The sequence below is a fragment of the Akebia trifoliata genome, chromosome 5 (assembly GCF_017979445.1).
Source record: "Akebia trifoliata isolate Shusen 1 chromosome 5, ASM1797944v1, whole genome shotgun sequence".
NCBI classification, from domain to species: Eukaryota; Viridiplantae; Streptophyta; class Magnoliopsida; order Ranunculales; family Lardizabalaceae; genus Akebia; species Akebia trifoliata.
In genome coordinates, this window is record NC_141379.1 from 16,283,249 (window position 1) to 16,423,783 (window position 140,535).

At 36.6% G+C, this 140,535-nt stretch overlaps 3 protein-coding genes across 8 annotated transcripts; all 3 read left to right on the forward strand.

The window, feature by feature from the left end:
- Nucleotides 1-19,579: 19,579 nt before the first annotated feature.
- On the forward strand, nt 19,580-73,983 carry LOC147401556 (Nucleotidylyl transferase superfamily protein). Of its 4 annotated transcripts, none has more exons than XM_086442870.1 (12): nt 19,581-19,762; nt 19,921-20,019; nt 20,567-20,651; nt 22,707-22,767; nt 35,357-35,417; nt 35,499-35,552; nt 56,031-56,187; nt 56,283-56,379; nt 64,644-64,753; nt 73,116-73,222; nt 73,380-73,490; nt 73,598-73,983. In XM_086442870.1, the coding sequence occupies exons 1-12, from the start codon at nt 19,673-19,675 to the stop codon at nt 73,712-73,714; spliced, it is 1,149 nt and encodes a 382-aa protein (XP_086298996.1). In that variant the 5' UTR covers nt 19,581-19,672; the 3' UTR covers nt 73,715-73,983. The 4 variants fall into 4 exon arrangements, with proteins under 4 accessions (XP_086298998.1, XP_086298996.1, XP_086298997.1 ...); XM_086442869.1 differs by having other exon boundaries at nt 19,582-19,762; nt 22,698-22,767; XM_086442872.1 differs by lacking the exon at nt 19,921-20,019 and having other exon boundaries at nt 19,580-19,762.
- A 3,280-nt stretch (nt 73,984-77,263) lies between these two features.
- On the forward strand, nt 77,264-87,990 carry LOC147401557 (transcription regulator). 3 transcript variants are annotated; one of them, XM_086442874.1, is made up of 11 exons: nt 77,264-77,549; nt 79,681-79,798; nt 80,070-80,140; nt 80,237-80,286; nt 84,168-84,241; nt 84,326-84,388; nt 84,758-84,845; nt 86,831-86,893; nt 86,967-87,046; nt 87,126-87,197; nt 87,638-87,990. In XM_086442874.1, the coding sequence occupies exons 2-11, from the start codon at nt 79,767-79,769 to the stop codon at nt 87,768-87,770; spliced, it is 726 nt and encodes a 241-aa protein (XP_086299000.1). In that variant the 5' UTR covers nt 77,264-77,549; nt 79,681-79,766; the 3' UTR covers nt 87,771-87,990. The 3 variants fall into 3 exon arrangements, with proteins under 3 accessions (XP_086299000.1, XP_086298999.1, XP_086299001.1); XM_086442873.1 differs by having other exon boundaries at nt 77,265-77,538; XM_086442875.1 differs by having other exon boundaries at nt 77,272-77,538; nt 87,649-87,990.
- Nucleotides 87,991-132,045: 44,055 nt separating this feature from the next.
- LOC147401558 (ferredoxin-thioredoxin reductase, variable chain-like) lies at nt 132,046-132,847 on the forward strand. The gene has a single exon (XM_086442877.1). The coding sequence runs from the start codon at nt 132,103-132,105 to the stop codon at nt 132,589-132,591; it is 489 nt and encodes a 162-aa protein (XP_086299003.1). The 5' UTR covers nt 132,046-132,102; the 3' UTR covers nt 132,592-132,847.
- The last annotated feature ends 7,688 nt before the right edge of the window (nt 132,848-140,535 follow it).

Below are 140,535 nucleotides of genomic sequence, written 5' to 3' on the forward strand. Positions count from 1 at the left end.
TTGACCTCGTTGAAAACCAAGAAGATGATCAGTTACACGTCGACCCTGTCCTTGCTCATCGAATAACTCAGGTTGAAACTGCTTTGAAGAATATTAAAGACCCCGATGATCTTACTCTTGGATTAGGGGCAATGACCTTGTTTCCCACGGTCCGTCTGCCAGAGAAGTTCACAATGCCAGATATGGAGAAGTTTGACGGTATTGGATGCCCTAGGACTCACTTAAAAGTCTATGTCGGCATAATGCAATCCCAGGGTCTGAGTGAAGAACAGATGGCTCAACTTTTTCAAAGAACCCTTACAGGTCCTGTCCTACGCTGGTTAATGTCATTGGACTCGTCTCGGGTAAGAACATGGCATGAATTGATGAAAGAGTTTATTGGTCGATATTCATTCAACACGGATATTGAACTCACAAGAAGAGATCTAGAAACTACTAAACAGAAACCCGGGAAAACTTTCACTGAGTTCATTGCTCGATGAAAAGCTAAAGCAGCTCAATTGTGGGACCGACCTCAAGATAAGGAACAAGTCAAGATTATCCTCATGAATCTCACTCCAAATTATGCCAAGTACTTGATGCCTCAGTACCTTCCTACTTTTCAATCCCTCCTTGAGATGGAAATCAAGTTGAGGATGCCTACTCTTCGGGACTTTTTGGTAACTCGTCTGAGTCAAAACCCAAACATTTCAAACCTAATGTCAATTCCTTACAAGTAGCCAACACCTCCTTCGCACTATCTCCTCAAGCTACTCAGCTTTCACAAGCTAAGCCTAGGAGACAGTTTGTCAATCTTGGAATGTCCCTTAGTGTTGCTTATCAAAAATTGATGAAAAGGGGATTACTGACGCCTTTACAACCTAAACCTTTGCCTAATCCTCTTCCTCCAAATATGGATAATGGGCAATTCTATGAATTCCATCAGATGCCTGGTCATGTTCTTGACAGGTGTATTACTCTCCGTCATACTATCCAAGACTTGATAGAACAAGGAAAGGTTACCATACCCACTCCTACCGCACCCAATGTGAAGACTAACCCTTTGCCTACCTTTCAAAATCAACCCCCTCCTACTTTGAACCTAATATCCATATCCAAACCCGAATCAATTGACCCAGTTTCCTTCATTCACCCAATTGGTCTTAACAGTGCATTCGCTCCATGCCAGTATGAGCTCAACTACCCTAAGACAATGACAAAATTGAATAACAGAGAAATCATTGAAGCAACGGGTTGTCCCGCATGTGACAGGCTTGAATCAGAATATGAAGAGATAGTAAAAGCAGGCAAGTTCAAGTCATCCATCGAAGATAACTGAAATGGCATAGACTCTAGAATTGTGTCCCTCCATTCAGAATGATGTCGTCTTTTAAGTCTTCTTAGTTTTTTTTTAGCTTCAGTTGCGTCAGTCTTTGAATTCAGTTAGTTATCTTTATTTTCAAGTTTTAGTTGAGTCTGTCAGTCTATGTTTTTCAATTCCAATAAAATATAGAAGCTTTTGATTATCATGCGTGTAATAATGATTTGAGCATAATATGGGGATTGACTTAAAGCTCACTAATCAAGCTCGATAAATATTTGAATTAAAGATTACACTCAAGAAGTGTAAATTGGTGATACATTATCCTCAGGAGAACATGAGATAATAGTAAACTTACTTGAGAAATTCAACAATGTTTCTTGCATGGTCTCATAAGGATATATGGACGGATCGCATAAAAATATAGATCAAGACATAAAGTCAAAAGTGATTTCAAAGTCAAAGGTTATTGTTCAAAAATGATATAGCTGAAAGCATCGACAAAGATGCTAAGACTTACAAGTGGATCTATCATGTTTCTCACTCAAAAGAAGAGAGTTCTCTTTCACAAAAGAATAAAAGATTTTCTTGAAGTTCTAGAAAAGTTGAATAATCAAAAAACTCGATCATACTCGATTTCACAAAAGAAGACTAAAGAATATTCATTCTTCAAAAGGAAACCTTACTCAACAAAACAATCCAAATATCGAATTCCTGAAACTTTGACCAAGTCAAGCAGCATTCACCAAAGGAGGCCTTCTTTGGTCGAACAATTATCCTATCTTACCAAAAAAGAAAAAAATATATTTTTTAGCCCCTCGCAGCCTTTTAAAAGAAAACTAAAAGCAATAGCCTCTTCTTTCTAAACCATACCGACCAACCTTGGGAGGGAATCTTAATATGAACTACGTTTTGACCTGATCCCAAAAGAAAAAAATAAATATATTTGGCGTACGTAGGCAACCTGAGAAGTTACTTCAGGCCCGGTCATGAAAAAAAAATATATTCTCTTAAATAAAGTATCATCCAAAAGGAAAATCCCATATTAAAAGGTTCAAAGGAAGATAATGCAAAACTAGGGGCATTAAAAAAAAAAGAGTCAAAAGAATTTACAGAAAATAATGACAAAAAGAAGAGAATATTGGACTAGGGGCATTTTGGGAAGTCGAGCATTTTACCCTTTCTTTCTAAACCACGTCCTAAGCCCACCTATTAAGTCCTCCTAAATGTTAATTGATTCGGTTAAGGTGCAAGGAACTAAGAAGTTGTCGAGTTGGTTATTCAAGATCATCAAGAAAAAAAGAGAAGTCCGCTAAGTCGAAAACCTAAAAAGGCGACTTAGGCAAAATTTAGGGCATAACCATAAAAAAAGAAAGCCTGCTAGGTTGAAAACCTGAAAAGGCGACCTAGGCAAAAATCAAGGCATCATCAGAAAAAGAAAAACAAAGCCCGCTAGATTGAAAACCTAAAGAGGCGATCTAGGCAAAAATTAGGGCATCATCAAATGGGAGGAAAGGTCCCGTCAAGAAGAAAAATTCAGAAGGAAGCTTGTGCAGAAACTCGAAAATGTAGAACCATTCAAGCCACAATATTCATTTTTCAGTCAAGAGCTCACATCCGACGAAGACAATGTCGAAGTCGAAAAAATCAGAAGTCATCTTGAACATTGTAGGATCTTTAAGAGTATGTTTACTTGTTCAAGTGTTCGTTAATGGAAGATGTAGAACCATCAACCACTTTGAAGAGAAAGATCTTCTATTCTAATATTTATCAAGATTTTTTTTAAGTCCAGCTCAAGCATTTTTCAAAAGAAATTCGAATGAAAATGATCAATCCCTTATTGCACATATGATAACCTTAAGAGTCTTAAATTTAAAAGAATGTCAGTTCTTCTATCTGTCATACATCAAAGTCCATATTTTTCAAGCGTAATCCATTCCATCAGTCTCGTAGTCAAGTTCTAGTTAAAGCCAACCTTGAAACTAGGGGCTTTTTTGAAAGTCATTTAATTCTAAAGTTTTGTTCTTAATCACATGATAAAAAGAAAAATCTTACTTAAAAGTCCGATGAAGTCCAATGATAATTATGAATCCAGATGCATGATAAGCCAATAAAGACCTGATCTTTCAAACTTTGAGCTCGATTTTGAATCATAGAATGAATTAATAGGATTGTTGAAGTTCCTATAAATCTAAGCCCGAGAAACGTGGCTTAGTAAGTTCGAGTCCGAGAAATGAGACTCCAACTTTTTAAATCATAGAATGAGTAGGTTTTTTTGAAGTGCCTACAAACCTAGGTTCGAGTCCGAGAAGCGAGACTCCAACTTTTTGAATCATAGAATGAATAGGTTTTTTGAAATGCCTATAAACCTAAGTTCGAGTCTGAGAAACGAGACTCCAACTTTTTGAATCATAATGAGTAGGAGTCCGAGAAACGAAACTCCAACTTTTTGAATCATAGAATGAGTAGGTTTTTTGAAGTCCCTATAAACCTAAGTTCGAGTCCGAGAAACGAGACTCCAACTTTTTGAATCAGAGAATGAATAGACTTTTTGAAGTGCCTACAAACCTAAGTTCGAGTCCGAGAACGAGACTCCAACTTTTTGAATCATAGAATGAATAGACTTTTTGAAGTGCCTACAAACCTAAGTTCGAGTCCGAGAAACGAGACTCCAACTTTTTGAATCATAGAATGAATAGGTTTTTTTTTGAAATACTTATAAGCCTTAGTTTGAGTCTGAGAAACGAGACTCCAATTTTAATAGGATTGTTTAAGTTTTTATAAACCTTAGTCAGAGTCCGAGAAACGAGACTCTAGCTTTGTTTGAATCATAGTTCTTTAGCCCGAGAAGCATGGCTACATTAGGTTCGAGTCCGATAAACGAGACTCAAACTTTTTCGAACTCTAAAAAAGAATTTCAAATAGGATTTAACGAAGTTCTTTCATTGTGATGACTCCAATTACTTCATTGTTCAACCTTGCCATGATTGCTTTCGTTGCATAAGCACATTTCAATTTTGAATCATTATTGTCAGTGAGAGAAGATCTCTAGGACCTGACGCATTTTTACTCAGTTTCACACAGCATCACACCATTGCACATACGTGCACTTTTGCATTAGTCAGGGAGAATTTTTTAAACTTCAAGGATCTGACACTGTTAGTGAGAGCTCACGCTCGAGGACCTGACAATATTTTTGTTCGGGGAGAATTTTACCCTCAAGGATCCGAACGCCTCGACGAATTGCTAAATCATGCTGCAAAATGAACTGTCACTAGCTTTGGCATTCAGATATCGCACTATCTACCAAAATAGATTTGCTATCTAGTTTGCTTCAACCCTCTGCCAAAGAGGGGCATCCGTAGACACCCCATTTTTGCATCCGCTTGATTAATCAACTCGTCAACCCGATCGCAACGATTCCCAATGATGGATGTTATTTCCATTGCTTTATTTTATTACTAGAAATGTTTCAGAAATCCGGATGAGGTATCTCGAACTACAAAACATTAGAAATCATGATACGCTAGGAAAATACGATCCCAGAAACATAGAAATCATCATCTTGCAAACAAAAAAAAGCTTCACGATAAAAATCACTAAAAATTGACAAAATTATCAAAATACCCCTAACATCAAAACAACCCTAGAGCCTACATTACGCTTAGAAAAACTCTTTCGAACACATAAAATAACAAATTGGAACTAAATAAAATATTTCACCAATTTTCACAAAATTCGACAAAATTACGAAAATGCCCCTCATAAAGTTCATGACCATTTCACACGAAAATTTTCATAAATGACACAAACTAATATTTCCATTGAATTCCTTACGAAAAATCGATTCTAAAACATCCTAGAACATTAAAAACCGACTTAAAACGTGAAAAGTCCTCTCCGGGGGTAAACGGTATTTTATAATTTTCATAATTAAAATTTTTGAAATTAATAAATAAAATATTAAATAATTAAAGTGAAACATTAATGAAATTAATTTAAAATTTTGAACTAAAAAAATCGATCAATTGGGCTCTCATGAAAAATTGTTGAGGGTTCGTGAGATATTTTTTTAAGGACCCCTCCATTTGGGGGTCCAAAGAATTAAAGATATAATAGAGGAGGGTTCTCCAAAAAATTAAAGTCAATCAAGCAAGACTAAGGTCAAGGTATTAAAGTCAATCAAGTGAAACTAAAGTCAAAATTAAAGTCAATTAAGCAAGACTAAAGACAAGATATTAAAAGTCAATCAATTAAGACTAAAGTCAAAATATTAAAAGTCAATCAAATAAGACCAAAAGTCAAAAACTCTAATAGAGTTCTAATTAAATAATAGCTCTATTTAATAGAGTTCTAACTAAAATACAACTCTACCTAAAATAATTCTAATTAAAATACAATTCTACCTAAAACAATTCTAACTAAAATACAACTCTAACTAAAAGAACTCTAATTAAACACTAACTCTATCTAAATCAACCGTTAAAAAAATCTATAAATAGGGGTGCTCACACCCTATTTTCGTATCAAATCATAAACTCTAAGATAAGTAAGTCAAAAAGCCCCCTAACCTCCCATAAACCCTAGTTTTGGAGTCCTAACTCCTAATCTAACATCCCTTATTTGATTTTAGCTTAAAAACACCTAAAAGCCTTTCAAAAACACCCCAAAATCTATAACAAACTCGAAGAATCCAGATCTAAGAAAGAGATACTTCGCCTCGGAGATCAGAAATCAGATCCGAAGATAAAACAAGCAAGGAGTACGGTACAAAGAGTGATTTTATCAGATCTGAGGGAATAGAATTGTTGCGTTTCGAAGGTAAACTTTCTTTTATTATTTTTTTTTTTTATCTAGGTTATTTGTTAGCAATGTAGTCTTATTTGGGATAAGTAGAGACTGGCATTGGCCGGGCGGGGTTGGTGCCTAACACCTTCTAACCCCGTAATGTGATCCCCGGATTCAGTTTTTCTTTAGTAGATTAGTTTCTTTATCCGTTTAGAGTCAGTATCCGGTTCGTAGACCGTAATAACTAGGTGGCGACTCCCAAACCTCAAGGGTCAAAAGCGGATCCGCGCACCCCGCGGATCAAGGGCGCTTTCACCACCTAATTATTAAGGTCTAAGAACCGACCACTGACTCTAAAAGGCAAATAATACTAATCTACGAAAGAAAAATACGGGTCCGGGGATCACATTACGCGGTTGGAAGGTATTAGGCACCAACCCCGCCCGGTAAACACCGGTCTCTACTAATTTCCAAATAAAACTACATTGCTAAAAAGACCTAAATAAAAAAAAAAATTTATCTTTACAAATGCAACGGTTTTGTTCCCTCAGATCTGATAGAACAGCTCCTCGTACAGCACTCCTCACTTCATTCTATCACCGGATTCGCTTCAGATCTCCAAGATAAAGTACCTCTTTCTGAATTTTTCTGATTTTGTTTATAGATTTCTGGGTATTTTTAAAGGGCGTCTAGGTGTTTTTTGAGCTAAAGTTGGGATATGGATGTTAGGTAAGGAGTTAGGACTTTAAAATTAGTGTTTATGGGAGGTTAGAGAAGCTTTTTGACCTACTTTTCTTGGGGTTTATTTTTTCATAAGAAAATAGGTTGTAAGGACCCTTATTTATAGATTTTTTAAAGTGTTTTTTAGATAGAGTTAATGTTTAATTATAATTATTTTAGATAGAATTAGTGTTTAATTAGAATTATTTTTAAATAGAGTTACTATTTAATTAGAATTACATTAGATAGTTTTATAGTTGAATTAGAATTCTATTAGATAGTTTTAGAATTTAATTATGTTTCTTTTAGATAGTTTTAGAGTTTAATTAGAATTCTTTAAGATAGTTTTTGAGTTTAATTAGAATTCTATTAGGATTTTGACTTTGGTCTTATTAGATTGATTAGGATCTTGACTTAAGTCTCACTTGATTGACTAGAATTTAGGATTTTGACTTAAGCCTTACTTGATTGACTTGATTTTAATATTTTGACTTAAGTCTTACTTGATTGACTTGATTTTAGGATCTTGATTTAAATCTTACTTGATTGGCTTGACTTTAGGATTTTGACTTAAGTCTTACTTGATTGACTTGAATTTTAATTAGGATTACACTTTACATTAATTAATGTTTTAATTATTAATTTTAAAATTTTTAATTATTAAAATTGTAAAATTACCATTTTACCCTCGGAAAGTACTTTTTGTGTTTTACGCCATTTTTTAATGTTCCAGGATGTTTTGTAATCGATTTTTTGTAAGAAATTCAATGGGAATATTGGTTTTTGTCATTTATAAAAAAATTTGTGCGAAATGGTCATGAACTTTATGAGGGGCATTTTCATAATTTTGTCAAATTTTGTGAAAATTGACGAAATAGTTTATTTGGTTTCGCTTTATTGTTTTATGTGTTTGAAAGGGTTTTCCTAAGCATAATGTAGGCTCTAGGGATGGTTTGAATTTAGTGATTTTTATCGTGAAGCTTCTTCTTGTTTGAAAATGATGATTTCTATGTTTCTAGGTCATATTTTTCTAGCGTAGCGTGGTTTCTACAGTTTTGTTAGTTCGAGATACCTCATTCAAATTTTTGAAACATATCTAGCAACAAAATATAGCAATGGAATAATCATCCATCATTGGGAACCGTTACAATTGGGTTGACGAGTTGATCAATCAGGCGAATGCAAAAATGGGGTGTCTACAGATGTCCCTCTTTGACAGAGGGTTGAAGCAAACTAGATAGCAGATCTATTTCAATAGATAGTATGATATCCAAATGTCAAAGCTAGTGACAGTTCATTTTGCAGCCTGATTTAGAAATTCGTCGAGGCATTCGGATCCTTGAGCGTAAAACTCTCTTCGAACTAAAAGTTGTCAGGTCCTTGAGCGCTAGTTTTCACTGGCAGTGTCAGATCCTTGAATTTTAGAAAATTCTCCTTGACTGAAAATGTGCAATGTGTGTTTTTTGAAATTTGAGATAAATCTCATAGGGTCTGAGCCAGATCTGAGCATAAAATTGAGCATAAATTGAGCATAATCTGAGCAAAGTTGAATGTCTTACTCTACATACCTTGGGTGAAAGAGTATTATTTTTTTTTGAGTCCTACTTTACCTACTTGGGGTGAAAGAGTAATGTTTTTTTATCTATCAAATTTTGCACCTGGTGCTTGAGTTGCCAGCACTGATCAGTAGAGTGCCCTGGTGCATCCATATGAAATTCACAAAACAAGCTGGGGTTATACACTGGTCCTTTCGCAGTCTCTGGATTTGGTGATCGTTTTGTGAGGTACTCTCCCCTGAGCAAGATCGGAAGTAATTCTGTCAGCGTCATAGGCAATCTGGTGAATACCCTGTTTACCATGTTGGGTCGTGCTTGTTGATTTTTCCCATACTACGATGCTAGTTATGCTTGCGAAGGAACTGTATGAAAGGGATTCTGCAGTGCTGGAGCCCAGGCAACTCGAGATACTGGCACCCAAGGGACTTGTGGTGCCTGTGGTCTCTGAAATGGTGCCTGAATGAAAAGAGATTGGCTGGGTTGTACATTATTGACTTGAGTTTCCTCTTTATTTTTGATAAAAGACACTGACTTCTTCTGTGCCGATGTCCCTGCTGTCGCACTCAGGGCTGTGAAGTTGATGAGTGTCTCCAAACACTCAATTAAACGCACATTTTCCGGATATTTATCTTGATTTTTGTACCTATTTCTCTATATTAAGATAATAATCATGATAAGCCTCAAACCACCACGTTGCATGTTAATTAGGCTTAATTATATATAAATAAATTTATTTACTAGATAAATCTAATTACGTGTGTTTCTTGTGCAGAAAATCAACAATTTGGAATCAAAATCTCAAGGCAAAAGCATTTGGGCCCACTTTGGAATGTCCTAACACTTTGGAATGCCCTAATCCTTTGGAATGCCCTAATCCTTAACTCATATTCTCCTCTTTTGTCTTTTTGTGCAAAGAAAAGTGGAGGCTACTTTTAGACTCTTCTACACACATTTTTCTCTATAAATAGAGCCTTCATTTCTAGAGAAAGGGTCCCATCTTGGTTCTCTTATCCAAGACTCCTTTAATCTAAGGCTCTTTGCCTATTCTCTTATTTTTTGTATTTTCATTTTCTAGTTATTTTCTTTTGGTTAACTAGTCTTGTAAGAAGTAGAAGAAGAAGAAGTTGTAATTTTCTCCATGAAATGAAGAAAAGTTCTTTCATCTCTTATCTTCCCTCTCTTGCAATGACATTAGGCTAAGTTCCCCTCCATTGGAGAGTGGAAAAGCCTAGAGCAAGTTCTTGTGTTATTTCTAATTTTATGTCTTTCTTTTATTTAAAATGCTTATGAATTCTCTTTAAGTTTCTTGCACATTTTATTCTTAATATAGATACTTTATGCTTAGATTAGATCAAGATAAAGTATGCTTAAATTAGATAATTTGTAGTAAGAAGTTCTCAAGAAATTCTACTTTGTTTTTGTTCCTTTATTTCATTTTAATTGTAAAACTTTCCGATCTAAGGAGCTAACACCAAGCCCTTATGATTGAGTTATAAAAAGGCTAGAGACTAGAAATTGCTCATTAACATGTTTTAGGTAGATCCACCTCCAATGGTGTTTTAATTCATAAGTTTACTTGCTTTTAATTTCATTTACTTTACTTTATTTTCTAGCAATTTTACATCTTCTTATAAGTTCAAAAATACAAAGAAAAACAGTTTTAATTCCTTTTAGTTAATTTGAATTTTATCTTCTTAGCTTAGCTCTATTCCTCCTTTCTCTTGGGTTCGATCCCCTACTTGCCCCACAAGTAAGGTAAAACTAAGATTATTATTAACTCCGGTGAGAAGAACAACGATAGTCTCATCAGAAGTCAAATATTAAACCTATTCAGATCCCATCCTTGACCCGGTCTGCCACTTGAACAAGATTGGAGAAAGTGCCCGTGGTATGCCCTACTAGATGGGTGTAGAATGAATGTCCCAATGTAGAGATAAACATGGTGTTCATCTCTTGTTCGGTCATAACGGGCCGTACCTGGGAAGCTGACTCTCGCCACCTTTGGGCGTATTCCTTCATTGTTTTCCTCTGCTTCCTCGTCATTCTTGCCATATCATTCCGGTCTAGACGTACATTTGTGTTGAATCAGTAATTATGCCAGAATATTTCAGCCAGGTCTTACCAGTTCTTGATGAGCGTGTGATCTAATCCTGAAAACCACTTGAGGGTCGGCCCCGTTAAGCTTCTTTGGAATAACTGTACCAGTAGCCTATCATCTTCGCCATATTGGCACATAGATATACAGTATAATTTCAAATGTGACAGCGGACACCCCACCCCACTGTACTTCTCAAACTCCGGACATTTGAACTTGACTAGCAATTGTGCATTAGGGTAAAACACAGAGGTCTTTAAATTGAGTCTCGCTCATCGTGTTGAGACCTTTCATTTTTCTCATTTCTTCCTATAGAGACTCGATTTGTTGAGCCAATTTTTCATCAGTCACACTTTTGGCCTCTATGGCCCTATACTCGCATTCGCATCAGGACTGACCACAGGGGGTGGTCGATTCTGTGGAATATAAAGTGGGGGTCCTTGGTATTCTGGTAGTGTAGGAGGCATAGTGGTCTGGGGTCACTACGGAGGTTGCTCGGGTAGATCCTGATTTGACCCCAACGCATGGTGATGCATTGTTTGGGCTTGTATGATGTTGGTGTTGGCTAATACGACACTTACCATCTTTTCTTGCCTCTCAATCATTTTTAGTAGCGCTGCTATTCTGGAATCAACCTCTGACGTTTCAACTACTATGGGTTGTGCCGGTTCGGAAGAACTCTTGGTGACGGTTGAAGATTTAAGAAAATATGGAGGTTCCTCTGGCTACTTATATTTCTTTCGTTTGGCCACCTTGTTCGTACCGAAGACCAAACGTTACTATCTTGTTTACAAAAAGAAAAATGCATGACATTTTATTAGATCGGGTAAAGTAAACGAGTTTTAAAGAAAAGAGTTATTCGGCATGGAGTCAACATTAACGCGAAGTTTGTATTAGCACGGGGTTGGCAAAACTTTTTGAAAAAGAATTGCATCAGCCAGAGCTGGCATCGACACGGAGTCGGTAAAATTTTAAAAACCATTTCATCAACACAGAGCTAGCATCGACACGGAGTCGGTATTAAAAATGTATTCCATCAGCACAGAGCTAGCATTGACACGGAGTTGGTAAAATTAAAAAAAGATTTCATTAGCACGGAGCTGGCATCGACACGAAGCCGATAAAATTAAAAAATGATTTCATTAGCACAGAGCTGGCATCGACACGGAGCCGGTAAAAATTAAAATGATTACATCAGCACGAAGCTGGCATCGACACGGAGTCGGTAAAATTTAAAAACGATTTCATCAGCACAGAACTGGCATCGACACGGAGTCGGTAAAATTAAAAAAAGATTTCATCAGCACTGATCTGACATCAACACGGAGCCAACATCGACATGGAACCGGTAAAAATTAAAACGATTACATCAGCACAGAGTTGGCATCGACATGGAGTCGGTAAAATTTTAAAAATAATTTCATTAGCACGGAGCTGGCATCGACACGGAGTTGGCAAAATTAAAAAAAGATTTCATCAGCACAGAGTTGGCATCGACACAGAATCGGTAAAATTAAAAAATGATTTCATCAGCACAGAGTTGGCATCGACACGGAATCGGTAAAATTAAAAAATGATTTCATCAGCATAGAGTTGGCATCGATACGGAGTCGGTATAATTAAAAAAATGATTTCATCAGCACAGAGCTAGCATCAACACGGAACCGGTTAAATTAAAACGATTACATTAGCACAAAGCTGGCATCGACATGGAGTCGGTAAAATTTAAAATTAATATCATCAGCACGGAGCTGGCATCGACACGAAGTCGATAAAATTAAAAAAAGATTTCATCAGCATGGAGCTGGCATCGACATAGAACCGATAAAAATTAAAACGATTACATCAGCACAGAGCTGGCATCGAAACGGAGTTGGTAAAATTTTAAAAATGATTTCATCAGCACGGAGCTGGCATCAACACGGAATCGATAAAATTAAAAAATGATTACATCAGCACGGAGTTGGCATCAACACGGAGTCGGTAAAATTTTTGAAAAATGAATTCCATCAGCACGGAGCTAGCATCGACACGGAGTCGGTAAAACATTTTTAAAAAGAAATTACATCAGCACGGAGCTGGCATCGACATGGAGTCGGTAAAACATTTTCAAAAAAGAATTACATCAGCACGGAGCTAGCATTGACACGGAGTCGGTATGAGATTTTGTAAAAGTAGATTAGCTTAAACAAGTTGAGTTGAAATTATTTTTTTAAACAAGATTGAATTATTTTTAGTTGTTTGATTGGTTGTCATCCTTGCTAGATCCTTGATGGATCATGGACTTGATTCGAAATCGGATATGGGTCGTGGACCCAATTTGAGATGGATATGGGTTGTGGACCCCTTTCGAAGTGGATTATCAATTTTAGTGTTACCACCTTGACAGCATTTTAGTGAATCCTGAGATTTTATTATACACCAACCCATTAAATAATTCATTTATGCAATGATTATTCTTAAAGAAACTAAAAGAAATTTTATTGAACTATTGAAAATTATTTGATAGATAAGATTTTCAAAACAACTTTTCATAACTCTAACTTAGATTTTTTTACATGGACGCTTGGCTTTGTTTTGATCGTCATCAGGATTGTTAGGACTATTAGGTTTGTTTCTCTTGGTTATAACGACTAGCTCTTTGAACTCAACTGGTCCATCTGGATATCCTAAGGTGCGCTTGTTTCAAGCCTTCTCAATGAGATGCACTAACTTTTCAGTCAATGGTTCGGAAGGAAAGAATTTTTTGTGTTGATGCAGCGAAAATTCTATAGGCACTCCGTACTATTCTGGGATCAAGGCAGGTTGGTAAAAAGATATCTCCTCCAGCTCGATCAAACGGACATAATAGGATCCTTTGGTACCTAAAATAGGGTAGTCAGCCATCCACCAAGGGCATCTCAAACCAATATGATGGGCAAGGAGATAATCCAACCATTTGCTTCAGGCCTTGACTAAGTTGTGACGCACTAACATGTTTATTTTGGAAAAGTGCTTTGGCCTATACTCGAGAGTTGAAGGAATGTCCACAATTTTAAGACGGTCGCAAAGCCACACATAAAGTAGGTGAGGGCTTCATTTGAAACCCCTTCTCTCACCATTTTTTATGGCATCCAAACCTGAGAAGGATTCAGCTAGAATGAGAGTACAGGGTTGGCTTTTCTGGAGAATTGGGAAGCTATGTCTATGAAGGACTTAGGGACAATTTGACCCTCACTTTTGGAGGTCAGTATGTACTGGGCTAAGATCCCTAAACATAATCGATAGTCTCTAATGGCTGGCCAGGCTTCTAGTTTTACATTGATGGGATGACTGCGAGAGTGGTATGGACTCAATAAAGGTACTAAATCTTATCTCTCTTACGGACTAAGGCCTTGGCTTCTTCTTTTGAAATATTTAGGCCATTGGCAAAGTCACCAGAATATCCTGCCTTCATTGAAGGCCTGACTAGAGGACCTGAAGTAGATATCCTCATGATGTCTCAATAATCTTCATTAGTAGGACACAAGTGCATATGCCCAATGTGGAAGATATGAAGATAAGGATTCCAACGCTTAGCTATAGCGCGCAAAAGATTCCAATCTATTTCAAACTCGTGGAAGTACAAGGCACACCTCAACATGAATTTCTCAAAGTTGAATTTCTCTACGGTGTGCATCCCCGTGATGGTTGTTTTGACCAACTGGTCGATTGGGTTATTGCTTGCAACTAGCATCCTGAGTTGACACAAAAGAATATTTCAATACATTTCCAAGGTCCATGCAAAACATATCTTTGTAAGTCATATTTTTGTTATTTTGTAAATCAATTTTTTTTTTTGAAAAATATTTTTCTTCTTTTGAAATGGGTTTGGACCCGAATAAAAAAAAAAACTTGAATGCCATTTCGACTTAAATGATCCGGCCCATTGTTATCGTTCAAATCGAGATGAATTGGGTCATTTATGAATCGCTGCCATATTTAAAATGGATTCTTTATTGGATTGGTGCACCCATAGTTTGATTATCTTGAGGACAACATTGTAACTTCCTGATCTCAACCATTTGTAATGTCCATTTTCGAAAAGCAACCCAGGAGCACCCACAATAAGTTTGAGTAGTGACTTATGGGAATGTTTCTAAACTCTAGGTTTACTATGTGCAATGCAATTTATCTAACCACCCTTGCCCAAGTGCACCTATATACTTCTCGAGCGTACTCAATCAGACAGTACGTGGTGACTTGGTTTGATATACCATATAGGTGATAATCTAAGACTCTAACTCAAATATCTGAAGTAAAAAACAACCAGTTTAATTCCTAGTTGAGAGGTGGCACACAATACTGAGCAAGGGCACTTTTAAGTCACCTCTCGTCTAGAATAGACGACGTCTATCCCCCTAATACTGTAGTACAGCGGGGTAGAATCTCGCTTAGGTACTGATTTTGACCAAGAAGTGCAATTGGTGAACTTAGATTATTTTGATATACCGTATAGGTACGAGTCTAGGGTTATAGCTTTCATAAATGATTTTCGCATCACGCGGGGGGACCGACCACGTACTAGTACTACGTTGGCAATCGGGACATGTGACCATGTGGCTTATAATAGGACTAAGGCTCAGGTCGCTCCAACATGGGTGCATCGATATACCTTTTAGAATCACTTGATCAAACAGTACTGATGCCCCAGTTTTATATACCTTACAGTACGTGATTGGAGTTGTGGTTTTCATGAATGACGTCGTATCTTCGAGGAGATCGGGCCATGCACTAGTGCCACGTTGGCTATTAGGGACATGCAAATGTGCAATACAGTAAAGTAAACATGCTAGTGATATGTGCAAATAGGATAGGGTGTGCCCGGGACATTTTCCAGATGAGTGAGCCCGTGGGCCAAATCAAACCATTCCTACATGGATGCCACATAGTTCAAAGAATACAAAATCCATTACATCCGTATTACGATCATGTAAGCCCATTGAAAATATGTCTATAGAAACCATGGCGTTTCAAATAATTAGTCTACAAGGATAGCACATTTGTAGTTAGGCATCGACCAATCAATTTTCATTTTTTTAACTAATGAACTAATCATAAAAGGACTTCTCTTTTTATTTTTATTTTTTTATGGTCCAATCGATGATCGCTTTGAATTTTCATTTTGATCAATCAAAAAGTGGCGAGCGGTACGCCCTAAGTTTAATGAAAAGTAATCAGTTTGATCTTTTGAAGTTTTAAAACCCAAAACAAAAATGAAGTCCAAGAGAAAAGTTGCCAAGACTGACGTAAGGAACAAACTGAAAAGAAAAAAAAATTTAATTTTTTTTGTGTGCTCATTTTGAGGCACATTGCCTTTGGTTTTTGGCTTGGGCCAAAGTTTTTCTTATGTTTTTTTTTGCTCATTTTGTATCCTTACAAGATGCCAAACAAAAATGTTAACGGAAACGATAGTAAACGGACTCAAAAATTGATTTTGACTTGTCAAAATCTTGCTAAATTTGTCACATTTGAAAAAAAAATTTGTTCTACCCCAAATCGATATGCTATAATAGTTAATCGGAGATCGGATGAGAAAGTTACAATCAGTTTAAGTTCGACTGTCCATTCGGTCAAAAAGAAAAAAAATATCGTTTTTTTTACTCATTTTGAGACACATTGCCTCTGGTTTTTGGCTTGGACAAAAAATAACATTTTTTTTATGATATGCATGCTTAAAAGAAATATAATCGAATAACTAAAGAAAAAAAACCGATTTTTTTTAACCTAAGGGAGTAAATAAAGAAAAAGAATTCCACCTAAACAACAAACACGACAAATACAATAAATAATATTAGCTTGCAAATAAGAATATTTTGTATTTTTTTTTTCAAAATGACCGAGTTGATACAAGGGTAGAGCCTTTTTTCCCCAGTGGAGTCGTCAAGCTATGGACACGTGATTTATTCAATTTTGAATATATCATCCACTTTGGGGGGGGTTTGGAGTCGCCACCATTCATATTTGAAATGGGTGTGAATGGTCATCCGGATTGCATTTTTTGAACAATCATGTTTTTTTTTTGCACTTGATGACTTTTATACGATTATGACTCATTTGATCCAACTTTTGATTCAAGGTAAGGGAGTCCATTTTATGAAGTATGGAAGGTGTTAGGCACCCTACTCCATCCACCATGGCGGTGACCTCGGATTCGGTTCATTTTGAAAATAAAATAAAATAAGAAAAAGAATCGGAAAATCCGATATGTGCCCTCAAGTATGAGGGGCTTTGATGTTGGTTCAACCCATTGAGGGCACCCTTATTGAAAAAGGAGCCCTTTGATGGTTCAAACCATGGTGGTGTGTGTAAAGGTGTGTAGAAAGGGATGAGTAGAAGAAGAGAGTTGGAGGGGGTGTTCTTTTGTCTAAACCCACATTGCTCATTTGTTGACTTTTCTTGATGAATTCCTTTGACCTTCTTGGATTTGTTTGAGAAGAAGTTGAGAGTTGAGAGTTGAGAGTTGAAGGTAATGGAGGTAAGTTGAGAGTTGAGAGTTTGAGAGTTGATAGTAGTGAGGTGAGTAGAGAGTTTTTTTTTAGAGAGTATTTTTCTCAAATTTTTATTAGGTAGTGAGAGTTGAGGATGAGGGGGGTTTTATAGAGTTTGGGAGTTATTTTTAAGGGTAAAATTGGGTGAAATAAGGATGAATGGTAGAATGGTGTGGGGTTTAAGAAAAAGATGGGGGTAAATTAGAAGGGTTTGGAGGGTATTTGTGTAAGAAGGTTAAATGGGTTATTTTACAATCCAAATGGGTTGGATCTTTCAACCTATTTGAGTTGAGTGTTAGGTAAAGGATAATAAATGGTAAGGATGGGGTGTAAGAGAGTGATGGATGGGTTGAGTGTTTGGGGAGTGGTGTTTGGATTTGAGAGAATGGGGGGGGGTGTAAGAGGGTGGTTGATGATATTTTGGGAAGGTGTGGGAGATGATGCCATGTGTTAAAATGAGTGGAAATGAAGGGTTGAGATGAATTGATGGGAGAGTATGAGTGTTTGATTTGAAAGGGGGGTGTGGGTTTAGATTGTAGATGTGGGTTTTGTAGGGAATGATAAGAGTAGATTAGGGGGAGGTATATGTTAAGGGTGTGGGTAGATTAGATTTTTTTAGAGAAAATGTGATGGGTTGATGTGGGTAGATTAGGGGGAGGTATAGGTAAGGGGTGTGGGTAGATGATGTTTAGAGAAAAGGTAATGTGATAGGTTGGGGATGAGGGAGGTGAGATAGGGTGATGACATGTGTCATTTTTGATGAAAAAGTGATGATTGGTTTGATTTGGGTTGTGGTTTGTGGGTTATGATTGTGGGTTAGATATAAATTAGATATGGATTTGGGCTTAAGGGTATTGGACTTGGGTTTTAGGAAGGTTGTAACTATTTTGAGATGGGGTAGGGTTTGTTTTAGGGTAGGGTTGGGTATGTTAGAGATATTTTGGGGTTTAATTTATGCGGAGTTAGGTTTAGATTAAGGGGTAAGGTGAGGGATTGTTTTTAGAGAATTGAAGGTTGGTGGGTCGTAGATGGGCTTAAGGTATTTTTGGTTTCGACGATGGAACGGTGAGGGTGGAGGAAATGATAGGTGTCCCAAATTTCATTTTTTATTTTATTCATTTTTTTGAGGTTTTTGAAAATATTGGTTTGATTAAAATGCCACGTGTTGGCAAGATTGACTTTTTAAGCCCGTTGACGAGTTTTATTGAAAATCGGGTATTTTTGGATTTGGGAGTGGAGCGGTGAAGGTGATGGGTGTGTTAATTCTTTTTGGTAGGCCCACTAGACCACTAGGAGGTCTCAGGGGGTTTGATTCGATCAAAACGCCATATTTGAGTGATTCGGGCTTTTGAGGCACGTTGACCAATTTTATTGAAAGATTATTGTTTTTGAACCCTTTCAAGTGGGGGCCCTTTCGAATTGGGGTGTCTACAATATTCTTTATGCAGACTCTATTTTTTGAGTTTATGTGAATGATTGAAACATCGTAGAATCAGGCGTTTCTACATAATCAAAATTAAAATAAGCATGAATACTAATTTTTAGATATAAACACAATTAAAAATAGATAATACCTCGCTATTCCAAATAGAGAAAGTCACATGATTATTCCAACTCTTAAGCAATGACAAATCTTCTGAACCTCTAGGGAACGATTCATTTTCATCTTCGTTTTCTTCTTCTTTTTTGCTTTTTCTCAGTTTCGCTTTATTCTTCTTCCTCTAATTCATCTTCGTTTTCTTGTTCATGTTCTTCACGTGCTTCATGTTTTTCTTACTCTCCACGCACACAACTTCTCCTTTCAGAAGTTGTCGGACAAACCAGACGAGGTTCTTCATTAGAAGAAGTAGAATGTATTCCTTTTTTTTTTTCTCTCTTTCCATATCCAAAACATAATTGATAGAGAAACATATATGTTAGTCCATAACACCAACACCATATCAAACATAAGTGTTTGTTGATGTATTTCATTGAACACTTGGTGTACATAACATCAATCATTTATCAAAACATAATATTACATAAGTGTTCAATAATGCATTTCATAGGACACTTGATCTGCACAACACAAAACACCGAATAAGCATTTGAGAGTATGTGGTTGTGATGTTCAATGTGAATACTACGATGGTAGGTTTTTTAAAAACATTTCTAACTTAGTTTACACCTAATTTTTTTTTTTATAAAGAAAAGGTTGATTGTGGTGTTCGTGGTAACTCAACATGGTGGTGGTGTTTGTATTGCTCAATGTGGTGGTAGTGCTATTTATGCGAAATAAAACGAAAACTTACTTGATAAGAACTTCGACGATTGATATTTATGGATTCCTACGGTTGTATTGTGTCAAAAAGTAGGAAGATAATCACGTTTTGCAAGGAACTCCAACAATGATGGCTATTCTGTTGACTGTGTTGGATAAAGGAATCCAAACTATTCAAATTGAAGAAAAAATTGGGTTGGTTTCATCTCGAGGGTTGTCCTAATAAAAATAAAAAAATTGGGGTCACCTTTTGTACACGGGTGGTGGCCATAATGAAATAATGGGGTGCCTTTATAATTTTCCTTTTCCAGAAATGACGTGCAAACATTTACCGTCAAGAAGACGAAAAACATCATAATTTATTTTGTAGAAAGAAAACTCATCAATCGTTGAGAGTGGGAGGAAGAGACGACCGAGATCATCGTCATCGTTCACCATAAAGAGATGATGGACGGTTGGATTCGAGCTCTGGTTGAAGCTATACACTCTAGCCCCACTCAGGCTGTCCTTTATCTCTCTGGTGGAGCTTCTCAGGTCCGTGAGCTACATAACCTCTCCTTCTCTTTTATTTTTATTCATAAAAAAATAAAAATAAATCACTATTTTGTTTTTATTTGTATATAAATTATTAAAATCAATTATTTATTTATTTATTTTTTTTTTTTTTGCGGTTGTTGTTGAAAAAACTACAGTCTCTTGGGTGGCTGATGTCTGTCCCTGGAGCTTCTAATACAGTACTTGAAGCTGTTGTACCTTATTCCAGAAACTCCATGATCCAATTGCTCTCCAAGGTGAGAGTGAGACCCTTTCTTTTATTTTTGGCTTCATAAGGATAATTAGAAAAATAAAAACACAGAATAATCGATGCACTGGGTTTCAAATTTCAATCATCACTTACCACTCTTATGATTTTAAGAAATAGATTGCCAAAAAGAAGAAGAACTTGGGAAAACTATTAAGTACAAGCTCAACCAATACACACCAAAAGCATCTTGGCATTAATGATGCGGACAATTAAGTCCTTATCTCTTTTGGGTCGTTACATTCCACAGCCGGCATTGGTGGCAAAGCTCCCTATGTGTCGGCTTTCAGTCTGGTTACCCATCTTTAGGGGCCTTCAGGTAGCCATTTCTAGATTTGAACCCAATATGTGGTGTTGGCTCTGATATCCTTTGATATTAACTCAAATATAATCTCAAAGTACCTAGCCATTAATGGTGAGAAAATATAAGTCCTTATCTTTGTGCTAGTATCATATTGTAATTCACAAATGAGTACTGAAGTGATTTGTTTCTCTTTAAGTTTGGAAATTAATTGAGGTTGTGTATTGTAAGGCAGATTCCTACACATTTCGCCAGTCAGCAAACTGTGGAGGAAATGGCATTATCAGCATACAATCGTGCTTTGAAGCTCTCTAGACCAGGTTTTACTTTGCTTACTTCAATTAGTTTAATCTGCCAAGTATATATATATATATATTTTGATTGCTGTATTATGAGCAATATTTTGAATAAATGGTTGAATTTATCTATAATGCCCCTTTCAATTATTATTTTGTAAGAAGGCCTGTTCAAATTACATTCTTGGTTAACTCTTTTTGAATGTCGAGTTGCTAAGTTGGTTTAGTCCGTGAAAGTGACTAGGTACACCAACCCTAGCAGGGGCATGACATGTCATGAGTTGATTTGGGGTTCTTCCCACTCACTTGTATAAATAGACATTCTTTGATTCCTTAATTAAAGCAATTTTGACCTCAGCTGTCTAATCTTCTTGTCCCTCCAACATAGCTCTTTAATCTTTTCAGTCCATTCAATCAATTTGACCAACACAACAAGGTCCATATGGCTGCTCTAGGTGGTTTAGGTGGGCCTTGAAGTCTATATAATAATCTCATCATGCATGCTTGTGTAAAGTCTTTTTCCACCTTGTTTACAAAAGTAAATGAGAGTAAAGACAAAATATGTTTGTGGAGGCTTTATGGGCTTGCAGTCCTCGAGATCTGGGATGTAGTTGCTAGGGGTATCTTAGGCCCAATCCTGTGGGTCGGATGGTCTTTGAATAATGCTCTCCTCTTCTAATATCTCCAAGGAGGCTCTAATATTGGATGAGGTCGAGAAGGGGAGAAGGAGAAAAGGAGGAAGCATCGATGTGGTGCTTGCCAAATTGCTCCAATGGTCAAGTTAGTCTCAAAGAATAATAGATAGAGAGAGAAGAAGATTAACAACAAAGCAAAGGGCTTGTAGGGGAGAACAAGAATTCAAGTTCTGACCCCTCTCTCAATCTTTGAGAGAGGTTTTTATAGCAGTATTTTCAGGGAGAAGTGTCACCACAAGATAGGTTCAAGTAAGCTATGAGCTAGTTATTGAGTTGGATGGGGACTCTTTCTTTTGGAATTGTGCCCACTCCTCATTGATACGCACTTGAGTTTGATTACTGAGGGTCTTAAACCCTTTATTGTGGAGTTGGTGAGATATTCTATTTAGGAGGTGGTTTTGTCAAAAAATGTCATTTCTCAGTCCTTTTGATAAGCAATGAGGGATATCTCATTAAATGGGGAGATTTGGCAAAGAAAGAAGAGCTCAGATTTTCTTGAATGTTTCATCTTATTATGTTGTGCCTTGTCAGACTGAGTTTGAGTGAAGCTTGAGCTCACCGATTCTTTTCAAGACGCCCAAATCTTTCATTCATGTTTGGGGAATTCAAGCATTCCCTCCTGATGAGCTGTAAAGAAACATCCAATCTCCTTTTTTCCAAGTTGATCTGGCATTTGCTCGTGAACTTGACTTTCATGCTTCCCTGATCTGATACATTTCCTGTTTAGGGCCAATGAGATATCCAAGTTGGAAATGAAACTTAGACCCATGCCTTATTTACTTTGCCCTTTTTCGAGTTCTACTGGGTAGTTATCCCTTCAGAGACCTAGATATGAGTGTGCTTTATTGTTTTCGGTTCGGAGCTTAGACCGAGTTATGTTTCCTTGATCCTTGGTCAACTAAGACTGGTTTCCTTAGACGATTACTGACGTCAAGGTTGTTCAATTTACGTTCCTTTTCTGTAACGTTCAAGGGCTAGGCTCATATGACTTCTGACAATCCCGAGGACTTGTGTTGACATCTTAGGGGGGGGGGGGACAAAAGTGGTATCCACAATGTTGTTGCCACATGAAACATTATGGACATGGAAACTACCACAAGATAAATTTCGTTTCCAAGGATAACTTTGAGTTTTTTATACAACTTCACCGAGTATGAATGATAGAAGAAGATAAATGTGAACAATATTCTTTAATACTCTTGCAATATTGCAAACCTGCAATGGTTTCATTGCTATATCTTGTCAATTCTAGTGCTAAGCAAATGCAAGCATTTAGTTATTCTTGCAAAACATAGACAATCTTGCCTGGTAACATGTTTGTACATGACATACTTCCATGATCTAATATCACCATCTCTGTTGATATTTCTAAAAGGTTTGCCAGTTGTAGGAGTGGGTTTTACCGGGTCATTGGCTAGCGTACATCCAAAATACGCGGATCATAGGTATCATTCTTGCTATTATTCTTTTCACAAGCATTATTTCTGTGATTCATTTATTTATTTTTGAACAATTTTATTAATCCTTCAGCCTTATATGTTATTTTTTAATGTCACCCTGTGGAAGCTATTGAGAACGTCACATACAATTACAAGAGGATCTACCTCTCAAAATCAATTTATTATGCTATTTTATTAATAGGTATTTTCTTCGTAAATTGTTCTCTGATAAAATTATGTTTGTAACCTATTTCTAATGCATTTTAATCTTCTCCCAAAATTTAAGTCCATGCATATATATAATTTATTTTAATTAGTAAAGAGTAATGCTTGTATATAAGAAATGGGAAACAGACTACCACTGCACAAGGATACAAATGAAGCTTTAGAAGCTAGAAAAAATAAATATCAATTTCACTACCCCTCTAAAATATCTTACAAATTTCCCTTCACAAATTTACACACCTTAAGAAGTAGATCAACTAGAGTAATTCCTTGGAATTCTTTTAGAATAGAACATAGTGGACTGAAGTAGCCTAATCTTGATTGGGACTGATCCAAAAGAACCATAAATGTCATGCAAAGTTCCTACTTATCATTTCATTCAAGATGTTCCAGCATAGTACAAATGGAAGGAACTTCAAAATCAAGAGACCTCTAGAGTTGAATTTAACCAGAGACTATCTATCCATAGTGCCACAAAGTCCTGAAAAAAATAAAAAAAATCTGCCCTCCCCTAATAAGAAACCAATGTATTATGAAGTAATCAATTCTTTATGCAATGAAGCACATGGTTGGAATCATATTTTGCCTACTGATAAAGTGGTTTAACGAGAGGATCACATTCAAGGAAGCTTCCCCAAGGATGCAAGTAACGTTGTTTAGATTTAGGCCTCCTTGCTAATCTAGCTTGGGAGAATGGGGTCCTTGACGGAAATAACTCAATTGACACCAAGGGGCCATAATTCTATGTGCCAATTTGGTACCAAAATGAAGGTCAATCTGTGAACTTTTCAGTGAGACCAAGATTAAGCACGCCCGACTGATCAAATCAGAGCCTAGTTGTGAAGATGATACAACTTCGCGATGAATAATTATATTGCATTTACTTTACAGCAAGTTTAAGTTTCGTATATTAGGTTTATTTTTGGAAGTGTGACTTGTAGTCTTTGATGAATATTTTAGGCCAAATGAGATTTGTAGTCTTTTTCTTTCCTTGTATCTATTTCGTTTTGTTTCTATTTTCCTCAAATTCCAGACTTATTATCCAATTTATCCAGCCTGAATCCCAAGTCCCATTTGTTTTTCTCTTGGCTAAAAACCTTATTCGAATCCCAAAAACATTGTTGGACAGTGACTGCTTTTAAAATTTAAGCTTCCCCAAACCATGGCCCTCATCAAATTTTGGTATCAAGCAAGTTTTAATCTTCATGGGTGAGGACTTGCCATATTATTTCTGTGGTGTCATGGAGAGTGCAACACATATAGGGTTCCAAGCTATGCGTGATGTTACAAGAGGAAAATACAATTATGTAGTTAGGATGATTGTACAATTATATATCTACTTGTATAATGTTAATATATTAAAAATAATTTCACTGGAGATCAGCAATATCCTGTTATTCGATTTGTCTAAAACTCTTTCATGGTATCAGAGGCTTTGCTTTTGGAGAAAACTTACGATCTTACTTGTGAGGTGGTGGCACTGCTGCCATCACTGAACAAAGTCTTTCTTTACTCTTTTGGTCTCATTTATCTTTTAGTTTTGCAAATTGCCAATGTTTGGTCTTATGGAATTTTTTTTAATCAAACATTTCGTATCCTTCTTCTTTACACATGTTTCACCTGCTACAGCCCATTCATAAATCTGCAACAACTCCACGTGCCTACCACTAATATTCTTCATCGTCTCAATGGTTAAATTCTGCAACAATCAATCGATTAGACACCATTGCAAAACTTAGCCAAACCCCATCACCGCAACCATTCCACTACTACAACCGCCTTGTTTGTATGAAGTATGAACTTTCTTTGCCTATACTTGGAACAACAAAAAAAAAACAACTTCTCTGCCTATGCAGTATCACTTTCGCTGGACATCGTCATTCCATAATTATCGCTGCCACTTTACTAGCTGCCACTCTGGCTGAAGTGGACTAGCGTTTTCGTCGGTTCGCACATCATGGTTGTTGGTCCTCCTTCCTTGTGTATCATCCATTTTTCCAATTAGTAGTCCAATATGGAAACCCCTTCAAGGCCCAATCCCAATTGCATCCATATCTTTGTTTGTGTAAGAACATCAAAAATCATCACTGGCATATGGGCCCCGAAAAAAGCTGTTTTGGCTCAATCCTAATTGGTTGAGACCAACTTGATCGATCTTTCTAATTTGAGCTTTTGAATCTTTCATAATTATGCTTATTTTGAACCATGTCATTTTAATACCCAACTCAAGTCATGGTTAATCGTTGAGCCCATGATTAGAGCCGACATGGAGCTTGTTTATTGGTCCATTGGAGATCATTTGCTCATCAAATAATTTTTGGGGTAATATTTGTCTAGTTTTTATCTAGTCTAAATTGGTCCATTGATGAGGTGAGCAACATGTGCAAGTTGCCAACCATAACTAGAACTTGATAATGGAGCGGAGAAGATTAATATCGGTGGAGAGAAAGAGGTTTGAGATTAAGGAAATCTGGATTCGAAATGGAAGAGGTGTAGAAGTGAAGGAGATGGGTAGGAAGTTTGAATCGTCATTACAGTTGAAGGATGAAGAGACAGCTTGGGTGTCTAAAGAAATAGATCAAGCGAGAACTACTCCGAACACTTTCTTAGCAAAATTTTCCAAGGATGGGAGAATTTTTATTCTACGAGGCGGGCAAAATAAGTTCGGTAAATTCCTGAAACTACAGCGATTCTCAGAGAGATTTCGTTTGCGGGGGGTTATGTTCCCGGAAGGTGCTGGAGGCAGAGGGTGGGGAGAAGTTAGTCTTGCCTTGAGAGTGTTGCTAAGTCCAGCTGAGAAAATGAAGGCATCAATGGTGGAGGAGGGGCCAATTAAGTCGTGGGTGGAGGCAGCTCGCAGAACCCAAGCTATGACAGAGGTTGATACGAAACCAAAGTTGGAGGAAGGCTCCTGTTCGGGGAGAAATCGAGGTATAAACAGGGGGAGGGGATTTGGAAAATGGAGGTGGGCTTATATCTGTAGAACGAATACGCAGGAGGCAGATTGGGAAGATTTCTCAACAGAAATTAAACAGGGGTTAAGCGTTTTGTTAGCGGTTAAACTATTAGATTGGGAACCATCTACTAAAGTTTTAGTGTTGGGCGATAGAATGGAATTCTTAAAACTGAAAGATAGAAGGCAGATATCGGTAGGATCGTCGGGTTTTCTTCTTCGACCTTGGTTTGCGGATTGTAATAGTCTTAAATCAACTTGGAAGGAAGAAGGAGCATGGGTTCGTATCAGCGGTTTGCCCTTTCATCCGTGGGGAAGTTTCGCATTCAGAAGGATAGGAGCTCAGTTGGGAGGCCTTCTAGAGGTGGATGAGTCCACGGCTCGTCGTGCGAGGTTGGATAGTGCGAAACTGAAGGTGAATTATTCTCCATGGAAAATGCCGAGGGGTCTTCTGCTCTGGATGGATGGTTTCAAATTTAGATTAGGGGTTGAAGTGATAAGTATGGAAGGGGAAGGGGAGCTAGAGTGCTTTGAAGATTCGGGTAATTCGGTGGAAAAGACGGTCAATAACACGGCTGAAATTGGAATACAGGTGGAGGAGGTTGGGTTGCAGACGGAGGAGATGGAGGATCAGTCGGCAATACCTGGCATTAGTGTGGCTGGTCGGGGATTATCAAGTCTGTTTGGAGATTGTGCATGTGGGAAGGCTGAACAGTCGAAGCTTTTCAAAACTCGACTTTGGAGTGGAACACGTGGCAATGGCAATTATGTTTCGAAGACACGCCGCTGGAATCAGAAGCAGGCTCGTACGATTGGATTACTAGCTACAGCAGCTAGAAATATAAAGTACATGCGCTGGCTGAGAAAGAATGGGGTGGTGGAGTGCTTTTAAAACAGATAGAGGTGGCTTGGGCTTACGAAACCAGTGGACCAAAAAGGTCTAGGTGGGCTAGCTAGTGAAGCCCAATATATCGGAGATGATGGGCCAGGACACGAGTTAAATGAGGAATCTCTATTGGGCCAGGAAAACATTTTGGATGGGGCTGTAAAGTTAGTGTCAAATGGTAAGGGCCTACGTAAGGTGAGTGGGTCTAAGGTGGGCTTGAGAAAAGAAGGATGTGGTCTGGATGGGTCCGTAAGGTGAAAGGGCTGACTCGCATTAAAGCCTGCAAATCGTCCAGCGGTATAAGAAGGTTATAAGGGAGAACAGAATCAGATTGACAGGGGAAATGGACAAAGCTGAAAAGCTCGAGAGTATGAGGAGGAAAGTTGGGGAGACTGTGGTCGAGAAGGGTGTCGAAGTGGAGGAGACAGCAACGTCAGTTATCCTTGAGCAGAGCATAGATAAGGAGAAGGAAGTAGCGATCGGGGGATCTCTGCCAGGTGAGCTGGAGTTGGGTATGGTAGAAGAGAGTGAGTTACGGCAGACGATGGTGGCTCAAACAACCCACGCGGGGGGTGAAATGGAGAGCACGAAAGGTAGGGAGCTTGGAATTCAGTGTTGCATGCTTGGCTTGCCGAATGTTCAAAATTTTGGGGGAATGGAATGATCTCGGAGGATGGAAGGTCTGGTTGTTAGTAAACAGCAAGGGAGGAAGATCTATGTAAAGTTGTTTTGAGGGTGTACTTGGGTGGGCCAAGGAGTCCATGGGATTGTAGTTCAGCAGTGAGTAAGGGAGACAGTAAAGGCAGAGGTTGGTTGGATAGAAGGCAGAGGAGACAGGGGACCATAGTCATGGGCAGTCAACAAGATGCTAAGCAAGCAAAGGGGCTAGAGTGGAGGAGAGAGGGTGGTGTAGAGTCGGAAATGGTGAAGCATGGGTCGAAGTTAATACAGCGACAAGAAAGGCAAACTGAAGATTCTATGGCGACAGTACCATCGGTGAGGATGGAAAGGGGGGCCACGGATTATCAGCGCAATTTGATGGACATCACAGAACAGGTTTTGGCCAATATGTTAGAAGCGGGGTTGAAGGTGGGAATGTCGATTAGAAATGAAGGCAATGTGGCTTTGAAGACGAGCGAGGGAGTGGCAGTTTGTATGCAAAAGGTGGTGGGACAGTGGCCACTATCAGGGGGTAGTCCTTCCTTTAGTGGGGCAGCGGTGATGACGCCAAAGGAAAGATTTCAGCTCGAATTTGCAAGGTTAAGGATCACAAGGCTTTTGTCGGGTGGTGAAAAATTGGGCAAGGAGAGAAACAAGAGATTGAAAAAGGAAATCATGGAGCTTAAAAAATCTGTCGAGGAATTTCCGTTAATAGTCTCAAGTGGGAAAAGAGCCGGAAGGCGCTTGATAGGACTTAATGTCGATTAAAATTTTCTCTTGGAATGTAAGGGGCTTGAATGCGACTTCAAAAAGAGCGGCTATTAAGGCTTTTCTTCATCAGCATAAGCCAGACGTGGTGGTCTTGCAAGAATCAAAGTTAAATTTGGTAGACTAGGATAATCAAGGAGATATGGGGCATTCGGTTCATTGGGTGGTGCAAACTGCCATCTTGGGGGGCTTCGGGTGGTATCATTCTAATGTGGAACAAAAAGAGAGTGGTGGTGGAGGATACTCTCATAGGGGCTTTTACTGTGTCAGTGTTATGTAGAATGATTGGGGAAGATTTTACTTGGATTTTGACCGGGGTGTATGAACCTACTTTAGGGTGTGAGCGGAGGCAATTTTGGGAGGAGCTGGAAGACGTTAGAGGTCACTGGGATAGATCGTGGGTGGTGGGGGGAGACTTTAACGTCATTAGATTTCCTTTTGAAAAAAGTGTGGGTTCGAGAACTACGAGAAAGATGCGTCGTTTCTCGGAATTTGTGGATCATAACGAGCTCATTGATCTTCCGCTTTGTGGGGGAAGGTTTACGTGGTCTAATAATCAGGAAACTCCAATCCTTATAAGATTGGATCGCTTTCTGGTATCTTTGGATTGGGAAGAGCATTACGGGAGTTTGATTAAGGAGAAATGGCCGAATCCTGCGTCTGATCATAGCCCTATTTCATTAGTGGCAGGGGTGCCGAGGAATCGTCCTACGCCTTTCAGATTCGAGAATATGTGGCTTGAGCAGCCTGAATTTGGGGAGTTGATTCAGAGGTGGTGGAATGAGCTAGTGTTTGAAGGCAGGGCAGGGAGAGTGTTAAGATTAAAGTTGAAGGCTATTAAGGAAAAGCTGAAAATTTGGAATAAGGAGACTTTCGGTCATGTGAATATAAGGAAAGAGGCTGTGCTGGTAGAGCTTAAAAACATTGAGGAAAAAGAGGAAAGAGGGTGTCTAGGTCCTGGAGAAGGACTGCGTCGAGTGGATCTTAAGTTTGAATTTCAGAGGCTAGCCTCAATGGAGGAAATTTGTTGGAAACAAAAATCGAGAGTTCGTTAGTTGAAGGAGGGGGATAAGAACACTTCTTATTTCCATCGGATGGCGAATTTCAACAGTCGGGTAAACTTTATTTCGAACTCAAAGTTAATGGTGTGTGGAAGGTGGGCGAGGAAGAGGTTTGTGAAGGGGTGGCTCAGTTCTATCAGAATCTTTATACAGAGGAACATGTGACTAGACTGACATTAGATTCCCTATCTTTTGATAGCATCTCCTTGGATCAGAAAAGATGGCTTGAAAGACCGTTTGATACAGATGAACTGTGGGAAGTGGTTAGTGGTCTGGGAAGTGATAAAGCTCCGGGGCCGGATGGTTTTTCCTTAGGTTTCTTCAAAGCTTGTTGGGAGACAGTAAAAGAGGATGTGATGGCAACCATAGAAGAGTTTTATAGGGATGGATTTCTGGATTTGGGCTCGAATAGCACTTTCATTGCTCTAATTCCCAAGATATCCGGTACGGAAGACATCACAGACCTTAGACCTATTAGCCTGGTTAGCTCGGTGTATAAGATCATTTCAAAAGTTTTGGCTTCTAGGCTGAAAACAGTGCTAAGTAGCATAATTGGTCCGGCGCAAGGGGCGTTTGTTGCAGGAAGGCAGATTCTGGATGAGGTATTGATAGCCAATGAATGCATTGATTCGAGAAGAAAAGCCAAAATTCCGGGTTTGGTTTGCAAAGTAGATCTAGAGAAAGCCTATGATCACGTAAACTGGAACTTGGTGAAGTATTTGCTGAGGAGAATGGGTTTTGGGGAGAAGTGGGTTCGGTGGGTTATGAAATGTATATCCACATCTACCTTTTCGGTTCTGGTTAACGGATCACCAACGGGGTACTTCAGAAGTTCAAGGGCTCTTCGTCAAGGGGACTCGTTGTCCCCTTTTCTGTTTGTGATAGTGATGGAGGCCTTGGGTAGAATGATGTCAAAAGCAGTGATGGAAGGGGAGATGACTGGATTTTCCACTAAGACAGGGGGGCATGTGATTTCTCACCTTCAGTTTGCAGACGATACTATAATCTTTTTGGATTACTCGCCGAGACAGGTGAGCTTTTTAAGCGGACTGCTAGGGTGTTTTGAGGTGATATCGGGCATCCTGGTCAATCTGCGAAAGAGTAAATTGTTTGCAGTGGGAGAAATTGAAGGGGTGGAGGCAGCGGCGGCTTTGTTGGGGGTCCAAACGGGGACACTTCCATCCACATATTTGGGGCTTCCGTTAGGAATGGGTTATTCTAGTAAGGAAATTTGGGAGCCGGTTGTTGATAGGATGAGGAAGAAATTAAGCACTTGGAAGTCTAAGCTTCTATCAAAAGGAGGGAAGATTACTCTGATTAGGAGTGTGTTGGCTAGTATCCCCATTTATACTTTCTCTCTGTTTTCCTTGCCGAGGAGTGTGGAAGTTCAATAAGAGAAAATTTGCCAGAAGTTCTTGTGGCATGGAAAAGATGGAGCTAGAAAATACCACTGGGTGAGTTGGAGGAAGTTATGTTTGCCCAAGAGGCATGGGAGGTTGGGTTTCCGGAATTTTGGCTCCATGAATTCGGCTTTGCTAGGGAAATGGCTTTGGAGGTTTGGTGAGGAAAGGGAGAGTCTGTCGAGAAAAGTAATTGTGGATAAATATGGGGTAAATGAGAATGGGTGGGAGACTGGTCCGGCTAAAGGGGCTCTAGGTTGTGGGGTGTGGAGAGGCATTTCCAAAAGAATGCCGATTTTTAAGAAAAGAGTGAAATGTAAGGTGGGGAGGGGGGATAAGGTAAGATTTTGGGAGGATTGGTGGTGTGGGGATGGAATCATTAAAGATCAATTCCCAGAGCTATTTGCGTTGTCAATGAAGAATAACCAGTTTATCTCCAGTTTCAAAATCATTGACAACGGGATAACTAATTGGGACTTTGGCTTTAGAAAAACGTTTAATGATTGGGAGATGGATAGTGTAGGGAGGTTAGTGTCCTTGGTAGAGAGCAGAAATTGGGAGCACATACTGGAAGATCAGAGAGTGTGGGGGGCTTCTATAGATGGAAACTTTACAGTGAAGTCTTTTAACAAGAGTATAGCGCATAGTTTTGGGATGTCTTTTCCTCACATCTTGTCTGGGGTGGTAAGATTCCTCCGAAGATATCGACGTTTCTTTGGCTGGCGACTTTAGGGAGACTTGCAACAATGGATCAGTTAATAAAAAGAGGATTTATTGCGCCAAATCAGTGTTGTATGCGTAAGTCTCAGGCGGAAACGGTGGACCATCTTCTCATGCATTGCAGGGTGGCGCATCACATTTGGTCGCATTTCTTAATTTTGTTTGGTTTAATAGGATGTTTCCCCAGTTCACTCAAGTCGGTTTTGGAATCTTGGTTGGCATGGGGAGGGGCTTTCTTATCCTCGAAGTGGATTCTTTGGTTTTTGGCCCCATTTGCAATTTGTTGGGGCATTTGGAAGGGGCGTAATTGATGCATTTTCGAGGGGAGAGAGGTTACTTTGGATGGTCTTATTCTCTCTATTCTGGAACTCATGTTTTCTTGGAGCAAACTGTATAAGGAGTTTAAAGGGGTTTTCTTTGAAGACTTTGTGGTGAGGTGGGAGAGGGTGTGTTCTTTGTCCGGGGACTAATTGTATCTCTTTTGTTTTTTCTTTTCTTTGTTTTGGGTTGGTCTTCTTGACCCCCCTTTTTTCTTGGCTATTCTAATAAAATTATCTTTACCGATCAAAAAAAAAAATTGATCTTGATCTTGTTGAGGCCCATCCAAGTTGAGCATATTGCTCCTTGCCTTCTACACATGGGCACATCATCTTTCTTAAGCAGAAGCAATCAATAGGAAATCTTCATTCTAATCAAAGATATTGGCGACTAAATTCGTCAACAAACAAATGGCGATCTCCAACAAGCACAGTCAGACATTTTCAGCCATCCATCAACAATTTAATCATTGATATCAAGGGTTATTCGTATCAAATGTAATCAATCTTACATTCCTTATTGAAAGAAATATGTGATTGCAGGGGGATACTAGTGTATTCGTTTATGATATATGGAATCATATTTCTATGTTAATTAGGATTACATCATGTAGTTAGGCTAACTATAAAGTTATGTAACCAATTGTATAGCATTTCTCTATTTGATAGAATCTTACTGTAGATCAATAATATCCGGTTATTCAATTTATCTTTTTTTTTTTTTTTTTTGAGTTAAAACATGTATATTGGGTTTTACAATGTAGATTCATCATATAAAGTTTCTCATATATTAAAAAATACATAATAGTCTATGACTGAGTTATTCCTACAAGAAACAAAGAGGTGGTCACAAATTTAGGCTACAGTGATAGATGCTTGAAGATGATGTTCTTTTCTAGAACCTTTCCCTTACCCTCACGATGTTAGCAAATGAGTACGCAGTGGTTTCTCCCACTCTACTCCTAAATGTCCAAATTTATTTTTCTCATTTGAATCACATCCACAACCTTTCATGGGCAAGGTAATTTATATACCTGAAGATGAGTCATTGTCCCATTTGAATCACATAAATGTCCAAAGTTATTTCTCATTTTGCATCTTTACTTTTAACATTTGAGTCATGTGCAGGATAGAAACTTCATTAGTTGCTTTTTATAGGTTTATTATTTAGAGGTTCTGAGAGGCTTCTGTCTAGCCATCCACAAATAACCATGTTCTACAATTTTATTACAGTGAATGAAGTTCTTTTTGTTTATGTTTGGTTGCTGAGATGGCTTTATTGACTCCTTGGATGCTTTGGTGGTGCTGATTCCATCCTTTAGAACATCGATTGATGGTGAAACTCCATTAATTTAGGATCCCATGCTAGGTGAGACTTCTAATCATATCCCTTATTTCTTTCTTTCTACCTACCTATTTATTTTTATATTTTTCCTCAAATTCCGGCATTGTTATCCACTTCGTTCATCCCCTTAAGGAAATCCAATTCAACCAGTCTCTAGGTTTTTGGAATCCATGTAACCTGACTTAACAATTCTCATCTTTTAAATTTTGAGCTCCTTTACAGTCCATCAATTTTATGTTTAAAATAAATAACCCCGCATACGAAATAGAACAACAAGAGTAATGCCTTGGACCTCTTTCAGGATAGAAACACGATGGACTGTCATGGACTTAATCTTGCCTATGCTACAGCCAATTCCAAAGACCCGTAACTGTCGGTAAACAAAAAAAAAAAAAAATTCCAAATTTTCTTCTGTCAAGATGTTGCAGCATAGAGCAAATGTAACCAACCTCATAATCAAACGGCCTCTAGTATTGAATACAAGCACACTGTATCTACACACAAAGGATATGCATCACATTCTCTAGAATTACCCATAGCACTCCCAAAGTACAAAATACACAATCCTCTCCGAACTACTTGCAAAAATTGTTAGTTTACTTTGATGGTTTGATATTACTTGCTTTTGGGCCAACAATAAATTGAAACATGCATAGTTGTACCCTATGATTGTGTTATTTATTCCTATATGCTCTTGATAGGCGGACACAATTTAGGTTACTGAGAAAGATGCTCAAAGTTGAGTTCTAGCTTAGAACCTTCGTATGATGAAGATGCTATAGAAAAGGGGTACAAAGAAGTTAATTCTACTCCAATGCCAAAACAGGACAAGAGTATGGATATGGTGACAAAATGAAATCTTTACATGCTAGCAACATTCCAGAGACAATCATTGATGCTTTGGGTGCAAAGTAGAAAATGACTCACAAAACCCAATCTTTGATTTCACGAATTTCTTGTCAGAATTCCTGAAAGAAGTTAACTGAGTACATCTTATAGATCTTTTGCGAGGTTGATTGTGTGATTTATCTGAAGTCCGACGGAACACGATCAAGGGTGACAAGGTTAACAATAACAACGAACATGCAGAAACACAAATTTAAGGGAGAACTAATGTTCCCAACACGTCATCTGATGGAAGTGCAAATAAAAATAATTATCAAACTCGAGGTCAAGTTATTTTCACCTAGAGAATTTGATGCAATCCAATATTATCACTTCATGTGGGGCGCGTTCTTATGTTCCAAAAAAGATTTCAAACACCTTTGTTGCAAAAGAAAGGTCATTTCAATTTCTTCCCTTCGATATTGAGATCATGCAATTTTGACATGAATTTTTTATTTTCAATTTATTGCTAAATTACGGACAAGTTATGGTTCAGGGAAGAATTGCTATATTTGGGATAATTTCCAGCTAGTATAGTACCTGTTTGAGGCTTATTTCTAAAATTATAAGGTTGTGGACGATTGGTCCTAGGCCCTTCTTTTAGTCCATCTTTGCTACATCGGCTGAAACCCCATCCTATCTGACATGTCCAAAAAGCCCTAGTTCACATGATCATAAACAATTTTTTACATTGATCTTACAACAAGGTTAGAATTGCTTAATTGATTCCTTGAGTCAATGCATTCCGGCGATAAGAACGTCATCCAAAATCCCCACCTTCCACCCCCCACCTGATAAAAGCCTTGATTAACAGAAAAGATAGAAGGCAAAATCAAAAGAATTCTAGAAGCCGACATCTTAGAGACAGTCTCATACAGAGTATTATAATCGATCTTACAATTTTTTGAACCAACTGATGAGTCTGAATTTGATTAGTCCACCACCCTAGGCCTATTAGGAATCAAATATATAAAGGTGGTATTGACCAATAATCTAAATTTCTAGAAATCCTGGACCACCTTCATGGAATCTTCCCTTATCACCTCACTAGAACTCTTGAAAGAGACTAAAGTAAAAGCATCCGGGCAAGGCTTTGTTTCCTTCCAATTCCTTAATAGAGAATACGATCTTGTCTGACGATCTTTCAACTCAGCTGTCAAAATAAATAAAAAATTACTATCAAAATGAACCATCTAATGAACATCTAAACATTTGTGTAAAGTACAACTTGGAATAATAGTGATTAAATTTATTACATAAACATTATCCCTTTTGTTTACCTTTTGTTTTTCCCTTTCCATAACTTCTTTTGGAAATTTTAATTAGAAGATATGACTTTTTTGCCTCTCAGACTAGCTGTTTTGGTCACATGCAGGTTTTACTTGTCAACAAGAACATCTGATCGACTTTGGGTATCTAAGATTACCTTGTCAAAGGTAGTCATTACATTTGTCTTGGTTTGTGAGATTATATCTTTCGATTAAAAGCATACTGAGATATTCAGGTACTCTTTTCAGGGTTTGCGAACTCGTGAACAAGAAGACAAAGTTTCTAGTCATTTTTTAGTGAAGGTGTGTAGTCGATGCTGAAGATAAAATCACTATTATTCCAAAATTTATTCTATGCATTCTCTTGAAATCTATGCCATTTTCAAACTAATATAAGGGCATTGTGCTTTTCCATAGTAAATGCTTCCTTAGATGTACAATTCCTTATTTTTTTTGCACTAGAGGTTAAATTCATTGTTTCTGTTTCAGTTATTTGAAAATTGTCCTCTCTAAACCATTAGGGATTTGGAATTGAGAATATTTTGGGTCTTTTATTTATTTATTATTTGTGGAAATGATGTCCCATTGTAACGTTATTCCTTAATCAGTGCTTTCTTACTCGATAGCATGTACACTGACACCTTGAAATCTCTCTTACTTGGTGATTACGGAATCCGTTTAATTAATTAAATTTAATCTAACAGGGGAATATCAAACACATAAATATGCTAAAAATTCATGCATCCACGACACCAAATTTTTTCCGTGGAAACCCTTTTTGGAAAAAACCACGGGACCTTGTCCAAAATGATCCACTATAATTGACGAGCTTACAAAAGTCACTCACACAAGACTACTGACATACTCGAATTCACAATCTACCACTTTCTTACTTCAACACGCCCTTGCAACTCCATGCTCACGAACCGCTCCTATAACCTTGATCACTGCACGATCTAAATCCATGAATTGCACCACTCCACACTTGATTGTAGGAGCAAACTACGAACAAGTCAAGGTATGTTGTTCGCTCAAATATTTCAAATCTCAAAAATATGAATTAAAAATCTGGGGTTTGAGAGAGTGGGTAGGATTTCTTGGAGAATAAAATTGATCAATTTCATGCCCTTTCTCTTTAAAAAAATTCATATGAAAACCCTAGATCAAAAAGTCTTTTTTATAGGAAAAAATTCAAAGTTTGAAAAAAATCGGAACTTTGTTCACTGATTGATCGGACCAACCTAGTCGATCGATTGATTGGACATACATCATCGATCAATTTTTTTTTAGCTTGCTTCAATCAATAGGGCATCTTGTGTCTATATAGAAAAAATCAGTTTTTTTATTTCTTGAAAATTAAATCCAATTTTGAACTTTCTTCAATTTCTCATATCTAATCACATACGGTAAATTGGTCTTTGGGTCACGTGCCATCCTAATTCATGGAATTGCCATCGCAATTCATGGAATCGAATTGTTTGAAATTCCTCATGCAACACACTTGAACCTTCAACTTTGATCTTTGTAGATTGAGAGTTTGAGAAGGAGAATCGAAGAAGATACTGGAGAAACGTGGGAGGAGTCGAATTGACTCCTACCTTAGCCACACAATGTATCATATATCGTAATCAAATAACAAAAGAAAAAAAAACACAATACTACCCCTACTAATTATGACTTATTACTCCTAATACTCCTCCTCAAGCTGGATAATAATATAAGCCCAACTTGTTACAAATATGATCAACCTTACTACAACCCAATGACTTAGTAGACAAATTAGCAAGTTGACTTTCAGATTTCACATAGAGAGTAACAATTTCACCATTCAAGAGTTTATCACGAACAAAGTGACAATCAACTTCAATATGTTTTGTCCTCTCATGAAACATAGGATTAGAAGCTATGTGTATAGCTGTCTGGTTATCACAAAAAAGACTCATAGGTAATTCTACTGTAAAACTTATTTCCTGCAGAAAGTGTCTCAATCAGTTTAGCGCACAAGACATGTGTGATATAGCTCTGTACTCAGCCTCCGTACTAGATCTAGCAACAACTGTTTATTTCTTGATTTTCTATGTTACAAGATTACCATTCAAAAATGTACAGTACCCAGTGGTAAATCTCCTATCTGAAGGAGAACCTGTCTAGTTTGCATCCGCATATCCTTATATGCGAGTATGACCATTTGACTTGTATAACAAACCACGTCCTGGGGAGCCCTTCAATTACCTAACATTATGTTGCAATGCTACCCAATGAGCTACTTTAAGAGTTCCCATAAACTGACTAACAATATTCACAACAAATGAAATGTCCGGTCTGTTAATGGTGAGGTAGTTCAACTTCCCAACAAGACTACTATACCTATCAAGATTATCAAAAAGATCTCCTTGATCAATAGTCAACTTCTGTTTTGGATTCATGGGAGAATCCATAGATTTAGATCCAAATATACCAGTCATATAATAAATCTAGGTTATACTCTCTTTGTGAAAGACTAATGCCACCAATTGAATGTGTGCAAGCTCAATACCAAGAAAGTTTCTTAGCTTACCCAAATCCTTAGTATGAAACTTTTGTTGTAAAAGTGACTTTAACTTCTCAATCCCAACAACATCATTCCTTGTCAATACAATATCATCCATATATATAGTTGGAAGAACATACACACTAGTGGAGTGAGAATGAAAAACGAAGTAGTCTGCCTGATACCTCGACATTCCAAACTCAAGAATTGCATTGCTGAATTTTCCAAACCATGCTCACGGGGATTGTTACAGACCATAGAGCGCCTTTTTGAGCTTACATACTTACCAACCTCTCCCTGAGCAACAAACCTAGATGGTTGCTCCATATACATCGCTTCTTGCAAATCACCATCTAAAAATGCATTCTTTACATCAAGTTGGTACAAGGGTCGCTTAGACATAGCAGCTAAAGAAAGAATAATACAAACGAAAGTAATCTTAGACACTAGGGAAGAAGTTTCAACCTAATCAATTCCATACATCTGTATATAACCTTTTGCCACCAGTCTTGCCTTCAATCTATCAATTGTGCCATCAGGGTGAAACTTAACAATGTAAACCCATCTGCATCCCACCACCTTCTTTCCAGGAGAAAGAGAGACAAAATTCCACGTATCATTGTTATGAAGGGCTGTCATTGCCTCTTCTATTGTTGTCTTCCAACCCGGATGGGATAAGGCATCCTAAAGACACTTAATAATAGAAATAGAGGACATTGACGAAATAAAAGCGGACAAAGAAGGTAATGAAGCATATGACACAAAATTAGCAATGAAATATTTAGTAACACAAGAATGAGTACCTTTACACTGAGCAATTGGCAACTCAGTTGGAAGTGGAGCTGAAGAAGGAATTGGATCTTGGGAAGGAATTGGATCTGCATATGAAGAAGATGTTGGCATTGTTGGTGTTGTAGTAGTCCTCCTGTAGTACACTTTAAGAGGTGGAGTAGTAGGAATAGAAATGAGAATAGGCAATGTAACAAGAGTAATACCAATATCATTAGAAGATGTGTTAGAAAAATATGGGACAAACTCAAAGAATGTAACATCCGCACATAGAAAATGTTTACGCAAAGTAGGACTATAACATTTTTAGCCCTTCTGTGTACAGGAATAGCCAAGAAATACACATTTTAAACCTTTTGGATCTAACTTATCCCAAATAGGTCCTGGAAAATGAACAAACAAACACATCAAAAGACAATGGAGTAAGATGAAAAAATAGACTATTAGGAAATAATAACTTGTGTGGAGATTTACTCTCGAGAATAGGAGTAAGCACCCTATTGATAAGAGAGCAAGCAGTGAGAACAACTTAACTCCAATAAGTTTTAGGAACTTTCATTTGAAACATTAAAGCATGGGCAACTTCTAATAGATGTCAATTCTTGCATTCAGCAATCCCATTTTGTTGAGGAGTATACATACAAGAAGACTGATGAATAATTCCATAGGAGTGAAGATATGTAACATAATGACCAAGAAATACTCAGCATTATCAAAACACAAAATTCAAATAGGCATACCAAACTGAATTTTTATTTCCATATGAACTTGTTTAATAATTGTAAACAATTCTGAATGATCTTTCATTAAAAACAACCAAGTCATTCTTGAGAAATCACCCACAAAAGTAATAAAATACTTAAAACCAAGGTACGATGGAACTTTTGCAAGTCCTTGCACATCAGAATGAACTAAACGAAAAGGACTGGACACCCTACCATTTACACTAGGAGAAAAGAAGCACGATGATGTTTATTTAACCTGTAATGTTATATATATATATATATATATATATATTGACCAAGTCAACTAAGGTTGATCGAGTCAACCATTGTTGACTCAAGTCAAGTCATTCTAGTCAAATAACTTTGACTAGTCAAATTGACTAAGGTCTTTTTAGGAATTCTAAAAGAATTATAATTTTTGTAATATCTAGATTAGATTTTTTTTTTGAAAATATCAAATATGATATTAGTTGATTTTTGTTTGTTGTTTCATTTTTTTTACACAAAGAAGAAGAGAAAAGTAAGAAGAAAAAAGAAGAGAAAAGAAAGAAGGAAGAGAAAGAAAGAAGGAAAGGAAAAGAAAGAGAAAAAAAAAAAAGGTAGGCCCTTGCAACTCTTTATAATAGTTTTAGTAATTTAAAATATATATATATATATATATATATACTGATTTTATAGTTGAAAAATATAGAATTTGTTTTGTTTTTAAAAAATTCTGATTTAGTAATTTTAAAACTAAAGTTGTTTTTGTAAATTTTTAACTACATGCATATACTTTATACATATTTATATTATTGTTTTTATGAGTTTAAAGTATGCTAGTAGTTCTTGGTTTGTTTAAAAAGAATTATTATATGCTTGTAGTTGATTTATACATGTTTTATACGTAATTATATATGCTAAAAACAAAATACAACAACTATGAAAGTTGTTTTTTGTATAAAATTGACAACATGTATGCTAGATAGAAGGATAAAAGAATTTGTTGCTTTATACGTACGTTATACGTGTTTTATACGTATTTATACGTGTTAAATATAAAATACAGCAACTGTGAAAGTTGTTGTTTTTATATAATATTTTACTATGTCTACTTAAATTTAATGCTCAAACCATTTGTTACTTTATACATATTTTATACGTACTTTATACGTATTTTTGTATTTGTCAAAAAGAAAATACAGCAATTATATAAGTTGCTGTTTTTACACACAATACATATATTTTGTTCACATTTTTTATAAACATACATGATTTTTGAATAAGTTAAACTGGTGGACAGTTTACTTTAATCATTTTAGTGATAGATTTTCAAGAAATGTTTCTAATTAAAAAGTTGGGTAGAAAAGTAATTTATTAAAATAAATATGAGAACGAGTTCTCAATTGAATGTCGTGCTTTTAAAATACCCAGTTAGTGAGATGCTTCGGCGTATGCCGTATAAGACACGAAAATGAGAGAAAAGAGGAAGTGATGCTTCAGTCATAGACTATAGACTATGTAAGCCACGAAAGAAAGAAATAGAAAAGAGAGATGAAACTGTACATTTAAGAGTGGACTGAGTATTTAAAACACGTGTATGTTTTACTTTCATTACGTTTTGAAAAGAAAATAAATACTTATATGTAGTATTTTAGTGATTTATTAAAGAGATTGTGAAAATCTATAAAGAATAACATGTTGTGACATTTTTGGAATGATGTGTTATTCTAGGATAACAGTTGCGTTGTTTGAGTTCTTATGTATTATGGGATGCATAAAAACACAACATCACAACAGGAATCCGAGAATTTCTTTTCTATCTTTAATAGAGAACAAGATGTAGATAGCTTTATGATTGTAGAGAATATCGAGGATCACATGCACGCCAGATTGGCATAGATGAAGATGGCTAGTTAATGATCATTAATAATCTAGAGTAGTTAAGAAAGAATGACCTACTTGATTTGGCCTGTTTCTTAAGGCCTTGGCCAACGGCCAACTTGAGCCGGAAAACAGTTACCCAAATTATGGCAGAGGCTGGCCATATAATCAAGAATTAACGGTGGGGTTTCACACTGGTGAAGTATTGGAATAATCGTATTTTGACTGAGATGTTCACATCAGTCGTGACCCTCAACTCTCTATTATAGTACTCTATTATTCGATGTTATATTATGAACAATTGTTTTTATTTTTTTATTTTTAAGTGTTTCAATTTCCTACTAAGTTTTAGACATCGGTGTTTAATTATTTTCAATTGTGTTGAATATCAAATATGCATGATTTATGAATTCCTAGAATGTTTAAACTGCATATAGGATGCTGTTATTTAGAATTGTAAGATTCTCTTATTGGGTAACTCCCCTGTTACTCACCCCTACGACATCACAAATTTCAGGCACACCTGGTTTAGGTGATCCTTCCGAGGAGGCTCAGTACCATGGCCTTATAGATGATTAGTCCAAGCTTCTAGGAGTGGAGCATGGGTACTACTAGTAATGAGTCTTAAACTAGAGTTAGGTTTAAGTCTTTACTTGTCGTTTTTGTTATGTAATTACGAATACCATATTATGTCATTACTATTTAATGTATATATGTCAAGTGTTCTGATGTTTGAGGATACGTATCTGTTCTGTTGAGCAATGATCAGGTATGACATACAGTTATATTATTTGTCGTTTACGTTTATGTTTATGTATTGATTATCATGATATGGGTTTTATATCATGCCTCGAGATTCAACTTGGGAATCATGGGGATTCGGGTTGAGTTTTTGGGGCGTGACAACGTGGTATCAGAGCTGGTTAGTAGTTCCGTATCGGGATTACGAGCTCTTCCGTGTCTAGAGTCCATAGAGCCTAGTAAGGATAAGATAGAATTCTAGGTTCGTTCTGTTAGTAATGAAAATGGTGTTCATAACTAAATCCCTGCTTAAGATATCGATTAATTCTTCCATAAGAATGACCGTAGCCTTATGATAATAAATGCCTTGTTGTTAAAGAACAGAAACGAGATGAGCAGACGAGACAGAGGCAGAGGTTGAAGGAGAGGCCGAAGTACAGTAGAGGCGAGACAGGCATCGGATCAGACCCCCGATCCGATAACACAGCTAATGTCATTTATGGGACAGATGGCTGAGTCGCAGAATAAGTTTAGAGAGGAGATGCTAGAGTCACAGGCTAGACTAGCCGTAGAAGTAGCTGAATTGAGGGAGCGCCAGGCTTCATCACAAGAGGCTGACCCTATTCCACCCCCAGAGCCACCTCAGGGGCCACGGCCACAAGTTGTACCGCTGAGGGCCACAAGAACTCCCCCACCCCAAGCACAGACAAATCCGGGGATGTGGTTACAAAACTTCCAGCGACTACGTCCACTAAGGTTTGGAGGTTCTTCCGACCCGGCTGAGGTCAAGGAGTGGGTTTTGAAGACCAGAGAGATTTTGATTACCATGCAGTGTCCGAGAGACCAGTGGGTACCGGTGGCTGCATTTTAGTTTGACGGCGATGCCAGCCATTGGTGGCGTTCCGAGAAGAATGTTTTGGGGGATGGACCTTTTGAGTGGGCCGACTTTGAGAGGATGTTCCTAGACCGATTCATATCCGAGACGGCCCGAGAGATCAAGCATCAAGAATTTTCAGGATTGGTACAAGGCAATCTATCTGTTACAGATTACGAGCTGAGGTTTACTAGATTGTCACGATATGCACCCGAGCTCATTCCAACCGATCTACAGAAGGCTCGTAGATTTTTCAGAGGACTGCGACCTTACCTAAGGACCAAGATGTCAGTGATTGAGACCACCAGCTATAGAGACACGGTGAGTCGAGCTCAAAGGGTTGAGCGAGAGGATATGGAGTTGCAGACTTCGAGAGGGCAGACTAGTAGACCCCAAGCTTCTTTTCCTCTTAGGGCTGATCCGGCCAAGATGCCGATGTTTTCGAGACCAAGTGCCTCTGTACCCATGTATTCGCAGTACCGAACTCCTACACCACCGAGTTATGGACCAGTTGGGGCTCCAGTGAGGCCAACAGGGCCAAGGGGACCAACCAGACAGATTCCGAGACCACCCACCCCACAAAGACTTATACAGACAAGACCACTGACATGCTATGGATGCGGTGAAGCAGGACACATGAAGAGGAATTGCCCACAGTTGGGACAATCAGCAGGGGGATCATCATCTGCTTCCCAGAGGCCACAAGGTCGAGTTTATGCTTTGACCCATGAGGAGTATCAGCCATCTCATGAAGTTATGGAAGGTAACCTGATTTTATCTAATATACAAGTGCACGTATTAATTGATACAGGTTCTTCCAATTCATTTATTTCTACTAGACTTGCTAGTATATTAGAACTAGATGTCGAACACACAGGAAAATTTTTATCTCTTTCAACACCTTTAAGAGACTATAATTCCTAAGTCTGTATGTAAAAATTGTGTAATACGGTTAGTTGATCAAGAATTATCAACTGACTTGATACTTCTAGAACTCAATGATTTCGATGTAATACTAGGTATGGACTGGTTAGTTAAAAACCATGCCCACGTCGACTGTTATTCTAGAATAGTCACGTTCAAAATACCTGGTAGGCCAATAGTAAAATTTATGGGTTTCAAGAACCGGGTTGAAAAATATTTGAAGAGTAAGCTAAACAATTTAACAACGGAGGAGAAAGCAGTACCAGAATTGGCAGAGATACCGGTGGTTAGAGATTTTAGAAGTGTATTTCTAGAAGAATTGTCGGGTTTGCCACCAATTAGAGCAATGGAATTCTCTTGTCACGCCCCGAAATCCCAACACGAATCCCTATGATTCATCAGTCAGAATCTCGAGGTGTGAGGTAATCAATCACACAATCTGACAGAACATTCATAAATAATAATACTTATGAAAAGAAAATATACGCAGCGGAATAAACATTTAACTAACATCTATACGAGAGTCTAGAGTAAACAGAAGAAATCGACAAACACTGATATAAGTCAAGATCTTTAATCTCATAATTCATCAGGTTACAAAAATTTCTAAACTACCATGTTTCTTATCTACAACCAAAAACCGCTAAGATCCTCTACTAGTCCTCAAAGACATGGCGGCGGCAAGACATCAATCTGATCCTTCTCGAGGACCTCCTCAAAAGACTCCTCAAAGAACGGTTCTTCAAAAGTTGAATAATCTGAAAGGGGAAGGATAGGGTGAGTAACAGGGGAATGTTACTCAGCAGGACGAACGCCGTTCTAACAACGAGTCATACTTGCACGAGTAATCAGTTGAACAGTTAAATAATGTAAGTTTTTCATAATGTAACATACGATAAATGTCTAAGCATATTCAATAAACAATTAAATAATTTCAACCTATCATTTCTATCATTTAAAGTAACATATGCATCTTTTAAATGAAAACATCTATCAATCATTACAAAATAAGAAAAAGATACATAATAAGAACACGGCGGTGTAATCGATAAGAGAGCAGAGGAACACGCCGATATAACCGCCTCTGCTATGGCAATACGATATTCCAAACTTAACCTCCGATGTGGAATTCCATCGTTATAATCTGATTTTGTGGCCGGTCTAGCATACCACGGTTGGATGACCATTTATCCGGCTCAGACTAGCCGTTGACCAAGAACCCAATACTGAGTTCAACTAACGGTGAGGTCGACCGTTTGACGACTACAGACTAATAGTGATCACTAACTAGCCCAGGAGACCCCTCGCGTCAAAGCCTATCAAGAGGCAATGCATGTGAACCCCGCCTAGCTCTACACTATACAGAAACCGCCTTTACACACAACGTTTCCCAGGAAATAAGTAGGAGAAATTCCCGGATTTCATAAGCTGTAATATGCTCTAAGGTATCCCATACTACCGAAGAGCATATGACATCTAGTGTTATCCTAGATTGACTCGCCGCTTCCGGATACATAGCAACGCGTCACTCTTTATGGGTTTTCTACTAACCTTTACTGGTAAACAAAATAATTTATTTTCTATATAATATATCATTTCTTTTAATCGAAAATACAAACAAAATCTGGTAGTACCCTCCAGTGACAGTTATCTGTCATATCCATCCATCAACCATCTCATCCCTCTATCCATCTATCACGTTTTACGTGGCATGGCCACTACGTAAAACTGGAGGCACTATCCCATCAATCAGTCGAGAACATACGTTCTCTTTATCCATCCATCGATTAAATCAATCAATCTATCATCTAATTTCCTACATATCTATTAAAATAATTTTACTTTTAAAGCAATTCGAAATCCATAAAGCATCAACCAATTTCATTCGATGGTTTTGGTTGAGTCGAGAGACTCGAAAACAAAGATAAAACCATAAGACATAAAAGCTGAAAATCTATGAAAATTTAACTAAGTGTTGAAAAATAATTTTTCAAAGTCAAAATTGAAAACGAACTATTTATTTATTTATTAAAGAACTTAAAGTAATACTTAATTGTTTTTAATGAAATAAATGTAGGAAATGGGTATACATACTATATGGAAGCAACACAAAACAAATTGAACCAAACTCAACATTCGGATACTTTTCCGAATTGCTGATTTTTCGTCGAAACTCGACCATACTCGATCCAAATATCATATTAACTATGAAATGCTTATATTACATCAAATGAACTAAAACCAATCATAAATAAGCATGTAAACATATTCAAATCGTTCAAATATGTATAAACTTAATGAAATAATCGATTTATCAACAATCATATGGATTTTCTATGAAATTATCGCATAACTAGAAGGTAGAAGGGAAGGCAACCTACTTCAAGCTATTTTCAACGGTTGAACGGAGTTTAAAATCGCCTCCGGCCAATCTTCAAATTTTTCTTCCTGCGAAAATCAGATTTCTTTGCGTCCACGCGTAACCCTCGACGAGAGGAACAACTTTCCTTCTTGCGCCTAAGCTCGGATCGTTCTCGTTTAGTGTAGATCTGAGTTTCAAATATTGAAGGAAAAGGGTTGAGATTTGTTTGGAGAGGAGAATAGAAAAATCTGATTTTTCTAATAGAATTTAGATATTTATATCACTTAAGTTGGGACATACTTGTCATTTTGGGAGTTGTTTTTCCCGAATGCCGAATTGGACAAACTTATACTCTATTTCGGATGATTTTTCGACACGAATCTAATGGTATGATCGGTTTCCTCAAATTACGTCTCTAAGGTGTCGTTTACCTATTGGAAAAATATCTAATGCGAAACTCGAGGATTTGATAACTTTTAAATCAACGCACGGATCTAAAATTCTTTCCTCGAGATACATTTTAGGATTTCAGGTCATTACATCTCTATTGATCTTATTCCAGGTACAGCTCTGATATCGATCACTCCGTATCGGATGGCACCAGCAGAAACAAGAGAACTGAAATCTCAGATTGATGAGTTGACACACCTAGGATTCATTAGACCGAGCTTTTCACCTTGGGGAGCTCAGGTTTTATTCGTGAAGAAGAAAGATGGATCCTTCCATTTGTGTATTGATTATCGGCGACTAAATCAAGTCACCATCAAGAACAAATACCTTCTTCCACACATAGAGGACTTGTTCAATTAGCTTCAAGGTGCTCAGTATTTCTCCAAGATCGATCTTAGATCTGGGTACCATCAGTTGAAGATTAAAGAGGATGATATTCCAAAGACTGCTTTTAGGACCAGGCTAGGGCACTACGAGTACCTAGTAATGCTATTTGGTCTTACTAATGCACCAGCCGTGTACATGGATTTGATGAATCGAGTCTTTTGGGAATATCTAGATAAATTTGTGATTGTATTCATCGATGATATTCGTATCTATTCAAAATCAGAGAAGGAACATGAGGAGCATCTGAAGATCACCTTACAAACATTGCAAGACCACCAATTGTATGCAAAGTTTAATAAGTGTGAATTCTGGTTAAAAGAAGTTAAATTCCTCGGTCACGTCGTGTCAAGTAAAGGAGTTTCAGTAGACCCGTCGAAAATTGAAGCAGTGAGTAGTTGGAAACAGCCCACATCAGTTGCAGAGATCAGAAGCTTCTTAGGACTGGCAGGGTATTACCGAAGGTTTGTTGAGGGATTCTCTATGATTGCATCACCCTTGACACGGTTAACCCAGAAGAATCTCAAATACGAGTGGGATGATAGATGTGAAGCAGCGTTTCAAGAGTTGAAAACTCGTTTGACTACTACGCCAGTATTGATAGCACCAGTTCCAGGAGAAAGCTTAGTGATATATACAGACGCTTCAGGCATAGGTTTGGGTTGTGTTTTAACGTAGAATGGAAAGGTAATCGCTTATGCTTCCAGAAAGTTGAAAACACACGAGAAGAATTATCCAGCTCACGATCTTGAGTTGGCATCCATTGTTTTCTCCCTGAAAATATGGAGACATTACTTATATGGTGGGAAGTTTGAGCTCTTTTCTGATCATAAGAGCTTCAAATACATATTCTCCCAAAAAGAGCTGAATATGCGGCAAAGACATTGGATGGAGTATCTAAAAGACTACGATTTTACTCTACATTACCACCCTGGTAAAGCGAACGTAGTAGCTGATGCACTAAGCCGTAGAAAAGAAAGTGTTCTCGCTCAGATGTTGTTGAGTGAATGGCACATGTTGGAGTCAGTTATAGAGTTCGTATTTGATAGCCCGAAGAATGAAGATAGGCAACACAGTTATTTGGCACCATTGAGACTTCATAATACATTAACGCAGAGAATTGTCGAGTCTCAGAATTTGGATGCAGATGTTGTGGAGCATTGTTTGAAAGCAGGGGATTCAGAGAATCATGAGTGGAACATTCATGCAAATGGCAGTATCAGGTTCCAAAACAGATTGTGGATACTGACAGATGAACAATTAAGGAAAGACATATTAGGTGAAGTACATCGATCCCGTTATTCAATTCACCCAGGAGGTACAAAGATGTACAGAGACTTACGGAAACACTTCTGGTGGCCTGGGATGAAGAAGCATATCGCTCAGTATGTGAATCGTTGTATGACTTGTCAGCAAGTCAAAGCTGAACATTAAAGACCAGCAGGCCTTCTTCAACTACTTCTCGTAGCTGAATGGAAATGGGAACATGTAACCATGGACTTCGTAACTGGGTTACCAAAGGCTAGTGACGGTCTAGATGCGATCTGGGTGATAGTCGACAGATTGACAAAATCAACTCATTTCTTACCGATCAAGATGATGCATACAGTTGATAAGTTGAGTAGATTATATATAGCAGAAATCGTAAGGCTACACGGAATACCTGTGTCAGTAGTTTCAGATCGAGATCCCAGATTCACTTCGCAGTTCTTGAAGAGTTTATAGGCAGCTTTAGATACTCAATTGAAATTTAGTACTGCATTCCATCCGCAGACTGATGGACAGTTAGAAAGGGTAATCCAGATTTTGGAAGATATGCTTCGAGCATGTGTACCAGACTTTGGAGGTCAATGGAAGACTCATCTACCCCTAGTTGAGTTTTCATACAACAATAGCTTCCAGTCCAGTATAGGTATGGCTCCATTTGAAGCACTTTATGGCAGACCATGTTGATCGTCTGTATGTTGGACAGAAGTTGGGGATGCAATTCTCATGGGACCAGAATTGGTTGAAGAGACTACAGAGAAGATCAGAATGGTTCTGGAAAGGATAAAGGCAGCTCAGAGCAGACAGAAGAACTACGCCGATAAACGGCGGAGACCTTTGGAGTTTGAGGTTGGAGATATGGTATTTTTGAAGATCTCGCCTAAGAAAGGGATATCCAGGTTTGGCTTGAAGGGTAAGCTGAAACCCCGATATGTAGGGCCGTTCGAGATTATAGAACGAGTTGGTCAAGTTGCTTACAGGCTAGTCTTACCTTCTCAACTAGCTCAAATTCATAATGTGTTCCACGTATCGATGCTAAGAAAGTATGAACCAGATCCTTCGCATGTCTTAGATTGGCAATCTTTACAGTTAGAAGAAGATGCATCTTATGAAGAAGGGCCAGTGCAGATCATTGGTAGGAAAGAGAAAATGTTGCGATCACGTGTTATTCCCATAGTAAAGGTACTTTGGAGACATCATAATGTGGAAGAATCAACGTGGGAAAAGGAATCGGATATACGGACTCGATATCCAGAATTATTCATCGAATAAGGTACATTCTTAATTTCGAGGATGAAATTTTCTTTTTAGGAGGGGAGGTTGTAATGTTAAAATAAAAAAAATAAAAATTTGACCAAGTCAACTAAGGTTGACCGAGTCAACCATTGTTGACTCAAGTCAAGTCAATTCTAGTTAAACAACTTTGACTAAGTCAAATTGACTAAGGTCTTTTTAGGAATTCTAAAAGAATTAGAAGTTTTGTAATATCTAGATTTTTTTTTTTTTTGAAAATATTAAATATGATATTAGTTGATTTTTGTTTGTTGTTTCATTTTTTTTACACAAAGAAAGAAGAGAAAAGTAAAAAGAAAAAAGAAGAGAAAAGAAAAAAGGAAAGGAAAAGAAAGAGAGAAAAAAAAAAGGTAGGCCCTTGTAACTCTTCATAATAGTTTTAGTAATTTAAAAATATATATATATATATATATTGCTGATTTTATAATTGAAAAAAATAGAATTTGTTTTGTTTTTAAAACAATTCTGATTTAGTAATTTTAAAATTAAAGTTGTTTGTAAATTTTTAACGACATGCATATACTTTATACATATTTATATTATTGTTTTTATGAGTTTAAAGCATGCTAGTAATTCTTGGTTTGTTTAAAAAGAATTGTTATATGCTTGTAGTTGATTTATACATGTTTTATACGTAATTATATATGTTAAAAACAAAATACAGCAACTATGAAAGTTGCTATTTTTGTATAAAATTGACAACATGTATGCTAGATAGAAGGATAAAAAAATTTGTTGCTTTATACGTACGTTGTACGTGTTTTATACGTATTTATACGTGTTAATATAAAATACAGCAACTCTGAAAGTTGCTGTTTTTATATAATATTTTACTATGTATACTTAAATTTAATGCTCAAACCATTTGTTATTTTATACATATTTTATATGTACTTTATACGTATTTCATACGTATTTTTGTACTTGTAAAAAAAAAAATACAACAACTATATAAGTTGCTGTTTTTACACACAATACATATATTTTGTTCACAGTTTTTATAAACATACATGATTTTTGAATAAGTTAAACTGGTGGACAGTTTACTTTAATCATTTTAGTGATAGATTTTCAAGAAATGTTTCTAATTAAAAAGTTGGGTAGAAAAGTAATTTATTAAAATAAATATGAGAACGAGTTCTCGATTGAATGTCGTGCTTTTAAAATACCCAGTTAGTGAGATGCTTCGGCGTATGCCGTATAAGACACGAAAATGAGAGAAAAGAGGAAGTGATGCTTCAGTCATAGACTGTGTAAGACATGAAAAAAAGAAAAAGAAAAGAGAGATGAAGCTGTACATTTAAGAGTAGACTGGGTATTTAAAACACGTGTATGTTTTACTTTCATTACGTTTTGAAAAAAAAATAAATACTTATATGTAGTATTTTAGTGATTTATTAAAGAGATTGTGAAAATCTATAAAGAATAACATGTTGTGACATTTCTGGAATGATGTGTTATTCTAGGATAACAGTTGCGTTGTTTGAGTTCTTATGTATTATGGGATGCATAAAAACACAACATCACAACAGAAATCCGGGAATTTCTTTTCTATCTTTAATAGAGAACAAGATGTATATAGTTATATGATTGTAGAGAATATCGAGGATCACATGCACGCCAGATTGGCATAGATGAAGATGGCTAGTTAATGATCATTAATAATCTAGAGTAGTCAATAAAGAATGACCTACTTGATTTGGCATGTTTCTTAAGACCTTGGTCAACGGCCAACCTGAGCCGGAAAACAGTTACCCAAATTATGGCAGAGGCTGGCCATAGAATCAGGAACTAACGGTGGGGTTCCACACTGGTGAAGTATTGGAATAATCGTATTTTGACTGAGATGTTCATATCAGTCGTGACCCTCAACTCTCTATTATAGTACTCTATTATTCGATGTTATATTATGAACAATTGTTTTTATTTTTTATTTTTAAGTGTTTCAATTTCCTACTAAGTTTTATGACATCGGTGTTCAATTATTTTCAATTGTGTTGAATATGATTTATGAATTCCTAGAATGTTTAAACTGCATATAGGATGCTGTTATTTATATTTAGAATTGTAAGATTCCCCTATTTGGTAACTCCCCTGTTACTCACCCTACAACATCACAAATTTCTGGCACACTTGGTTTAGGTGATCCTTCCGAGGAGGCTCAGTACCATGACCTTATAGATGATCAGTCCCAGCTTCTAGGAGTGGAGCATGGGTACTATTAGTAATGAGTCTTAAACTAGAGTTAGGTTTAAGTCTTTACTTGTCGTTTTTGTTATGTAATTACGAACACCATATTATGTCATTACTGTTTAATATATATATGTCAAGTGTTCTGATGTTTGAGGATACGTATCTGTTTTGTTGAGCAATGATCAGGTATGACATATAGTTATATTATTTGTCGTTTATGTTTATGTATTGATTATCATGATATGAATTTTATATCATGCCTCAAGATTCAACTTGGGAATCATGGGGATTCGGGTTGAGTTTTTGGGGCGTGACATAACCGAAACGTTTCATGATCAAATAAAGACTCATGACTCAAACTATGAATTAAATTACGTAGAATTCGAGAAAAGGAGTGACTGAGCCTACAATGCCACTGAAAAGAGCTGGAAGATGAATGAAGTGTTGTACTAGTAGGAGCATGATCCAGATAGACCACCTACTTCACGTCCACCACCAATTGTCTTCTTCATCTTTAGATCATGAAAAATACAATCGTCAAGGAAAAATGTTATTGAGCATTGTAATTTCTATGTCAGTTGACTAACAAATAAAAGGCTAAAAGCAAATTTAGGGACATAGAACACTGAAGACACATAAAACTCAGTATGGGGTTGAGATGTACCCAACCCAGCAACTTTAGAAATGAACCATCAACCAATTGAACATTTTGAAAGATAGAGGAACGAAAAGAAGACAACAAACTAGAGTTACATGTAATATGGTTTGATGCACCAGAGTCAATGATCCAAGGACTAGATGTGCGCAGAGAACAAGTGGATGCCATACCGGTTTGAGCTAAAGTAGCAGTGGAGGAAGAAGGTTGAGTAGATTTAGCAATGAGTTTTTCATACTCTTCCTTGGAAAGAAAAATGGACTCCTTTGCAAGTTGTCAAAAGTAGTAAAAATAGGTGTATGATTTAAATTTTCAACTGATGAGCAATGGATTTGCTATGTAAATCCTAGCATTGTCTACTGTATGTTCATCAAGGTCACAATGAGTACCCGTACTCCTTTGCAAGTTTGTCAAAAGTAGTAAAAATAGGTGTATGATTTAAATTTTCAACTGATGAGCAATGGATTTGCTATGTAAATCCCAGCATTGTCTACTGTATGTTCATCAAGGTCACAATGAGTACACTTACGGGTTCCACGACATCCACCTCGGCCTCCCCCTGAATTTCTATCACCATCCTTACCCCCTTTACCACCACGACCACCACTACCACGACTTCCACGATCTCCAGGAACCGTTAAAGCTAATCAATCACCACTAAGATTGCTTCTTTTTGATAATGTGGCTCTCTTAAGTCGAGAGAAAACGATTGTAAGAGATGGAAGATCCTAACTACCCAGGATCTGAGATCTAATTGCCTCGTACTCTAATCGAAGAGAAGAAGGAATCGAATGATATCCATATCTTCCCTCTGTTTTTGCATCATGCAGATATCATTAGTAATAGGTTGGTACTGATTAAGTATTTCAATCATTCGCATCATAGAGGCAAAAACTTTTTTTATGGTCTTGTCATCTTTTTGCAGAGAAAAATACTCTTGTGTGAGCTCATAAATCCAAGTGATGTTATTTGATCCATAATACGTGTGTTTCACTAGTTCCCATACATCCTTTACGGTATCAAGGAACATAAAGTTTGTATTGATCTGTGGTTCCATACTATTCCACAACCATGTCACAATTTGAGCATCTTCTTGCTCCCACTCATCTATCGCATTCGGATATTTGGAAGTAGGCTTATCTGTCATCAAGTGGCTACATGTTTCCTTTGTCTTCAAAAACACCTCTACTACTTTAGACCACTGAATGTAATTGCTTCCATTAAGTCTGATGAAAGTAATTTGAAGCCCGACAAGGTCTTGAGAAATCCCCATATTAATTTTCTACTTCATAAATCAACCACGAGAACATAATAAAATTGCTTTACAATTTTTAGCACTTCCTTATATTCGGGAATGATTTTCTACTAGCGAAAAATCTCCCTGTCATGAATTCTTTATAGCCAAAATCTGCGAAAAACCTCCAAAAAAAATAAAGAGAAATCATTCCTAATGAAATCTCACCACTCAAAAAATTGCAGAAAAATCTCTTGATGAAATTGCACAGGCTAAAAGAGATTGAGGAACTGATTTTAGGGCTCAAATGAACTCAAACACTATTACAGATACCTTTCACCACACTGGAGTACCACAAAACTTACCCGAAAATAGTACCAACCGTTAAAAACTTCTTAAATCCACTCACATAAGGATCTATGTGCAACCACATCCACAATCACAAGCGCAATCACAATTGTACCTCCACATGGAGAATTAAATACGAAACCTTTAATCAGATCAAGAAAAATCTGATTTTCTTACGAATCAACCGACAAACAGTAAAAATAAGAAAAAATAAATAAAAAAGAAATATTCAAAGTCTTATGATGTGCTCTGATACCATATAGATTAAGAGTTTGAGAAGGAAAATAGAAGAAGATATTGGAGAACGTGGGAGGAGTCAAATTAACTCCAACACTAGTCGCACAATGTATTATATATCGTAACCAAATAACAAAGGAAAAGACAATACTACCCCTACTAATAATAACTTATTACTCCTAACAATCTTCAACCAACTAGATGACTATTATTTTGGAAACAAAACAATGCCAACAGATAATTTCCTAACATCACCATCATTATACAAATAAGAGGTTCCACAGCGTGAACGGTTGTAATGGGATGCATTCTTTTTGATAAGTAAAGATGTAATACAGAAAACTCCCTATATATAGGATACAAAAAGGATAGTAGTGAGAAGAAGCTCACAAACTCATCGATACAATGGAAGATAGGACCTTGCCTAATTGAAAACCCCCCATCTTCTCTTCTTCTTTCCTTTCTTCTTCATTGTTATTTTCTTTTTAGTCAAATCAACAAACATTTTTTACTAAGGGTATGTTTGATTGCATGGAAAGTCACTTTCCATGGAAAATTAGTTGTGGAAAATAGGTAGGGTTGGAAAATCAAATTCTATTGTTTGATTTCACTTGGATAAAATCATGGAAAAAATATGAGAAAAAAGAAGAAGAGGAGAAGGAGGAAGAAGATGAGAGGAGGGGGAGAGGAAGAAGAAGATGACGAGGAAGAGGGAGGGGGAGGATGTGGCGACGGTGGTGACAGCGGCGATGGCCACGGCGACAGTGACGGTGGTGGCGGTGATGGCGACGGTGGCGGTGACAAAGGTAAGTGAGGAAGATAAGGGGAGAACGTGGTGGTAGTGGTGGTGGAGGAGGTGAGGGATGGAGAAGAAGGAGAAGAAGAAAAAGAAGAAGAAGAGAAAGAGAAGGTGGTCGGAGATAGAGCCGACGGCGACGGCGACGGCGACGGCGATGGTGGCGATGGCGATGACGATGACGATGACGATGACGGCGATGTTAGTGTAATGGTGGTGGTGGTGGTGGTAGTGGTGGTGGTAGGAAAAAATTTGAGGATGGAAAATATGGGTGGATTTAATTTTTCCCACCCATATGGGTCGGAAAGTGAAATCCATGATTTAGTGGACTTTTTGAATGGGGTGGAAAATGAATTTCCATTTCCATGTGCAATCAAACACTTGAAAAATGTCATTTTCCATGGAAATTGATTTTCCACCCTATTTTCCATGTGCAATCAAACATACCCTAAATGGAATGTTTATTGATTGGCGTAGGCAAACTTTGATAGGTATTATCTCATTGAAGTCTCCTACTATTTTTATTCATGCATGTGTTGGCATTTATATGAAATACACATTTTATGGCCTTAGAACTAGATTTAGGTTTATTTATTATTTTATTCAACATGGTTTCAATAATCCTGTACTGTAACCATAAATTGCTTAGGAGTATGGATCATTTGATATAGTGATGCATTCTAAATAGCATCAAAGTGTTCAGAATTCACCAAGTTAATCAATACCAACACATGGTACTTAATCAGGCAATTTGCTTTTCTTTTGCACCATGAAATACATGTAGGGGCAGGGGACTGCAAGTGCTTTGAGGATTAGTCGGGTGTTATATGAGGTCTAGATACCTTGGTTCCAAAAAACAAAAACACAACACATGTGAATTATTTCTGGTCCCACTTGTCCAAAAATTATATTGTAGAGTTCTCCAAAATATAGTTCAGAAATCTCGAAACAAATCAACTTTTGGTGATTATGCTACTTTTATAATGACAACATGCATTTTACAACAGGACATGATCCTTGCTAAATGAGGCATTTTTTTACTCAATTTTGATATCTTTTTTTTATATCATTATTGCTTCTCATATCTTGATCATTCAGCATTGGCTTTCCGTTATAGGCAATTGCAGATGCATGCAAAGTTTCAGCCTCATTTGTTTCAGAATTGAATGACTCTGAAATGCCTGAGGAATGCGAAAAGCTGTTCAATGAGGACCAAGAGTTGCAACAACTTATAAATGGAGAAATTTGCATGAAAGTTTATCCATTTTCAAGTGGTATGATGTTATATGTGGCTTGGTATTGACATGAAATACGTTACGCGTTCCATTTGAATTTATCTGTTATTTATTGTTAAAAATTGAATATGCAGAAACTCATACTTCAAAATTGGAAAGAAAGATAATTTTATCTGGTTCATTTAATCCTTTGCATGATGGTCACGTCAAACTATTGGAAGTTGCTACAAGGTACAAGCCTGTTGGCCTGGAAACTTTTTCTTTTATTTTTGAAATCTTCTTTATTCATGTTAAGTCTAATTTTATTAGTTTTGCTTGCATCAGTTGTGTTATATATGTATATACTAGAGTTCACCCGTGCTTATGAAACGAGCATCCTCTTCGGGTTAAGGGGGTAAAAATGAAAAATAAATAAATAAAGTTGGAGGGGTATTATTAAAAAAAACTTGAGGTTAAGGGGGTAAAAGAGGAAAGGCAATAAAGTGGTTAATGTGGACCCCACATAAAGGTTGGATGTGATAATTATCCCCCATAATGTAGCAAAAGTGAGACCTACAGTTGTGTTTTATTATATAGATATATGCATCTTGAGTGTATTCGTGATAAAAATGTTGAAATTGAGTGGAAAGACTATAAAATATATAATTAGAAATGACCGCATTTGAGAAATGCAGTAGTAGCTCCAACAGGCGATAAACAGAGAGAAAGTCAACTAAGGTGGTTTGGGCATGTTTTATTGAAGGCCAATTACAATCCCAATCCAAAGAAATATTCAAGTTGATGGTTCTAAAAAGCGAGGGAAGACCCAAAAGAACGTGGATTGAGAGAGTGAAAGAGGGAAGACCTCAACGCGAAGATGACCATGATTACTGAACAAAATGCCTCGATCAGGACATCCCTTAAGATATCTAAAAACGCGATAGACAGCAGTAAGATGAGATGTTCGAGGCGAGTGCATAAATTGTCTTACAACACTAACAACATAAGCAATGTCAGGGCGAGTCATAGACAAGTAGATCAATTTTCCCACAAGACGTTGATACTGACCAATATCCAACACATTCCCCCTCAAAATTAGCCAACCTGTGATTCTGCTAAATAGAAGTATTAGTTGAATGAGAACCAAGCTGACCAGAGGCACTGAGTAAATCAAGGACATACTTACGCTGAGAAATAAATATACCAGAATGGGACTGCGAACCTCAATACTCAGAAAATAGCGAAGATGTCCAAGTTTTTTTTATCTCAAATTGACGGTCCTACGTAATTTTGACCTCGGTAATGCCATCATCATCTCTAGTAAGAACAATATCATCCACAAACAATCAGAGCGACAGTTTTGCCTTGGGAGTGATGTAAGAAAATGGTGTCATCAGCAAAACTCTGATGGAACCCTAACTGATGCATGACCTTAGTAAAACGCTCAGACCATGCGCGAAGAGACTGCTTCAGGTCATAAAGAGAACGACGAAGACGACAGACATGTGCAAGAGAAGCAGATGTAAGAAACCCAAGAGGTTGGATCATATAGACTTCTTCCTGAACATCACCATTGAGAAATGCATTCTTGACATCCAATTGAAAGAGAGGCCATTCTCTAATAGTGGCAACAAAAAGGAGAACGCAAATGGTAGTCATCTTGGCAACCGGAGTAAATGTCTCATGATAATCAATCCCATAAATCTGAGCATAACCTTTGGCCACCAGACGAGCCTTATAACGAGCAATAAAACCATTCAGATTATGCTTAAGGGTGAAGACCCAGCGATAACCCACAACTTTCCTTCCAAGCAGAAAAGGAACAAGCTCCCAAGTTTGAGTCTTTTCAAGAGCATTCAATTCATCAATCATACCTGCTCACCACTTAGGAGGGGTAATAGCATCTGCAACAATAGTAAGAAGAGAAACATCGGAAACAGAAGCAAGAAAACTCCGATAGGAGGGTGAGAGGGCAGAATCAGATATATAATTAGAAATGGGATAAGTACAAGTGCGTTTACCCTTACGAGTGGCAATAGGACAATCATCACAGGGGACAGAAAAGGCGGAGCTGAAAAATGAGGAGGCGAGCTGGTCTAGCATAGGAATGATGGTAGTATCGCGTGGACGTCGAGAGAAAACCTATAGTGGAGGAGGTGACGAACTGACAGAGGGTCGAGAAAGAGGAACAGGCATGGGAAGAGGAGATAAAGAAGGGAAGGGATCATTAGAGGAATCTAGGGGAAATCACTCAGATTGAATACCAACGGACCCATTGTAGTACGGGGTATGCTCAAAAAAAGAAACACCCTGAGAAATGAAACACTATTAAGAAGGAGGATGGTAACAACGGTATCCTTTCTGGGTAGATGAATAACCTAAAAAGATACATTTTACGGCCTTAGGGTCAAGTTTAGTATGAGTTTACTCAAGAATTGAACAAAGCAGACGTACCCAAACATATGCGGAGGAAGTGGAAACACGGAACAATCCGGATAGAGTTGAGAAAGGGGTGTGGCAAACTAAAGAACTCGGGAGGGGGTCCGAATAATAAGATAGATAGCAGTTAGAATTGCATCGATCCAATAGGATTGGGGCACATTCATGCCAATAGAGGTTGCATGGGCTAACTTTAGAATATGACAATTTTTTCATTTTGATCGACCATTCTGCTGAGGGGTCTTAACATTGGACATTTGATGCTCAATACTAGATTCTAAACAAAGTTTTAAGACTTCATTGTAGGTGTACTCAGTACCATGATTAGAACGAAAGGTCTTGATGGTACGACCAAACTGGGTATGGAACAATAACAAGAATTGCTTGAAAATCCTATAAACTTCGCTCTTGTGTTTCATAAGATAAACCCAAGTGGTACGACTGTGGTTATCGATGAACAAGACAAAATAGCGAAAACCAAGAGTTGATGTGACAAGGGAAGGACCCCACACATCAGAATGAATTAGGTCAAACATAGCAGGTGCAGTGGTATTTATACTAATAGGATAACAACGCACATGTTTAACTAATTGACAAGTTTCACAACAAAAATCAAGCAAATTGTTATTATTAAATAAAGTAGGGAACATGTGTTTCAAATATCCAAAGGAAATATAGCCTTAGTGTAAATGCCAATGCATTACAAGAGCCTTATAAAACTGACTACTACTACTAAGTTGAGAGGTAGAATGAGTGCTAGGTGAACCGGGTACGTCCAAGAGATACAAGTCATTCACTTCATGTCCAGTGCCAATCGTCCTCTTCGACCCCAGATCTTGAAAGACACAATGAGAGGGATAAAAAATTACACTACAATTCAAATTTTTGGTAAGGCTAATAACAGAGATAAGGTTAGTAGTAATTGAGGAACATGCAGCATGTTAGTTAATGATAAAGAAGATGTAATAGGTAAATGACCTTTACCAACTATAGAAGGCAAAAAACCATCAGCCAGGTGAACCTTGCGATGACTAAAACAAACACTACAGGTTTTAAACAGGGAAGACATACTGGTCATGTTATCTGAGGCACCAAAATCAATGATCCATGGTGAGGAAGTGGTGGAAATACTGTGTGCAATTGCAAAGGTACCTGAGTGAGCAAATGTAGAGATCGACTGAGATGAAGTCTCCATCTGATTGAAGAATTTCTTGAACTTGTCAAGCTCGGCTTGGGATAAAGATATAGAATTCGAGGAGGTGGTAGTAGCTGCAGGAGGTGCTAGATCAGTAGTCGACTGAGAGACTATATGAGCTGAAGATCGTTGAGACTGTTGACGTTGATGATTAGGATGAACGAGCCTTCACGTGACCCAACTTTCCACAATGATCACGCTTATGTCGCTGATGGGTAGGTAGAGACCTACTAGGAGGCTGTGGAGAAGGTAGGCGAGCAAGCATAGCTGAGTGGTCTCCTGAAGAATGAGGTAGGACAGTTGCACGACGACTCTCATCAGCTAAGACATAAGAATATGCAGTCTGTAAGGACGGAAAGGGATCCATACCCAATAAATGAACTCTCACATACTCAAACTCATCTTGGAACATGGCTAGAAATTGAAAAATTCGATTCTTATCCAGCATCGACGCATATAATGCCTCATCAACAAAGTCCTTTTGAGCATAGGACGAGGAGTAGTAGGTCAACTCTTCTCATCGAGTACGTAGTTGTGATATATAGGAGGTGACTGAAGAGTTACCTTGCGAAAGGCGGGAAATCTCACACTCCAAGTTAAAGATCCAGACATTATTTTGACGTTGCGAGTAGATATTCTTTGCGGAATCCCATATCTATTTTGCGGCCTTGGAGAATATGAAACCAGCTGCAATGTGTGGTTGCATAGATGTAACTAGCCAAGAACGGATCAAAGAGTCATTAGCAAACCATTGGGGATAAGTAGTGTCAGTCAGTACTGGTTGTTTTTCCGCCCCTGTGAAGTAACCGATCTTCTTTTCAATAAACATTTCAACCGATCGGGCCCAAAGAAGGTAATTAGGACCATCTAATTTTACGGTGGTAATTTGGATGCCTAGAAAGTCGGTCAAATAAGAAGGAAAACCTCCTGATCCAGCACTATCATCAGTGATCGAGGAAAAAGACGTCTCGAAGGCCATAAAAAAATCTATGTGCTTTGGTTTGAAGGGAGGTCAAAAAAAAAAAAAAATTGCGGCTGCTGTAACCCTCAAACAACAAGGCTACAATGATCGCAACCTCCTAAACAGGGTCTGGAGTGGTCGTAGCTCCAAACAAAGGATCTGGAGTGATCGCAGCCTCCAAACAAGGGTCTGCTGTGATCGCCGCCACCAAAAACAAGGTTTGGAGTAATCGTAACCTCCAAACAAAAGGTTTGCTATGATCGCAACCACCCAATTGCACCTCTACAGTGATCGTAGACTCCTAACTACACCTTTGCAGTGATCGTAGGCCTTAAACAAGGGTTCTGCTATGGTTGCAAGCCTCAAACTGCACCTCTGCAATGATCGCAGGTCCAAAACACCCTTTTGCTATGGTCGCAAGGTGTCATAGATATCAGAACAACAATCTGTTGTAGTTGTAAGGCACTACAGAGGTGTCCTGCTGTGTCGCAGAGGTCATAACAACAATCTGGTATAATTGTAGGCTTCAAAACAGCCTAATAACAACAACTATTGTATCGCAAGGCACTGTGGAGGGGTTGCAGGCTTGATCTTTAGCAAACAAGCACTAAACCATCATGTTGCTGCTATCATCAACCCCAAACAGTAGCATTGCAGATAGAACAGCCTGATCGCAGGATCCAAACAAGTCTCAAACTCCTATTGCATGATGCGATTAGAGTGTATAGTGAAAAAGAACTCCCGTAGGGGTGATAGGTATTGAAGACGAGAGGTGTGGAGGTGATTTAAGGAAGAGGAAGGTGATAAAGTTTGTAGCAGACGAAGGAGTAGGGGATGATGGAGGTCAAGAGAGCTTAGCTCTGATAACCAAATTGAAATTTAGAATTGAAGTAATAATAGATTAATTAGCCCTAATCAGGCTTTAAAGCATTACATAGTCTAGGATGAGGAAAAGACTAAAAAGGACACACGGACTAAGAAACCTAATAATAACAGACTTATTTAACACATACCATCTATTTCATGCCTGTCACAGTCATCTTCTTCATCTTTAAAACCTAAAACACAGTGAGAAGGGAATTGAACAATCCAATTTCTTTGTAAGTTGACTCACGAAAAGAAGATTAATATGTTTGATTGCACATGGAAAATAGGGTAGAAAATCAATTTCCATGGAAAATGACATTTTTCAAGTGTTTGATTGCACATGGAAATGGAAATTCATTTTCCACCTCAATCAAAAAGTCCACTAAAACATGGATTTCTCTTTCCCACCTATATGGGTGGGAAAGTGAAATCCACCCAAATTTTCCATCTCCAATTCTTCCCCTCATATCTTCTTCCCTACCACCACACTAACCTTGCCGTTGCCATCATCACCATCTCCGGCCACCTTCTCTCTCTCTCTTCTTCTCCTTTTCCATCCCTCACCTCTACCGCCACCACCACCACGTTCTCTCCTCATCATCTTCTTCCTCACTTACCTCCGTCGTCACTGCCATCACCACTACATCCTCCCCCTTCCCTCTTCCTCCTTCTCATCTTCTTCTTCCTCTCCCTCTCCTCTCATCTTCTTTCTCTTTCTCCTCCTCTCCTTTTCCCTCATATAATTTTCCCATGATTTTATCCCAGTAAGATCAAACAATAGAATTTGATTTTCCAACCCTATCTATTTTCCATCACTATTTTTTCATGGATTTCAAATTCTATGGAAAGTCACTTTCCATGCAATCAAACATACCCTAAAATGGAAATTTATGAACATAAAATGCTGAGGATAAAGAAAAACTAGGATTGAGTTGTGAAGTTTTTAACCCAACAACTTCTGAAAATGGCCCATCAGCTAATTTAACGTTTTGACAAGAAGATGGAGAAATAAATGATAACATGTGAGAATTACCTATCATATGATCTAATGCACTAGAATCAACGATCTAGGGGTTCGTAGATGATAATAAACAAGTGGTTACCTTACTTGTCTGGGCTAAAGTAGCAAGTTGTTGACGAGTTGAAAACTAGTTTGTCATACTTCTCTCGAGAAAGGACAATGGATTCCTTTTCCATACTCTAGTCTGATGAAATAGTAGGTTGAACAACATCCTAAGCTGAAGATAATGAGACCTGAGAAACAACTGGTCTCCCATGAAGATCCCAACAAAAGTCAATAGTGTGCCCATCCTTACCACAATGGATTCATTTTCGGGTTCCACGGCTTCCCTTTGAATCTCTATTACCACTTCCACCTCCATCACCACCACCACGTCCCCATGACTACCTCTGTGGCCACGATAACCACGATCTCCAATAGTAGCTAAAACAGAGTGATCACTCCTAGGTTGGCCATTGTCTTGTAAAGTGACCCTCTTTAACCCAGAGAAAACGTCTGTCAATGAAGGAAGATCAGGACTTCTTAAAATTTGAGACTTGACTGCATCATAATATGATCGGAGGGATGAAAGAAGACTAACATCCATATTTTTTCTTTGCTTTTACATTTGAAGGATATCACTGGAAATGGTTTGATATTGATTCAGCTCCATGCATATGCATCAATGAAGTGAAGTTTTGATCCAGAGTTTTATCATCCTGCTGTAAGAGAAATACTACTGAGTGATCTCATAAATTCGGGTAATATTATTGGATCTCAAATACATATGCCTCACTCGTTCCCAAATCTCCTTCGTAGTATCAAAAAACTTAAATCTAGCACTGATTAGGGTTTGGAGGAGAAAAGGAGTTGAACTTGATTTTCTCACTATGAATCGTGGTATATATATAAAGCTAGAAAAAAATGAAATTACAAAAATGCCCTTATGGCATATATTTTTACTGATATATCTAAATAAACCCAAATTAAAGTTTTGGGAAATTGGTGATTGGAATGGTGAATGATTAGATAATCAAAAGATTTCACCAAAATCTTCCCAGCTCGACTCTTTAGCCATTTCCTTTTGTATTCCATCCTAGAACAGTGATGGATAGAGGAAATAAATCTCAACAACGACGTGACTGACTCCAGTTTCTAATCATTCAAGTTTGTTCTAAGACCTAAGCTAAGTTCTAAGAAAGTGCACCACTAGCCAACGGAATGGTTTTTCTTATTAGAAATACTCTATAGTTGAGGAAATTGAGACTTTTAGTGGATGTTACTGCACCACCTGCTCTACCACAATCTGATATGATTACCTTTATAAACCTTGAATCCAATGCTTTTAGTAAACTTCTCCTTCCCACGAAGGATTTCTCTCCAAACACCACACCCATAAGGTGGTCTAGCCTCACCCTCTCAACTGGAGACACTGCATCTAAATTTTTTTAACAATTGTCCTTTTCCAAGGTCTAAAGTATCCTCTTCAAATCTCCATAGTTGTTACCCTTAACAATGCATGATTAGTGGCCTTCATCCTCCTCGCTTCTAGCACCCCCCCCCCCCCCCCCACACACACGCCCCCACTCCTTAGAGGGACAAAACCATTCCCACTTGAATAGGTGGACTTTGTGTGACTATGATTTATCATTCCACAATTTTTCTTTATCCTTAAAATTTCATTGACTAGTTTCATTTGTATTGAAAACAACAATAAATGGAGCAACCCTCTAAAATATCTTAGTTGCTCTAAAATCCATCCATAAAAATAAAGGTGTATGCAAATTGCGGGTGAGAAATTATAGTCCCTTCGTCTTTCACCTTGAAACCCTCAAGTATGGCCCACACCACAACTCTAGGCAACATTCTACCCAAAACTTCCACTACCGTAGTTTAATTGTGAACTATGATCAGTTTTGGAAGAAAGATATAAATAGAGCTTCTATGAACTTATTTTATTCATCATAGATAGAGCTTCTGTGGAATTATTTTTATTGTCCTAAGGTGAAAATTAATATGTTATTGTCTTATCAATTATTTGTTTTCTTTTGTAGTGTTTGTAGTGATGGGTTCCCATGCTTTGAGATTTCAGCAATCAATGCAGACAAACCTCCACTGACAATATCTGAAATCAAAGATCGTGTCAAGCAATTTGAAAAAGTTGGTGAGGCTGATTCTATTCCTTTATTTTCCTTTTCAGGTTCTAATAGACAAGTTCCTATTTTTTTATGTAATTATATGAAGCATTGATTTTTGGAACAAATGACCTAGCATCTTCTTTCTAGAAGTCAGAGATAATGTTTCACCCATCTAACTTGGTCAATCTTTCCGATATCCTGATATGTAATGAGTTCATTTTGGTCTAGGAATATTGTTAGAAGTTGACGGTGTTTTTAGAATTTAGGTTTAAAATTATAGTTATTGGGTGATAGTTGTGCAGATTTGTTGAATTTGAAGTATCTGATGGGCACCTTCGTTTCTAGTGGTAAGAGAGCATATTGGCAGGAATTTATGTTCTCTCGAATCTGTAGACTGGCAGAATTGTGCCATATTCTAGATGTATACCTATCCTGCAATTTTTTAATTGTTAAGAGAAATTATATGGAGTGGTATCTTATCATCTAGGTTTTGAGATATGTTCATGGATACTATGGGTGTTGGGTACAGATGATGACAGTACAGCTAGGTGCACAATGTACCATATACCCCCATTCTATTAGCAAAACCATCGTGAAGCGTAAAGATAAAATACTTCATATGGATTTTTTCTTGTACCCTGATATCCATTAGGTACAATTAGTTGCCACTGGGCTCGTCAATGGATAGTCGAAAATCCGAATGTTATTCAATATTCAAAATTTTGAATATTATCCTAAAATTTTGGTTATCAAACTCGGTTTTGGATATTATTTCAAAATGTGAATTTTTATGATACGGATTAAGATGTTGTTACATCTGATCTACCTTTGATGTATCTCCAAAAAATCATTGTCTTTGAGCTCTTTAAACTAGATATAAGCTCTCTCACACACACACATCTTCAATCTCTTGCCAAAAGAACCCTTCATTTTTCTCCCCAATCCAAAAACCCCTTGATTTTTCACCCAAAAATTCCATCATCTTTAAGCTCTTCAAGGGTTTGATGTTTTAAGGTTTCCTTGAGGTTTGAATGCTGAAAATAGATAGAATATTGAGGCTGAAGGTGAGTGGTTTTGAAGTTGAAATATCAAGGGTTGAAGATGACATTGGCTAATTTTGAGGGAAAAAAAATCAAGGTTTGTGGTACGGATTGAACATATTTTTTATGGGCTTTTTTATGATTTCCCTAGAAATCAATTTTAGTGTCGAATCCTATTGAGCTTTGTGATGACTGTGCCCACTCTGACACCGTTGCATTGAGGTGGAATACGTACTCATCCAGGGACAGAGATAGGCCTTCAAACTATTGCTACTTTGTCAGATGTGCCAACAAGGTAGGTAAGATGATGTCAGTGTTGGGAAATGGATGCCACGTTCATTGCAGTGCTTGCCATGTAATGGACCTTTTAACACCATCTACAATTCTAAATGGTACCATGTAAATGACTAGATTATTTTGTAAATGATTATATAAATATTTTGATCCTTACGCGACACTTGCTGCCTTTTGTTTTTTGTTTTTTTCGTTGGGTTTGTATAACATTGGTAGCTTATTGTGTAAAACAGTCTTTCAATTATTAAGTTAGGGTTAGAGTAATCATTTCACCTTTATTAACTTATTAATGGTATGCATGTAATTGCACCTTTTTTTCTTTTTAATATACATATACAAGGAGAAGAGGGAGCTGAACCAATATGAGTGTGTTGAACCTCTCTGCTCTTTGATCTCTTCTTCTCTTCATCTATTTTCTACTTTTCCTCTAAAACCTAGCCTAATTTACATGGTATCAAAGCCCCAAAATTTGGATTAAGTTTAGTTTTCTCCTTTTTCTCTTCTTTCTTTCTTCTTCCTACCAATTTTTCTTCTTTTTATATAGACCTTATTTTTTCTAGGGTTTGAAGTAAAGGTCTTGTGGTTTATGGGATTTCAATCCCAAATTATGTTCTCTTTAACAAAGTGATATTATCCTCTTAACATTCAAGAACGAAGAGGATATGACATGTTTTCAGAGTGTGGTTGCTGGAAATCAAGTGAAGACAGTGTATGTGTTGCTAAAATCATCATAAAGATGTTGGGTACATGCATTTTTGACGTATGTCAATCATACATGTTTTGGCAATTAAAATGGTATTTGAGATGTTGTTTTCTCAAAAAAAGAAAAAAAAAAAATTAGCATGAATGGGATGGAAATTTAAGGGGACTGTTAGTATGGTGTTGAAGGTTCTCTCGACAGCATTGAAGTTGATTATTCAGTGTAGATAATTAATTTACTGAATATTTCAGAATTTTCCAGCCTCCATCTTCTTCATATTTTAACTATTAAGCCTAATTATAATGGAAACTAAGTTTCAATTTGCATCCCACATTGATTCTAGTAATGTTCAACTTACCAATATCAAACTAAATGGGTGAAAATTATCTCCAATGGGACAAGTCTATTATTCTTAACAACCCGTGAAAAGAAGATTTTCTTACTATGGAAGAACCACAAGAAGACTCTGCAACATGAAAGCATGGGCTTGTGATGATGCCCAAATTATCACATGACCATGGAATAGTATGAAGCCTTCTATTAGTATTAACCGCAAGTGTATGTCATGGCAAAGGTTGTGACACAGGAGGTCGAGATAACCGTAAGTGCATGCATTGTGGTTTGACAGGTCATACAGTTGACATGTGTTGGGATCTTCATAGTATGCATGGCAGAGCAAACAACAACATCCCTTCATTTGGTTGATCTAGTATCTTCCCTTTGAAGTCATCCCTTCCCGTGCCATAGCAAATGTTATAGCTAGAAGTAGTCGATTCATTAGTTCGTAATATGCTAATGAAGATCATGACGATTTGAAGAACTTTGAATACCATATTGCACAACCTTCTACTGATCTTATAGGAGAGTCAATCATGATATCCCTCGACTAGTATGCGAAGTTCATTAAAAGTCAACAATCTTTGACTAGTACTCCAGTCTCCTCTTCTGCTACCTATGTTAGTTTAGATAATGCTTACCTCGCTGCTCATCATACTACTCTGTGTTTCATTGACTCTGAAGTCTCAGATTACATGACCGGACAGTCAAATGTGTTCTCTACTCTTCTTGACTCTACCATGCATTCATTTGTCACGTTTGCAGATGGTACCTTCTCTACAGTTCTTGGGCAAGGATCTGTTCACCATTTTTTTTATGACGAGGGACAGGGGTTCTGGAACCGTAGGCCAGACTAGTAGGGGCAACACAACTGGCCTCTTAGAGAACCATATCTCACCCAAATCCCCTGGGTACATGCAATACCCCACAAATCACACATACCAGGTAAGCATGGATAAATCACCGTGGGTAGCCAACGAGGGGGCTTGAACTCAAGACCTCTCCCTTTTTGGAGGGATGTCTTGACCACTCCACCCAACACTCGTTTGTTAGGTTCTATTCACCCTTGCGAGTGTATTTAGTTTTCTTTCGTTCTGTTTGTTCCCAAATTTCCTATTAGCATTCTTTTTGTTAGTAAGCTTACTAAATCTTTAAATTGCTTAATCACTTTCTATCCATCTCATTGTGTAATTCAAGATCTAACAACGAGAAAGATGAATTGTGGAGGACATGAGGAAGGTAGCTTATATTACCTTGAATTTAATAAAAAGAAAGCAACTTATCATACATCTACTACACCATGTAGTGGCATTGTTTCCTTGGACATCCATCATTGGAAAATTTGCATGTTCTAGTTTCGTATTTGTCAAGTTTGTCTTCTTTAGAGTGTGAAATTTATGAACTGAGTAAACATTATCGTAGATCCTTCCCTTCTAGGATGTATGACCGATGTGATACTCATTTTTATTTGGTACATTTTGATATTTTGGGGGCCTATTCGGTTCCAACTGTAGGTGGTTTTCGATACTTTGTGTTTTTATTGATGATTACACTCGCAGGACATGGTTGTATTTGTTGAAAGACCGATCTGAACTTTACTTGTACTTATTGAGATTACATCTGCCAATCCTACTATACAACTGTACATTTGGAGAATGAAGCGTACTCAAGACCCACCAACTGAACCTATTCCACAGATGTCACTCTCAACAAAAGATCCACCTTCAGAGCTTATTTTAGAAAATCTTCCTATTGCTGTTCATAAAGTTAAGCATGCTTGTACTAATCATCCTATTTCCTAGTTTGTTTCCTTTGATGGTCGTTCTTTCTACTGTTCACATGATAATACTCGGGATTCGGTCACCTAAGAAAGAGGCAGTTGGTTGTAGATAGATTTATATCATAAAATATAATATTGATGGTACAATTGAGTGACTGAACGTTCGCCTTGTTGCAAAAGGGTACGCATAGTCCTACGGTATTGACTATGCAAGGACATTTTCTCCTGTAACCAAGCTTAACTTTATTCGAGTTATCTTATAAAAAAAAACTTTATTCAAGTTGGGGTCTGTGTTACTACTATTCAAGGCTGACCACTATTTCAACTTGATGTGAAGAATGCATTTCTTTATGGTGAATTATTGGAGGGGGTGTATATGGAGCAACCGCCTCTATTTTGTTACTCAGGGTGAGAGAGTATGTATACTCTGTAAAGCCATTTCTAGGTTGAAACAATCACCTAGGGCTTGGTTTGATAAATTTGTTAAGGTAGTTACTACATATGGTCTTCACCAGAGTAAAGCAGATCGTTCTTTATTTATTCGACATACAAAAGTAGGTCACATAGTTTTTAGTGTATGTTGACGATATCGTGGTTACAAGAAGTGACAGTGTTGGTATTGATGCATTGAAGTAATATTTGAGACAACTTTTACATTAAGGATTTAGGGCAGTTACAATACTTCCTTGGCATCGAAGTTGCACGTTTAAAGTCTGGGATAAATTTATCTCGGAGGAAGTATGTTCTAGATCTTCTATCTAATGTAGGATTATTGGGAGCTAAGCCAGTTACTTCTCCCATGGATCCCAATAGTAAACTTTTGATAGATCAGGGGGGGTCATTGATGATCCAGAGAGGTATAGAAGATTTGTGGCAAGCTTATCTACCTGACAATAACTAGGCCTGAATTCAACTGTAACTGTTCTTAAAGTCAATTTATGACATCCCCTCATGACCTTCATATATAAGCAAATTATTCATATTTTGTGGTATCTCAAGAATGCTCCTGGAAGAGGTATTTTGTATAGGGCCAATGGCCACTTACATGTTGAGGCGTATTCAGATGCAAATTGGACATGGTCTCCATCTAATAGAAGGTCTACTATTTGGTATTGTACTTTTGCTGGGGTTAATTTGGTAACATGGCGTAGTAAGAAGCAAAGTGGTGTAGCGAAGTCTAGTGCTGAAGGTGAATATAGAGCAATGTCTCTTACTACTTGTGAGCTATTGTGGTTTAAATCTCTGATGGAGTAACTTGGATTTCCTGTCGTTGCGACAATCAAGCTGCAGCATACATAGCCAAAAAATCCAATCTTTCATGAGAGAACCAATCACATAGAGATTGATTGGCATTTTATCAGATAGAAAGTAGCTGCCACAATCATTTCTACTCCATTTTTAGATATGCTTGTCAGCTAGCAGATATGCTTATCAAAGCCCTTTACCATAATCAGTGGGAGAAGGTTAAGTCCAAGCTAGGCATTTGTGATATATATGCTCCAGCTTGAGGGGGAGTGTTGATAGCTTATTTTATAAAACAATCTTTTAATTATTAAGTTAGGGTTAGAATATTCATTTCACCTCTCTCCTCTTTGATCTCTTCTTCTCAGCACCTATTTTCTACTTTTCCTCTAAAACCTAACCTAATCTACATATCAAAATCTAGTTGAATTATTAATTGATGTCAGTCTTGGCTTGAGAGTAACAAGGTGTTACTGGTAGTGCTAATCAAAGTTAATTGCATGTATGGAAAGTCACAGATAAATGAATAATGCAGTTGATGTATTGGCTAACTTGTGGCTACAAGTAAGAAAAATAGAATGTTATTAAGCAATAATTATATCTTTTGCAGTGTTAAAAAAATATGAAATTTTGGGTGATGCTTTAGAAATTTTGAACGTTCGCGTTCATTCTTTGTAAATTAGGGGGTATGCCTCTCGTAATTGTTTTCTTCTTAGGGCAGGTTTGATTGCAAGGAAAGTCCTGTGGAAAATCGTTTGCCACAAAAAACCCATATTTTCCAGACAAATTAAGAAAGGCGGAGAAAATATTTCTGTGATGCACAGGATTTTCCACCATGGTCAACAATCCTTCGCGTTCATTCTTTGTAAATTAGGGGGTATGCCCCTCGTAATTGTTTTCTTTTTAGGGCAGGTTTGATTGCAAGGAAAGTCCTGTGGAAAATCGTTTGCCACCAAAAACCCATATTTTCCAGACAAATTAAGAAAGGCGGAGAAAATATTTCTGTGATGCACAGGATTTTCCACCATGGTCAACAATCCTTTTCTCTCCTCCTCCCCCCCCCCCCCCCCCCGGCGTGCCTCCCTCCCCTCCCTTGGAAAAAGATCTGCCATCCGCACAAAATATTTAAAATAACAAAAAAAATAAAACTCAGTAAAGAAATCTAGTCTTACCAAATCGCTAACCTTCAACTCCCTTTAATCTTCCTCACAAGAAATCCACTGTAATTTCTCTCTTTTATTGAACACGATCATATGCCCCCTTTCAATATTTGAAAAAGTCAAACAAAAATTAAAAGAGAAATTAAAATAATCACAGGTAGAAATCAAACAAAAATTGAAAGAGACTTCTTTAAATTTGTTAAAGAAGATTAAGGAGAAACAAATTTGGTGTGAAATGGAGAGAGGTGTCGTACCAACCCATTGTCTGCCATTTTTCTTTCTTCTCCAAAACCAGTGAAAGAGACGACTGCCTCTCTCTCTCTTTCTTTCTTTTTTCTGGTTTTTTATTTGGTTAATTTAGACTTGCCCCCCACCCCCATGTTTTGGTAGGTATGTACATATATTGGAAGAACATGAGTTACAAACTGATTGATAACATTACCCCTCGATATAAGTTTGTTTAGGAACAAAAATTGAGTTATGTACACATATTGGAAGAACATGTGTTACATTCTAGATCTCTTAGCTTTGCTTATTCATGATTGTCTACTAATATAGATCTCATCATAGCTTTGTCTTATCTAAATATATAGATATTATCATAACTTTCTGTTATTTATGATTGTCGACATATATAGATCTCTACATGTGTAGATATCATCATAACTTTGTCTTATTCTTTCCTTTGTTTATTGGAATTTGTGATGATCATATTATCAAAAACCCAAAAAGAAAAAAAATATATACATAAATTATGATTAGTTTATGTGATCATTGAATTTTTATTATGAGCAACATAATAAAAATTTTCTCATAATAAAAGTTTAGAGAGCTGTTATTAGCACCCCAACTTTTACTTATTACACCCCAATTAAAAATAAAGAAAATTAATAAATAGTTGAGAATGAGTAAAACTCGGGGTGCAATTAGAAGCTCTCTCATTTTTTTTTTTGCTTTTTTTTTTGGTTTAAGGTTTTATATGAGCCTAATAATAATTGTGCACACCTACTTAAATTGTTTGAACAAAGTGATAATGTTGTAAATATTGCATTTTTCACAAAAATGATTTTATCATGATCTTTATATAATTATCAAAAAATTCAAATTAAATTAATGTTTTTTTGTTGGTTTTTTTATGCAACTCGAACAACAAAAAATAATTTTCCGCGAAATTTTCCATGAGATGCTCAAACAGTAGAAAAAGATTTTCCTAGCAACTTATTTGTCAAGCAATATTTTCCCTGCAATGAAACATGCCTTTGATGTCATCACTCTTGCTTAAGTTGCCCAGTAAAACTGGCAGAATAATTGGAAAGCAATACCACTGATCATCAGGTCACAAGGTTTAAAATCTTTTCTTGAAGCCATGTCTTTGTCGGGAGAAAAAACTGAGACTATCTCAATTGTGACATTTCAAGATTGTCTCGATCAGGACATTTGGAGACATTCCAAAACAATTCCAGAACTTTTGTTATTCCTGGATACGAATCTTTAAACCATGAAATTGCTCAAGTAAGTTATATAAGAAATGAAGTCAATGGTAATGGAACATATTTTTCTTATAGTGATAAGGCCATGCACTTAAATTTCTCCGTGGTTTCTCATAGTATTTATGAAACTTAGGCATCACTTTTCTCTGGAAGTTTGTGATAGTTGTCCATTGATAACGTATTGGAACACAACTTAAGCTATGGGTACACGAAATAGAAGACTTCTTTTGTGCTAAAGCAATTTTTTCTATTTATTCAGTGGAATCAATTTTTGTTATGTTTTTTATTTTTATTTTTATGCAAAATCCATGGCGCCTTAATAATTTTAATTGCATGTTATTCGCAGGAAAGACAATAATTATTTCCAATCAGCCATATTTTTACAAGAAAGCAGAACTTTTTCCTGGCACTGCTTTTGTAATTGGTGCAGACACTGCAGCAAGGCTTATTGATGTATGAATTCTCTTAACTGCTTGATTTATATGCAATTTGAGTATTTTGTCAAAATTTACATTTACAAATCTTTTGAGTTTCCTATGCCATGATTTTTTCAACTTGATATATAATTTGAGGGAGAACATAAAAACATGAATTTGTCTTTAATTGTCAGCCAAAGTACTATGATGGAGATCGTCGTAAGATGCTGGAAATACTGCTAGGATGTAAGAGAACAGGATGCACTTTCCTCGTGGGTGGTCGGAACATCAATGGTGTTTTTAAGGTGCGTCTACATTTCACAGTTTGCAAATTCGTCTTGCCCATTTTTCAACTTAAGTTTTCTCCTTGAGAAACCAAACTCAATTAATGTCTTTTGGTTTCTTCTTCTAGGTTCTTGAAGATCTTGAAATTCCAGAGGAGTTGAGAGAGATGTTTATCTCAATACCAGAGGAGAGGTTTCGGGTGGATATTTCCTCAACAGAAATAAGGAAAAGGTTGGGAATGTAAACCTTAAACTGTTATGTACACCACCCTACCTCATAATTCTTCATATTCCTATCCACTGTGACCTATCTCTGATAATTTCATGGATGTGAAGGACATAACATACCCCAAGGTATGAAGGGCACAGGCACATTTAAACATTAATGAACCCACCCTTATTGTATCTGTTCTTACTGTTATTTATTATGTTGTAATTATTTGGGATTTGAATGATGGAGTTACAACTAGTGTTTAAATCAGAAAAATGAATGTATTTGAGGAAAATTTAAAAATGGGTTTTTCTAGTAGGGTTAAAGTGTGCAATTGATCCAGACCATACATGTGTCCTTTCTGCACAACCCTTCTTGACAGAATAAATGCGTGGTCCCGTCGAGATGAAGAACTGAACTTGTTGTGAATCATGGCTCCTGAGAATGGGCCATTCCCCTATAGGAGGATAGGATATGCTTAAGAGATCAATCCAGGAATTATCTCTTCTAGAAGAGAGTTAGTTTATCCTGCCTAAGGATGGTGATTGTGTAGATATGTGGCTGCGTGAAGATGTAATTGACAACGGTAATCTAGTGATAGAATAATTTTGAATTCATATATTATCATAGAGAATATCCCACCAGTGATCATGGAAATGAATTCTGATAAAGAGGGGAAGACCTTTATAAATAGAGGTTTGATGTTTAGTGTGAAAGGAATTTTGGCTAAATCTTAAATTCTTGGTAAAGAAAGGAGAAACCTTAATAAACAGTCAGCAATGCAAAGCTTCGAACGTTATATGATACACATAGCAATAATAGAAAGCAGCAATTATAACAAAAGCTTGAACCAAGAATTTAAATGTGACCTAAAAAAATTTAAATTCTATCCCCAGTGGAGTCATCAAGGCCCTCTCATTTTTTTTCGTTCTTAGGTATGCTTAATAAGAGGTTTGGGTTAAATTATTTAGTTGAAAAAAGAGAAGATGTTAGGCACCCGAATCCTCTCGGGATAATTGTTTTATAGGATTTTTAGGCTTTGTTGGGTTGTTGACCGGGGCTTTGAGGTCGCAAGTGGGTTAGGGTTTAGATAAGGTTTCTTTTATGTACAAGGTTAGTGGGAAGTTAACCAGGGTTTAGTTCAGGGATTGGAAAGTCGAGGCTTTGAAAATGGGTTCTGGCGTAGGATTTTGGAAGGTGGGGGGGTCTTGTGGACGTTTCTCTTTTTAGGTTTTTCGTCTTTAGAGATTGGGTAGAGAGATTGAGTGCAAATTATGACTCGACTTGATTTGACTATTGGGATCAAGTATAATAAAGTTTCCCACTTCGACTTTTCCCTCTTTCTCTGCATTCTCTCTTTAAAATAAGGCGGGTAAGAAAAAAAATATATTGTTTTTGACCTAGTTATTTTTACCTAGGTTGACGGTAGATATTAGGTGGGGTGCAATTTTGTTCGGATTGATTTGATTTAGAGTAAAATTAGAACTTAATCGATTAAGATCAATTCTATTATATGAGAATCAAAATTGAATCGAATTTATCTAAATTCAAACTGAACTTAATTCGATTCGATTTAATTCGATTTCATGAGAGATTCTTTCATTTTTGATAAAGAGTAAAAAATTCTCTATTTTTCAATCAAATTGATTGATTGATTTAATAGTCAAATTTATGAATTAATCATTTGAGTGCCACATGACACAAGTAGAGAGAACCATTTAATCGAAACCTCTACCGGAGGTCGTAGCCAACTCGCAACTATGAGAGAGAGAAAGAGAGATGAACCACAGTCGCAGGTCGCTGGTCAACTGGAGAGAGAGAGAGAGATAGATGAACCGCAATCCCAAATCGCAGATCGTAGGTCAACTACAAAGAGAGAGAAACAACTCGGTCGCAGTTACAGGTTGCAGGTCGTAGGTCTAGGTCGCAGGGCAATCACAGAGACAAGAGAAAGAGAGTAGAGGAGGGTTAAGATTTAAAAAAAAATTACAATTTATATTAAAATAATATCTTGGTTAGGTTCTCGGGTTGGTTCCATTATTTACCAACTCTGAATCGAAAATCGAACTGAATCCTTCGATTTTTATTTTTTTAAACTCGAAATTGAGCTGTTACTTAGTTAAAATCGAACCAACCCAATCCAAAATTCATGGTTCAGTTCGGTTCTCTGTTTGAACCGAATTAAGTTGCACCCCTAGATATTAGAATTGGCCTCGTTTCTCTTTTAGGGGTGTCAATAGATAATTGAAAATTTGAATTCAAAAAATTGGATATTATCCAAAATTTTCAGATATCAAATTTGAATTTGAATAGATTTTCAGATATCAGATTTGAATTTGGATAGTTTTATATATCTAAATCCTTATCGGATACGGATTCGGATATTAACATTTCAAATTCGATAATATCCGATTCGAAATAATATATAATATATTTCATTTTATTTTATTTATTTTTATATAAATAATATAATATATATATTCTTTTATTTTATTTATTATATACCTACTATAATATATAATAGATTTTTTAAATAATAAAAAATCAATTGGATAAAAAAAATTATGTTTTTTTAATATACAAATTATTCGAATTCTAATTGGATATTATTCGATATTCGATAGGATAATCAGATTCGAATTCAGATAGAGTTTTAGAACATCCGTAGGATTAGAATTTGATTTCGGATTTGGATTCAAATATTATTGTATCTGAATTGATAAGTATCCATTGAGAGCCCTATCTCTTATGTCAAGATAAGGAAGAATCTCACATAATTAGGAAAGAGAATCATTACTGATTCTTTTTTGAATTAGCTAAGGATTTTGAATTTATAGGGATTTGAAGAGTCAAAATTTTTAAATAAAATCTTTAAAGAGGACAAATATACAATTTTAAGTACTTACACAGTTGACTTAGGCATAAAGTGTTTTTTTTTTATGGGACAACAAAGTTGATCCCAATTGTTACCTAAGGAAGACCCGAAATCCCCACACTACATTATAATAATCTTGCGTCACAAATAACATGTAGATTAAATCTAGAGTCTTGCTAGAGTGACCTCAGGCTAGGAGCTCATATTGCAATTCTTGACGTGAAGAGTGTATGGGAATCATAGATGCTTTTTCACTTGTATCAAACAAATATTATGAAAATTAATTTGAAGCATGTGAGGTGAATGAGGAATCAATTAAAGATAGGTAAAATGATTTTTGTAACCAAAATCAAGATTATAATTTCAAAACTCGTTCGAGACCAAGCCATATCGTTAGAGTCGTCTCGATATCTAGCATGAATGAGATGAATAGACAAGTCAATTTTTTAAATAAGATTTAATATCCCGTGCATATTTTTAATTTTTGGACAAGAATTCTCAAACATATCAAAAAACTTGTTTGAGATGACTCGATATCAGGCATGGACGAAAGGTATGTGGAACCGGATTATAAAACCATTGTTAGATAGATAATGAGCCGCTCTGCCGGATTGATCGTCGCTGGATTACTCGGGAGACTGATATGACCCGACTGAGTGAGTCCTCTTGAACTCGGATTCGCATGAAAAAAAACAAAAAAAACAATTGGGTACGGTAGTTGGCGGTACTTGATGTGACACGATAGCGGGGACGACCCAAAAATTCAGAAAGAGTTTTCGAGAGACTTTATTGCTTCTTCTTATCCATCCGTACAAATAATAAGGGCAGATCTGCGTTTAAATCGAAACCCACTTTTTCTCACAGAAAGCTAAAAATTGGAGGATTATTCTGTATTTCTCTTTGATCTGCTGTTTGGAACCTTACAGTAGAGAGAGAGAGAGAGAGAGCGCTCGAAATCCTGCAATTTCTCCATCACTTTGACGGTTAGATCAGGGTTTCATTTATTTTGTTTCAAAACCCTAATTTATTATTTGCAAATTCTATCATATTCTTTTGGATGTTTTGTTTTTTCTTCTTTGTGTATTTGATTGCTGGATTATTTCATTTAATTCATGTTTGATGTCGCATATCTTCTGGGTCTACCAGTTGGATTGAAAGAGATTTATTTTTTATTATTGTTGTAGTTTGTAAGTTTTTTACACGATGGTTTTGGATCCTCTTGAGATGAATAAAACATTTTTTGAATCATCTTTCTGAACACATCGAACAAAGCCGACCAAAATTTCAGCAATCTACCTAGAAATATTCTGATAACGTGTGGATTAAAATATCTAGGACTAGATATGGATGGATGTTTTTGATATTGTTCTTTGTACCAACTGCTGAATCTTTTAAGAACTGAAACCAGTACTCCAAAAGGTCCTAGACCTGTTTGAATGTTAGGCCCGTAACAAAACACAACGCTCCGTATCTGACATCCACGGTGGCTTTCACTCTGGGCGGGACATTTCTCAAGGTGTGCTTTTCTCGGGGTATTGTTTCCCATAGCCCTCCCAGGTAGCTTTTTTCGTGACTCGAACTAGACCTGGTTTAATGCGGCAAATTTAAGCCCTTAACCACTTATTCACTTAATCAAATCCCGAAATAGATTGTTGACACGGTGTAGGGAAATTTTAATGCTATTATGTGCTGTTTATCATATTATGCTGGAATTTCCTTTTCAAAAGTTGGTCCATATCGAGAAGTGCGGTATCATTTACAAGACTATAGAGGTGATGGTCATCAATGATTTGAGACTGTAGACTTGTTTAATTACCTATATATGAAATGGCAATGTGCGATTCTAATTTTTGTTGGAGTTGGGGTTTTTGATCTTTAGAGAGCCCCATCCTTTCATGTTGTAGAGGCATAAGCCATGAATAGAACATTGCTTAAAATTCTTGACAGAAATTTCCGCGATCACCACTACAAATGTAATGAGTGATTCCATCTGTGCTTTGGGTATGCTAAACATCCAAAGAATGCCTTGAATCTTTAATGGCACTTTGCTAGTTGAAATCGAAGTACAGTATGCGCATATCACCTGATCGAGTGGTGTTAAAACTAAACTACTATATATGATGGTGTTCATGAGATATCTTAAAGCCTTGGACAGATAGCAGACCAAAGCAGAATGGCATGCCACCATTTATAGACACTGAATTGCTGGTGCTTTTCACAAGATAATAAAAGCACCCACCTTCAAATAAGGCGAGAACATATTTTGCACATGTGCTCATGTTCTTCACTACATTTTGGAGCCTAAATACTCTCTCAACTAAGAAGGGCCATTTGTCGTAATTATCTCTGCCTCAACTAATAGTTTCTTGTTATGTAATTGTAATTGTTAGTGGAAACCTTTTGATTTCACAAAAAAGTACAATGAACAGTAGATTTCGACCAATTCTTTCTTCAATTGTTTGAAAATTGATAAAATTAATAATAATAAAAAAAACCTAGAATATAAACTGCCTTGAAAAAAGGACTTGTTACACATAATATTCACTCATTAGTAGAAATGAATTGATTAGGTTTCTAAACCGACTGAGATGATCTGAAACATTCAATGTTTCATGGTCAATGTTTTGCTTTGGTCTTGGTCTAAATTGGAATGTTTTGGTGAAGCATTCCTTAATGGCACAAAACTTTGAACCATGATTTCTTGCAGTTTCAGTACTTATTTAATTTTTTCTTCCTTTTCACATGAAATTTTATTAATTCTCCACTCTAATAGAAAATTTTCATATCCAGGCTGTGACCGAAATAGACACCGATTCGAGAACTTAGATATAAAATAAAGGACTACAATGATGCATTTTTACCATTCCATGGAGCAGTTAGTTTTGATGCTTCTGCTTGACAATCATATTAGTGCTTGAACTCTTTTATGAGTGGCAGAAAAAAAGATACTTCGAAGGGAAAAAACTATACAATAAGTTGTAGGGATCCAAATTTTCATCCAAATTAAAATTATGTTCTACTTTAGTATATTGTGGGAATCTTGAATAACGTGCTTTAGTTCCAGCTTGGCTATTTTTGTGACTATTTTTTTTTATTTTTATTTTTTTATTTTACTGGATTTTCAGGAAATCATTTAGTAGATGGTGAATGAGTTCTTTTGTAGGACTCTGTCGATATTGAAATCATTTTATCCATTTGAAGCATATTCAACATGAAGTTCTTAGAATACACTCCTCTAGACAGGTACTTTTTGAACATGATTACCATTTAAGATAATAAGATGAGGAATTCTGTTTGTGGGGGTGCAACTCCTTTATACAGCTTCAACTAGCCATTTTTCCTCTTGGAATATTTTCCTTTTGTAGAAGGTGCCACCTTGGTGAGGTGGTATGGTCTGTGTGTGGTAATAATACCACAGACTTGAGATAAAATCCCCTCCTAAACACTTAAATTGATATCATCTTTTGTGATTCGATATTAATATTGATATTAACCGTTGATTTACTTTGTTCAGCATAAATGATTTCCTAAGTCATGTAAGTCTGGGTGAGTGTGCCATCAAAGGAAACCTTGAAGCTTACTCATGTATGTTAAAAAAAAATTAAAGCTTTTATTTCAAATTTCTTTACACTTTATGATATGAAGAACATGGGTCATTATCTTTGATCTGTCTTTTTCTAGGCAAACATACAGGAACCGATAGGAAGTTGTCTCTTAGCTTGGAGCATGAGGTAACTAACATATATACAATTTTTCACAACTGATTTCTTTGGTTTATTATATGGATTATTTATATTTAGTGTTACTCTCTGTTAAGGAGGGGGTGGAGTTGCAAATGTTTGTAATACATAATACCCATTTTCTTTGGCTTGCTATTGATTACTTTTCCTTCTTGTTGCATCTCATGTTTTATAGAAGTTGCCAAGTGCAAATTTTTGGAAACTTGGCTTTTATATCGAGTAATCTTCGGCTCCTGAAGCTATTGTTCACTTGACTCGATTGGGGGAAAAAACGGGAAAAAAAAGGAAAACTTGTAGAGGTTTTTTGACCACTCACTCAGATAGTCAACTTTTGCTAACCCATGAAACATTTATGAAGATAGGAGATCATAAGGTGATGTGGCCAAGTGGAGAAACTGCCCTAATGTTGTGCAAGCTTTGATTGAGGGCTATGGTAGAAGATGTTGGGTTACTTGGGTAAAAGCTCACGTAAATGATCTTCGGACTAGGAATTTCCTACAATGTTGTTTGGTGGGTTGTTTTTTGACTGTTGAACCATTAATCTTGGACTCGCCAATGACTTTCAAAAGGGTGGGAGACATGTTACCAAGTAAGGGTGAGATTTATTGGAGGACTCAAATTGTTTGTTCTATCTTTAGATGTAGAAGCTTTTTGCATATAATCTTGATGAAAAGTACTTTGACTGGTTTGGAGTTGCATCTTTATTTTCTGAGTTTTAAGATCAATAAGCATTTTACGTTGTTTACCTTCTTTTTGTAAGAAAGTAAAGTTTAAGTTGGGGGCGGGTAATATAGTTCGATTTTTTGAAGATAATTGGTGTGGAGACACTCGTTAAAGGAAATCTTTTCGGATCTTTTTGCGGTGTCAGCTAAAAATGGGATGATTATTGACTCATTCTTGGAAAGTAACGGCTTGGAAAGAGCATGAGATTTTGGTTTTAGGAGAGATTTCAATGATTGGGAACTTAGCAGTGTGGAACATTTTTTTTGGAGATAGTTGATGCGAGCATTTCTCATAATGGGGAAGATGATCATAGGTTATGGGGCGGTACAAGAGAAGAGGCCTTTTCTGTTCACTCAATGTATACGGCGACTTTACAAACCTCGACTTTCCTTTTTCCCGCCTCAATGATTTGGAGTACAAAGGTTCCTTCTAAAATTTTAATCTTTGCTTGGCAAGCATCCTTGGGTAGGTTAACCACTATGAATCAACTTTTCAAAAGAGGTTTTCAAACGCCAAATTATTGCGCCTTGTGTATGAGAAATTCGGAGACAACAAACAATCTATCGATGCATTGTGAAATGGATAATCGGTTGTGGGTTCATGATCTCGGCCTTTTTGATATGGAAGATTGTTTACCACATACAATCGGGGAGTTCTTCGTTTTGTGGCTGTTTTGGGGTTTTTCGTTTTGTCATTTAAAGCGAACCCTGTGGAGCTAGTGCCATTTGCCATTTGTATGGAAGGAAATGAATAATTGAACTTTTGAAGGAAAGGAGCCCTCTTTTGAAGAGCTCAATTTTAATGTGTTGGGGTTGCTATTTTTGGGGGGAAAGGGTTTTAAAGAATTTAAGGGTCTCTTTTTTGAAGATTTTGTTGTTCGTTGGGACATCGTTTGTAATTTGGGAGATTAGTGGTCTCTTCTGGGGCCTCTCTTTTGTTTGTCTTTGTTTTTTTATAGCTTTGTACTTTTGGGACTTCTCGTCCCCTTTCTAATGAAATTTTTACTTATAAAAAAAAAGATCAATAATAAAAATAATTCCAAGTGGATTCAGATCTTTGGTGACCGTTGCATCCATGATGGACAAATGGAGTGTTCAAAGTACTTGGATTTGCATGTGGATAGGGATGACAGATTTTGGCCCGCCCCGACCTGATCCATCCCCATCAATTAACAATATTCCTATACTAACCGAACATTTACCTATCAAAAAAATAAAATAAAAATAAAAATACTCTTTACTATCTTATTTGGCATCTCCATCTTGTGCTGGTTGGCTGTGGAGAATTTCAATCAGGTATTCACGACTGTGTATGGGCCCTGTTCTGATAGGGATAAAGCTCAGCTGTCACAGGAACTTGATGATGTGAATGCCTATTGGGACAGTCTGTGGTGTTTGGAGGTGACTTTAACATGGTCCACTTTTCTTATGAAAAGTCCGGTGGGTCCAACTTAATGCCCAAAATGAGTTTGGAGACTTGGGAATAGGAATGACTTGATTGACATTACGCTTTGTGGAAGGAACTTCGCTTTGATCAAATAATTAGGAAAGTCTGATTTTGAATAGGATGGACAAATTTCTAGTGCTCTCCACCTAGGATGAGCACTTTGGGTTCATTTGTCAGGAGTCCATTTCCTATCCTTCATCGGATCACTGCTCCATTTCCTTACGAGCGGATGGGGAGTCATAAGCCATCTCATATCATATTTGAAATTTTGTGGTTGAAACACTAGAATTTTAAGGAAATGATAATTGAGTGGTGTATGAGGTTGGTTTTCAGTGGTAGTCTGAGTGTTTTCAAATCTAAACTGAAGGTGATTAAGGAGAAGCTGATTGGATGGATGGAATAGAGGAATCTTTGGCAGAGGGGAGGTGAAGAAGAAGTTGTTGCTAAAGATAGAGACCTTGGATTTGAAGGAAGAGTCTAGGGTGAGTAGGGAAGAATATTTTGAAGGAAAAGTTGCATAATGTTGGTGGTTCTAGAGGAATTGTGTTGGTGCAAAAATCTAGAGTGAAGTGGTTGAAAGAAGGGGATTATAACAGTTTTTCCATCGCATGGCTAATAACCATTGTTACAGACCTTCTTCAACAAAGCATGCCAGTCACTCTAACAAGCCCACGGGGTGTCTGATTTGCAAACCATTACCCATCTCCAGAGACCCAAAGAAGAGGGGGACTTTCACCCGATAGGTTGTTTGATTTTGCCTTTGCTCTTTACTCAAACCCCTGACACTCTTTTTCAACATATTTGTCGCTTCTAAACCAGGATCATCCACTTGATACCCCACTTTCTTCTTCCCCTTTAAGCTCTTTTTATCTCTAAGTTGCAGGTTAAAGGGGAGTAGTTGGAGGGAGAGGAGGAGATAGCGAATGGAGTGGTGGAGTACTATAAAAAGCTTTATCAGGAGGATCATCTGGTTATGCCAAAGTTGGATAACATGCATTTTGACGTAATTTCTGAGATGCAGAGATCCTGGCTTGAGAGCCTGTTCGTGAGGAAGAAGTTTTTCGGGTAGTGTCCAATATTGAGTGGTGACAAAGCCTCAGGTCCAGTGGGTCTATCTCAATAATCATGGGTTTGTGATTCCAAATAGGTGGATCTTATGATGCGCATGAGGAGAATGTGATTCGTTATTCATCCATTGTAGTTTCTATCGGTTAGTGTGATAGTAAGGTGTTTTTTGAAAGATATATATTTCTCCTGGTGTTATGACTTCTTTGTTTTTTAATTGTATATTTGCATCGGGAAATCTCCTCTCTTATGTGACATGTATTTCTTTTTAGATAAAACTAATGTATACCAGAAAAAAGAAGGTTTTAATCTTTCTTCCCTTTGAAGTTTCAAGTTATCTTTGGAAACATGTAACGACAAACTTTAGTTTATTATTATTATTATTACTATCAGTTAACTTTAGTTTTCTTGGCATGTTAATTAACAAAAACTTTTCATATTGTCTTTATATTGCCAAATAAAAGAGATGGTTTTGTTTTCTTCAAGAGGCAGAACAAGTAGTTTGTATGCATAGTTTCACTTCTTCTTGACACTGCTAGTTAGTTTACTGGTAATTACTGTCCTACCATTCTTATTGGTTTGAATTGTTCAAATGCATACCATGGAAACTTAAGTTCTTTTTTTCTCCCTTGATTCAGATTCTAGATTATCTTGGACAATCTTCGGACAGCGATTCCTCTTCCCCAGCTGAATTTTTATCAAGTAGATCCAGGTAGTGGATGATATACATAGGTTTGGAAAGCTTAAGTTGTCATTCATGTTTCTCTAACTGTAGCATCTCCCTGTTTTTTTCCAGCCGCAAGACATTAATTTACCTGGTTCTTACACTCGGCCACATTTATCCAGATTATGATTTCAGGTATCTCTGTTTTAAATGGTATATATTGTGTCGTAAGGGACTGGGAAAGGAGGATTATGGGTAATGCTATTGTCAGCTTGTTGGGCGACATGGCAACCCGCTAATTATCCTCTCTTACCAGCATAGCATATTGGGAGTGTTGTCAAATGGTTTGACAGATGGTTCAATGAACCGTTGCTCTAGGAGGAGCTGAGAGTTCAAGTCTCTCCATTTCCAAAAAGTAATCATGATCATTTGTGCTTTTCGGTGGTTTGTTACCAGACTCATTTTGCTACAATCACTTGCTACTACGGTACTGATATATTTATGGACATGTATGATAATTTATTACTATGTAACAATATTTTCCACGTGTTCGGCGTCTACCAGTGCTGTACAAGCTCACCATTTTTTTAGAGAGGAAGAGTGGGACAGTTTCAAGCAGATCTTTGACACCTACATGTTTGAAGCTGCCAAGGTATGCCACATCTACGTAATATTATTGTGTTAAGCCTTTCACTTGCACCAAATTACTCCTTATCAATTGTGCAGTTATTGGTCTTCATTGTCCATGCCCAAACCATCTCAATCGACTTTCCATTATTTTATTTCTTAATTGATGCAATTCTTAAATTCCCTCAAACATGTTTATTTCTGATCTTGCTTAATTTCTCTTCTTACAACTCATCCATCTCAACACTTTGTCTCTCTTAAAATCATTCTATGAACATGTTATTTGATTGCGCAAGATCCAGCTCCATATTGATCATACATATGATATGACTCTTCATTTTACCCAGCCAACACTAATTTCATGGTCACATCCTCGTCAAAACTGTTGGTTTATGACCTGATGAACTGAAGTTTGTGTTTCCAATGAATATCACCATTGGGATTAAAACCAAAATGGATGAAGTGTGTTCCCCCCTTTTACCTGCTTGTGCTTGCTTCTGGGAGGTTTTTCAATTAAAAATGACCACTCCACCAAGGGGCTTTAGAGTAATAACAACTTGTTAGAAGTTGAAATCAAGTTTAAACTCTTTTAGTACTTTGGATTTTTTTTTTTTTTTTTTTGGTAAAACAGTTTTTATTTTTTTAAAGTTCATTTCTCTTTAGTTCATTTAAACTACATCAGTATCATACATAGAAACATGGAATTGTAAGGCATTTGTCCTTAGTCCTAAGGTATTAAATTTCAGTTTCAAAATCTATTTTGAGCAGCCTGGAAATGGGAAGAAATTGTTCAGGGTAGAAATTATACAATCAGGAAAATGATGGAAATGACAGAAATGTTGAGGACATTTTCATTGAAACTACAGGACAACTCTAACAAGTCATATGAAGTATAGAAATGAGATCAATAGCATTCGCTACACATTGGCATCTGGCATGGTTATTGAGATATCGATGGCCAAAAACAATGATGCAACATGATTATTAGCGTAGACCTTAATCTGTACAATACTTGCGTAAATGAACAAATTAATTAAATGCTACATTCATGCATTACCATTTGAATAATACTAAACTGACTCAAAGAAGAAAAAAAAGAAAAAAGAAAGATACTCAACTGATGTGGACTGTGCACCGAACCATAGATTTTTTTTCCTACTGTATGTATAATGAGGAAAAAAAATCTATGGTTCTGTGCACATTCCATGTCAGTTGAGTGGACTTAGTAGTTTATTTTATTTATTTATTTATTTTTGAGTCAGTTTATCACATCTCTTATCATTTATATATATGTTTTTAAAGTATGAATATATCCACCTAATTAAAACATGAATGATTGTATGTGCGTACTAATATGCTTACAATACATTAATATAAGAGGATATATATAAATACACAACGAATCATTATTCATTTATACAATTGAATGTATATTAAATGCTATTTACGTGTCCTTTCCGCAAGCAATTTATATTTATTTTTTTCATTTTTTTTATAAGAGTTTTAGTACTTTTTTTTTTTTTTCAAAAAAAAAAAAAATTAAGATTTCGGTCAAAATTTTATTGTTTGTCAAAATATTTTCACTGAAATCTTGTGTTCTTATACCTAAAAATTTGATTATTTTCGGTCATTTGTTCATTGATTATTTTGTGAAACAAAGTTTTCCATCAAGATATATGAAAGCAACAAGATGTTGATTAATTTTGTGTAGGGGGGAAATTTTATGGAAATACGTAGAAATTTAATATTATGATCGTGCTTTTTAGATCTTTTCCTGAAATATTAATTTTGATATTTTGATGATACTTCTCCCAACATGTTTATATTGGTAAATATCCAAGTGACTTCCTCTACGTTGAATTGAATTTCTTCAAATAAATTCCAAGTTTTATCTTAACCAAAAGTTTAGGGTGAAGTTGTAGTTTGCTACATTGCCATTTAATGTTGAGAACAGTGTGTATACCACCTCAAAATGAACTGTCTTAAGAATTTAGTAGCTTTGAATATCAGGAATGGTCGGAGGCTAATGGGGGCATTGCTTTATTGGAAAGCTTGTACAAAGCTCTGGACGAGGTGAGCTTACCTCACTGACATGGAGGCAAGTTACTGTAACAAGAGGCAATTTCTAATATCTTTTTATGCACAGGTTGTAAAACTAGCAGAATGTGAAATTTATAGTTATAATCCAGATTCCGGTGGAGACCCGTTTTTGGAGAGAGGAGCCATGTAAGATGTTCACTGTCATAATGCGCACCACTCTAGTAACGTAGCTACAATTTTGACTTGGTCATTTATGTGTTTTCAGATGGTCATTCAATTTCTTCTTTTATAATAGAAAGCTGAAGCGGGTTGTCAGCTTCCGTTGTTGTTGCTTAAGGTGGGTTTCCTGTCACTGATGTATCTATGCTTTCCTCTTATTTATTATTTTATTTTTTGGGGAAATTACCAAAAAGGGTCAAAATCTTAGTTAATTATAACAAAAAAAAAAAAACATTTTTTTAAATGACTAAAAACAACTTAAATCACTGGATTGTCCAGCGTTTTAGTAACCCGTTGGACAGTCCAATGTTTTATGTTATTTTATGAATTTGAATGACGAAAATGCCCATTAAGAGATTTTAATAGTAGAGGAACATTTTCGGTATTTAGTGCAAAATACAATATAAAACGCTGGACTGTCTGGACGGTCCAATACTTCAATTCTTTTTTAGTAAAATTGTAAAAATTAGTGTTTTTAATGAAATAGTTGACCCTATTTTTAGGATAATTTTCCCTTTTTATTTTATTTTATATATTTAAAGCTTTCACTAATTGCAGTTTATTGGCAGCAACTTGGCTGCTGAGGGGTTTCTCACAGATGATCTGCTCTTGGATGAAGATGAGAATATATTCAATGACATGGACATGTGATACATTAATACTGTGGTGTATGCCTAATGTTCATATTTGACTGGAGCCGTTGCAACCAACATCTATTGTATAGTTGTTAAATTCCCACTTGAAAAGACCACCTATGTAGGAATAACTCACTCGATCTCTGTTGCAACTGATAACTGTTGTTGGAGTGATGAATGTATCATAGGACGTGTGAATTAGGCTTGCTTGGCATACTCTGTAAACCGACAACTGTTGTAGTTATAAATCTTTTTAAACTTTTTTTTTTTTTTTTTAATGCAGAAGCTATCTATTAAGGAGTGTTAGATGAAGAAAAAGACATGGCAGAGACGCGTATGCCAGAAATAATTATAGGACTCGGTTACTAAAAGAAGTGGAAGTTGGTCTGTTGGGAAATACCTGGATGGAACTTTCAGACTAGTTTGCGTTTATAATAATTACTCACCAAGTTTGTACTGCTTGAAGGGAACATGTGGATGTAGTTATGGAAAATGAAGCAGTGCGTGTTCTCAACATCCACCATCACATAAAAGAAGAAATAAGTTTATTATAGTAGTGGGGATGGTCCCTATCTACATGGGCCTCACAACTAGGGGAGAAATATAGACTCGTTAGTCCTTCAAGAGTAATGCTTATCTGTTGAATAAGATGTTTTCCGACTTGATTAAGGTGGTATTTGCTTGTGTTATTTTTCAGTGTTTATTGCTGAAAAAAGAAATAATTCAGCATTTTTTGTCAAAATAACATGTCGTTTATTCTATATTTTCAGTGCTTATCGTTGAAAATAAGTGAAAAATTCAGTACTATGAGGAGATCATCCTCATAAAAAATTAGCCTATCCTGAAACTTCTAAATCTATCAAAACAAGTTCAACAATCGTAAATCGTCCATTTTTTTTTGGAAATCATTTTTGATGTTGTTAGAAGTGTCAAAATGGGCTAATTTTTTGTGAGGATGATCTCTAGACCATATAGATCATCCTCACTAGAAATTTGCTCATTCCAAGAACCTTAACCCATATAAGACAAAAAATTGCATGTGGATTATCCTTATTAATTCATAGGGTGCTTTTATAATTACATATCCTTTATTTTCATCGAAAATTATTCATTCAAAATTAAGTTCTTTTAATGTTGATTTCAAATTTGGTGACTTGTATGACATTATTATTTTTGATTTGAAATTTATGGGCTTTTAGAAATAGAAATTATTATTTATAAATTAAAATTTTGAGTATTACTTATTATTTAAAAATGAATTGTATTTTAATTTTATAAGAAATAATATATTTTATTGTGTTTGATAAGAAATAGGCATTTGAAACATGTAAACAATGTATAATATGATTGTAATGGTAAAAAAGACAATTTACCAGTATTAGTAATGTGTAACAAACATGATTCAGCATCTAAACAAACAACTTTTTCAGCACTTAAATTCAGCGCTTATAAGTTTTAGCACTTAATGCTATTTAGCACTTATTTTTTTCAATTTAACAAACAACACCTAAGTCGGCACCTTCTAATATTTCTTTAATCTTATTGTTGTGGTTGATAATTTTATATATTGGTGTGTTATAACTTGTGAGTAGGTGTAATAATAGTAGTTCCAATAAAAATGACCTATATGACATTGTCTTCAATTTGCAAAATCAAAATCTCGAATTACCACCAAATATTCATCACCTCACAAGGCTAGGCTCTTTTTTTGTCCCTTCCTTTCAACCTTCAAAAACCTAAGTGGCAAGATATGACTTTGGAGGCGATGGGTTTTTGGGAGAAAAATCAAGGAATTTTCTAAAAGTGTGGAAGAAATTAAAATTTTTTACAATAAGATGGATTTTATTTTATTTTATTTATGCCCACACGACTAAACACATTTTTAATATAAAAGAGAGGTCGAATCCTATAGGAAGTTATTGACTCATTCTCTTCTCTATTTTTCTCCTCTTTTCTTTAATCCCAATCTTTTAATATTGTATCAGAGCACTTCTAGTAGTAGATATACTTGATTGCTCATTTTCTTCCATTTTCTTAATCTTTTTCTTTTCCATCTTTAATCCGATATTTTCAAACTTTAAGATCTTGGTTCCAAAAAGGGTTTAGGTGTTTGAGGTTTGTTTAAGGTGTTTATGAATGATTATTGGAGAATTAGTGGATAGTTTTGAAGTCTTAAAATTCAGTTTAAAAAAAAATTGTGAACAGTGCTTCATGAACATTGTTTTCTATAAAAAACAAAATCGAATTCTTTGACTTCTTGATCAATAGTTTTAAATTTTGCCCAGATCTCAATTTTTTTCAGGTGTTGTTGGGTTTTATTATTTTATTTTGACCATTGTTTCGTTAGCCTCTCAACCCTATACGCATGTCATAGAATATCCCAAGGGATACTTTATATTATTTTGAGATTTTTTTAAACTTTGTGCAGGTTTTTAGTTGTTTCTCTTTGGATGACAAATTTGGGGATTTTTGATGGTGTTAGTAGAGGAGGTTGTTGTGGTGATTTGAATTGCATCTATTGTGGTTACCCTAGCCACACTGAGCAATTTTGTTGGGATAAATGGGGTAAACCTACTTGGGCTAATCAAGGTTAAGAGGAAACTCCTCAAAGTTTTACTAATTCCCATTCTCAGATTACATCTAGAGTTGTATTTTCCGATTTTACCACACAGTTGGGAGAGATTCTTTAGAAGTTGACTACCTACTCCACCCACAACTACTTTCGGTAATCCCATATTTATGACTGCCAAGTCTCATTCATCTTGGATAATTGATTTAGGAGTTAGTGCCCACATGTCTGGTATATCTAGTATATTTTCTAATTTTCAGTCTCTTAATTCTCATATTGTTCTAGTTGACGAGTCCACTCATAAATTAATTGGAAAGGTGATTGTAGAGGCGAAATCTCAGATAGCGTTGGTTTCCCGAGATTTACCCCTAACAATCGATCTTCATGGTTCTTGATGCACTAAATAATGATAAAAAATCATACAGAAAAATGATCAAAGAGAAGGGAAAGAGAGAAAGAAGACAAGAAGTAAGATTTGTTTATGAGATTCGTCCCAAAATTGGACTACGTCCCCGGGCTCCGAAGAGCCATTCCATTATTTTTCAAGCCATTACAAGATTTACAAGCCCCCAGCCTCTTTTCCACTTTCTTTCTCCTCCAAGCCCCCTTCTCAATAGTGTCCACTGTGCTATTTAACCCCCCGTACCTTACCCTAGGGTTTCACCCTCTATAGGCTGCAATCATGGGATTTCTATTGGTGCAGCGGGGTTGTTTACCTAACCGGGATATTTTGGATCAATCAGATTTATCTGTAGAAATCCCCTTCGGGATTTTCGAGATTGACCTGCATGCAACAGTATTGTGATTTTCTAGAGGCCTGGCTTGCCATGCCTGGCAAGACTTGCTTCGCTTAGTGTTGTACTGGCCTGCTAGCTAGACTAGGGAAGTCTCTGCTCTGACTTGTCTTGCCTGCTGGATAGCGCCTCACCAGCTGATTTGTGTCAGGTACCACTTGGCTGGTTTGGACACGTGTACGGTTAAGATTGTTGTGCAATTATTTCCCTTTACAGCAACCCCCTCTCGAAAAGGCATAAGATTTCTTCGTTTCCTCGAGATGCAATTCTGTTTTCCTACTGGCTACTTAAGCTTTTCATAATTGCACATGCTGTTTCGGAATCGACGCATTTTGTAGACACCCTAATTTGCACGAACCCGTTAGGAAAATCCAAATTTCCTCGAATTGATTCCGATTTAAAGCTCAAGATTTTCAACGGACCCGCATTGCCACGTGTCATCATTTTTCATGCATACATGCATACATGCATCATACCACATAATTTTGCATACTCAACCTTGTCCCTAACCTAGTCTAAATCCGCTCCACCTCTATGATCCAATCCGGATCCGTAACCGTTCTCCATTCACCACCCCATCACCTATACCACAACCAAGGTCCATTTCCTAATCCAACCTAAGCCCAAGACAAAGCCTACCTTCTAACCCAAATTCAAGTCCATTCTTTTAGCTTACCCTTAAAGTCCATAGTCCATAACCCAAGTCCATTAGCCAAGTCCATTCCAAGCCCATTCTTTCACACCCCCTCAAAAGATGACACATGTTGATCTCTCATAAGCTTTCAATACCCAATGCATTATCTAATTGGTGAGTCAACTCCCCCTTTGTGAAAACTCAAGAATGCCCTTCTCAAAAAGTGTGGTCAAACCAAAAAGATACTTTAATTTTTGGTAATAATTCATAAAGTTGAGAGAATTTTCAATCATACCCTCAAAAGGTGGGAATCTTCAAGTACATACATGGAGTTTTCCCATTAGTCCATTTCAAAATTAGACTCCACCCTTGCTTTATATGTTATTTACAAATGAACAAAGGTCCACTTTTCACCTACCACTTCACCTTTACACATGTCATTCTCCTATTCACCCTTCCAAAAGTACTTTTGTTCTTCCATTGGTCCATTTCAAAAATACACTTCCACCCTTGCTTTATGAGTTATTTACAAATGAACCAAGATCTACTTTTTACCTACCACTCCACCTTTACACATGTCACTCCCCTATTCATCCTCCCAAAAGTACTCTTATTCTCTCACCTCTATTTACCAAAAAACCAAAGATCAAAGAATACTTTTAGGATTTCTTCACAAATGTCATCTTTACCCTCATACAAATGAAAAATCCAAAAAAAAATAACCTAAACCCCATGTCCCTTTTCTTTATTTTTAGGATTGGACCACTTTATCCTCAAAAATTTTCTAAAAACTCTATAAATACCATCATTTTCTATGAACAACTCATGCTCTAAAGCCCCCCATCTCTCAACCTAAAACTCTATCAAAATCTCTACTCATCTATCATCTCCTAACCTTCAACTCTCTCACCCCTCAACTCCACCCTTCAACTCTCAAGTGCATCTCTCAAACTCAAGTTCATTCAAGACTTCCAAAAGGGACAAGGTGGGACAATAGTTATTTATTTATCTTTTAACTTGCATCTTCTTCTTCTTCTATCCCTTTCTTTTTATTTTTAGAAGCCTTTAGGATGTAATGGATAACCCTCCTTCATCCCGAGTAAATTGAGCCTTAACCTTGGGCATGGAATGCTTGAGGCGGTTTGGTTGAAAGGATGGAGGTTGAAGCCCTTTTTAACCCATTCTCATATCATGCATCATAATGTACACTATGCACACACCTCACACATATTTGGCTATGATGAAGTAATGTGTAACTCTCTTGATGGGGTTAAAACACTAAGTTTCTAGCTAAACATGCATGCATTAAGGTTATGGATCTAAGGGTATTCCATCCATGGAACTTCTCTAAAATCCTAAATCAACATCTCAACTCATGCAAAAGTGTGTTGACTCCATAGAATATCTTCTTCCATAAGATATTTCTTATGTCAACACCAACATCAAATCCTCTTCTAAAGAGGTACATACACACCATGTGCACCCACCCACTTCATGCATCCCATGCATTTTACTTGTTATATTAATCCTTTTTAAAAATGGCCAAATCTAAATGTAACCACCATAGGTGGAGAGAATGGGGTGCCTAACACCTTCCCCATTCTCTAACTGAATCTCCTTACTTAGATCTTAGGTAGACCATACATTTTTCATGATTGAGAGTCACTACAATGCCATGAAAAAATGATTATCAAAATAATCAATTCGGGTGCCCATTCACACCCATTTCCAAAAAAGAATGGTGACGACTCCAAACCACGTAGCATTGAGGTTCAAAGATGAACATTCTCATGTCTACACATTCAATGCAACGTCGCTTCGAATCTCTGCCGACGACTTAGATGGATTCCTCTTCATTTATATCCATCTACGTGTCCTTTCATTTTTTTGCACTACTTCCAATCTGCGACTCTTCGACTGGATTCGAACTGTCCTCTCAGGCGTATGTGCTCATTTACCTCTTCTTCTAAGTAAGGGACTTGGTGCACTCTTCGTCTACTATCGTGTTGAAACTCTACAAATCCGTTTATGCGATTTTCTACGAAGACTCTTTCTTTTTCTCATTCTACTTTGCTGCAATAGTTAGCTCTTTGCTTCGAGGTAATTTCTTCGTCTCTCTATCTGTTCTCTTCATTTTCCACACTTGGCCTTCCCATGGCTATTATTGCATCCCAACTCCAATGAAGCCTGTATATTCCTGCTTCGGTGCACATTCGGGCTGGCAGTGACTCTGATACCCTTGATGACTATCGCCAGGGAGAAATCTTTGTCTACGCTGGCCAAATCAAGGCCAGCCTTAGTTTCCCTCTCTCTACTTTCTTTATAGAGGTACTGAGTAAGATAAATCGATCCCCTAGTTAAATGTCCAGGAACTTCTATCCTCTGGTGGAGGCTGTGGAGAAGATGGGCGTCACCCCTAATGACTTCCTCTCTCAATACAACCTGAAGGTGATTCCCAATCGACTGGGATTCTGCTTACTGTCCTCCAAGAGTCCAGTAGTGGCTTTGATCCCTTCTCTCCTAAGTTCTGATAAAGGGTGGCACAAAGACCCCTCTACATTTCTGGGAACTGGGAATTTGCTCCTGGCATTCCCCGTGAGGGATTTAGAGTCCCTCAAACCTTCCAGGATAATATTACTGTTAGGTTACTGGTTGAAGTTGCCTATCTCATTTACTCTACCCATACTTTACTACTTTATCAACTGCCTTTTTTCTTCTAATGCAGAATTTTCCATTTTAGTGGCTGTGAAGGCTAGGAAGATACAACGCAGAGCATCCGAATATTAGAGGCTAGAGGAAGTGGATCTCAGAACTAGAGCTGCTTAGAGAGCGGTGGTGGACGATCTTCTAGGTGACGTCCCTCGGCCACCTGCACGACGAGCTCCTTCGGGCTGTACTATAGAGGGTCTTGATCCACTTTCGTTAATTCCATGACGAAGGGATCCCAGTCATTCGGCTCCTCCCTCCAACATACGAGGCTCGGGTCGTTTGACCTATTCTGAGTGGGACGCCTTTCCTACTGAGGTTCTGCCTAGGCCTTCCGATGTTATGAACATCGACCTCTCAGAATTCCCTCTTTCTTCTACCACCAGGGCTGCTCCGCTACCTGTCCCAATTAAGGTACGGAGAAGAAGAGAAGTCACTTTTCCCGTGGTATCGGCCTTTCTGGGGAGGCAGTGCTGTCTGGGGAGCCTGCTGCCCCTTGCTTCAGTCTCTGTTTCTACTTCTATTGCGGTTGCTAATGTTGCTACTACTAGTGTCATTGTTGTCTTTGCAGAGTTTTCTGAAGAGGTTCAGGCAGAGGCAAGGCAGAGTTCTGCCACCCTCAGGGAGGATAAAACTGTTCTACCTTTTCGATTACGGAAAAGGCGTCGATTGGTTAGGAAGAGTCTGAGGACCCCTTCCCCTTTTGAGGGGTCTGAGGGTGAGGCCCCCTTCTGCGTAAGACCCCCTTGGAGGAGGCTGCCTTTCTTGGATAGGCTGAGGAGCTTATCTCCGAGATGGGAATGAAGGCAACCTCTTTTGTCCCCCTTATCATGTCCATAATAAAGGTTGCAGGATTAAGGATCCTGTAACCGCTATTTCCCTACTTTCTCAGTCTATCTTTCCTAAGGATGGGATGTTGTTGTGTAAAACCTCGAGTTTTCAATTCGTATCTCGAGGAAAATATATAATGGAATTTTAAAAAATCTTTGAAGTGGGACTTATGGGTAAAACTTTAGGAAGTTTCTGATCATTTTTAAGAAACTTTAATCCCACCATTGGATTCAAAATGATCAAAAAACATACTTTAGCCTGTAAGCACGCTCAAATGCGAGTCCGAACATAAAAGTTGCAAAATCTTCGATTATCAAATCGGACCAGGCTAAAATAATAACTTTTTACTAGAGTAAGAATTGTTAAGATTCGATTACACCATTGGGTTCTTAACAAAAAATTATTGAACATAGACTATTTATTTATCATTTTTGAAGATCAAGAAGTCAAATTATCGTTAAAAACGAAAACGATGTCAATTTTAGGGATCACCTCAGGCTAAAAATGTAAATTTTGGTTAGAAATAGAATTCGAAAAAATTGACTAAACCATTAGATCTGGAATGAAAAATTAGATAAAATAGAGTATTCATTTGTCAGTTTTGGAGTTCGGATGGTCAAGTTATCATCGATTGAAACAATAGACAAAATATCGATTTCGTTCCTAAACTTTATATAAATAAATTTTTATAATTTTTTTTTAACTATTCATTATCCCATTTCGTTAAAAACAATCAGCCAACGCAATTTTAAAAAAAATTATTATTTTTTCTACTTTTTTACCCTAGATCTATCGCAAATGGTCTGCTTTCGACGATCGACGCAGAAAGGATAAACGTCTACAGCCTCGTTCTCTACAAAACCCACCCAACCTTTTTTCGTTTCACTTTCTTTTTCACCCCGTATCGTAAAAATCAGCCGTATTTATATACAGGGATTTCGAAACTTCGACATCGGATTTCGCTTGTTTTGGGGTCAAACCATCCTCCGTCGCAAAAGGGAGAAATGATGATGACATCGACATCTTCAAAACCACCAAGTCAGATTCAAAAATCAGCTGTTTCAAAATCTAATCTATCTCGATTTTTGTACTAATCGCCTTGATTTTCGTGTACGTGTTTCAATTCTGTCGTCTATAGATTGTAAGGAACTCTCAATTTCTATTAGTAATCGTAGATTGTGAAAATTGCATTTAGGATTTTATTAAAAATTTGTGGTGAGTTTTCAAAAAAAATAGAATTCAATTGATTATTTCAAATACACGCCAGAACTTACAGGTTTGATATGTTTAATTATATTTTATGACAAATTATACGTGGGTAGGATATTTCAACGGGTTATTTCATTCAGTTAGGTCCTATGCACCGTTCGGACCCCGTTTTGATATAAGTTTTGTACTTTTTCAATGTTATTGATAAAAATGAATTTCATAATCGAAAAAATGATTTAATATTCAATTAACTCATATTGAGTTGATAAATATCAGAAAGTAGATATTTTGTTTGAGAGATTGAAAACTATAAAATTCGAATAAAGGGTATGAAAACGGTAAAATGTCAGAATCACACCTGAGGGATGATGTCTGCATTTTATATTGTTGTGTTGTGTGTAGGTTAGTGAACGGGTATCCATGGATAATATTACTGGTTGCATGTTTATTTACTTTCTGTTAGTACGAGGCACTGTTTACTTTTCCGTTAAATTATTTATTTTAGGTTAGGTGGCCATAGTTGCATGGTAGGAAACTGGATATCCATTCTCAACCTTGTATTGTTAATTTCTCTTTTGTTTTCAAATGAAAATAATATATATATATATATATGTAGCTATTTTGTGAACTGTTAAAGAGTCTGTGAATGCTTGAAGGGATAGTGCGTCATATCATCTGGAGTGGTGTACTATCCTGGGATGTATGGTAGGGACCACCAAGCTCATACGTGGTATGGGACGCGTATGAGAGTGGAGTCACAATTGAAATCCGGGTTATTCTTCTCTATATTTACCAGTGAAATTACAATGTAAAGGTGGTCATATACGAATGGTTTGTATATTTGGGCATCACATGCACACCTGATAGGCATAGACGAAGATGATTAGTTAGTGATCACTAACAATCTATAGTAGTCGAACGTTCTGACACATCGAAAAGAGACCAATTGCTTACGGTCACGTCAAACGGTCAGCTTGAACCGGATAAATGGTCCCGCAAGTGTGGTAAATAGCGACCAACCACAAAATCAAGAACTAATACTTTATTATGAAACATCATATCCCAACTGGGAGCGATCCAGTCGTGAATCCCAACTCTTTAATTTCACTACTCCACCATTGTGTATTATGTATTTGTTGTCTTATTTTGATATATAAATTGAAATGCATGTTTAATGTTTCCATTTGATCAATTAGATTTATATAAAAAGAGAACATTATAGTGAGTACTGCTGATCGATGTAATGTGAGTTTTAAACTGTTTAGTTGTTAATCCCTTGTTATATGTACCAGTTAATCGTAGTTTCTTCTGTAAAACTTTGTTTATTTTAAAATGATTCAGTATGTTTATTTGTTCATGTTAGGAGAGGTTATTGGCAGAAATTGTTTGATTCCCTACTGGGTAACCATTGTTACTTACCCTTTCTTTTTCCATTTTTTAGTTTCAGATTTAGAGATTGGCGAGACAGGTATAGGGCACGAGTGAGGATCATCTGGTGGGTCAGATAGACAACTAGAGTTCGTCACCTGGTGAGTATTGGGGCTACAACCCCTAGTGGTGTCAATTTGTCCATGAGTATTAGAGATGTTGTTCTGAGCGTTAGGACTTTTATTAGAGTGAGAAATTTTTGTATAATCTCGTGTATAAATTTCTTTTTCTGCACTCTGATCTATCATACATTATTAGATGTATATAAGCTTCCGCTAGCATTCTATTTTATATGTATATATGCAGGATTGTATGTCGTTTATCAGGTGCAGATTGAACGCCTTGGAATGCTAACATAAACAGAGGAGACCATGCCAAAATTTCGAGGTGTCACCTAGTACCTTGAGATCTAACATGGCGATTTGTGTTAGCGTTTGGCGGGATGCCACAGATGGTATCAGAGCATAGTATTAGATCTGTATGAGATACAGATCTACTGTGTTTTAGAGAATTGGCGAATACCACAGATATTAAATCGATAATCATAGTGTGTTATTAGGAATTCGGTATCCGAGCTCATTAGTAAATTGGAATTACGAGTTTTTCCGTGTCTAGAAGTCTATAGAGCCTAGTAAGCATAAGATAGGACTCTAGGTCTGTTCTGTTAGCAATGGAAATTGAGTCCATTATTAAGTTCCAAGTTATGGTAGTAATTCATAGAGGTGTAAGAGCAGTTTTGACCTTATTCTGATAAATGCCTTGTTATAGATAAACACAAGCGAGAGGAGTGGACGAGGCAGATGCTGAAACACAACAGAGACGAGACAGATTCTGTATGAGACTACTAACTTGGTTGCACAGTTAATTTCATTCATGGGACAAATGATTGAGTCTCATGTCAAGTCCAAAGATGAAATATGAATAATATAACCACCATCACCTCGAAGCCAAATGGAAGAAAGGCACTTAGTATCTAATAAGAGACAAACAATTACGAAACTAGTATATTCATAGGAAAAATAACTATACGTGAAGAGTGAGATTATAGACATACCAACTCAATGGATGAAATAATTTTATAAGAAACAACAACCTTTACTACTAAATCGATCTAAAGAAAGAGTTGTGATGTATTACGAATGTGGCAAATTAGAACATAAAGAAGAGCAATGTTCGGGTCGATGTCAACCGATTAAGGATGCGTGACTTAAAAAGATGCTAGACAAGCCAATTCAGGGAATAATAAGGCCACCATATTTTAATAAAATTGATAACGTACTCATGCCATCCCAAACAGATAAGATTAGTGATTGAAAGTGAGAAATGGTACAAGACTTACCACGATTGCAAGGCGCACCACTAAATCCAAGAAAAAAGAGAGAGCATTGGATTTCTTCGCAAAAGGAAAATACTATTCCACTCTCGGAACCACAACCACAGGTCATGCCTTTAAAAAATGAGAGAATTTCCTAGTCCAAAGGACATGTAAATCCAGGGATGTGATTGTAGAATTTCCAACGATTACGTCCATCGAGATTTAGGGGTTTTTCGATCTGATTGAGGTCAATGATTTAAATACCTAAAATATTTTGAGTGCCATGTAGTGCCCAAGAGATCAGTGGGTGACGGTGTTTACATTCCAGTTGGACGGGGATGCCAATCATAGTAACGTTTTGAGATGAATGTATTGAGAGATGGATCGTTTGAGTGGATAGACTTCGAGAGGATGTTTCTCGATAGATTTATATCCGAGATTGCTCGAGAAATCAAACACTAAGAGTTTTTGAGATTAGTGCAGGGTAATCTATCAATTACAGAGACTAAGATATGATGTTCATTAGGTTGTCACAATATGCGCCAGAACCTATCCTGACAGATTTGCAGAAAGCCCGTAGATTCTTTAAAAGACTAATACCTTACTTAAGGACCAAGAGGTCGATGATTGGGACTACCAATTATAGAGATACGATAAATCAAGCTTAAAGGATAAAACGAAAGGAGATAAAGTTACAGACCTCCAGGGGGCAAAGAGGCCAATCTCCTCTGGATCAGTGTATCCATAATATAGAACTCCTCCACTACTGAGTTGTAGAGTTTCTCATCACTGAGTTAGAGAGCAGTTGGAACTCCAATGATGCCAACAGGGCCAAAGGAATCAACAAGGCAGGTTCAGAGCCTATAGACCCCAGTCTACAAACTGCCTACTCCACAGAGATCTACGAAGACAAGATCGTTGACATGTTACGCGAGACATATCAATAGATAATGTCCTCTATCACAGGCGTGAGCAAGGGTTATGACCTATGAAAAAGTACCTGTCTCCGATGAAGTTTTGGAAAGTATGATTTCTAATTATAATGTTAGAAATTAGAGTTCTATTCAATACTGGTTCTTCTAGATCATATAATTATATTGAAAGTTTGCATACTTGCTAGAGCTATTCTTTCCACTATTCATTATTCTAGTATAATATTTGGAACGGATTAAACAACTAACCTTTTTCTTACCGCTTTCCACTTTCTATGCTATCATCCCATCCTCATCTTTAACCTTATCTTTTCTCTAGCGATTTGATATTTATTATAATTTAGAACTGCGAAGCTTCTAGAAGTGGACAGAGTAGAAACTACTCAACTAGTAGTAAGGGGGTGAAGGAATGAAACTAATTCAGAACTAGAATGAAAAGGTAGAAGCTTATAAATAAAAAAAAGTTAACCGTGAACCAATTAGACTGCGTTTTGATAATTGATAGGTATGTTTTAGGTGTAAGGATGATAAGGCAAATGCTATTTATAAGACTAGTAATGTGACTATATAGCAAGTGAATGTATGGGTAATAACTAATACTATATATGGTTGAGTTGAGGAGCTGGTGAAATTTGGAAAAAGGTATCGTACAATTTTGAAAGAACATGTGGTATGTAAAAGAAAAAAGATTTAATAGAGTATAAGTTAGGAGGTGGGTCGATGTAAAATGTGAGAAAAAATAATCTTGTGACAATGTTGCATTAATGGTGACTTAATGGAATCATGAGAAAATAGATGTAGGATTTATCCCATCGAGTAAGATTTTAAATTATAAAGGTTATGACAGAGATTTTGAGAAAATATCACAATAAGTAGAAAATGTAATATTGAATTGAATATAAAGATAATATTGTGTTTGCGGTAAGACTATGCATTGAGGAGTAATATTCATAGCAAGTATGAGTAAAATATAATAGACGGTGTAATTGATGAGAGAAATAAAGATAAAGAATAGAGAAGATGTGACATGATTGTTTTTTATAGACATTGACGAGGAAGTGATACAAGGTGAATTGATTGTTATCTTAGGGTTATACAAATAATGGATTAGTTGGAGTATGAGTTTGAATTAGAGTGATTAATTAATGAATGTGTTGGGTTGACGAAATATGGGAGACATAAGTCTACGAGTTATAAATGAGATTAGCTTAGGACTAAGAATAGATGGTAATCAAAAATATGTATTGTTCATTATACATATCGTGTTAGTAGGATGGCGACAAAGCTTACTAAGGTATTATTTTAATTTTGAGGACGGAATTTTTATTAAGGGGGGGAGAATGTAAAACCCCAACTTTTCGATTCGTATCTCGAGGAAAAATAAATAATAGAATTTTGAGAAAATCGTGGAAGTGGGACTTATGGGTAAAATTTTAGGAAATTTCTGATCATTTTTAAGAAAATCTGATCTCACTATTGGATTCAAAATGATCGAAAAACATACTTTAGCCTGTGAGCATGCTCAAATGCAAGTCCGAACAAAAAAGTTGTAAAATCCTCGATTACCAAATTGGACCAGGCTAAAATAGTAACTTTTTGCTAGAATAAGAATTGTTAAGATTAGATTACACCATTGGATTCGTAATAAAAAATTATTGAATATGGACTATTTATTTATCATTTTTGGAGATCAGAAAGTCGAATTATCGTTAAAAACGAAAATGATGTCAATTTTAGGGGTCACCTCAGGCTAAAAATATAAATTTTTGTTAGAAATAGAATTCGTAAAAATTAACTAAACCATTAGATTCGAAATGAAAAATTAGATAAAATAGAGTATTCATTTGTCAATTTTGGAGTCTGGATGGTCAAGTTATCATCGATTGAAACAATAGACAAAATACCGATTTCATCCCTAACCTTTATATAAATAATTTTTTTTAATTTTTTTAATTATTCATTATCTCATTTCGTTAAAAAAAATCAGCCAATGCAATTAAAAAAAATTATTTTTTTTTCAACTTTTTTACCCCAAATCTATCGCTAATGGTCCGCTTTCGACGATCGACGCAGAAGGGAGAAACATCCGCAGCCTCGTTCTCTACAAAACCCACCCAACCTTTTTTCGTTTCACTTTCTTTTTCACCCCGTATCGTCAAAAATCAGTCGTATTTATATACAGGGGTTTCGAAACTTCGACATCGGATTTCGCTTGTTTCGGGGTCAAACCATCATCCGTCGCAGAAGGGAGAAAGGATGCCGGCATCGAGATCTTCAAAATCACAGGATCAGATTCAAAAATCAACCACTTCAAAATTTGATTCATCTCGATTTTCGTGCACGTGTTTCAATTCCGTCGTCAATATATTGTAAGGAACTCTCAATTTCTATTAGTAATCGTAGATTTTGAAAATTGCATTTAGGATTTTATTAAAAATGTGTGGTGAGTTTCTAAAAATATAGAATTCAATTGATTATTTCAAATTCACGCCAGAACTTGTATGTTTGATATGTTTAATTGTATTTTATGACAAATTATACGTGGGTAGGATATTTCAACGGGTTATTTCCTTCAGTTGGGTCCTATGCACCGTTCGGACCTCGTTTTGATCTAAGTTTTGTAATTTTTAATGTTATTGATAAAAATGAATTTCATAATTGGAAAAATGATTTAATATTCAATTAACTCATATTGAGTTGATGAATATCAGAAAGTGGATATTTTGTTTGAGAGATTGAAAACTATAAAATTCAGAAAAAGGGTATGAAAACGGTAAAATGTCAAAATAATACCCGAGGGGTGATGTCTGCATTTTATATTGTTGTGTTGTCTGTAGGTTAGTGAACGGGTATCCAGGGATAATATTATTGGTTGCATGTTTATTTACTTTTTGTTAGTGCGAGGCATTGTTTACTTTTCCGTTTAGTTATTTATTTTAGGTTGGGTGGCCACAGTTGTATTGTATTGTTAACTTCTCTTTTGTTTTCAAATGAAAATAATATATATATATATATATATATATATATATATATATATATATATATATATATATATATATATATATATATATATATATATATATATAGCTATTTTGTGAGCTGTTAAAGGGTCTGTGAATGCCTGAAGGGATAGTGCGTCATATCATTCGGAGTAGTATACTATCTTGGGATGTACATTAGGGACCACCAAGCTCATACGTGGCATGGGACGCGTATGAGAGTGGAGTCACAATTGGAATCCGGGTTATTTCTCTCTATATTTACCAATGAATTTGTAATTTAAAGGTGACCGTCTACGAATGACTTGTATATTGGGAATCACATGCACGCCTGATAGGCATAGACGAAGATGATTAGTTAGTGATCATTAACAATTCCTAGTAGTCGAACGTTCTGACACATCAAAAAGAGACCCATTTACAGTCACGTCAAACGGTCAGCCTGAGCCGAATAAATGGTCCCGCAAGTGTGGTCAACGACCAACCACAAAAGCAAGAATTGATACTTTATTATGAAACATCATGTTCCGACTGGGAGCGATCCAGTCGTGAATCCCAACTCTCTAATTCCACTACTCCACCATTGTGTATTATGTATTTGTTGTCTTATTTTGATATATAAATTGAAATGCATGTTTAATGTTTTCATTTGATCAATTATATTTGTATAAAAAGAGAATATTATAGTGAGTAATGTTGATCAATGTAATGTGAGTTTTAAAATGTTTAGTTGTGAATCCCTAGTTATATATACCAGTTAATCGTAGTTTCTTATGTAAAACTTTGTTTATTTTAAAATGATTCAGTATGTTTATTCGTTCATGTTAGGAGAGGTTATTGGCAGAAATTATTTGATTCCTTACTGGGTAACCATTGTTACTCACCCTTTCCTTCTCCATTTTTTAGTTTCAGATTTAGAGATTGGCGAGGCAGGTATAGAGCACGAGTGAGGATCATCTGGTGGGTCAGATAGATAACCAGAGTTCGTCACCTGGTGAGTATTGGGACTAAAACCCCTAGTGGTGTCGATTTGTCTAGGAGTATTAAAGATGTTGTTCTAAGCATTAGGACTTTTGTCAGAGTGAGAAATTTTTGTATAATCCCATGTATTAATTTCTTTTTTCACACTCTGATCTATCGTACGTTATTAAATGTATATAGGCTTTCGCTAGCATTCTATTTTATATGTATATATGCAGGATTGTATGTCGTTTATCAGGTGCAGATTGAACGCCTTGGAATGCTAACATAAACAGAGGAAACCATGCCTAGTACCTCGAGATCTAACATGGGGATTTGTGTTAGCATTTGGCGGGGTGCCACATGTTGATGCACCCTATATAACTCTTATTTGGGATGCTCTTTGGACTGGATGCTACGGGCGCTCTCCCCCCTTCCAATTAGATGAGGAGCGGAATCCTATTACCATCCTCAGTCGAGCCCTTGGTGATCTTTTAGAGGCTGGTGCTACCTTAAAATTGAACCTTGCTTAAGTAGCGGGTTCCTCATCCCTGCCTATCGATCCACCCTTTGTTCAATCGTCCATTCTTATCATCGATGTGGACCAAGATGAAGTCACTGGTCCCTCTAGTACCACTGTTGAAGCATATCCTTTTACTGGCCCTGCTCACCCTTCTACTAATCTACCACCCTCTTTTGAGTGATAACTTATTTTCTATTGCTATACGTGTGCTCTCTGTACTTATCCCGTCTTTCAGGATCTCTCTCTTGTACTTTCTTTTACCTATTAATAAAAAAATCTTTTGTACTTACTGTGACTTTTGACATTTCTTCTTTGTCTCATCACTTCTGCTCTGCTGACTATACTGCTTATATGCAAGCTAGTTGAAACAACCCCTACATACATTAAGCTGTTAAGGGACTCACTATTGTTTTGCCTTAACGATTAGCCCATTCAACTACAAGACTACTTATACATGCTTCTATGTATACTGTACACTGCTCAAGCATACTGTAAACTGCAAATTGTTTCAAACATACTTGCATACTACAAATTGCTCAAATTGCTCTGTACACTACTCAAGCACACTTCCCTTCTACTTTACTTCCTCCCAGGTTTTACCTAAAGTAAAGTTTATTTTCGATGGAACATTTTTGGTCTAATGTTGCAAATGGTTCTCGAGCCACTGCTACTAAAGAAGGCTATGACTCTGCTAACCCTGCAAACAACTATCTAAGTCACTGTCCTTGAAGAAGGCTTTGACTTTTCTCATACTCGTAACTATAAAACAATCTGTGCTGAGCTAACCCTGCAAATGGCTACTTGAGTCACTGTCCTTGAAGAAGGCTCTAACTCTTCTCATATTCGTAACTGTAAAACAATCTGTGTTGAACTAACCCTACAAATGGCTACCTGAGTCACTGTCCTTAAAAAAGGCTCTGACTCTTTTCATATTTGCAATTGTAAAATAATCTGTGCTGAGCTAACCCTGCAAACGATTACCTGAGTCACTATCTGTAGACACCCCATTTTTGCATTCGCCTGATTAATCAACTCGTCGACCCGATCGCAAAGGTTCCCAATGATGGATGTCTATTCCAATGCTTTATTTTATTACCAGATATGTTTCAGAAATCCGGAAGAGGTATCTTGAACTGACAAAACTTAGAAACCACGCTACGGTAGGAAAATACGACCTCAGAAACATAGAAATCATCATCTTGCAAACCAAAAAGAAGCTTCACGATAAAAATCACTAAAATTACCAAATTACCCCTAACATCAAAACAACCCTAGAGCCTGCATTACGCTTAGGAAAACCCACTCAAACACATTAAACAACAAATCGAAACCAAGTAAACCACTTCGCCAATTTTTACAAAATTTGACAAAATTACGAAAATACCCCTCATAAAGTTCACAATCATTTCATACAAAAAACTTCATAAATGACAAAAACCAACATTCCCATTAAATTCCTTACGAAAAATTGATTTCAAAACATCCTAGAACATTGAAAAACGACTTAAAACGTAAAAAATCCTCTCCGAGGGTAAAATGGTAATTTCACAATTTTCATAATTAAAAAATTCGAAATTAATAAATAAAACATTAAATAATTAAAGTAAAACATTAATAAAATTAATTTAAAATTTTGAACCTAAAAAATTGATCAATCGGACTTTCGGGTAAAATTGTTGAGGGTTCGTGGGATATTTCTTTAAGGACCCCTCCATTTGGGGGTCCAAAGAATTAAAGATATTTCAGAGGGGGGTTCTCCAAAAATTAAAAGTAAATCAAGCAAGACTGAAGTCAAGGTATTAAAGTCAATTAAGCAAGACTAAAGTCAAAATTAAAGTCAATTAAGTAAGACTAGAGTCAAATATTAAAGTCAATCTCATAAGACTAAAGTCAAAACCCTAAATCAAAATCCTAATCTAAACTAATCAAGTCAATCCCAAAAAACACCCAAAAATCTCTCAAAAACATCCCAAAAATCCACAACAAATTCGAAGTACCCAGATCCAAGAAGGGGATACCTTACCTCGGAGATCAAGAATCAGATCCGGATATAGAATGAAGTAAGGAATACGGTACAAGGAGTCATTCTCACCAGATCTGAGGGAATAACACTTTTGCAGATCAAAAGGTAAATTTTTTTGTTTATTTTTAATCTAGGTTTGTCATTAACAATGTAGATGTATTTGGGATAAGTAGAGACTGGCATTGGCCGAGCGGGGTTGGTGCCTAATACCTTCCAACCCCGTAACATATAGATTAGTTCTTTTATCCATTGTAGGGTCAATTTGGTTCCTAGACCGTAATAGCTAGGTGGCGACTCCCAAACCTCAAGGGGCAAAAGCGGATCCGCGCACCCCGCGGATCGATGGCGCTTTCAGATGCCCCTCTTTGGCAGAGGGTTGAAGCAAACTAGATAGCAAATCTATTTTGGTAGATAGTGCGATATCTGAATGCCAAAGCTAGTGACAGTTCATTTTGCAGCCTGATTTAGCAATTCGTCGGGGTGTTCGGATCCTTGAGGGTAAACTCTCCCCGAACTAAAAGAAAATGTCAGGTCCTTGAGCGCGAGCTCTCACTGGCAGTGTCAAATCCTGAATTTAAAAAATTCTCATTGACTGATATAACAACTGTGCAAGTGTGTGATTTAAAATCTGAGATAAACTTGAGTAAAATATGAGTATAATTTGAGCATAATCTGAGCATAAACTGAGCATAATTCCGAGAAAACTTTCGACGAAAACTGAGCAAAATCCAAGATAACCCTTGGCGGCATCTGAGCAAAATCCAAGATAACCCTTGGCAGAAACTGAGCAAAATCCAAGATAACCCTTGGCGGCAACTGAGCAAAATCCAAGATAACCCTTGGAGGAAACTGAGCAAAATCCAAGGTAACCCTTGGCGGCAACTGAACAAAATCCAAGATAACCCTTGGCGGTAACTGAGCAAAATCCAAGATAACCCTTGGCGAAAACTGAGCAAAATCCAAGTTAACCCTTGGCGGCAACTGGCGGAGCATAATCCGAGCAAACCCTCGGTCGCATCTGGCTGAGCAAAATCCGAGATAACCCTCGGCGGCAACTGGCTGAGCATAATCCGAGCAAACCCTCGGTGGCATCTGGCTGAGCATAATCCGAGCAAACCCTCGACGGCAACTGGCTGAGCAAAATCCAAGATAACCCTTGGCGGCAACTAAGCAAAATCCGAGATAACCCTCGGCGGCAACTGGCGGAGCATAATCCGAGCAAACCCTAGGTGGCATCTGGCTAAGCAAAATCCGAGCAAACCCTCGACGGCAACTGGCTGAGCAAAATCCAAGATAACCCTTGGCGGCAACTGAGCAAAATCCGAGATAACCCTCGGCGGCAACTGGCTGAGCATAATCCGAGCAAACCCTCGGCGGCAACTGGCTGAGCAAAATCCAAGATAACCCTTGGCGGCAACTGGCTGAGCATAATCCGAGCAAACCCTCGGTGGCAACTGGCTGAGCAAAATCCAAGATAACCCTTGGCGGCAACTGAGCAAAATCCGAGATAACCCTCGACGACAACTAGCTGAGCATAATCCGAACAAACCCTCGATGGCATCTGGCCGAGCATAATCCGAGCAAACCCTCGACGGCAACTGGCTGAGCAAAATCCAAGATAACCCTTGGCGGCAACTGAGCAAAATCCGAGATAACCCTCGGCGGCAACTGGCGGAGCATAATCCTAGCAAACCCTCGGTGGCATCTGGCTGAGCAAAATCCGAGCAAACCCTCGACGGCAACTGGCTGAGCAAAATCCAAGATAACCCTTGGCGGAGACTGACTGAGTAAAACTGAGAACAAAGAAATAAATCTGGGAGAGAAACGATTGAAAATGAGTCTGGAGAAGAGTGGTTGAATCTGGGAATGAATAAATTTGGGACATAATGGATGTCCTATCTCCTATATGAGATTTAGAATGCATTTGTTTGAACCTCAAGGTTTTAAAAAAGTTTTGTAAATTTAAAATCTGAGTTTGAACCTCAAGAGTTTTTTGAAAAACTGCTATCAAGAGGGTAACCTTAAGTTTGGAATTCTCATTTTAGGATTAACATTGCTCAAAAAAAAAATGTCCTTAGTTTGACAATAAACATGGCATTGAAAATAATTGAACACATCATAAAGAAGATGCCCCTGGTATAAGGAGGAAATTACATATCTAGATGAAAAAGAAAAATGCCCCTGGTATGAAGACTTGAAATATTTGATTACCACAAGCGCAATAAAGATTCAACTTTTAATTTTGATTAATTTTATTAAATATTTTGAGTCAGGCTCAAGAGAACAAAATATTTCCTTTTGAGACTCATCATAGAATTCACCATTCTCTCCATTGGTTTACTTGGGGAAGTAAGAATTTTCAGATCGATCGTAGACAAGATACTTGTGGCTTCTGAATCTATGCCTGGTTTAAGCTGAGTATTGAACTTGATTATTCGGATTTCTGACGTTTCGGCTCAAACTGCTCTCAGCTTGGGATTTTCTTCTATTTTTTTTTTATTGCTCTAATTTTTGCCTAGATCGCCTTTCCAGGTTTTCAATCTATCGAGCTTGCTCTAACTTTTGCCTAGATCGCCTTTTCAGGTTTTCAATCTAGCGAGCTTTTTCTTTTTTTTCTTGGCTCTGATTGTTGCCAAAGTTGTCCTTTCAGATTTTCAACTTTGCGAGCTTGCCTTAATTTTTGCCTAAGTCGCCCTTTTCGGGTTTTCAACTTAGCAGGCTTCATCATTTTTTTTTATCTTTTTTTCTTTTCCTCTGACCTTCTGGAATCACTGTCTGATCATATTCTACTACCCTCCTTGACTTTTTCACACGGTACTTAGGAGGACTTTTATAGGTAGGCTTGGGACTAGGCATAAAATGAAAGGGATTTTGAGGCTCAAAAACCCAAATGCCCCTTGTGTGGCATTTCATTTAAACTTTTTCTTGAATTTTCTTCCCCATTTTGGATGATATTTTTTTGCATTTTTTTTATTTATAGATTTTTTCTTCATCAGGGAATCTATTTTTTATTTTGATGTGGTCGGGCCTAAAGTAACTTCTCAGGTTGCCTACGTATCCCAAATTTTTGGGATCAGACCAAAACGTAGTTCAGATTTTTCCCTCCCCTAGGTTAGGTGAACGGGCTGAGAAAGAAAAAGGCATAATTTTTTTTTTTTTTTGAAAATACTGCAAAAGGGTTGAGAAAGGATATATTGAACTGGGTAATAGGAGAATTGATTCGGCCAAAGATGGCCTCCTTAAATGTAGTACCGCTTGATCTGGTCAAGGTTGGTTGGTTCTGGTAGTTCACTTCCATCATGATCTTGAAGTCTGACGACTTTTCCAGACAGTATTTCCTTAATTAATGAATGAATTTCTCCAATTGGGTTCAGACTTTCTCTTATAGTCGAGGAGGAGTGTTCAATTTTCTTTGAAGTCTGATAGTTAAATCATTGACTTGTAAATGATGAGCTTTGACCTTTTTGTCAAATGCACGGGTGACTCTTCTTAGATAAGCTTGCACATGGTACAGGGCTTTAACTCGTTTTCTTCGATCAAGTTTAATTCTTCATGCTGCTAACGAACCCAATCTGTTTCTAACAAATGATTTTCCAACAAGACCCTGAGAGACGAAATTTCTATTTCAACTGGCAAGACTACTTCCATGCCATACACTAAAGAGTAGGGAGTAGCTCCAATAGAGGATCGAATTGAAGCTCGATATGTCCATAGCGTGAATGATAATTTTTCTGACCAATCTCGATGTGATTGACACAATTTTCCTGATGATAGTCTTGAGACTTTTACTAACTACTTCAATCATTCCATTGATCTGAGGACGGTAGGGGGATGATTTGTACTTCCGGATCTTCAACTTTAAACATAGAGTAATGATTTATGCTTTGAAGTACGACCCATTATCAGAGATCAGTTCAAAAGGTACCCCCATATCGACTGATAATATGTGATTTGAAACTCAAGATGTAGTAAGGATAGTGCTGATACATTTTATAACATCTTCTTTAATTCCATCGATATAGACGAGTATCTATTTCGTGTTGAACAACACCCAAGCTTGTACCTAGCATACCCTCATATGATCACACGAACAAGTCTTTTGAAATTTCTGAGTAAATTCATTATCCCCTCGTGTTCCTTTAGGGATAAGATGGTTTCTATTTGAATCTCTTTAGGAATTATTTTTTGTTTCGAGGTCAAAGACCTTTCCTTTCTCGATTAAAGGTTGAGCCCGACTCTTATCTTCTTGTTCAGAAATAAAATCTATCAAATTATTAGTTAATTCGTTAATGCGCTCGAGGTATTCAAAAATTTCTTTTATCCGATCAATTTCAGATGGGGCAACAGACACCTCTATAGACTCGATGAACTAACTTGACTCAATAGGAAAGAGTAGACTCAATTTAAGGAAGACATGACCTTGTTGAAAAAAAGGATTCGAGCTAACCCAGATGACTCACGAAAACTCAAGACAAGTACCCACACAAGTTTGATTAGGACTGAGGACTGAGATATTGCTTACAACCGGTAGGATTGAAGCACTATAATCTTCAAAGAACAACTGGACGATGTTGAAAAATTTTGAGGTCATTTCTGACTGTTGACTTGATATTGACGTACTGACTGGATTTACAACCCTAGCTAGACAATGGACGATTGAGCTTAGATACAATGATAACCCTTAAACCTCTTTGAAGGTGAATTTAACCAATTTCAGTGTCACCCCCTTGATAACATTTTAAATGAACCCTGAGATTTTATTGAATTTTGTGCACCAATCCATTAAAAAATTCGTCCATTCAATGATTATTCAGAAGAAAAATAATTATGTTGCACTCTTGAAAAATATTGGAAAATAATGTTTTTATTTCACAAATTTGATTATTTTTTGTAACATTTTTTGGTAGTTTTCCAAGGTCCATAAAAACTTTTCATGCAAAAATAGATCTTTTGCAAATTATTTTTCATTATTTTTCTTTTCTTTTGGAAAATATTTTCTTCTGAAAAATAGTTTTTTATTTGGAAAGTATCTTCTCTTGAAAAATCTTGTTTTTATGGAAAATATTTTTTGGAAAATATTTTTCTGGAAAATATTATTTTTTTTTTGGAAAACATTTCTTCTAAAGAACACTTCTTTTTGGAAAATAATCTTTTCTGGAAAATATTTTTTCTGGAAAACATTTCTTCTAAAGAGCACTTCTTTTGGAAAATAATCTTTTCTAGAAGAGATTTTCTTCCTGTAAATTATTTGAGAATTTGATTTCATCTTCAATTTAAATGGCTCGGCCCACCATGATTGTTGGATCGGGATGGACTGGGTCATTATTGTAAAAGAATGGATTCTTTATTGGGTCGGTGCACCTATTTTAATTTTCAAAAACAACATGTGATCCTTGAGGACAATCATCATTCACATCACTCACATACATTCATCAATCACATGCATTCATTTGATAAACAACCCGGGAACACCCACGATAAGTTCGAGTCGTGACCTATGAGGAAGGTTTATAGACTCTAAGCTTACTACGTGCAATGCATTTTTATCTGGCTACCCTTGCCTAAGCACACCTATATACCTTTCGATACGTGGTGACTTGGTTTGATATACCGTATAGGTGATAATCTAAAACCTCAATTCACTTCTCTGAAGCCAAAAACAGCCAGTTCGATCTCCAGTTGAGAGGTGGCGCACGATGCTGAGCAAGGGCCCACTTAAATACCTCTCGTCTAGACTAGACGTAGTCTATCCCCCTCGTACAGTAGGGTACAGTGGGGCAAGATCTGCTTAGGCACCGATTTTGACCAAGAAGTGCAACTGATATACTTAGATTATCTTTTATACCTACGGGTACGAGTCAAGGGTTGTAGCTTTCATAAATGGTTTGGCATCCCACGAGGGGACCGACCACGTACTAGTACTACGTTGGCAATAGGGACATGTGACTGTGTGGCTTACAAATAGGTCAAAGGCTCAGGTCGCTCCAGCCTGGGTGCATCAACATACTTCTCAGAATCACCTGATCAGATGGTATTGATGCCCCCAGTTTGATATACCCTAAGGTACGTGACTGGAGTTGTGGGTTTCATGAATGACGTCGCATCTCCGAAGAGACCGGGCCACGCACTAGTGCCACATTGGCTAAATGGGACGTGTAAGTGAGTAAAACAGTAAACGTGCATGTGGTGTATGCAAAACAGGGTGGGGTGTGCCCGGGACTTTTTTCAAACAAATGGGCCCATGGATCCAATCATACATTTAATCAAAACCAAAATCATTCAAATCATATGAATATTCAATTAAGATCACATTATTCCCAGCACATAAGCACATTAACATTACGATCAACATCAATCATGTATTTCAAGCAAGATCATGGTAAATTAATCAATAAATATGGCATATGATAATGATCAAACAAACATTGCAATAAGCATAATTTTTATAATTTTTAAAGTCCAATCAATGATCACTTTTGGGTGATCCAAAATAAATCGAGATTCCAATAGGTGTTACATTGATGATAGAATGACAATGGTTGAGATGAGCTCACTCTCAAGAACATTAATTGTGCCAACATTAGATAAATTCAGATTTTCTGTGAATTAGGAAAATACAATCTGAACTTGCATCGATGATATCTAAGGCTCCTGATAACGAAATCGAGTGAACTCAAGTTCTAAATTAATCTACTCGATGAGATCTACATTTTATTAATAGGTGTCCAGACTTAGTTCTCACCAGAATGTTCTGTAAAAACGTTTTAACGTTGCTGTCCCAACTTTCATTCAGAAATAATTCCAGATTTACAGATTGAACTTGCATCGATGATATCTAAGGCTTCCGATAACGAAATTGAGTGAACTCAAGTTCTAAATTAATCTACTCGATGAGATCTACGTTTTATTAATAGGTTCCCAGACTTAATTCTCACTAAAATATTCTCTAAAAGTATTTTAATATTTCTGTCCAACCTTCATCATTCCATCATTTTCATAGGTCAATTTGAATCTTTCATTATTTAGGGGTCATCAAAAAGTGATCCTTAATTGGAGAAAAAAAATGCAATACACAAAATCATCTACAATCAAGATAAAAAATAAATAAATAGAAAAAATAAATAAAATAAATCCAACTAAATAATAAAAAAAAACTAGGTCATCTTGGCAATGCTCCCATACTTGGGGTTTTTCAAGTTTGATCCTCAATAGTCCCCAGTGGAGTCGTCACTGAAAGCGCCCTCGATCCGCGGGGTGCGCGGATCCGCTTTTGACCCTTGAGGTTTGAGAGTCGTCACCTAGTTATTACGGTCTAGGAACCAAATTGACCCTACAATGGATAAAAGAACTAATCTACTATAGAAATCTGAATCCGGGGATCATGTTACGGGGTTGGAAGGTATTAGGCACCAACCCCGCTCGGCCAATGCCGGTCTCTACTTATCCCAAATACATCTACATTGCTAATGACAAACCTAGATTAAAAATAAATAAAAAAATTTACCTTTTGATCTGCAAAAGTGTTATTCCCTCAGATCTGGTGAGAATGACTTCTTGTACCGTATTCCTTACTTCGTTCTATATCCGGATCTGATTCTTGATCTCCGAGGTAAGGTATCCCCTTCTTGGATCTAGGTACTTTGAATTTGTTGTGGATTTTTGGGATGTTTTTGAGAGGTTTTTGGGTGTTTTTTGGGCTAAAATCGAAGTATGGGTGTTAGGGAAGGAGTTGGGACTCCAAAATTAGGGTTTTGGGGAGGCTATGGAGGTTTCTTTACCTACTTTTTCTAAGGTTTTTTCTTTGATACGAAAATAGGGTGTGGAGGCTCCTATTTATAAAGTTTTTAGAAGCATTAGGGTTTGATTAGGGTTTCTTTTAGGGTTTCAATTAGGGTTTTGACTTAGTCTTTAGGGTTTTGACTTTAGTCTTATGAGATTGACTTGATTAGTTTAGATTAGGATTTTGATTAGGGTTTTGACCTTAGTCTTATGAGATTGACTCGATTAGTTTAGATTAGGGTTTTGATTTAGGGTTTTGACTTTAGTCTTATGAGATTGACTTTAATATTTGACTCTAGTCTTACTTAATTGACTTTAATTTTGACTTTAGTCTTGCTTAATTGACTTTAATACCTTGACTTCAGTCTTGCTTGATTTACTTTTAATTTTTGGAGAACCCCCCTCTGAAATATCTTTAATTCTTTGGACCCCCAAATGGAGGGGTCCTTAAAGAAATATCCCACGAACCCTCAACAATTTTACCCGAAAGTCCGATTGATCAATTTTTTAGGTTCAAAATTTTAAATTAATTTTATTAATGTTTTACTTTAATTATTTAATGTTTTATTTATTAATTTCGAATTTTTTAATTATGAAAATTGTGAAATTACCATTTTGCCCTCGGAGAGGATTTTTTACGTTTTAAGTCGTTTTTCAATGTTCTAGGATGTTTTGGAATCAGTTTTTCGTAAGGAATTTAATGGGAATGTTGATTTTTTTCATTTATGAAGTTTTTTGTATGAAATGATTGTGAACTTTATGAGGGGTATTTTCGTAATTTTGTCAAATTTTGTAAAAATTGGCGAAGTGGTTTACTTGGTTTCGATTTGTTGTTTAATGTGTTTGAGTGGGTTTTCCTAAGCGTAATGCAGGCTCTAGGGTTGTTTTGATGTTAGGGATAATTTGGTAATTTTAGTGATTTTTATCGTGAAGCTTCTTTTTGGTTTGCAAGATGATGATTTCTATGTTTCTGGGGTCGTATTTTCCTACCGTAGCGTGGTTTCTAAGTTTTGTCAGTTCAAGATACCTCATCCGGATTTCTGAAACATATCTGGTAACAAAATAAAGCATTGGAATAGACATCCATCATTGGGAACCTTTGCGATCGGGTCGACGAGTTGATTAATCAGGCGAATGCAAAAATGGGGTGTCTACACTATCCTTGAAAAAGGCTCTGTCTCTGCTCATACTTACAATTGTAAGACAATCTATATTGAGCTAACCCTGCAAACGGCTATCTGAGTCACTGTCCTTGAAGAAGGTTCTGACTTTGCTCATACTTTCAACTATAATCATTCGACTAACTTTTTGGCTAGTGAACTCGTGGTAAAGTAGGACCCCGACTAGCTTCTGCTCTGCCAACAAGGGCAGAGCAGACCTACGTAGGTCCGGACCCCGGTTGGATCCACACGGCTATTGTTACTCATACTAGAGTTGAGCCCGACCAGCCATCTTGCTCTGCCAACGAGGGCAGAGAAGACCCACGTAGGTTCGGACCCCGATTGGATCCACACAGCTATTGTTACTTGTGTTAGAGTTAGGCCCTGACCACTTCTTACTTTTCCAATGTAGACAGAGAAGACCCACGTAGGCTCAGATCCCGATTGGATCCTCTTCTTCAACTTAACCTTGCAAACACACATGAAAAATGAACACGGCAAAACATTTATTGATAATAACTTTTTAAATTATTTGCATTCCATGGTCTAGGTAGCTCCTAACCAGACATTGTGAGTAGGTAATATTCTCCCTTCTGGCCCACGTTTGCCACTCTATAGGGCTGTTCCTAATTTGCTCTTAACTTACCACTGTTCGGTTCTTCTGTATTTTGGAATACTCGCTTCAGCACTAAATCGCCTTCTTGAAATTGCCGAGGACGAACCCTTTTACTGAAGTAGCTTTGCAACTTCTTGTGGTAATGTTTTAGTCTAGCTAATGCGGCGACTCACTTTTCCTTCAACAGGTCCAATTCTACGACCAGTTGTTGGATATTTCTTTAGACTGCACTACCTTGGACCTCACAGTGGGAAAACTATTATCCATAAAGGTCACAGCTTCTATCCCGTAAGCCATGGAAAATGGGGACATTCACATCGACGTTCTAACAATTGCCTTGTAAGCCCACAAAACTCCATGCAAGACGGACGTCCACCTGCCTCTGGCCTCCCCTAACATCTTTTTCAAAATATCTAGCAACACCTTGTTTGTAGCTTTGGCTTGCCCGTTACCCTGGGGGTATTGGGGTGTAGAGAACACTTGCTTTATCCCATACTCACTGCAAAACTCTCTTATCTGTTCTCCTGTAAACTACCTTCCATTATCGGAGACTATGATACGCGACAAACTGAATCTACAAATAATGTTTTCCAGATAAACTTTTGAATTTCTTGCTGCTGGATTCTTGCCAAAGGGAGCGTTTCCGCCTACTTAGTGAAATAATCCGTCGTAACCAACAAGTTAATCCCCTATTGGGTGAATAGCCACGGACTGATAAGGGAGTGAAGCTGCACCACTGGCTACCATATTATCTTCCCATGCCTCTGCAACTATCACAATGCTTGACATACAATGCGGCATCTTTCTGCAAGTAGGGCCAGAAGTACCCTTGAGAAAGTACCTTATGAGCTAAAGTTCTCCCTCTTGAATGGTTCCCACAGTCACCCTCATGGATCTCTCTTAATACTTCTTTTGCTTCCTCCGGAGCTAGGTAGCGTAGAAGTGGTCCCCCTACAGATTTTTTGTATAAAATCCTATCTAGAGTTGTGTATCTTTCTACGCTGCTTTTGATTCGTCGGGCTTCCTTCGGGTTGCTGGGTAGCTTCACCTAATGTAAGTAAGCTAGGATCAGACTTATCTATCCCTGGTCTCTTTCATTTGCTACTAAACTAGGTAGCCCAAGCTCATCTAGTAACGGGTTCCTGGTAGCTCAATGGCAGTTCTCTCTTGTTCTGCCTAGCCAACATCGATGCGACGTAAGCCAGAGCGTCTGCATGCCTGTTGTTTGCCCATGGGATGTGTTCAACCTTGATGTCTCCCGTTCGATGCATAGCAGTTCAAATCCTCTCAAGGTAGAGCTTCATTCGAGGATCTTGGGCCTCAAACATCCCCTTGATGTGGTTGACCACCAATTGTGAGTCGTTGTAAACCGTTGCCTCAGTTACCCCCGAACTTGCTAAGGACTCAAGGTCGAGCAGCATCGCCTCGTACTCTGCCTCATTATTCGAGGCCTTGAATCCTAGGGTCACTGCCTTCTCTATTCTTGCCCTATCTGATGTGATTAGTACTATTCCAATGCCTGACCCCTCAAAGTTGGATGATCCATCTACATATGCCCTCCATCCCAACTTGCTCTGCCACTCTTGCTCATCCTCCACATGTTCCAATTCTTCTACCAACATATCTACTTTCTCTCCCACTGGGAAGTCTGCCAAGAAGTCAGCTACTGCTTGGTCTTTCACAGAAATTCTAGGCTTGTACTTGAGGCCAAACTCCGCTAACTATACTGCCCACTTGGCCATTTTGCCTGATCTTTCTACTTTGCCTATCATAGACTTCAGAGGAAACTCTATGATGACCTGCACCCGATTTGCCTGGAAGTACGGTCGTAGGCACAATGCCATATAGACCAAGGCTAACTCTACTTTTTTGAGTCTTGTATAACACATCTCTACATCTGTAAAAATCTTACTCCAAAAATAAACGGATTGTTCTCTTGCTGTCCCAATTCTGATCAGAATTGAGTTGAGTACGTGCTTAGACATGGTCAAATACACCTCGAGTTCTTCTCTTGTCTTCGACTTGGAGAGTATGGGTAGCTTACCGAGATAACGTTTCAATTTCGAGAAATCTCACTCACATTCTTCTATCTATTCAAACTTGGAGTTCTTTCGCAGCAACTGATACAATGCCCTGCACTTGTCAGAAGATCTGGCTATGAAGCGATTCAAGGTAACTACTCTCCCTACGAGCTTCTGGACTTGTTTCTGAGTTTTTTTTTTTTTTTTTTTGGGGGGGGGGCATTTCTAACAACGCTCTGATCTAATATGGGTTGGCTTTGATTCCTCTCTTTGTAACTAGATAACCTAGAAATTTCCCTGATGTTAATGCAAAGATACATTTTTCTGGGTTAAGCTTCATTTCCACTTTCCTTATTCTGGAGAATACTTCTTCTAGATCTCTAACATGGTCTTTCCTCTTCTTACTTTTAACTAGCAAGTCGTCTATGTACACCTCTGTTATTCTACCCAGCTGATCCTTGGCCAGCTCTATCACTAGCCTCTGGTAGGTAGTCCCCGCATTCTTTAATCTGAAGGACATCACCTTATAACAATAGAGCCCTTGCTTTCTAATGAATGCTATTTTCTCATGATCTTTCGGTCTAAGTTGTATCTCGTTGTAGCCTGAGTAACCGTCCATGAAGGACAATCTCTAGTGGCTAGAAGTCGCATCTACGAGCTGGTCTATCCTTGGCATCGAAAAGTTATCCTTAGGATAGGCCTTATTTAAATTTGCAAAGTCTATGCAGACTCTGACCTTTCTATTCTTCTTGAGTATTGCCACAATATTCGCTATCTATTCTGGGAACTGCACATCCCTTATAAATCCAGTCCTAATCAGCCTGTTCATCTCATCATTCATTGCTTCTCTAAATCGCGATGCTAATCTCCTTGGTTTTTGCTTAATCGATTTGAAGTCTGGCTTGACATTCAAATGATGACAAATCATCTCTGGGCTAATCCCTTGCATATCCTTAATGAATTAGGCAAAGATGTCTCGGTTTCTCCTTAAACACTCCACTATCTCCCTCAACTCCACTGGTTCCAGTTCTGCTCTTACACCTATCTGCTTTCCTTCTACTACGTTTACCATCTGAATACCTTTTAGACATGGGGGTTCACCAAGCTTGGTCTTTCCCCACTGTAATTGCCATTGCTGCACTTTATCCTCAGACGATTCTTCCCTACTCAACGCGCACACTTGTGTTACTATTTGGTTACCTCACTCGTCCCACATCCCCTGTAGCATAGGAAATTGAAGAACCTGATAATATGTTGATGGAACTGCTTTCACCTCGTGCGTCTACCATTTCTCCAAAATGGCATTGTACGGGAAACTTACTTCAACAATCACGAACTTGGTCATCAGGGCCATCGGTCTTGCTTTGACTGGTAACACTATCTCCCCACAGGGCTGACTAGATCTCCCATCAAAACCAGTCAGCGGTACTCCTGCTGGAGTGAGCATATTCCTGTTAAGTCCTATTTTTAAGAAGGTCAAAGCGTACAAGATATCCACTGAGCTACTTCTATCTATCAACACTCTCTTAAGCGTAAAGGTACCCACCTGCGAATTAGTACTAATGCATCGTAATGGGGTCTTGCCATCCCTTCCCAATCTTCCTCAGTGAATGCCTCCATTTGCTCCCTGAAGGATTCCAATTTGGTAGGTGTACGGTTAAGATTGTTGTGCAATTATTTTCCTTTACAATGATGTTTTTCCAAACTCATCTCTTCCCTTAATTTCGACTCTTTTGGTCTATGAATTTTCTTTTAATATACTTTATGTTAGTTAGTTTACAAAATCATTTCAATGCTTCTTAATCTTTTTTCCTTTTTATTGTGTTTTTCATGTTCTCAAAACGAGGAAGATGATTGATTTGGGGCATGAGAAAGATGGATTATGATGTGCCTATTTTTACCTTAAGTGCTTCAGTTTCACCCCTTCAATGCCACTATCGGTTGGTTTATGTTTATTTATCTAATTTACGCAGTGTTATTCCTAAGTTGAGTTCAATGTTAATTTTAAAATGTGAGACTTGTCAATTGAGCAACTATCACCGTAGTTATTTTCTTACTTGTATTGAGAGTCGCTAATTTAGTTTTTTTGAAATATTTAATAAGGATATTTGGGGTTCGTCAAGAATAAAAAGTTTATTTGATTTTCATTACTTTGTAGTATTTGTGAATGATTATTCATATATTACATGACTCTTCTTATTGAAAGATTGTACTGAATTATTTTGTGTTTTACTTATTTTTATAATGAAATTTCAATCAAATTTAAAAATTTTGTGAAAATTATCTATTCTGATAATGCCTTGGAATATATGCAATCTTCTATTCAGCCTTTTTATTCAGATAATGATATTATTCATCAAACTAGTTATTACAGACACCCCAATTTGAATGGTTGCCCCACTTGAAAGGACAAAAAAATCGATTTTTTAATCAAATTTGCCAATGGGCCTAAAAAACCCAAATCGTCGAAACATGGCATTTTGATCAAATTCAAAGGCTCCCAAGAACCCTAAAGGTCTAATGTACACACAATGAGGTTTGGCATGCCCCCACCTTCTCTTTCCTTCATAGCTCCACTTGTGGATCCAAAATCACCTTAAGCCCACTTTAAAGCCCACCAACCCTCAAATCCCAAAAAAATCATTTTTCACCTCACTTGAACTCAATCCTAAACCCATGTGACCCAAATCCTAAAACCCACTCACCTTTAAACCCATTAAGCCCCACCTTAAAATAAACAAAATCCAATAACCTAAACCTTCTCAAAATCCTAAGCCCACATCTACAACCCTAATCCACAATCCACTACCCACAAACCATTATCCACATCAACCAACCAACATTTGATCATCAAATAGACACTTACCTTCACCACAACTCACCTATCAAAAATGATTCTACCCAACTTAACTCATCATTTTTCTTTAACAATACCAACCCCCACGTTACATGTCATAAACCTAATCTATCACCTTTCTCTAACACAACTATCAACTCACATTACAACCCATACCTCCCTTCATCATTTACTTTCAACCCATTCTCACAAGTCATCCCCATATCCCTTCCCTCCAATCAATTCACCTAAATACTCCATCTCCATACCCATTGAATACTTGTCATCATCCCCTTCACCCTCCTAAAACCTAATCACTTAATTCTTTACACAACCCATTCTATTAACCAAACACCACATCATTTCAACTCACCAAACACTCAACCCAAATGGGTTGGGGAAGATCCAAACCATTTGGATAAAAAACCATCAATTTCACCCCATTCCACAAATGCCCTCATCTGAACTCTAAATTTCACACCCCTCACCCTCACACTCCATGCCATTTTCTACTCTCCTATTTTGTTACGCCATCCTACCCTCAAAAGTATCCTTACATCCCTATAAATACCCCCTCACCTCCTAAAAATCGGTACCAAGTTTAAGTCTAAAAAATCTCTCAACTCTTTTCTACTCAAGTCTCATCCTCTTTAATTACTTTTCATTTTTACAACACACTCTCATAACTTACCAATGATTCAAAGAAGAATAATAGAAGAAGAAGAATGAAGGAAATAAGGAAAAAATTCAAGGCCTCAAGGTGGGTTAAAGGACATATACCCCCTCTCCATATCCCTCTTATACTTTTCCTCTCACTTCTTTAATTTTTTTATATAAAAAACCCTAAGATGCGATATTCCCTCTCCTTTATCTTCGGTAGACTGGACTTCGGTTCGATTGAAAGTATAGGGGTTGTAGCCACCTTAAAAAGAAAACCGTTTTAAACACACTAACTTGTTTTGAGGTAATCAATATTCGGATCCTTCTCAAACCATAAAAATGGACCTACAACCATTAGCCAACACTTTTTTAAAATAAATACATATTGTTCTCAAGGCTAGATTTCCATAAGGATCATCTCCTTCAATGTGATGATCCCTATAAGCTATGCCGATAGCAAATCCCTACTTAGGGTATAAGTTATCGACCGTTTGACTATTTTTTTTATTCCATCCAAAAATGACCAAGATATTTTGAGGTTACCACCAATGGGTGGAAAGAAAGGGGTGCTTAATACCTTTTCCTTTTTTTAATCGAATCGCTTACCTTGATCTTAGGTGGATTGGTATTTTATTCGTACGAGAGTTACTAAATGCTAAAATGACACACTTTTTAAAAAAATACATTTCGGGTGACCATTCACTCCCTTTTATAAAAAGGAATGGTGACGATTCCAAACCTTTGTTGAGGTGATCTTTGAAAATAAAAAATCATGCATCTATAGCTGGTGACTCCACTGGGGATACTAGGTTTAACCCTCATGTCAACTTGGTCATTTCGAGAAAAAGAAAAAAAGATTTTATTTTGTTTGCTAACGTGGTTTGTTGTTTGTGTTTTTTCATTTTCATATGAAATGTTGTAATATTTATTTACTTTTTCTTTCTTTCATTGCATATAATGAAAACAAAATGCAAAAGCACTTGCAAGCATAGCCCATTGCACAAACTACCTTTCCCTAAAATATATAAAACCCCGATGCCTAGTAATTCTATGGCTTAAGATCATTATTTTAAGTGTTGGGGATGAACACATCAAGTTCGATCACCAACTTACAACGTGTATACTCTGGTATGCATCAAAGTTTGAAGATTGGGCAACATTAAATCTACCTATTAGTCACATATGCATATGCTTGATTAGATGATCTAGGACACAAGTTTTCAAGTACGTATCGACCCTCAAAATAAAATTGTATTTGTTTGGTTGCTTTCCGGCTTTGAAGCCCAAGATATAAACCCACTAAGGCAACCTTGTATAGACTAGGATTTCCTTTCATTTTGTTGCTTTGTTTTCCCTCTTAGGTAAAAAAGGGAGGGATGTGTTTGTTACATCATATTCAAAGAAAAAAATAGTGAATGATAATCAAAATAGGGACCAAGGAATCAATTTCTGTCAATTCAAAAAATTGGATTTCTTTCTGGTCCGTACTCATAACATGGATGGCCAGGAATGTGCTTTATCTGTACTTGAAACAAGTACATAACAATACATGCCCCATCCGTGCTTAAAACATGAATAAGGTAATGTAAGTTATGTCCGTGCTCCAAGCATGGACCAGTAAGAATTTGAAATATGGGATGAGCACAAACCAGATTCATGGGTTCAACTAATCGTTGCAACTTGATGTGTAAATTACAGAGATAGAGATTAAATTATGAACTTGGGTAAGTCGAATTTGTTCCACAGGGAGAGTCGGGATTCACTTAAACTTCGAATTTAAAAACAAAATAGATTGGTTAAAAACAAAACATGTCTCTAGCACAATAAAGATGCAACTTAATTTGTAAATGGATTTAAAACAGGAAATAAAAATTGAAGATATAAGAAAGGGGGCTTAGAGAGTTCAATTCATCCTCTGCAAATCATCCATAATGTCGATTAATTATAAGTATAACTCCATCCATGTAGCAAGTCATTGCTCATGGATCAGAAGGTGGAGCAATTTAAGCATTGAGTGTAATCAAATATATTCACAAAAATCCTGATTTAATTGAGATTTCCTAACTTATACCTCAATTCTTCACAGAGCATAGCCATTCTTGAACTTATCTAAGCAATGGCTATCAAAGCTTGAATAAGAAATATAAGTTAGGTGATCTACCCATAAGAGAATTTTCAAAATGATTAACATGTAAAGAAAAAATATAGAATTAAAACTACATTAGAGGGATGAACTTGCTCTTGCATTCTTGACCCTCTAAGGAGAGTCTAACCACTCATTGCAAGGTTCATAGTTGCAGCAATAGCAAAAGGAAGAAGATAATAGATGAAAAAAATGATGTCAAATGAAGTTGCACTTTTGATTCCTTCTTTAATGGGTTCTCAAGAGAATTACAAAAGGAAAAAGAAGAAGGACTAATAAAGTACTCTTGATGCTCTCAAAACAATCAAGAATCTCTCCAAAACTAAAGAAACTACAGAGAAAAAGAGGAAAATTAGAAGACTCAAGAGGGACCCCTTTTTCTAGGGACAATCCCTCAATTTATAGCATTTGTGATCGGGTTGTCGGGTCAGGTTTTTGCTTGATTTGATTCGAAAAGACCATTCAGTTACAACAACTGAACCATCTAAAAAATTTAGTACAAATCTCGAGGCAAGATTCCTCGAGGTCACTGCGGAGCACTAGGGTGAACCACCGGTGATGTGTCGACAATTTTTTTTAGATTTTGTTGGATGCTTTCATTTTTTGCTTGCACATTATAACAACATTCGTTATATGATTTGTTGGTTTCCGAATGCAACTTAGTTACCTGCAATTAGTAAGAAATTCTCATTAGCTTCATTAATTTGGAAATTTCATATATTTTGCTATTATTTAGAAGAACTAACATTTTTACTTGATAATATTTATGGAATTACGGTCCCAAAATTGAATTATTGGGACCTTATCACACCCCCAAACCTCAATTTTGCAGTCCCGAGCAAAACTTAAGTCTAAACAACAGCTCTTTCGTGAGGTTCCCAACTACATTTAGCTTATACAATAAGCCCTTGAACCCCTAGTGGATGAGTTTAACTCGTGAGGGTTTGCAGAGAATATACCCACAAAATTCAAAGTATTTTTAAAATATTTACTTCAAATTATTGTATATAATGCCATCACACTAATTTTTTTTTAAAAATCTAGTCAAAGGTCTATTTGAGTAGAAATTCCTTTTATTATTCACTTTTAGAAATATCTTGAGTGTATACACAAATTTATCTGATTGTAAACTAAATTTTTCTGGAATTAGGTTTCTCTTCTTAACTAATTTTAATATACGTGACATTTCAAAAAATCAAGATTTCTTTGATTAAAAAATTTGTGAGTCGATTCACTAATTTTAATGTACGTGACATTTCAAAAAATCAAGATTTCTTTAATTAAAAAACATGTGAGTCGACTCACTGATTTTAATGCATGTGACGATTCAAAATCGAATTTCTTTAATAAAAAATGTGTAGATCAACTCACTAATTTAGTGCACGTGGCGGTTCAAAAATCAAATTTCTTTAATAAAATTTCGTCAATGAGCCAATTCACTAATGTTGTGTACGTGGAATTGAGAATCGATTTCATACTATTCAAAATGTGGTCGAATTGATCAATTAATTTTTGATTTCATGTAAGCCTTATTAAATCGTGGGATTCCTTTTATGCGAAATTCGAGAATCTATGTAATTATTTTAACCATAAGATTCGTTTGGCAAACCATACATAAACTGATGATGATGATTGGACCATGGTCTTGACCCTAGTCTTATACCTTGACTATATGTTAGTTTTGGATCGTAGTAGAGACCGATCATCTCGATCGGACGGGTTCGGTGCCTAACACCTTCCAAAACCCGTAACCTGACCCCTTACCCATCTCTCTGATTCGTGGACCGACCCATATCCATTTGGAGTTAATTTTGGTTCCTAGACTTATACTAGGTGGCGACTCCCTATTTTTTTTAAATCTCCGAGATACGTAGATCGGACCCCTATCTGCTATTTAGTGGACGATTGGGTCGAGGCGATTTTAGTAGCGACTCCGCTGGGGAATTTAAGGTCAAACTTGACCCGATCCAAGACTATCCTTAGGTTGACTTTTTCCTCGAGTCAACCTGGTTGACTCAATGAGACTCTTAAATTAGATTTGATTTAATTTTATCCTTTTTTTCATTGGCATGTAATTAGATATATTCAATTTTTTATCTCTGTTGATTTATATGATAATTGGATGTATTTAATTTATATAGATCGATATTCGCGAAAACGCCCCGGGCGCACTTTGTCCCTTTGTACACACTCACGAATATGCATACGCATATTTGCATCATGTCATGTCCTTATAAACCCAGTAGTCGGATCTAAGCTAACCTGGTCCTTCGGGACACGGGGAACGCCCGTGAACGTTACAACTTCAGTACAGTACCTTCGGGTATATCAAACTGGAACACCATGTATTGTTTGACTAGGTAAAACTAGGATAGTATATCGGTGTTTCGGGCTGAAGTAACCTAAACTTTGTCTTAACCTAGCCTCAATCATATAGTAAGCCTAGAACTTAGGTGCGGTCCTACGAGGCCACGACTCGAGTCGACCATAAGTGCTCTCGGATTGCCTTTTTTTAATCTTGGGTGGACCGGTTCACACCGCTCAAATTGAATTCGTAATACTGGTCCAACCCAATAACATAACTGATGAGACATACCGATTAATGTCTATTTAAACTAGTTAGCCCAATTGGTAAATAGATCTCATGAATCAAAACATGGACCGATTGGACTAATTGGCTTAAAAATAGTAGATGAAGTGATTCAAGTAGAATATTCAGATCCATTGGGTTGAATCGGCCCAAACTCAAATGGGTACACAGTCCCAATAATTTTTACTGGCCAATTTAATTCAATGGACTAAATATTTTATAATCAACAAGGTTGGGATTAGTAAAAAACATATTAAGAGCTGTATCGATTAGCACGACCTAGATCTTACTCTTAGAAGGTCGTACAACCCTTAATCATGGTTAAATTTTCTAAGATTCCTAATCAATCAACAAGTCATCTTCATATTGTTTCTTGCTCGGAATGTTTCATCGATTAGAAACTTTGAATTTAGGGGGTTAGTTTAATAAAGACTATCAAGAGGGATCTTTAGTTCTAATTTGATAAATAAAAAAAAAACTTATTCTCGGGTCTGCAACAAATACTTTACTTTTGATATCATTGCTCCTAAGCTTAAGCATCTGCTATCTAGTTGGAGTTGTAAGTCCAGTCAATTAAAACGTACGTTAGTTACCAAGCCAATAATCAGAAATGGGTTCAGAATCTCTCAACATTGCCCAGTTGTTCTCTGAAGATCGTAGTGCCTCAGTTCTACCGGTTGAAAGTGATCTCATGAGTCCTCAGTCTGTACTCAAACCTATTGTCGGTACTTGTCTTTAATTTTTCACAAGTCATGTGATTCAGTTTGAGCCTAGTTTTTTTTTTCATTCTTGTTGAGTCGAGTCAGTTTGTCATGTGAGTCGACTCACTGATTTTAGTGCACGTGACGATTCAAAATCAAATTTATTTAATAAAAAATGTGCAGGTCAACTCACTAATTTAATGCACATGGCAGTTCAAAAATCAAATTTCTTTAATAAAATATCGTCAATGAGCCAATTCACTAATGTTGTATACATGGCATTGAGAATCGATTTCATACTATTCAAAATGTGACCGAATTGATCCATTAATTTTTGGTGCCATGTACGCCTTATTAAATCGTGGGATTCCTTTTATGCAAAATTCGAGAATCTATGTAATTATCTTAACCATAAAATTCGTTTGGCAAATCAAACATAAATTGATGATGATGATTGGACCATGGTCTTGACCCTAGTCTTATCCCCTTAACTATATGTTAGTTTTGGATCGTAGTAGAGACTAATCATCTCGATCGGACGGGTTCAGTGCTAACACCTTCCAAAACCCGTAACCTGACCCCTTACCCATCACTCTGATTCGTGGACCGACTCATATCTATTTGAAGTTAATTTTGATTTCTAGACATAAACTAGGTGGCGACTCCCTATTTTTTTAAAATCTCCGAGATACGTAGATCGAACCCCTATCTGTTATTTAGCGGACGGTTGGGTCGAGGTGATTTCAAACACCACCTTGTGATCGTTCGTTTTACACGCTGCTTTTACCCATTTGGACACATAATCTACTGCAGCAAGGATATACTGATAACCTTGGGAGATAGGAAAGAGTCCCATAAAATCTATACCCTAAACATAACAAATCTCGATAATCAAAATATGATTATGAGGTATTTCGTTTCTCTTGAAAAATTTTCCTAATTTCTAACATCGATTACAATATTTTTAAATTCATGGGCATCTCGAAAAATGGAAGGCTAGAAGAAACCGCACTACAAGATTTTCGCGGTGATTTTCTTACCACTAAAGTATCCTCCATAGGCATGATTATGACAAAACTCTAAAATATTGACTTGTCCACAGGTTGGAACATATCTAATGATCAGGTCAGGACAATACTTAAATAAGTATGGTTTATCCCAGAAATACCACTTGATTTTTGAAAGGAAACATAGTTTTTCTTACCTAGTTATTGAAATTAGTAATTGACCTAGTACTAGGTAGTTGACAATGTCAGCATATCACGAAGTGTTAAAATTAGAGATTTGCATAAGCTGCCTATCAAAAAATAATTCAAAAATGAGTAAATATTCCTTAGATGACTCAGTAACTATCCTAGATAGATGGTCAACTACGACATTTTTTGCACCATTTTGTCTTAGATCTAGAGATCAAACTCTTGGAATAATAAAATCCAACGGATTAACCTTATTTTAACATCTTTCTTGGATAAAAGGTACTGCAATATGACATAGTCTGTGTAAACCATGATTTGTTATCCTATTAAATAGTAACGAAATTTATCAACAACATAGACCATTGCTAGTATTTTCTTCTCTCTTGTAGAGTAATTAAGTTGAGCATCACTAAGGATTTTATTGGTGTACTGGATAACGTGAGGATATTTATCAATTTGTTGACTCAAAATAGTGCTTATAGCATAGTTCAAAGCATCACACATAACCTCAAAATGTTCCAAGATTAACTCGGATTTAAGATGGTTGAACGCGAAGAGACATGACTCTGAAAAATTGAAAGAAACATCATTGCCTAAGAATTCACATAAAGGCTTCAAGATCTTCTTGAAATCTTTAATGAATTTATGGTAGAAACCTGCATGGCCTAAGAATGACCTAATTTTTTTGACCATTCTAGGAAGTGATAACTTTTCAATTAAACCAACTTTTGCTTTGTCTACTTTAATCCCTCTCGTAAAAATAATGTGCCATAGTTACTATAAAATGACATTTTTCCCAATTGAGGACTTAATTAACTTTTTTACAACACTCGATGACTGAAGTCAAGTGATGAAGACATTCATTAAAACTTAATTCAAAGATCGAAAAATTGTCTATGAACACTTTGAGATATCTTTCTTTATGTTTGAAAATATACTTATCATACACCATTAGAAGATAGTAGGTCCATTGCACAACCCAAAAGGCATGCAATGATACGCGAAAGTTTTAAAGGGACATGTAAAAGTTATTTTCTCCTGATCGGTGGGAGTAATGGGTATTTGGTTGTACCCGAAGTAACCATCCAAGAAAAAATAAGAGGAATATCCTACTAGATGCTATAATATTTGGTCAATGAAAGGTAGTGGAAATTGATCTTTAAGAGTCATTGAGTTGAGTTTCTTATAATCGATACACACTTGCCATCTAATTCGAACTCGGGTGAAGATTATCTTGGTTCACTACCATTGTGATACCAGATTTCTTAGGAACAACTTGAATATGACTTACCCAACAACTGTAAAAAATTGGGTAGATGATACTAGTATCTAGTAATTTTATCACTTCACTCCGGATTACATCCTTCATGATAGGATTTAACCGTCTCTGTGATTTTAAGGAAGGCTTAGCAAAATCCTTTAGACGAATGTGGTGCTTTACCATGTATAGAATAATTCCCTTAATGTCAGCTATAGTCTAACCAATAGTTTCTTGATTTTTTTAAAAATTTTAACAATTTTTCTCCTAGACTACACTAAGGTGGGAGAAAATGATCACAAGCAAAGTTTGATTCTTGCCAAGAAATGTGTATTTTAAAGTCTTTGGAAGTACTTTGAGTTCTAATTTGGAAAGTTCAATTTGGGAAAGAACAAGAGTGAAAGTATGAATAAGAAGACTTTCGATTTTCGCATGTCAATGCACATAGTCTAAATAAGGAACAGATTTAAGCAAAGTATTGACTTCACTTATGGACTCTTTTATGTCAAAATCTTGATCAAAATTGGCCAAACATCTTTCTAAGGGATCAAAATATTATGAGTCTTGACGCATTCGATTGACTAACGCATCTATCATGTTTACTTCCTCTACATCATCATTTACATCAATTCCTTGAAAATTATGGAAAACATTCAATTTGACTTTCATATCCCCGAATGTCAAAGTCATAATTCCATTTCTACAACGAATGATTATGTCAGAAGGTGCTAAAAATAGACGTCCTAAGATTATAGGAACATGACTATGCAGATTTATAACTAGTTTTGTGTCTAAAACAACAAAGTCAACAGGAAAATGATAATCTTTGAATTTTACTATCACATTTTCAACTACACCCTTGGAAATCTTAATAGACCTATCGTCTAAACTCAATGTGATATCGGTGGGATTTAAGCCCCCCCCCCAAATCTAATTATTTATAAATCGAGCAAGGTAAAAGATTCACACTCACCAGTAAGTCTAGGAGATATTTTTCAATCAGTTGATCTCTAATATGAATGAAAATTATCAGACATCTAGGATCTTTAAATTTCATACAACCATTTGCTAGATAAGAGACGAAACTTGAGCTGTCATGATGGCTTCTCGAGAAAATGATGTTTTCATCTTAGTTGTGGTCAAATCTTTAAGAAATTTTGCATAATAAGGTATTTGCTTAATGATATTTAAGAATAAAATATTGATATGCATATTTTGGAAGACTTCGAGGACACCCTCAAATTATTTACTCTTCTTTTTTGTCTTTAAGGCGATGGAGAAATTGAACTTTTGGAATTGATAGAACGATGAAAAGTTATTTCAAAATTTTTTTCGTAGGACTTTTACGATTTCTTTTATTTGAACTTTGTCCTTCTCTGAGACATTCTCTTCCTTGTCAATAGGTTAGACCATTTTTGTCCCCCTTCTTTCTTGATCTCAAGGTATGGATAGCTTGGAAGGAGTTTTGTGGAGCTTTAGAATGGATTCCTATCTCATATTAACCCTGGGTCTGTTGGGAACTATAGGTTGACCTCTAGGATTAGGAATAATTGGACTGTGAAATTGACCTTTCTGTCTTCCTCCAAGGAAAAACGTTATATGACCCAACTAAACTTCCATCTTAACTATGGACTGAGCAGTAACCTAATTAATTTGAGTCTGATTTTGATTAATTTACTGTTGAGTTTGGATAACTTGTTGTTACTACTTTATCAACTCTGCCATCATAGATTTTAAGATGACTATTGTTAGCCAGACATATTATAATTGGTCGTGGGATCTGGAATTATGACTCTACATTCAGTAGATGGTCAAGATTAATACGATACTTGTAGAACAATGGCTTAGTTCATGGAAGGACTGACTTGTTTATGATAGTTTCTATTCTAACCTGGTGGACCATTAGACTGAATAGGTTCATTTTGTTTGTATGAAAAATTAGGATGGAACCTATTATTTGAATGATACGTTTGACTATAAAAATTCTGAATTGGTTCCTAAAAATACTATAGGATGTGATTTTCTTTCTTGAATGTCTTAACTCCTTGCCTAATGGTTAAGAAAACAATAAAAATGTTATCCCATGCAAGTTTCATAGCAATCCCAAGTGACAAGTCAATAATCTAGGGATATAGAGAGAAAGAGGTGGGCCCAATGCGCCTCCTCTTCTTTGTGCCTCTCATTCCTCATCCATTCCCATCTACACCTCGCTCTGCCATGTTATTTATTTATTTATTATTGTCTAATCCTAGACCGTCCCTTAGATTGACTTGTCCACGTGGACAGCTTTTGTCCACCATCATAGCTACAATCTACCATATTGTACACGGTGAGAAGATATTAAGTCTATATCTGGAGTGCCACCTCAGCTTCCACGTGTACAAAGATCTCAAAGGTCTTTTTCTTGAACCAATGAAGTGTATCATCCACAAATATATGGTATGGCTTCAATTTGCATCTACAAAAGAAAGCAAAGTTGAGAAAAATAAAAAATAAAGGATAATAATGATGACGAGTTCGAGTCCTCTGAGCATCGCCTCTGTATCCATAAACAATCACCACCACCGCATTGTACCTCTGATCTCAAACAACTCCATCTTCGTTTCTTCTCTTACTCTTAGTAATGGTGTTCGAGGACGAAGAAGAGGGTTCATATCTTGCGAGGTCGCTTTAAAATCTGATTCTGCTGCTGCTGCTGCTGCATCAATCTCTACCGCAACAGAAGATGAGGAGTTGAGCCAACAAAAAATTGGGGCTAGGGTTAGGGTTAAGGTGCCATTGAAGGTGTACCATGTCCCTAAGGTTCCTGAGATTGATCTCACTGGAATGGAAGGGAAGCTTAAGCAGTATGTTGCTATATGGAAGGGAAAACGGATCTCTTCAACTCTCCCATTCAAGGTTGAGTTCATCACTGATATTGAAGGTCGTGGTCCTGTCAAGTTCTTTGCTCATCTCAAGGAGGACGAATTTGATTACATCGAGGATAAAGCTTGATTGAAACTTGATTGCCAAATTCATCCAATAATAACGAAGATTGATAGGAGGAGATCCAATTCAATCCAATAGTTTGTGATGTTTGATGATCAGGATTCACTCAATTATGCTCTCTGCTGGATCTAGAATACATCTTCCTTCTCTTCGACAAATATAAACAATGTTCAGTGTAATATATATCGTCTCAATCCCTAACTTTATTATTGTATCTTTGTACCCTACTTTGTTGTTGTTTTGTTGATTTTCTTCTTATTTCTGTTTTTTTTTCTTTCTTTCTTCTTATAAAGTTTTTTTTATTTATTTACTTTCTCATAAAATTGGTTATTGCATTTGTTATTAACTGACTGATGGTTGAACACCCACTACTTGAACTCCCTTTCTCTTTTCTTAGTACTCATATTTATTCTAGCTGAACTAGTTTCCTGTTGAAATTATGAGAATCCGGTAGTACTCTAAGCATTTATGGTCACTTATGACTTTTGGGATTGCTAGGATGTTAAACAAAATTGATTTTGGTTCATGTTATGTTTGATGAGTTTAGTACAACGAATTGATTAATTATATAAACATGCAAAACTTTTTTTGTTTCAATGCATAGTCTCCATCATTTGGGATTTGGGTGAAATGGAACGATGGATAATATAATGCTTGTCTACACCATTTTTTTATCTTGATGAGTGGATCTTCAGAATGCCTTATTTGAGAGATTTAAAGGATTCATGTGAGGGGATCCCTTATCCTCTCTCATCTTTAGCTGCATCTTGAAGTAAATTTTTAACTGAAGCAAAGAGTTTATGAAAGATTTCTTGTTCAAGACCATAAACTGGGGGGTGGGGGGCAAACTTCTCAAATCTTCAGTTTGCTATTTACCCAAATTTCCTTTGGTAATGGTAGGACAAAGGCATGCAATCTCAAAGGTATTGTGAGATGCATATTTGGGGCGTAGATGAGGTTTCTAAGAAGATTTGGGATTTAGTAATCTAGAAGATTGGCATTTTGGAAGAACTTGGTCCTCCGTTGGATGGGTTACCTTGATCTGGTATTCTTGCTAGTTTGCATGTCTGTTACATGTTGCCTTTTAAGATTTCAAATTTTGTGGTCAATCGAATAGAAAGAATCCAAAGTGATTTCTTGAGGAATGTGGTGGCCCCAAGAAGCAATTCTACTAGGTGAGGTAGAATATAGGGTGTAGATTGAATTATATCGACATTGAGTTGAGGGGGCTTAGAATGATACAGAAATCCCTATGGGGAAATAGCTGTGGAGATTTAGTCAATGAATTCTATGTGGAGGGTCCTCAATAAGAAATATGAGGTTGGCCTTGGGGATTGGAATGGTAAGAAGTTTAAAAGTCCATATAGATTTGAGGTTTGAAAAAGGTGATGAAGGTGCATGGGTCTTTCATTAATGGCATCACTTCGTATGGGGAATGGGAGGAATCATATTTTGGCAAAATGGATAGTGCTGAGCGGGTAGCTTTGTAAGATTTGTTCTCGTATTAGGTTAGTGCTGACCAATGGTATCTTAATGTTGCAATGCATTTGTAGAAGCAATAACGAAATTATGTGGCGCCCAATATTCTCTAAGGAAAATGAGGAAACCTTGTTTACTTTTGAAGGGAAGGAGCATTGCCTTCAGGAAATCATTTTTAGTATCGTGGGGTTTTGTTTTATTAGTGTAAGCAATTTCAAGAGTTTAGAGGCTTCTTCTTTGAAGACTTTTTGTCTAGCGGGTGAGTGGGATGTTTTGTTGTGTGTTTTGGTATTGTTTTTTCTATCTTTGCTTTTGGCTTTTTGTTCTTGTGTTTGTATCTTTCTTAGAGGACTCCTTGCCCCCTTTTAATAAATTTCTTTGGTTATAATAAGAATATAATAAAAAAATAAAAATAAAAATTGGAAGACCTCACATTTCATACTAACTTAATGGATCGTTCTGTTGGAAGATATTCCCAAGGGTGTTGTTTCAATTTTTGCTTCTATGATATGATGGTCGACATTAATAGGAGAATTTGACTACGTGTTTTGTTTTGGGATCCTCGGTCTTGGCAAGAGTAGAGGCCTTAATTTGGACTATTATGTGGGATAATGCCTCAAAAACAAACAATCTAAACCATAAGAGGATGAGGATTCCCAAAAGACGCATCATGTGCTAGGATCAATAGCAGAACATGTACCATCTAATTTGTAATTATTTAGGTTTTCACTTATTTGGATTTAAATTTATCGTTTGAGATTATTTTAGATTAGTTATTTATTTAGTTTTATGTTTTAAACTTTAATTTTCTGTTTTGGGCTTATTTTTATGTTTTATTGGCTCATGGTCTTAATATAATATTTAAGGGGCAATTTGGTAACTTTAGTTTGTCTTATATTTAAGTTTATTAAGATTTGAAAATTAGGAGAGGGAAAGTTACGAAAATTAGGTTTATTTATTTGGATTTTAGTTTGATTATGATTCTTGGATTAATTTTCTTTATATAGATTTTATTAGGATTTTTTATTAACGAAGATTTTGATGAATAAAGAATGAGTTTCTTTCATGGAGTGAAATGATTTCTCCACCATTCTTAGTGTGATTTTAAGAAACCCTTAGTGTGATTCTAAGGTTCTATCTTTCTATTCATTCTCTTTTTTCTTCTAATCTTTATTTTTCTTTTCGTATAAACCTCAACCCTTAATCCTTCCCCCATTTTCTTTAATCCTTATTTCATTAATCTTTTTTCCAAATCTTTAACCTTAATCATTTCCTCACCCTACAAGTCTTTAACAATTTTCATGGCAATTGTGATCATACCTACAATCATTGTTTTCATTGTACCTTTCGGGTTTACCCAATCTTAAATCAAATATCCTAAACCCCCATATTTTCTTATCTCCCCTCATCGTCCTGGATCAAATTTGGTATCAGAGCTAAACTTAATCTCGATAGATATGGTATTGGAAGTTAAAAACCAGATTTGTTTTACCTTCCGGGAAGTCATTCAGAGTATTGTGCAATGATGAATATGAGGAAAACTTGATTTCTACAAGTTTTTCTGAGAAGATTTTGCAGAATGTTGAAAATAAGACTTATTGTGGTTATCATGATTACGGCTATGTCGTTTAGTTCCATCAGGGAAATTTTATCCATGGTGCTGAGTGTAATGTGGTTCCTGTAAAAGATTATCATATTGTGTTGGGTCGAGGTTGGATTTCACATGTACAAGCTACGTTTGATGCAGAGTAAAATATTTTACGTGTTACTTCAGACAAACAATATCTACTCAAGGTATGTCTACGGAAATCAACTCCTGGGATACTATCAGTTCAAGAGCAGATTGAAGAAAAAATAGATCAAACATCAACTTCAGAAGATGGTGCGCCTACAACTCTAGAATCAACACGGGAATAAGATCATGAAGTGGAAAATACGTCAAAAGAGCCTAAAGAAGATCTTTTGGAGACAATTCTACAGTTTATGTTCATGATACAGTTGTTCCATCACTATCTCAAATCAACCTAATCATCTCAGACGGGTACAATGAAGACTTTAACAAGATAGAAGATTGTAATTTGAAGTTAATGGTTCAATACAACATCAAGACATGAGGACGAATCTTTGCCAAAAGGGATGAACCACAAATTGTCATGATCATTTTCAAACACTTTAAAACTTGAGGACGAGTTTTCTCCAACCAGAGGAGAATAATGCGAAATGCAAATCAAGTCAACGATCAAGGGTTCCGATAGAAAATTTCTAATTATTTAGGTTCTTACTTATTTGGATTTATATTTATTGTTTGAAATTATTTTAGATTAGTTATTTATTTAGTTTTTTGTTTCGAACTTTAATTTTATATTTTTTTGGGCTTATTTTCATGTTTTATTGGTCCATGGTCTTAATATAATATTTAAGGAGCAATTTAGTAACTTTTGTTTGTCTTATATTTAAGTTTATTAGGGTTTGAGAATTAGGAGAGAAAGTTACGAAAATTAGGTTTATTTACTTGGTATTTTAGTTTGATTAGGATTCTTGGATTTGTTTTCTTTGTATAGATTGTATAAGGAGTTTTTTTATTAACGAAGATTTTCATGAATAAAGAATGAGTTTCTTTCATGGAGTGAAGTGATTCTTAGAAATCCTTGGTATGATTCCAGGTTCTATCTTTCTATCATTTCTTTTTCTTATCTATTCTTTTATTTTTCTTGATTTTCTTTTATTTCTTGATTCTTGATTCTTGAAACTTACAAACCTCAACCCTTAATCCTTGTCCCATTTTCTTTAACTCTTATTTCATTAATCTCTTTTTCAAATCTTTAAACGTAATCATTTCCTTACCCTATAAACCTTTAACCATTTCATTGGGATTATGGTCATACCTACAATCATTGTTTTCATTTTATCTTTTGGGTTTACCTAATCCTAAACCAAATTCCCTAGACCCCCATATTTTCTTATCTCCCCTCATCATCCTGCATCAGTTTTATTCTTGGTTTTTTCTTAAGAATACAGTGGATACATTTGTTTCTTTAGACAAGTGGCTTCTAGAGAGCAAGTGTGAATTTTGTGGATGATGGTTTATTTGAGTGCATGTTAGTATATTTGGAAAGAACGTAATCAAAGAGCACTTGGAGACTATTGTAATTATATCCCTTTGGTTTGTAAACCTATAGGTCGATGAGGATTTTGTCAACGATTGGGAGGGAATCGTACACAATGCTTTTTTGAGTTAATGCCCTTTTGGAGTCAATACAATTGTATTATGCTTTTGTTGTTTCTTTTGTTGTTTATTTTATCTTTCAAGACAGGAGTTTGTGTTTCTTCCATATTGTCCACCATAACTAGTGCAAAAAGAGGAAGACTCCCTGGGTTGACCTTGGCCCATTTTTGTTGGAAACCATATTTGATTTCTCCTTTATGCAAAATAGAACCCAGATAATTAACATTTTCACTTTGTGATATCTCCTATCTTTTGACTGAATTGCTACATAAATTCAATCTTGGTCTTGTTAAAAAATTGCTGCATAAACTCAATCTTGGTTTTGTTTAAAAAAAATTTGTTTCCATACTAACTTACTATGGTTATAGTTTTGCATATACTCAATATCTAGGATCATCAACTAGAACTACATTTTTAAAGAGCATTAGGAGCAATTAATTCATACCTAACCGGTCCAAAAAGAGATAAGACCCTGGGCTGACCTTTGTCCAAACTTACACTGGAAAAAGAATAAAAAACCTCTTGAATCAATGAGGATCCCATTTGATTTTGGGTAGAGATGAAAAGAAAACAAAGAAAGAGCAATGTAGAATGAATTTTTGGTCTGTGTGGCTAGGAATAAGAAAAAGCTCTTCTTTCTTCAATTTTAAACTATAATATCATAAAGAACTCCTTACAATCTCCAAAGAAAGAATCACTTATATATCCTACTAACCCTAATAAAAAATGAATCTCGGCCCTTAACACATCTTGATCTTTGCCGTTTGTTTTAACTTAGGTAAAGATATATGTAAAAGACTGTAATGACCTCATAAACTAAAAGTCAAAATATTGTGAACAGTATTTCTATAGTAACAGCTACTCTTATTGATTTTCTGCTTTCCTTGCCTACTATGTTGTTCTTCATACCGTTTCTACCATTGTAGAAAAGAAACCGTCAACTTCATCTTTACAAACAACACGCTTCGATTTTTTGCCATGGTTTCCACTCAAAGTAATTCTCTAAAGTGGCATGGGACCATGCGACGATGAAACGCATTCCTCTGCAATAAAATCCACAATTTTCTTCAATCCTCCTTCCGATGGATCTAAGGGGTTGTGGTTGCCTTCCGTACCTCCACTTGGCTTTCACGTGCCCTCTATGTGGTAGGTTCTGTACCTCTAAGTTGCTCAATCATCAGTCACATCTCTAACATGTTGCCTTATTGGGCTCGGTTCAACCTAGAAACTCTCCCTCTTATTGCGTCATAGCAGAAAAACAAGGATCTCTTTGGCTCTAATTCCATGTTTGATATAGAGAAAGAACTTTTTGAATCATGAGGATCTAATCTGATTTTTGCTAGAGATGAAAAAAGGCTTGAATAATGAATCTGCTAGTTTGTACAGCTGGGAAGAAGAATAAGCTCTTCTTTCTTCAATGTGAAACTAGAATAACATTAAACTACTTCCAAAGTATCACTTGTATATCCTACTAAACTTGATAACAATGAACCTCAGTCCTTAACACACCTAATCTCAAACATATATTGTGACTTAAGATAAATAAAAGACTCAGATACCCTCATCAACAAAAATAAAAAATAAGAACCCAAAAAGATACTGTAAACAATACCCGCCATAGTAGCGCATTTGTAGTAGAAATGATGCTCCTGCATCGCAAATTCATTTTCACTGAGAAATCATGCCTCTTACCACCAACTACTAATTGATTTTTTCTTCGTAAATATTCTTAATGATGTCGATGTATCCCATATGGACTCAATTATATGCTCTTCTAATCCTATAAAGACTGAATATTCTTCTTTTCTCAAAGCTTCCCCATTTATGGCTCAAGAAGATAGCCCTAGCAGTTTTGACCCCCTTGGCATGAAGACAACAGAGTCTGACAATAATTGGTGCAATTTCGTGTGTCTCCCTTCTATATAGGTATCATATAACTCCTTCGTTCGTCCAATTTTATTTTTTTTGTCTTCAGTATGTCCTTAATAGCTTATTTAATCATGTCCATCTAGTTTCTTTCGTACATTTCCAAACTTCTATTGGAATACAACATTTGGATGTAACACCTATCATATCATCGTCATTCCATACTTATTTCACCTATGTAACGGTAGCTTCGTGGAAGCTTAGGGTCTGTTCTTTACAGAAGTCAGCTTCAACTCCAGAAGCTGGCTTCTGGAAGAAGTAGAAGCCCAGAGCCTGAAAAGCCATATTCGGCAGAAGCTTGTTTGTTACAGAAGCATTTAAGATAGAAATTAATGTTCGTTTGACAGCTTTTTATTGCTGGATTCTGGTAAAATGACCAAAATACCCTTAATGTTGATAATGCACCTAGAATGCACAAAAAATAACTAGAATATATATATATATATATATATATATATAATAAAAATAATTATTTTTAATTTAAATAAATATATAAATTTTATAATTTTATTGAAATTTCGACAGCATCTCTTCTTAAAAATAGACATATGAAAAATGACATTAATGCATTGCCATCATTATCATTGTCATCGTTATTATTGTCTCATTATCATTATCTGTATTATTTTATATAAAAGGTTGAAGATGACTAATTTTCCAAAGAAAATTCAAATTTTTTATAAAAAAAAAATCTAGGATTTCATTTGATGATTTTTCATTAATAACTGAAAACAAATTATACTAGTCCCTAAACAGATAATATATAGTCATCCATGGTAAATTTTAGTTATTTTCCTTTTATCTCAACCGTCATTTGATGAATAGTAAACCTCTTATGCTTGTCTTTACATCCTTAGGTTAAAAATAATAAACCTAATTTTATTTTATTTTATCTTAGAATTTGAGATGATATGTTTTTAAGAAAAAATCAAGACTTTTTTAGCTAAGATTAAAGACAAGGGTATTTCCATCATTTTATGTCAATATTTCATGGAAGACCAAAGAAAGATTGTGTCATTAGTTTGAACTTTGAAATTTTAAAACACACAGGATTATCTATAATGAGAACTTTTATTGGCACCCCAACATTTACTTACAACACCCCATCTAAATTTTATAGTCGATGGTGGCAATGTGAAAATATTAATTCCTATTTTAAATGCCTTGTGTTAATTTTGTTGTTGGAAAGTGGTGATAAATAATTTAAAGTAATCGGATTGTAAGAAGTAAAAGTTGAAATGCCAATAGAATTTCTCCATAATTTTAACAAAGAAAATCAAATTGCTTGGGGTGAAATCATAATTAATGGTGTGTTAATA

What these genes read in the sequence shown, in the direction of transcription:
- LOC147401556 (XM_086442869.1), top strand. Translation starts at nt 19,673, where the DNA reads ATGATGGACGGTTGGATTCGAGCTCTGGTTGAAGCTATACACTCTAGC. An exon ending in TTTGAAGCTCTCTAGACCAG is followed by an intron (nt 20,652 to 22,697) that starts GTTTTACTTTGC and finishes TATTTCTAAAAG; the next exon opens with GTTTGCCAGTTGTAGGAGTG. An exon ending in CTAAGATTACCTTGTCAAAG is followed by an intron (nt 35,418 to 35,498) that starts GTAGTCATTACA and finishes TACTCTTTTCAG; the next exon opens with GGTTTGCGAACTCGTGAACA.
- LOC147401557 (XM_086442874.1), top strand. Translation starts at nt 79,767, where the DNA reads ATGAAGTTCTTAGAATACACTCCTCTAGACAG. An exon ending in GAATACACTCCTCTAGACAG is followed by an intron (nt 79,799 to 80,069) that starts GTACTTTTTGAA and finishes TACTTTGTTCAG; the next exon opens with CATAAATGATTTCCTAAGTC. An exon ending in TATCCAGATTATGATTTCAG is followed by an intron (nt 84,389 to 84,757) that starts GTATCTCTGTTT and finishes GGCGTCTACCAG; the next exon opens with TGCTGTACAAGCTCACCATT.
- LOC147401558 (XM_086442877.1), top strand. Translation starts at nt 132,103, where the DNA reads ATGATGACGAGTTCGAGTCCTCTGAGCATCGCCTCTGTATCCATAAAC.